General features: G+C 54.6%; 4 protein-coding genes across 16 annotated transcripts in view; 1 reads left to right on the forward strand and 3 right to left on the reverse strand.

Moving 5' to 3' along the window:
• Positions 1–4,928: 4,928 nt before the first annotated feature.
• On the reverse strand, positions 4,929–25,095 carry LOC102461179 (uridine-cytidine kinase-like 1). Of its 6 annotated transcripts, XM_089776928.1 has the most exons (16): positions 24,943–25,095; positions 24,277–24,476; positions 19,204–19,310; positions 18,642–18,812; positions 18,361–18,432; positions 17,815–18,004; positions 16,252–16,313; positions 15,585–15,601; positions 14,525–14,596; positions 12,257–12,355; positions 8,905–8,998; positions 8,557–8,619; positions 7,994–8,116; positions 7,490–7,597; positions 6,764–6,920; positions 4,929–6,527 (listed from the first exon to the last, which is right to left on the reverse strand). In XM_089776928.1, the coding sequence occupies exons 1-16, from the start codon at positions 24,990–24,992 to the stop codon at positions 6,454–6,456; spliced, it is 1,659 nt and encodes a 552-aa protein (XP_089633054.1). In that variant the 5' UTR covers positions 24,993–25,095; the 3' UTR covers positions 4,929–6,453. The 6 variants fall into 6 exon arrangements, with proteins under 6 accessions (XP_089633054.1, XP_075772409.1, XP_075772411.1 ...); XM_075916294.2 differs by lacking the exon at positions 14,525–14,596; XM_075916296.2 differs by lacking the exon at positions 14,525–14,596 and having other exon boundaries at positions 24,277–24,498; positions 24,943–25,084.
• An 11,404-nt stretch (positions 25,096–36,499) lies between these two features.
• On the forward strand, positions 36,500–68,079 carry SLC30A3 (solute carrier family 30 member 3). Of its 2 annotated transcripts, XM_075916293.2 has the most exons (8): positions 36,500–36,903; positions 44,856–45,064; positions 45,365–45,511; positions 47,008–47,161; positions 49,061–49,262; positions 53,671–53,776; positions 62,071–62,205; positions 62,439–68,079. In XM_075916293.2, the coding sequence occupies exons 1-8, from the start codon at positions 36,812–36,814 to the stop codon at positions 62,582–62,584; spliced, it is 1,191 nt and encodes a 396-aa protein (XP_075772408.2). In that variant the 5' UTR covers positions 36,500–36,811; the 3' UTR covers positions 62,585–68,079. The 2 variants fall into 2 exon arrangements, with proteins under 2 accessions (XP_075772408.2, XP_075772407.2); XM_075916292.2 differs by lacking the exon at positions 36,500–36,903 and having other exon boundaries at positions 43,559–45,064.
• Positions 68,080–68,788: 709 nt separating this feature from the next.
• GTF3C2 (general transcription factor IIIC subunit 2) lies at positions 68,789–109,646 on the reverse strand. Of its 4 annotated transcripts, none has more exons than XM_075916288.2 (19): positions 109,496–109,645; positions 108,651–108,894; positions 108,147–108,525; positions 101,045–101,342; positions 93,824–93,915; positions 93,325–93,402; positions 92,926–93,024; positions 92,305–92,532; positions 91,667–91,778; positions 91,278–91,395; positions 83,202–83,233; positions 82,719–82,848; positions 75,053–75,197; positions 74,631–74,792; positions 74,437–74,524; positions 73,937–74,065; positions 73,055–73,177; positions 71,125–71,232; positions 68,789–70,640 (listed from the first exon to the last, which is right to left on the reverse strand). In XM_075916288.2, exons 3-19 carry the CDS (start codon positions 108,461–108,463, stop codon positions 70,428–70,430), a joined length of 2,472 nt encoding a protein of 823 aa, XP_075772403.1. In that variant the 5' UTR covers positions 108,464–108,525; positions 108,651–108,894; positions 109,496–109,645; the 3' UTR covers positions 68,789–70,427. The 4 variants fall into 4 exon arrangements, with proteins under 4 accessions (XP_075772403.1, XP_075772404.1, XP_075772400.1 ...); XM_075916289.2 differs by having other exon boundaries at positions 75,110–75,197; positions 93,824–93,918; XM_075916285.2 differs by having other exon boundaries at positions 93,824–93,918.
• A 4,572-nt stretch (positions 109,647–114,218) lies between these two features.
• The window catches only part of EIF2B4 (eukaryotic translation initiation factor 2B subunit delta), a 27,453-nt gene continuing 1,505 nt past the window's right edge, over positions 114,219–140,166 (reverse strand). Inside the window, exons 4-13 of one of the 4 annotated variants that reach the window (XM_089776930.1) lie at positions 136,570–136,767; positions 131,727–131,809; positions 128,053–128,144; positions 127,193–127,307; positions 119,629–119,705; positions 119,185–119,287; positions 118,057–118,184; positions 116,505–116,679; positions 116,218–116,398; positions 114,219–114,443 (exon numbers count right to left, since the gene is read on the reverse strand). In XM_089776930.1, coding sequence (XP_089633056.1) covers positions 114,247–114,443; positions 116,218–116,398; positions 116,505–116,679; positions 118,057–118,184; positions 119,185–119,287; positions 119,629–119,705; positions 127,193–127,307; positions 128,053–128,144; positions 131,727–131,809; positions 136,570–136,767 — 1,349 coding nt within the window. In that variant the 3' untranslated portion in view covers positions 114,219–114,246. Of the gene's footprint in view, positions 114,444–116,217; positions 116,399–116,504; positions 116,680–118,056; positions 118,185–119,184; positions 119,288–119,628; positions 119,706–127,192; positions 127,308–128,052; positions 128,145–131,726; positions 131,810–136,569; positions 136,771–140,166 lie in introns of all 4 variants that reach the window. The other 3 variants (XM_089776929.1, XM_089776931.1, XM_089776932.1) reach the window with 3 other exon arrangements.

Raw genomic sequence — 140,166 nt, forward strand, 5'->3', positions numbered from 1 at the left:
CACCTCCCCTCGCAGCCTGTACTGCCCAGCCCCCTGCCCGGCCACACCCCCTTATCCCCCAGCACCTCCCCTCGCAGCCTGTACTGCCCAGCCCCCTGCCCGGCCACACCCTCTTATCCCCCAGCACCTCCCCTCGCAGCCTGTACTGCCCAGCCCCCTGCCCGGCCACACCCCCTTATCCCCCAGCACCTCCCCTCGCAGCCTGTACTGCCCAGCCCCCTGCCCGGCCACACCCCCTTATCCCCCAGCACCTCCCCTCGCAGCCTGTACTGCCCAGCCCCCTGCCCGGCCACACCCCCTTATCCCCCAGCACCTCCCCTCGCAGCCTGTACTGCCCAGCCCCCTGCCCGGCCACACCCCCTTATCCCCCAGCACCTCCCCTCGCAGCCTATACTGCCCAGCCCCCTGCCCGGCCACACCCCCTTATCCCCCAGCACCTCCCCTCGCAGCCTGTACTGCCCAGCCCCCTGCCCGGCCACACCCACTTATCCCCCAGCACCTCCCCTCGCAGCCTGTACTGCCCAGCCCCCTGCCCGGCCACACCCCCTTATCCCCCAGCACCTCCCCTCGCAGCCTGTACTGCCCAGCCCCCTGCCCGGCCACACCCCCTTATCCCCCAGCACCTCCCCTCGCAGCCTGTACTGCCCAGCCCCCTGCCCGGCCACACCCCCTTATCCCCCAGCACCTCCCCTCGCAGCCTGTACTGCCCAGCCCCCTGCCCGGCCACACCCCCTTATCCCCCAGCACCTCCCCTCGCAGCCTGTACTGCCCAGCCCCCTGCCCGGCCACACCCCCTTATCCCCCAGCACCTCCCCTCGCAGCCTGTACTGCCCAGCCCCCTGCCCGGCCACACCCCCTTATCCCCCAGCACCTCCCCTCGCAGCCTGTACTGCCCAGCCCCCTGCCCGGCCACACCCCCTTATCCCCCAGCACCTCCCCTCGCAGCCTGTACTGCCCAGCCCCCTGCCCGGCCACACCCCTCCGCCCCCCAGCATCTCCCCTCGCAGCCTGTACTGCCCAGCGCCCCGCCCTCTAACGCTGCCTGGCCACGCCCCTCCGCCCCCCCCCAGCACCTCCCCTCGCAGCCTGCACTGCCCAGCCCCCTGCCCGGCCACACCCACTTATCCCCCAGCACCTCCCCTCGCAGCCTGAGGGCGGAGGGGGGGCGGAGGGGGACTGGGCAGTACAGGCTGCGAGGGGAGGTGCTGGGAGGCAGAGGGGCGTGGCCAGGCAGCGCTAGAGGGCGGGGCGCTGGGCAGTACTGGCTGCGAGGGGAGGTGCTGGGGGGCGGAGGGGCGTGGCCAGGCAGCGCTAGAGGGCGGGACGCTGGGCAGTACAGGCTGCGAGGGGAGGTGCTGGGGGGCGGAGGGGCGTGGCCAGGCAGCGCTAGAGGGCGGGACGCTGGGCAGTACAGGCTGCGAGGGGAGGTGCTGGGGGGCGGAGGGGTGTGGCCGGGCAGGGGGCTGGGCAGTACTAGCGCTGCCTGGCCACACCCCTCCGCCCCCCAGCGCCTCCCCTTACAGCCTGCGCTGCCCAGCGCATCTCTGCCTACCAGCGCTCAGCCACTGCCCGCCTCGCCGCCGCCAGCAGCTCCCCAGGGCAATCTAGCTTTTCTCTCCCAATCTGCACAGCCCAGCACCCCAGAATCTTAGCACTGCCTGCAGACACAGACAACCCCTCTCCACCTCCTAGTGCCACAGCCTTTCTCCCCTGTCCTCTTAGCACTGCCTTCAGGCACAGACAAATCCTCTGCTCCCAGTGCTACAGCCTTTCTCCTGGTCGTCTTAGCACCACCTGGGGGCACACTGACAACTACTGCTGCTCCCAAGGCAACAGCCCTTTTCAATGAATGCAGGTCTTGGATGCCCTGTATCAGAAGATAGTGTTCACCCTTGGGCAGAAGGTGTACATGGCATCAGATTGTATCCACAAAAGATACATGGCTCCATGGGCTGGCATCCTGCATCTCTCATGCCGCCTTCTGGCACACTGTCTGGTAAAGACTGGAGTTCTGCTATGGATTGTGGGGTCCTCATTCCTCCCAGGGAATTTTGAATCTGTGGGTGTTGAATTCCCAGAAATCCCTCAGTTCAATCCCATAATTTACTCTTATTTCTTGTTTGATTGTGCTCCTGAAACTATGGACACAACACTGAGCAGTGATGCTCTCAGGTCCATGTTATGGCCAGGACAAGGCATGCTCTTCTATTTCCAACCCCACCATGCTCAGAGACAGGGTATCAAGATGAGCAGCCAGCCCATGGCTAAAGGAGGAGGAGTTGCACTGTATGTAAGAGAGCAATAGAACTGCTCAGAGCTCCAGTATATAGAGGGAGAAAAGCCTGTTGAGAGTCTATAGGTTAAGTTTAGAGGTAGGAGCAACAGGGGTGATGTTGTGGTTGGTGTCTGCTATAGCTCACTGGATCAGGTTGATGAGGTGGACGAGGCACTATATGTGAAAAAAAATTAGAATCAAATGAAGTAAAAATCTTAAATGAATCAACATGTCCCATAGAATCTCTATGCATAGTAATTCTCTGCTCTAATAAGAATATAACAGTAGAGATCTATTATTGACCACCTAACCAGGACAATGATAGTGACTATGAAATGCTAAGGGAGATTAGAGAGGCTAACAAAATAAAGAACTCAATAATAGTGCGGGATTTCAATTATCCCCCTATTGACTGTCAATTATCCCCATATTACATGTCACCTCAGGACAAATTGCAGAGACAAAATTTCTTGATACCTGAAACAACTGCTTCTTGGAGCAGCTGGTACAGGAACCCACAAGGGGAGAGGCAATTCTCAATTTAGTCCTGAATGGAGCACAGGATCTAGTCCAAGATGTAACTATAACAGGACCACTCAGAAATAGTGACCATAATATAATAACATTTAACATTCCTGTGGTGGGAAGAACACTTCAGCAGCCCATGACTGTAGCATTTAAGTTCAGAAAGGGAAACTATGCAAAAATGGGGTGGTTAGTTAAACAGAAATTAAAAGGTACAGTGACTAAAGTAAAATCCCTGCAAGCTGCATGGACACTTTTCAAAGACACCATAATAGAGGCCCAACTTAAATGTACACCCCAAATTAAAAAAACACAGTAAAAGAACTAAAAAGGAGCCACTGTGGCTTAACAAAATAATAAAATAAATAATAATAATAAAGGAGATTGCCTATCTCCTAGAACCAGAAGGGAACTTGCAAGGTCATTGAGTCCAGTCCCCTGCCTTCACAGCAGGACCAAGTACCATCCCTGATGAATTTTTGCCCCAAATGGCCTCTGCAAGGATTAAACTCACAACCTGGGGTTTAGCAGGCCAATGCTCAAACCTCTGAGCTATCCCTCCCCCATGTAAAAGAAGCAGCAATAGATAAAAAGGCATCTTTTAAAAAGTGGAAGTCAAACCCTAGTGAGGTTAATAAAAAGGAGCATAAACACTGCCAAATTAAGTGTAAAAATGTAGTAAGAAAAGCCAAAAAGGAGTTTGAAGAACAGCTAGACAAAAACTCAAAAGGTAATAAAATATTTTTTAAGTACGTAGACTTCCAATAATCTGGAACCTTTGGGACCTAGGTGGTGCCAGATTATCGGATATGCTGGACTATCAGGAGGTACTATAAAATGTAGTGTAGACGTAGCCCAGGAGTACTGCATCCAGTTCTGGGTCCCCCCACTATAGAAATGATATGGATGCACTGGACAGGGTTCAACAGAGGGGACCAAAATGATTAGGGGGCAGGAGCACATGACCTATGAGGAGAGGCTGAGGGATTTGGGTTTATTTGGTCTGCAGAAGCGCGAGAGGGGATTTGTCAGCAGCCTTCAACTTCCTGAAGGGAGGTTCCAAAGAGGATGGAGAAAGGCTGTTCGCAGTAGTGACAGGTGGCAGAACAAGGAGCAATGGTCTCAAGTTACAGTGGGGGAGGTCTAGGTTAGATATTAGAAAAAACTATTTCAGTAGGAGGATGGGGAAGCACTGGAATGAGTTACCTAGGGAGGTGGTGGAAACCCCATCCCTAGACGTTTTTAAGCCTTGGCTTGACAAAGCCTTGGTTGGGTTGATTTATTTGGGATTGGTCTTGCTTTGGGCAGGGGGCTGGACTCCATGACCTCCTGAGGTGTCTTCCAGCCCTGTGATTCTATGATTGTCCAGCCACAACAAACATTTGCTGACCAACAAGCACTGAGTGGTGATTTTGGCTAGTGATGCAGAACTAGGGCAGTAGTGCCAGAACGTTTGGACTTGAGGAGCCACATCCCTGGAGCTGTGCACCAGGCTTGCCCCAGCCTTGCAGCACCCAGCTGCCCTGACTGAGAGGAAATGGTTGTGCACAGCTAGGTGGGAATCTGCAGCCATACATTGCTCTTGGGTGGTGGGTAACCAGTTTTCTGCTGGAAAAGTCATGAGGGTGATCACTCTCACGGTACGAAGGCCAGTAAATGTGTCCAGCTACACAGAATGTTACGCAACAGCGTGCAGGAAATAATGGATGGATGCCATGAAATGTGCTTCCTGACTGAGCAGGGGATGTTAGATGGGCTGCACATTCCAGTTCTCACACCCATCATTCCAACTCCCGGCATGCCCTCTCCCTCTTAAGCAGTTATCCAGGAGACATTCAGGTGCCAAGCAGAGCACCAGCCGCCAGCATGTTTCTACTGGCGTTGCACATTTGTACATACCTTAGCGCACATCATAAAATTTATTCCACATGGATAGAAAATATAAGGAAGAACACTGCTCACTCCCCCACACTCCAACTCCCAGCACGTCCCACTGCCTGCTCCCAGCTCAGGCAATGTGATGCTGCATTGCAGCCCCTTGCTGCTGGCCCAGTGGTACACCAGCTCCAGGCAGACTGTGTTCACCCCCTGTACTGATCTGGCATGCAAAAAGGAGGCAGTGGGGAAATCCTTGCAGATCCTTTATTAACACATACAAATTGAAGGCAGCCATGTACAGCATTATGAGGGCAGAGCAGTTGGGAGCTTGGTTTAAGGGCTGGCAAAGAGCGAGGCAGGAGCAGCTTGGAGAAACCAAGCACTACGGGCAGTTGCTGCTTCTTAGACATGTTGCTGGGGCCCCATGAAGCTTGCTCACCCCTGTGAGGCTCTTGCTAGTACTACTAAAGGGCCAAGAAAAGCATGCCCCACCAGCATGCTGCTGATGCCACTCCTGGGCCATCCCAGAGCCCCAGCAAGGCATAAGGCAGCTCCTGGCTCCTAGCACTGGGCATACAGGAGTCAGAGCCCTAGGCAATGGAAGACTCCACTGAAGCCAGCATTCCAAGGAGATGGAAATGCCCTGATTTCCTGGGCACTGAAGTAATGGATAAGCCAAAGCTGCACAGCAGCTGTGTACCCATGTTGCAGGCAGGGACGGGCAGCTGTGGAAATACATCCAGGCTCCCTTGCTGTGCTCCCTCCCACTCCAGAACAGATTCTACTGCAGGTAGCTATCCTGCCCTCAGCACAAGACAGAAGGCAAGGACAGGAACTCAGGCTGGCCAGGGCTTCTCACAAACCAACACACACAGAAGGGATGAACAGCAGCCCCTCACATGCTTCACAGGTAGGCTGAGTCTCCTGCAGACCAGCCGAGCTGTCTGTGAACCCTATCCATGGCAGGAGACCCCAAAAACAGAGCTGCCAGACTCATGAGCCTGGCCACTAGGCTGGAATGCCCACTGTGAGGGGTGAGGGACACCACATACTCTGCACAAACCCCAATGGCCTAATTCCTTGCCAACCTGACTGCTCCAGCTAAATGCCATTGGGGCCCTGCCCCAAGGTCAGGGTGCTCTGGGCACTGGAACGACGGGTAGAGCTGCCAGCTGAGGAAGATGGGGTTGTTCCCTTCCATTTGATCCATTGTCCCTGACAATTTTTCAAGTACATAGTCCCAGTATGTAGGCAGAGCAACTGCTCTGAACAAATGCACATACAGATCCCAATAACAGAGCCTGCCCCAGCCTGGACATGTGTCTCGACCCTCCAGGGCCGCAGAGAGTCTCTTATCACCTCCACTGCCCCTCGCTCCCCTCCCACACTCATATGGGGCATAGGAAGAAACTGACCCCCTCTTCTCCCTATCCACCAGGAGAGCCTGGCCTGTCTCCCCCACATCCACATGGAGCCACAAGAAGAAACTCCCTCTGCCCACCCACCAATGGGACACCAAGAATGTGAACCCAGCAAGCTCACACTGTAGGTCACAGGCACTCTCTGCTGCTGTTAGATAGTTTCCAAATGCCTGCCTGCCCACCAACAGTGGGTGGTGCAGAGGGAAGTAGCATCCCATTAAGTTCCAAGGAGACAGGACCCCGTGAGGCGAGCAGGGAAGGGGCAGTAGAAGCCACGAGACTGGAGGAATGGGCCATCTGGGTGAGGTAGGGCAGAGGCTGCGGGGAGCAAGGCTGGCAGTCAGGGAGGCCAGCTCAGTAGTCCATGCTCTCACTCTCACACCAGGCTGAGGGGGCATCAGTACCGAAGTACCTGTCTCCAAAGTTACCTAGACACAAAAAGAACACAGTAAGATGACCAGCACCATGCCCCAATGTGCCAGCCCCTTTTCCTCAGAGGCAGCCACAGGAGAATCAATCCCCCCAGTCTGCATCCCAGCTCAAGCCTGCTATGGGCACAGCATGTAGGGCAGCTACATCGGGGCAGAGGAAGGGTACAGCAAGGCCTGGTCTGAGCGGCCACAGGCAGGCGTCCATGCCAGGCTGTGCTCCCCATCCTCCTTACCGATGCCAGGGATGATGTGGAATTCCTCGCTGACCCTCTTATCCACTGCTGTGGTGATGATGCGGACCCGGGGGAAGGCATAGGCCACGGAGTGAACCCCCATCTCTGCCATCAGCAGGGACAGCAGGAAGATCTTCTCCTCATGGACATCATGATCCTGCAGTACAGACAGTGGTAGGTAGTCTGGCCCTGGAGCAAAGTGCATGCGCAGCAGGTGGACCCTGGACCTGCTCCTTCCACCCAAGCCACCCAGGGAGGGGAGGAATCCCAGGCCAGCCAGAGCCTTAAGACCAGTCCGTCCCCCCCGCAGCCAGAGGAGCCTTGGGTTGGCCCAAGCCGTACTGCAATTCTCCTCCCGAGACCCCACTGCCCCACAGAAAAAAAGTTCTCCCTGAAGAATCTGAGTTTATCATCTTCCCCATGCAGGTTCTGGGGTGGTTGAGGAGATATCTGCTACTCAGGAGATTACTAAGGAACCAAGGAACCTGAGTAGCACATACGACAGCCATTCCAGAACCTACATGGTGCATAATAATCAGCAAAATCTCCCTGTCATCGTTCAGCAGCAGCAGCAGCTGCTGTGCCAGGGAAGTTTAGCCTCCCCGACCTATTATACCACCTCTTGTGGCCTAGAGCATTAGCCTCCCTGCTGGAAACCCCACCCACTCAGCTACACTCCAGGAACCTGCCCTGATTCCCAGAGGGTAAACTGGCTGGCAGGCTCACCAGCAGGACGCGCACAGCCATCATGGCCGCAGCCCCCGTGGACACGGTGCTGTCCATCAGGATGACATAGTCTTCGCTGATCTCCTTGGGGAGTCGCAGATAGTGAAGCTGCAGAGAGAGGGATGACAGCTTATGGAGAAGAACACAGGAGCAGCCACAGTAGGTCAGACCACAGGTCCATCTAGCTCACTATCCTGTTTGCCAGCAGTTGCCAGTGCCAGGTACCCGAGAGAATGAATAGAACAAGGAATCACCCAGTGATTCATCCCATTGCCCATTCCCAGCCTCTGACAAACAGAAGCTAGGTTCACCATCTCTGCCCATCCTGGCTAATAGCCATTGATAGTCCTATCCTGCAGGAATGTATCTACTGCTTTTTGAAGGCTATAAGTGTCTTGGCCTTAACATCTTCTGGCAAGGAGTTCCACAGGTTGACGGCATTAGTAGGAGCCAATGCTTCCCAAGGGCTGGGAGCAGAGAAGAGACGGACAGGGTAGCACTCACCTCAGGCTCTCCCGTGTCATGATTGGTCTGGATCAGAATCTTGCCCAATCGAATGTCTTTGCAGACAGCAGTGAGTGCCTGCTCCATGGTCTCCCCTGCCCGCAGGATGGACACACCAGTGATCTGGGGCAGGGCCAAGACAACATCCACCTTAGACTGTACACACAGCACAGTGACCACCTGCTCCCCGTCTTCCTCCACTGCGGCAACATCTCCCAACAACCCCCCAGCCCCCTCACTTGGGCAAGGCTCGCCAGACACCCTTCCCAGGCCCCAAAGCACTCTGGAGCCCCACAGGGGATTGTCACCTTTCTGGGACACTTCTGCCCCCCCTCAGCCTGGCCCCTGAAAGCCTCACCATCTGCTCCCAGTCTTGTCTCGCTGCGCAGCCGGGACGGACTGACCTCACAGAGGCTGTGACTAGCCCAGGGTCACACAGGGAGCCTGTGCAGAGCTGGGAATAGAACCCAGCTCTCCCCAGGCCTGGGATGCAGAATGGCCACCCTTCCTCTCCGAGTTCTGGGAGGACCTAATCATCCCCAGGGAGTGTTGGCCAGTCTCACCCGCTGTCTATGGAACCGCTTCCCTTCATACACGGTCCCCTGAGGTGTCTCCACTGTAACTGGCTACAGGAGAAGAGAGAGTCATTAACACGGGAGCAGGCCCTTAACCAGGCTGAAGCGTGGCACAGCAACTTCATCTGGAAGGCTCAAGAGGAGGTAGCAAAGGGCCTGGGCCTTGCATAGCAGATGGGGGGGGGCAGTGGGGCGGGGCAAGGCCTGGCAGATAACAGAGACGGGTCAACGGGAAAGGCCCACACTGTAAGCAGGAAGAGGAGCAGGGCCTGCAGCAGGAGGGGCAGCTCGGGGGGGGGGGGGGGGGGAAGCCTGCAGGAGGGGCAGGTCACATACTTGGAGTGGCAGGAAGGAGAGGGCATGCTCAATCAGCAGCCTCATCAGGCGCTTGGAGTAGAAGATGAACTCGTCCCTGGTTGTGTCCTTGTTCCTGTGGGACCAGTGACACAGAGATGAGAACAGACTTCTGGGCCCCCCCATTCCCCCACCCCAATTCCAGCCCCATCCCAGAGCGAAAAGAGAATGCAGGGAGGGGGACAGAGCAGGCATGTCAGGGAGAGTATCTTCTCACTTCCCTAGATGAGCCTGGTTCTCTCAGATTACTGCCAGAGGAGAGGCCTGCACCCCTAGCATCAGGGGCCTTTCACCTCTCGCATGTGGGGGCCCAGCCCTTAACACTGTCTGGAGCACAACACATCCCCTCACTCCTTAGTGCTGCCCAGTGTGCAGTGCAGTGATTTAAAGGGCTCAGGGCTCCAGCTGCCACCGCAATAGCAGAGGCCAGAAGCCTCAGACTCCAGGGCAATATCCCCCTCGTCCTCCCCCGCTACTGCTGGCTAGATCTGAGCTAATGGTTCTCCTAAGAGCAGGGGCTGTCCAGGTAGCTCCTGTCCCCATACCTTGTGGGGATCTGATTCCATGCCACCCCTCTGACAGGGTCCTGCTGACAGGGGTGCCAGCTATCCCAAGGGCAACACCACATTGGTCAGGTTAGCTCCGGGGAACCAGAGGCCAGCCCCATCCTGTCCTGTTACACTTCCTCTTTCAGCACATCCCAGCCTCCCATGCCTGAGCCCCACCCCGAGGGTGAAGTTTCCATGGCCCCTGGATGGGCAATGGCCTGGAGGACAGGAGCGGCGTGACATCGGATTGGGATAGGAACCTACAAGTCACGACTGCAACAAATCATGTTCAAAGTGGGCCAAGTAAGGTGTCTATAGAAAGCTGATGATTCGCTGCCACCTGTAAAGAAATGGGTACTGCATGGACAGGGGACTCGCCCATGTGACTCCAAACTCCAATGTAGGATGTACTAGTGTGGAGCTCTTCCCTGAAGTGCACAGAAGCATGCAGAGCCAGGAGCACCCCACCCATTGGAGCTAAGCCTGGTAGGCACCCATGCCCCCTTCCACTTTCCTCCCAGATCTTTCACCCACCAACACTCCTGTACTTTACCTCCTACACTGACCCCACATGCCCACCACAGCCTGCTCCCTTTGGTACCTGCTCTTGTGCCTTCCCCACCCCTGACATAAAGGGCCCTGGAAATTCTTCCCTTTTGTCTTAATTCTGACTTCCCACCTCTGAAGGATCTTTGCTATGAACTCAAGCTTGGAACAAAGGACTGAATAGCCCATCCTAACAATGAACATACTCCAGAGACTTAAGACAACAAATTATTCCATCTAGCTAACAAGCCTGAACCAAGAATTCTGGAAAAGGAATCAAATTACGTGCATCAATTGCAATTTTAACTCACCCCTTCTTTACTTTTATAAATAATCCTTTTATCTATCAAAAGGATTGATAATGGTGTGCTTTTGAGTTAGATCTGAGTTATAAATTAACCTTGGAATGTGGCTGGTTCTTTGGGATAGGAAGAACCTGTTCAGATTTGGTGAAATTGGTTTTCATAACCACTCACCTGTGTAAGGAGCAGTGCTGGTTGTGGCACAGGAGAAGCTGGAGTGTCTGAGGACAGCTAACCATTGTGGTGAACAGAAGTGCTTTGTGAGACTTATTTGGAGCCTTAAAGTGGAGGACCTCACTCTTGGTCCTTGAATTGACTCTTAAAAACCCCCTTGTTACAAGCAGTCTGATGGAGTGTTTCCTGCTCCTTCACTTGGGGCCTGGGATATGCTGACAGGACAGGGATGGGATGAGGGGCTCTGGTTATTCCAAAGCAGCCCAACTAAATGGGCCATTTGCCCTGCATATGACAGGCACCCCAGCAGTAGGACCCAGTCAACCAAGACTCACTTGGGCAGAGCAGCAGGCAGGTGCTCCATCTACTCCGAGTAAGGACAGCCATACCTCAGGCCTGCTCCATGGTGAGGTCCCCCCATTAAGAACAGTTCACCAGACCAGGCTAGCAAACAGGGCCACAGATCACTGGGCAACTTCCTCCTGCTGACCTGTGTCAGGACAGATCTGGCCAGCCTCACTGTCCAAATGGTACCTAGCTTGCTGGGCCAAGGCCGAGACATAGCCATGGCAAATTCAAGTGGACAATGAATGCACTGTGGGGAGAGATTTCCACACTTCTCAGCAGCAAAGCTGCCTGGAGAAGTGGGGGGGGGGGGGCAGCTCTTATGTGGAATCTGACCAAGGACATCAAAGAAAGAGCTTGTACCAAGGGGTCACTACAGTTGTGGTGCTCAGGGCTGACCTGGATCATAGTTTATCCTATAGCTCTCTGGGCTAATCAAGGGCTACCTGTGCCATGTGCCGGTGGACTCTACCACGTACTTCAGTAAAACTCTGGTCGTTCAGGGGTGTGAAAAAGCCCATACAAGCAACATAAGCATCTGTGGAGAGCACTAGGTGAGCAGGAGAATTTCAGGCAGACAGCTACTGTCACAGAGCTCTCTCCCTGTCAGCATAGAACAACTTCCAGCTGCACTGCCTAAGTTTGCTTATGTATACGTAGCCTGACAAACCCGACTGCTCTGAAAACTGCCTGCCATTAAATACCAGCTTAGTTGCGCCAGTCCCCCTGCCAGGCGACTAGTGCAGCTTCCCAGGACTGGAGCCCCAGAGGCCGTCTTGGGAGGTTATGAAGCCACATAGTCAATCCTGAAGGAAGACACCCCCCCAGAGGATATAGCCCATTTAAGAGGCCCCTCCAAGAAACTGTTCCAAAGCTTGGGAAGCCCTGATCTTGTGGGTCCATGACAGACCTGCAGCCATGCCCCACATAATGAACAGGACTGCGATGGCCCTAGGGCCTGAATGAGGTGGACTGGACATCCCACAGTCAAAGGAAAGGGGCCAAAACCCAAATTTGAGAGACTTCATCATCTATTACTGAAATATGCCTGGTGTGAGTTACTGGGAAACCAGAAGGGACACTGAGGCAAGGGGGCTACAGTGCCATGCTATGCCACCAGGTTCATGCTCTGGGACTGCAACTAGGCCAGCCGCCCCAGAGGAGAGAGCTGGGGAAGAAAGGCTGCCCCCAGCCAGGGTGACAGCATGGCGTGTAGAAGAGAAAGGCTGCCCGCCCCCCACCTCATGCAGAGAGCAGGGGAAAGGAGTCCTGGTGGGGGGCTCCCAGGAAGGGGTGCTGTGGGTAGTGAGGGAGGAGCATCCCCCCCCACCAGGCAGAGCACAGGAGGGAAGGAGACCCTAGTACCCCCAGGTAAAGGAGAGGCCCTGCTGAGGGAAAAGCCAGAGAAGGTCTCCGTACCTGATGATGGTGTGCATGCCACGCACCTGCGGCGTGCTCTCAAGGACGCTCAGCGACTTGGGCAGTGGCTGCCCTTGGTGGGCAGAGGCCAGGGCTGCTCTGCAGATATACATGAGTGAGTGTGGCCCAACAGCCCTCTGCCAGGCATTTACACAGGCATGCACACACACACCACCTGCCCATGACCACCACATGCAGGGAAATGCTGGTGGCCCATCAGCTTTCTGCCACATTCGCCACATTCACCAACCCATAGGAGACCCCCCCGCGAGCATGTGTGTGTCTGACATCTGCACGGCAACTCTGTCCGCCAGGCAGCCTCATGTCCGGCTCCCTCCCAACAGGGCACACAACCCTCCCTCCTCCACACCAGCTGCATGTGAGCAGCACAGGGATGGTCTTGTGCCAATATGCCAAGGACAACAGCACACCAGCCGCCACCCCCTCCAAGAAGATAGATAGACTAAGAGTGGGAGTGAAGCTGCAGCAGTTAGGGCATGGCATAGCCAGCCCTGCCCATGGGGCTCTTGGTCTGTACTTTGCACTCAAGCAAGTTTTGATCTAGCTAGATTAAGTCTAGTTTAGATAGAAGGTAACTTGGATGCATCCAGATGCGTTGCAATCCTGCCCCTCTGGGTCTGCCGTGACAAGGAAATTGTAAGAGTTATGAAGCCTATCTGTACCTCAGATTCCCTTATGTTGCACTGTTACTCATTGGGGAAAAAGGATTATGCTGGCTCTCTAGGAAGAATGAGCCCCAGGTGTCACCTCCCTGCCTGAGTGGAATGAATAGTCATTAGGAAGCCAGGGAAGAAGTGGGCCAGAGACCAGGCCAGCTGCAGTGACTCCTGGCTCAATGCTCTCAGCAGAGAACAAGTGACAAGAAACCTGGGCAGGTCTACACTACCGCTTTCCTCAATCCAACATACACCAAACAGGGGTGACAAGGCCTTGCCTGCACGCCAAATGACGGCAACCCAAGCGCTGCCAGTGAGACACTCCTCCACAAACTGCTTCTGTCTCTCACAAAGGTGCATGAATGCTGCTGATGGGAAAGTGCGTCTAGCAGAGCGCTGCAGGTGGGCCAAAACTGTGCTTCTAGGGAAGACTAGTGGTGACTTAGGAAGTCAGAGGCTCAAAACACTAGCCTTCCTATTGGAGTGCTTCAGTGTAGACACAACCCACGCCGACGGCAGAATCCTCCCATCAGCGCAGATAATCCACCTCTCACAGATGCAGGAGCCAGGCCAATAGAAAAGTCTTCTGTCAACCTACTGCTGTCTAGAAAGGGACTTAGGGTCAGTGTAACTACGCAACTCTGACAGTGGATTTTTCATGCCTTTGAGCAACGTCATTAAACTGGCCTAACTTAGACTAGGCTGAGAGTAGCAGTAGGCATGAAAATGGAGCTTGCTGCAGCTTGGCTAGGCTCTGGACTGAGTGGAATAGCCCATGCTTCTACTTTCCTCTCTCCAGGCCAGGCTGCCTGTGCTAGGATCCAGGTGGATAAAAAACCCAACTGTTTTAAAAAGCTGGGCGAGTCACTGCAAATGCCAGGTGAGGGGCATGGACTGTGGCAGAGTAGACAAGTCTTGACTAGGGTCTGTCTCAGCAGGACTTGCTGACCAGAGCTCTTGGTTTGAAGCAGGAATGCTGGAGCATAGCGGTTCAGTGTCAGGAAAGAAGGGTGAAACCCCCAGGGTCAGGCCCATTGAAGGGTTCTGTAAAGAAACTTCCAAGGCTGGAGGAATAGCTCCCACGCTGTGGATCTATGAGACCTCTGCAGCCCTGAACCCCTCTGGGTACCCCACCCAGGCTCAGCTGCTCTCACGGCTGTGGCACAGTTTGAGGCTGATGAACAGTCTCTCTGGAGGAAATGAAGGAACAGCTTGCCCAGTGCCCCTTGAGAAAAGTCAAAGCCCCAGCAGTGTGGTGTGCTCGGGATCCTCCTGAGTCAGGGCTAGCAGCTACTGAGCTGGGATGCAGGAATTGTTCCTCTGCCACCGGCCTGTCTGCCCCTTCCCCTGGTGACCAGAGCCCTCCTCCCACAGCCGAGATCCTGGTGCCCGGCAGGGGGTGGTGCCAAGAGGCTGTGGAGAGGTCCAGAGCTCAGCTGTGGTGACAGCAGCAGCCTACAGGTCACACACACACACAGCACTGTGGGAAGGATCTGCTCCACTCCATGGGGGCTGCAGCTCAGGACTCAGAGACAAACAAAGCAAGTCACCACCCAAAGAGACTTCCCCCCGACACCAAGCCAAGCAACACACACAGGAGCGGCCAGCGCGGCAGGGAAGGAACGGAGACAAACTGTCCTCACATATCCCAGCGCAGCTTCCTCTGGTGCAGACGCCACGGGCCAACGGGGACAGGGGAGGGCACAACAGGGAGGACAAAAGAGAGACAAACGGGCATTAGAGGGCAGCAGGCAGCAGCAGCTTCCTGCTGTGGGCACAGGAGCCAGGGAAGAGATAGGCAGCCCACCAGGGCTGGGAGGGGAGAAGCAGCTAGCCTAGCCCAGCCCTAGCGAGAGCAGGGACCTGCCGAAAGCACCTGGAGCAGGGAAGCAGCCTAGCCCACCTAGCTGCAGAGACAGGGAAGGGGCAGGTGCCAGGCAGGCCTTGCCCTGCCACACCCTAGCAGCAACAGCACCACGCAGTATCTGAGAGGAGCATATCCAGCACCCCTGCATGGGAGCAGCGAGGTATGGGGTTGCTGCCCTTTCCCAGTTCCCCTCTGGAGGAGCTGAGCAAGCACCCCACACACAGTAGCTCTGCCCCACAGCTTGGCCAGGTGCCCTGATATTGCAGGCAAGAAGAGCAGTCAGAGCCACCACGCACGCCCATGAGGCAGAGCTCAGCATGTCATTAGCCAGGCTCCAGAGCACCTGCAAGGATGCCTCTGGGGAGCTCTCCCTGTTCCAGAGCCCCTCTGGTTCCAGAGACAAGGTAGTTGGCAGCACCCAAGGTGCCACACTAAGCCAGCTACCAAGACACGGACTCAGCCGCATCATGGAGCGGCTTCCTGGGAGACCCTGGCACATGGAAGGACCCAAGCCATTCTCAGTGGGCAGGTGCAGGGGCTCCCAGGGACCAGTTACAGGAGCAGCACCAGTGTCTATGCATGCCATGCATCACGGACCATTAGCACTGCTAGCCCTTTGGCAGGACCGAGGCTTCCCACCCTGCTCTTCTGCATGGCTGGGGCCCTGTGACTACCATAGGCCGTGACCCACTCCCAGCCCCCAGGACAGGCGCAGGCTGCACGCTGGGCAGTGGGCTGAGCTGTGAGAGGAGGAAAGAGAGGTTCCGTTCTGTGGCCATCGTACCTGACTGTGATTTCACGCTGCGATGGTGAGAGCCCACGCCGGGAGGCAACAAGGTGAGTACAGGGCAGGGGGTGGGGAGAGAAACAGAACATTTGGTTACTGCACGCAGCTGGCTGAGCACCAGCCAACACCAGCCCAGCTGCCCTTGCTCCAGGGCCACCAGTGCTCCAGCCTAGCACCTTCTGCTGATGCTAACCCTGAGGAGGGAAAGCCACAGCACAGACATCGGCAGAGGGTGCATGCATATCCAGGGAGTAGCAGGCTGGCAAAGATTATCGGGCAGGAATGAAGGGCACTCGAAGGGCGGGGAGGAGCCCAAGGCTAGGCTGGCAGGGTGTTGCAGGTCAGGACTGAGGGCTCAGGAGAGCAGGGGCCAGCTACAAGTTAGATGGGCACCACACTGAAGAATGAGATGTGCCATGTGGTACACCGTGCCTCCTGGCTCGGCCTCTGCTTTAGGGCACGTGCACTCACTCTTCCCCTCCCACGCTGACCTGGGACACTGCAGGCCACCAATGACCTCACGATGGGAACAGTCCTGGTCAGCAAGAGCCACAGTACAACAGCTGAGGTGCTTAAGTCCCCCCACAGTGTGCAGTGAACAAGGGGTTAGAGGCGGCAGCAGCTGGGCAGGGTCCAGCCCCCAATCCTGGCCCAGCCTCCTTACCTTTTCCAGCTGGCTGTGCACATGCTGCACAATGAGGTCTAGGGCCACAAAGTTCTCCCCACCTGACAGGAGGGCAAGAGCATGAGATGGACAACAGCCCCACCCCCTCGTCCCCTGGAGCTCAGCTCCTCACCCCATACACATTTCCACACCCCCAATCTGCTGCCCCAGTATCACGTTATTGGATTTTAAGGGGAACAGCCAAATCACTGCTGTGTCCATGGGGAGCGTTTGCCCCAAAGTCTGTACAAAGGGGACCATGTAAGGTGTCAAATGAAAGCTTATGTTGTACTGATTCTGTGTATGCTACTCATGTACTTGTATGAGGTCTATATGAGTAGTTATGAATCTGGACTCTGTGCTGGTATCGTGAATGTTCTCTGCCTGCTGAAAGGAAGGAATGTCCAATGAATGGCTATGCTAACTAGCACAGCCCCAAGGACAATGGCTCTCAAGGCGCCCAATATGCACCTGAGGAATGTGTCTGGCAACCTGCAAACCAGTCAGTATCTAATGGCTGCTGGCATGGGACACATGGATAGGTCACTTGACCATGTAACCCGCTCCAGATTGGAAGGTACCAGGAATGGATATAAAATGCCATGAGGCATACTCCATCTTGTCTTCAATTCTGCTACTGATCCTAAATGCAGCCTTGTGAGGAACAAAAAGCTGGGAAGGATCATTGACCCATCCTGACATAGGATGTAACCAGAGACCTTTAAGACAGCAGTTTGTAACATCTCTGCTGAAAGCCTGCATCAAGAACTTGGTAACTGGTGCATGTCATGTGTTCTTAACCTCACTCAACCTTTTCTTTCTTTTATTAATAAACCTTTAGATTTTAGATTCTAAAGGATTGGTCCAGTGTGCTCCTGTGGGTAAGATCTAAAGGAGTGGTTTCCAAACTTTTCAGCATCATGCCCCCTTTTTGATTTTTGAGAAACCCTCATGCCCTCCTCCCCCAAAAAACAGCAGCAAAACTTAAGGGAAAAAATGGCCTTTTAAGAGCAGAGCAGGCATTGGTCTTTTAAGGCAGCCATTTTGAAGTCTGTCCCAGCCAGCCCAAGCAGACAGACGGACTGGGCTCTTCCTTGGGGGGGGGCAGAGAGGGGGATTGACGGGGGGATGGGTCACCTTGCGCCCCCCCTGGAATTTCTTCACGCCCCCTCACCCCTGGGTAACCCATGATCTAAAGTATAAATTGACCAGGGATTTGTGGCTGGTTCTTTGTGACCAGGAGAACCCCTTCGGGGTAGGTGAGATTGGGTTCTATAACCCCTCACCTGTGTGCAGGCCCGGGGCTGACTGTGGCACAGGGAGAGCTGGGATGTCTGAGGGGTTTTGCTCATGAGGCTTCCTGCTGGCCAGATCGGCAGCTGGAGCGCTCTGTGACTGGTTTGTGACCTGTTTGGGAAAGGTCTCCAGTCTGGGGCTGTAAGCAGCCCTGGTTTTGAGCAACTCGCCCTGAGCAGACGCCCTCAGTGGTGCTCAGACCCAGCCTGTCACACCCACCCTGCCCTTCCAGCTTCTTCCCGACTCAGAGCCCCCGTGCAGCCTCACCTCTGGGCACCACAATGTCGGCCACTTGCACGGTGGGCTCGATGTACTGCTCAAAGGCTGGCTTGACAAACTTGTTGTACTGCTTGATGACCCCCACGATGTCACGCCCGCGCTCCATGATGTCGCGCTGCAGCCGCCGTACCAGCCGGATGTCAGAGTCCGTGTCCACAAATACCTTCATGTCCAGGAGCTGAGGATTGAGGAGGGTGAGGACCCATCTACCACCCCACACACCCAGCCAGCTCTGATCTCTCCCTGCCCACCAGGTGTAACCACACAGAGCACAATGGGATGTTTCTCAAGAGCTGGTCGTTATCCCACCCCCACACATGCACACCAGACCAGACTCTCATACCTCCCCCTCTCACCCAGGGTGCTCTGAGAACAGATCAGTCCTTCCACTAGTTCACAGGCACTGAACCAGGCCAGGCCACAGCAGGTACATAGGCCAGTGCCCCTCCGCCCCAGGTACCGCCCTGTGCCAGCCAGCACCCAGGCCTGGCCCTCTGCCCCATGCACCGCTTCGTGCCAGCAGGCAAGCCATACCTTCAACAACTCCTTGTTGGCAAAAGATAAAATCCCCTCAAACACTACAACATTGGCCCCATAGATAGTTTTCTGCAGGGAGAGAAGAGTCACATGCAAAGACTGGTAACCATCCTCCGCCTCCATCTGCTCCCCCACTGCACCCCACACCTATGACCTATTAAAACCCTGTCCACACACAGCCCATTCCTCCCACATACACAGAGCCCACTGCCCCCATCCCTCAGCTGGGGACAGTGTAGCCCTATATCCAGGGGATTCTCCACCTGCACCCCACATACCCACTCCTTGCGGCGGCTGTGCGTGGTGAAGTCATACACCGGCACCTTGACACTCTTGCCTTTCTTCAGCTTGCGCAGCACACTTATCAGCAGGTCAAAATCAAAGGCATCGGGGTGGTCAAAGTTGTATTCGTTGTGAGCAGCCAGCTCCTGCTGCTCCTTATTCAGCACCTGGGCAGGGGCACAGAGCCATAGGGAGAGGGGAGCAGCACAGTGAACAGGGGAAGGGCAAAAGCACAGTATGTGGAAGGGAGGGGGAGAGGCACAGGAAGGCATAAAATGGCATAAACTCAGTCTGTTAGACCTACCAAAATTCAGACAGAGCCTTTAACCCCTCCCCACCATCAATATGGGCCCCAAACAGCTGCCTCCCGGTGGGCATCCAGGGCTGGCTTGCAGGCACGAGACATTTCTGGGAAGAGCTCAGGAAGCCTGCCCCCCTCACCTCCATTCACAGCAGCTGATCCACCTCAGAGCTGGGCCCTGTGCAGCGCAGAGATTCAGCCTCCACGGTCCCTGGATGGTTGGGGTTGTCCCTTCCCACAGGGGCGCACCGGCTCACCTTATAGAAGCAGTCCATGGACAGCAGCACCACCCAGGGCACATCCAGGGCCTCAATGATCTTGTTGGCCACTGTGGTCTTGCCTGACGCGCTCCCTCCACACAAACCTGGGGAGAGAGATCCACTGCTGCTCACTGTCACCCCTCAACCCTGCCCCTCCCCCTCACCGCCCTTCCCATGTCACCCACTCACCAGCACCCAATGAACCCCTGGCTCACTGTAATCTCTCCCACTTGCTTCCCATCACCCCACCCAAAACATGATCCTCTCTCATCCCTGTGGCCATCCCAACAGTTCCTGACTCAACAAGTTGTGACGGCGCGTTGGGGGTCCCCCATCTCCTGCACCCTGAAATGGCACAAACAGACTGCACCAGCCGGTGGAATAGAGGAAGTTTATTGCCTCTCCAGGATACAGCACAGCATAGATGTAATCTGGTCACAGAGCTGGGCTAGGATGCCTCAGGCCCCCTTGAGATGGGGGGAGACTGGGCCCCTAAACTCCAGCCCCTTTCCCTAGGCTGTCTCCTCCATGCTCCCAGACAGCAACTAACTCACACTCTTCCAGCCCTGCCCCCCAGCCAGGGCAGCATTCCCCCTTCCTTTGTTCCTCTCCATGGGGGGTGTCTGGTTCAACAGGTTTGGTGTCACCTTTGCATAGTGAGGTTTTCCCTGCTGGGTCTTGCTCCAGACATCAGAGGTCACCACAGCCCAGCAAGTACTCCCACTACGTCACACAAGTCCCATGGGGCAGGGCCTCCTTGGTCCTTTCCAGGCAGTCAGTATGTCCATTCTGAGAGGTCAGCCACATGGCCTCCTTCCTCATACTGCACCCCAAAGAGCTCAGATGGAGAAAACGAGAGCCTAGCCCACAGATGGTGCGGGAGGCAGCAGTGTTTGGAGCAGGCATCTCATCCACTCCAGCAAGGCCCAGTGGGGTGAAAGCAGAGAGGGGGACTGGCACCAGGCTGCAGGGCCACGGCTAGCAGCACGCAGCCATAGCCAAGCAGGGTATGGAGGAGCGATTGGCTGGGCAGGAGAAGATGCAGGCTGAGAGGTGCCCAGCCCTGATGCAGTCCCCTCTGGCAGATCCAGCCCCACAAATGGAAGACCAAGGACAGGGTAGGCCCACTGGTCAGTGAGAAGGGAGAAACAGTAACAGGAAACTTGGAAATGGCAGAGAAGCTTAATGACTTCTTTGTTTCGGTTTTCACTGAAGTCTGAAGGAATGCCTAACATAGTGAATGCTAGTGGGAAGGGGGTAGGTTTAGAAGATAAAATAAAAAAAGAGCAAGTTAAAAATGACCTAGAAAAGTTAGATGCCTGCAAGTCACCAGGGCCTGATGAAATGCATCCTAGAATACTCAAGGAGCTGATAGAGGAGGTATCTGAGCCTCTAGCTATTATCTTTGGAAAATCATGGGAGACAGGAGAGATTTCAGGAGACTGGAAAAGGGCAAATATAGTGTCCATTTATAAAAAGGGAAACAAGAACAACCCAGGAAATTACAGACCAGTTAGTTTAACTTCTGTGCCAGGGAAGATAATGGAGCAAGTAATAAAGGAAACCATCTGTAAACACTTGGAAGGTGACAAGGTGCTAGGGAACAGCCAGCATGGATTTGTAAAGAACAAATCATGTCAAACCAATCTGATAGCTTTCTCTGATAGGATAATGAGCCTTGTGGATAAGGGAGAAGTGGTGGATGTGGTATACCTAGACTTTAGTAAGGCGTTTGATATGGTCTCGCATGATATTCTTGTCAATAAACTAGGCAAATACAACTTAGATGGGGCTACTATAAGGTGGATGCATAACTGGCTGGATAACCGTACTCAGAGAGTAGCTATTAATGGTTCACAACTCTGCTAGAAAGGTATAACAAGTGGGGTTCCACAGGGGTCTGTTTTGGGACCGGCTCTGTTCAATATCTTCATCAACAATTTAGATATTGGCATAGAAAGTACGCTTATTAAGTTTGCAGATGATACCAAGCTGGGAGGAGTTGCGACTGCTCTGGAGGATAGGGTCATAATTCAAAAAGATCTGGACAAAGTGGAGAAATGGTCTGAGGTAAACAGGATGAAGTTTAATAAAGACAAATGCAAAGTGCTCCACTTAGGAAGGAACAATCAGTTTCACACATACAAAATGGGAAGCGACTGTTTAGGAAGGAGTATGGCAGAAAGGGATCTAGGGGTTATAGTGGACCACAAGCTGAATATGAGTCAGCAGTGTGATGCTGTTGCAAAAAAAAGCAAACATGATTCTGGGATGCATTAACAGGTGTGTTATGTGCAAGACACGAGAAGTCATTCTTCCGCTCTACTCTGCGCTGGTTAGGCCTCAGTTGGAGTATTGTGTCCAGTTTTAGGCACCGCATTTCAAGAAAGATGCGGAGAAACTGGAGAGGGTCCAGAGAAGAGCAACAAGAATGATTAACGGTCTAGAGAATATGACCTATGAAGGAATGCTGAAAGAATTGGGTTTGTTTAGTCTGGAAAAGAGAAGATTGAGGGGGGACCTGAAAAATGCTATCATGTATCTAAAAGGGGGTCACAAGGAGGAGGGAGAAAACTTGTTCATGTTGGCCTCTGAGGATAGAACAAGAAGCAATGGGCTTAAACTGCAACAAGGGAGGTTTAGGTTGGACATTAGGAAAAGTTCCTAACTGTCAGGGTAGTCAGACACTGGAATAAATTGCCCAGGGATGTTGTGGAATCCCCATCTCTGGAGATATTTAAGAGTAGGTTAGATAAATGTCTATTAGGGATGGTCTAGACAGTATTTGGTCCTGCCATGATGGCAGGGGACTGGACTTGATGGCCTCTCGAGGTCCCTTCCAGTCCTAGTATTCTATGATTCTATGAAATTGTTAGTGCGTTCCATAGTCTATGGCAGTGGTTTTCAAGGCACAGGTGGTGACCCAGTACTGGGTCATGGAATGTAAGTCACTGAGCCACAGGGATGTTAAACTGCATTTAATCAACTAACCGACTGGACGATGGAATTTCCATTGACTAGTCAACCAGTCACTAAGGGGGGGGGGGGGACTACAAAGCCACAGAGGGGTTAGCTTCCAGCCCCAGGAGCTAACCCTGCTGTGGCTCTGCCTTTTACATGTATTAGGAGCCGCCAGGGTCACTTTGCTCAGCCCCCAGGGACCTGGTGGTTCTGGTCAGCACTGCTGACCAGGCCATTAGAAGTCCCATCAGTGGTACTTCCTGGCTAAGGCTGGGTCATGAACCACTCTTTGAAAACCACTCAGTTAGATCCAATATGTTCTAACACCATGCTGCACCCCAAAAGTGACAGCAGCAGGTCCAGCTCCTAGGCAGGGGAGCACGGGGCTCTACACACTGCCATTACCACCGGCTCTGCACATCCATTGGACAGGAACTAGGAGTCAGACCAGGTGCTGGCCACTTTGGGGGTGCAGTGTGGTCTGCAATGCCAAGAGAGGCAGGAAGGCTGCATTGGACCCCTGCTGTGCCAGAGGTAAGCCTATGCCCCAGACCCCATCCCAGAGCCTGAACCCTCAGCCCTGACCCCTCCCATACCTCATGCCCTAGCCCAGAGCCCCTCATTCCCAGCTCCATCCTGTAGCCTTCATCCACACAACCCCAACTCTCTGCCTCCACCCCCTCCTAGCTCCCACACTCCAACCCCCAGATATGTTGGATCACAGGCATTAACCATTTTCTTCAACTGGGTCACCAGAAAAAAAAATTGAAAGGTACTGGCCTAGAAGACTGCTGGATTCCTTGCTAAATGACATCCATAAGTAGCACAGGCTACGATCATCATGGCTAGGAGACCCTGCCCCATAAAGGCAGAGAATGACCTGCCTTGGTTATACATAGTTCATCATCGTTGTCGTCCCCCCTCCCCAGCTAGGGATGTTAAGAAGTGTGTAATTTGTTAATCATGTAGTCAACAAATATTTTCATAAAATGATAGAATACTAGAACTGAAGGGGACCTCAAGAAATCATCAAGTCCAGTCCCCTGCCCTCATGGCAGAACCAAACACAGTTTATATCATCCCTGATAAATGTCTGTTTAACCTGCTCTTAAATATCTCCAGTGAGGGAGATTCTACAACCATCCTAGACAATTTATTCCAGTGTTTAATCACTCTGGCAGTTAGGAACTTTTTCCTAATGTCCAACCTAAACCTCCCTTGCTGCAGTTTAAGCCCATTGCTTCTTGTACTAACCTCAGAACCCAAGGAGAACAATTCTCTCCCCTCCTCTGTGTGACATTCTTTTAGATAGCTGAAAACCGCTATCATGTCCCCCTCAGTCTTCTCTTTTCCAAAGAATGTTGTTGATTACATGATTAATCGATTAGGGTTAGCACTGCAAGCACTAAGACCCAGCTTATGCCAGGTCCCGGTAACTACCCCCACTGCGGCTCTGCAAATCCTGTGCATACAGAACCACAGTGGGGGTAGCTACTGAATCCAGAATGAGCTGGGACTGAGCCAGCGTGACTGCCCACAAGCTCTGAAAATAAGCGGATGCTTTGCATTTGAAGTATCATTTAATCGTTTAACTGGCATTACTATATTCCTAATTACAGCAACACCACACGCTCGGGCACTCCAGGCAGGTCAGCCTCTTGCAGCACATTTTCCCAGCATGCATGGTTCTTCCCAGCACATCCCACCTGTCCACCACCCTCTGAGATGGCTGCCCAAAAGCATCACAGCAGGTTTGAGACTTCTCAGTCCTTCCCTACGAAGCCCAGGCCCAGCAGCCGAAGGCCAGGTCTACATTGAACCTTTTAGCGGTCTAGCAACACTGGTAAGCAGTGTCTTTGAGCTGTCCGCCTATGCCAGCCCAAGCCCCGTATAGGCCCAGACACATTGCGCTTTTGCCACAAGAGCTCATTGTACCAGAGCACAGCCAGGGCAGGGGAACGGGGGGGGGGGGGGGGCAACTGCAGGGAGGGTTAGGGTTCGCAATGGGGAAGTCCAGCATAACTTGTCCGCTGGGTAAGGCCTCTCCCAGCAGGTCCCATGCCTGGCACAGCTGTAGCTGGGCAGCAAGAGGCTGGGCCCAGGCCTCACCAATGACAAAGGCTTCCTTGAATGGTGTGCCTGTCTCGTTGTACCAGGGCGGCCGCCCTGCTGTATAGATGGTCCGTTTGCTGGTTCGCAGCAGCGGGGGCCCTGCCTTCGACTGGCTCGTGGTCCGCTTGCGCGGGGACAGCGCAGGTGTCAGCGGTAAGCAGCTCAGCAGCGTATCGAAGGAGTCCTCTCCACTGCCACTGCGGGACACGACACTCAGAGCTGGGCGCAGCCAGGGACAAGGCTGATTGAGGGAAGCACATCCTGGGGTCCCCTCTCACCCCACCGGGCAGCTCCTCCCCCAGAATGCCCCCCCGCCAAGTCCCTCCCCAGAGAGCCCGCGCCCGCCCCACCGGGCAGCGCCCCTCCCCCCGCGAGCCCCCCACCGGGCAGCGCCCCTCCCCCCGCCCGCCCCACCGGGCAGCGCCCCTCCCCCCCAAAGAGCCCGCGCCCGCCCCACCGGGCAGCGCCCCTCCCCCCCAAAGAGCCCGCGCCCGCCCCACCGGGCAGCGCCCCTCCCCCCCAGAGCGCCCCACCGGGCAGCGCCCCTCCCCCCCAGAGCGCCCCCGCCCGCCCCACCGGGGAGCGCCCCACCGGGCAGCGCCCCTCCCCTCGCGAGTCCCCGCCCGCCCCACCGGGGAGCGCCCAATCAACTCTCGACCGCACCTGTCTCGCCGCGACCCCGGCCGCTCATCTGCGCCCACTGCCGCCGCCATTTTGCCGGGCGCCGGGTCCGCGGGGGCTGCCGGGAGCTGCGGACCCTAGGGCCGTCTCTCGTGGCCTATTGGGCGGGGCTGCCCCCGGGAACTACGACTCCCAGCAGACCCCGCGCGGGTGGCGCGCACCTTGGCCCCGCCTACCGCCAGTCCTTGTTCTCCCTCCTGGCTGCTGCATGGCCCCGCCCACCACTGCCCATGTTTCCCCTGCATCCCCACAGTCCCCTCCTACCCCCCGTGCCTGCCCCATCGCCCCCTCCTACCACCCGCTTCCTCCGCATAGCCCCCCACCAACTCCTACCAGCCCTGCCTGCTCCAGCACCCCACCCACTGCCCCTACCACCCCCTTCTTCCACATAGCTCCCAATAGTCCCTCCTATCACCGCCTGGCTGCCCCATCACCCTGCGCCCTGTCTCCTGCCAGCCTTATAGCCCCCTCCTACCACCACCTTCCTCCGCATTGCCCCCTACCTCTCCATAGCCCCCTCTTATCACCCCACCTACTGCCCCTTACCTGCCCCATAACCCCTTGTACCACCTCCTGCCTACCCCATCACCCTGTGCACTGTCCCCTGCCAGCCCCATAGCCCCCTCCTACCACTCCCTTCCTCCGCATAGCCCACCCCACCAACTCCTACCTCCTCCTAGCCCCCTCCTATCATCCCTGCATGCTCCATGACCTCTGCATGCCCCGTCGCCCCTTTGTACCACCCCCTGCCTTTCCCATTGCCTTGCACACTGCCCCTGCCTGCTCCATAGACCCCACATACTACCCTCCTGCCTGCTCCTGGACCCTTTCACTTGCCCCTGACACACACTCATCCCTACACACCCCAACCCCCTGCTCTGACCCCCCCATCCCAAACCCCTTATTCTTATTCATGTACCCCCAAACCCCTCTGCCATGAGTCCACCACAACCATCCCACTGCCTGGATTCCTGCCCTCCCACATTCCCCTGCCCTAAGCCTCCTGCCTTTATTCCTAAACACGCACCCCCTGCCCTGAGCCCCCATCACACACACTCTAACCCTCTGCCTTGAGCCCACACACACTCCACTCCACACGTAAGCTTCTTACAGATACTGTCGTTATCGTACCTCACAAACCTCCTGCCCAGTGGGGTGCAATTAAAACTACACAAATGTATTTAATCATTCTTTAATACCCTAAGACAATAACGTTAGCTAAGCAGTAATGCTCAAAAGGTGAGCTGTAAGAGGAGAAGGGGGTTCAAAGTCAAATCTTACATGCTCCCCCCAGAACTGCTAGTTGTGTCCCTGGGGCAGATCCTGGAAGCCTTGTAATGGCAGGGAATGGATTTGCTGAGACAAACCCAGATGAGTCCACCAGGGTTATGTCTAGACTGCAGGCTTCTTTTGGAAGAAGCTTTTCTGGAAGAGATCTTCAGAATAAACTTCTTCCAAAAGAGAGCATCTATACAGCAAAAGCACATTGAAAAAGCGATCTGCTTTTTTGAAAGATAGCATCCACACTGAATGGACGCTATCTCTCATTTAAGCTGTGATTACTATGGACGGAGTGGCCACCAGGACACCTGTGCTTTTTCCTCTTTCCTCTTCTTTCAAAAGAACTCCCTCTTCCCCGTCCACACATGCCTTTTTCTGAAAAAGCTCTGTGATGGACTGGGCTACTTACAGTCTTGAATGGAGACCTTTCCCAAATAGGCCACAAACCAGTCACACAGAGCGCTTCAGCTGCCAATTCAGCCAGCAGGGAGCCTCACAAGCAAAACCCCTCAGGCTATGTCTACACTGGCGGGTTGTTGCGCCAGAAGTATGCAAATGAGGCTAAGCATGGAATATTGCCATGCCTCATTTGCATACCTAATGAGCTGCCATTTTTGTGGAAGAGGCCCTTGCGCTAGAAGGAGCTGTCTACACTGCCCCTTCTTGGGCAAGAAAAACCCTTTTGCGCAATGCTGCTACGATGATTATTTTCAGGATAATCATGGGTACAGCAGAGATCTGTCTGCTCACTTTAAAATCCAATAATGTGACAAACTCTTTTGGAAAAAGGCTTCTTCCTCGTAGAAAGAGGTTTACCAAAGTCGGAAAACCCCTCTGTTCTTTTGATTTTCTTTCGAAATAATGTGTTTGCAATGTGGACTTAATTCAATTTTGGGGGGGGGGGCAATGGCCATTTTTCCGAAAAAAACTCGATAGTGTAGACATAGCCCAAGTGACCCACCCCATGCTGCAGTGACAGGTGGAAAAAGCCATGGTACCAACAGTAAAATTCCTTCCTGACCCCGATAATGGTGATCAATGGGACCCCAAGCACAGGAGCAAGATGTACCAGCAGAGCACCTGTGAGGTATAATTCATTGAGACAACCCAGTGCGTATTGCCTTTCCCCCCATAGCAGATCTCTACCACTTCAGCGGGTGGAGAAAAAATCATGCCCAGAATGCATCCAGGAGGGTAATTCTTTCCTGAGGACTGCAAGAGAGCAGCTGAATCCCTCAAGCATGAAACTCTGGATATAATCCATAGGCCCCCAAAGGGCCCCCCCAATCAAAGTGTCTCACCGGGGTGGTGCTGGGTGTAGGAGGCTTTCAGGGAGTCAAAGCCACCCCAAAATGTGACTTGGCCACTTCCAGCTATCATTGCCCATGTAAAGAGCAAAGCCTAGAGCCAAATGGCTTTAACATAGTGAATACTAGTGGGACAGGGGTAGGTTTAGAACATAAAATAAAAAAAGAACAAACTAAAAATCACTTAGAAAAGTTAGATGTCTGCAGGTCACCAGGGCATGATGAAATGCATCCTAGAATACTCAAGGAGCTGATAGAGGAGGTATCTGAGCTTCTAGCTATCATCTTTGGAAAATCATGGAAGACAGGAGAGAGTCCAGAAGACTGGAGAAGGGCAGATATAGTGCTCATCTATAAAAGGGAAATAAAAACAACCCGGGAATCTATAGACCAGTCAGTTTAACTTCTGTGCCAGGGAAGATAATGGAGCAAGTAATTAAGGAAATAATCAGCAAACACTTGGAAGATAATAAGGTGATAGGCAACAGCCAGTATGGATTTGTAAAGAACAAATCATGTCAAAGCAATCGGATAGCTTTCTTTGATAGGATAACGAGTCGTGTGGATAAGGGAAAAGAGGTGAATGTGGTATACCTAGACTTTAGTAAGGCATTTGATATGGTCTCGCATTATATTCTTATCAATAAGCTAGACAAATACAACTTAGATGGGGCTATTATAAGGTGGATGCATAACTGGCTGGATAACCATTCCCAGAGAGCAGTTATTAATAGTTCACAATCCTGCTGTAAAAGTATAAAAAGTGGGGTTCCGCAGGGGTCTGTTTTGGGACTGGTTCTATTCTATATCTTCTTCAACTATTTAGATAGTGACATAGAGAGTATGCTTATGAAGTTTGCAGATGCTACCAAGTTGGGAGGGGTTGCGACTGCTCTGGAGGATAGGGTCATAATTCAAAATGATCTGGACAAAGTGGAGAAATGGTCTGAGGCAAACAGGATGAAGTTTAATAAAGACAAATGCAAAGTGCTCCACTTAGGAAGGAACAATCAGTTTCACACATACAGAATGGGAAGTGACTGTCTAGGAAGGAGTACGGCAGAAAGGGATCTAGGGGTTATCCACACTGCCTGCCCGCTCTTGTGCAAGAAGATTTACAGTACGGCATCAGAAGAGAGGGCTTCTTGCGCAAGTGCGACGCTCTTTTCTAACAGGTATAAGCCCTCTTGCGCAGGAGCTCTTGCGCAAGAAGGCAATGTGGATGCACAGCAGGGGTTTCTTAGGGTTAGCCATCAGAGCTTTCTTGCGCAAGACATCCACACTGCCATGGATGCTCTTGCGCAAAAGCACATGGCAGTGTGGACGTGTTCTTGCACAAGAGTTCTTGCACAAGAACCCTTGAGCAGAACCCGCCAGTGTAGACATAGCCTTGGAGTATTGTGTCCAGTTCTGGGCTCCACATTTCAAGCAAATGTGGAGAAATTGGAGAAGGTCCAGAGAAGAGCAACAAGAATGATTAAAGGTCGAGAGAATATAATCTATGAAGGAAGACTGAAAGAATTGGGCTTGTTTAGTTTGGAAAGAGAATATTGAGAGGGGACATGATAGCGGTTTTCAGGTATCTAAAAGGGTGTCACAAGTAGGAGTGAGAAAAAATGTTCTTCCTGGTCTCTGAGGATAGAAGAAGAAGCAATGGGCTTAAACTGCAGCAAGAGAGGTTTAGGTTGGACATTAGGAAAAAGTTCCTAACTGTCAGGGTGGTCAAACACTGGAATAAATTGCCCAGGGAGGTTGTGGAATCCCCATCTCTGGAGATATTTAAGAGTAGGTTAGATAAATGTCTATCAGGGATGATCTAGACAGTATTTGGTCCTGCCATGAGGGCAGGGAACTGGACTCGATGACCTCTCGAGGTCCCTTCCAGTCCTAGTATTCTATGATAGCTCAAACTGTAGAGAATTCTACACTAAGCTCCAGAGGTCCCAGATTTGAATCCACCCGATGGCGGTTACCACAGCAATGCTGCCTTTGACCCTAGGAACCCACCACCAGCTGCTACTCTGCAACCATCCAGTGCTGAAAGCAGCAGCAAGCCCTGGGGAGAGTGTGGTGTGCCTTAGAGCAGCCCCCAGCTGTGTCTCTGCCATCTTGTGCAGGTGGAAGATGCAGGACTCCCCACAGTGGCCCAGACTCATCTACTCTCACCTGGCTCCTGAGCCCCACCATCTGTGACCACTGCTCTGGGGGCTCTATTGGCAGAGCTGGATGGAGGTTTTGAGAGGCAATTGGCCAGTGCTGCCCATTCCTCTTGCAGTCCCACCCCCATTCCACCCTTCCCCTGCAGCCTTCCCCACACCCCTATTTCAACCCCAACTGCCATGAGGCTTTTTTTTTTCTTCATTTCCCCCTCTCCTTCATGGAGTGTGTGCTGTGAGTGGCAGGTGGAAACTGTTGGCTTCTAATTAAAGTTTGAATTCTAGAAGCCTCTGCTGATTGGCTGAGCCTTGGTAGGGGGAGGGACTTTCAGGCAGTCCGTGGCTTTATAAAGCAGTGAGAAAGCGACCAAGGAGCTTGCGAACAGGTGAGTGCTCACAGGGAGTTTAGAGAGGGAGTTGGGAAGGGCACGAGGTTCTCTTGCCTTTCTTTTAAATCCTTTCTCCAGAACAGCGGGGATGGATGGTGATAGGTCTGCTGTTGTTACACGCACAGCGTGTGCCATGTTTGTCTTCCTCCTGGAAGACAGAACAGATTTCATCTGCACTAAGTGCAAGCTGGTGGCCATTTTTGAAGAAAATGGGTTTGTGATGACCAGGAGAACCGTATGGTCACTTGCCTGCCTGGTGCGAAGGTTGCGGATCTCTCGAGGCATCTAGACAGACTTATGTGTAGTGCTGGGGAGGAGCAGGTGGCCGTGGTACATGTAGGTACCAATGACGTAGGGAAGGGTACGAGAGATGTCCTGGAGGCCAAATTTAGGCTGCTAGGAAAGAGACTGAAATCCAGGATCTCTATGGTGGCATTCTCGGAAATGCTTCCAGTTCCACGCGCAGGGCCAGGTAGGCAGGCAGAGCTTCAGAGTCTCAATGCGTGGATGAGACGATGGTGTAGGGAAGAGGGGTTTGGCTTTATTAGGAACTGGGGACACTTTTGGGAGAGGGGGAGCCTATACAGGAAGGATGGGCTCCACCTAAACCAGGGTGGAACGAGACTGCTGGCACTAAACATTAATAAGGCCGTAGAGCAGTTTTTAAACTAAGAGATGGGGGAAAGCCGATTGGTGCGGAGATGCACGTAAATCGGAGGGAGACTTCTCTTAGAGGAAAATCCATTGATAGAGAATCTCTAAGCTGTAGTCAGAAAGAGAGGAGGGGAGAGGGCAAACCATAGGCCCGAGCATACAAACAACCGCATACAAAGTAATCCAATGCATCAGGGAAGGGCAGACAAATAACCAGTGGCAAATCTCTAAAGTGCTTGTACACAAATGCTAGGAGTCTGACTAATAAGATGGGTGAACTAGAGTACCTCGTATTAAATGAGGAGATTGACATAATAGGCATCACTGAAACCTGGTGGAATGAGGAAAATCTGTGGGACACAATCATACCGGGATATAAAATATATAGAAAGGATAGAGCAGGCCGGGTGGGTGGCGGAGTGGCACGGTATGTGAAAGATAATGTAGAATCAAATGAAATAAAAATATTAAGTGAATCAACATGTTCCATAGAATCGCTATGGATAATAATTCCATGCTCCAATAATAAGAAATTAGCAGTAGGGATATATTACCGACCACCTGACCAGGACAGCGATACTGACATTGAAATGCTAAGGGAGATTAGAGAGGCTACCAAAATAAAGAACTCTGTAATAATGGGGGATTTTAATTACCCCCATATTGACTGGATACATGTCACCTCAGGAAGAGAAGCAGAGATAAAATTTCTCAATGGCTTAAAAGACTGCTTCTTGGAGCAGCTGGTGCAGGAACCCACAAGGGGAGAGGCAATTCTCGATTTAGTCCTGAGTGGAGTGCAGGATCAAGTCCAGGATATAACTGTTACAGGACCGCTTGGGAATAGTGACCATAATATAATAACATTCAACATTCCTCTGGTGGGAAGAACACCTCAGCAGTCCAGCACCCTGGCATTTAATTTCAAAAAGGGGAATTACACAAAAATGAGGAGGTTAGTTAAACAGAAACTAAAAGGCACAGTGACTAGAGCCAAATCCCTGAAAGCTGCATGGAAACTTTTTAAAGACACCATAATAGAGGCCCAACTTAAATGTATACCCCAAATTAAAAAACATAGCAAGAGACCTAAAAAAGAGTCACCATGGCTTAACCACCATGTAAAAGAAGCAGTGAGGGACAAAAATGTATCTTTTAAGAAGTGGAAGTCCAATCCTAGTGAGATAAATAGAAAAGAACATAAACACTGTCAAATCAAGTGTAAAAGTGTAATAAGAAAAGCAAAAAAAGATTTTGAGGAACAGCTAGCCAAAAACTCAAAAAGAAATAACAAAATGTTTTTTAAGTACAATAGAAGCAGGAAGCCTGCTAAAAAACCTGTGGGTCCCCTAGATGATCGAGATATAAAAGGAGCAATTAAGGACGATAAAGCCATTGCAGAGAAACTAAATGATTTCTTTGCTTCAGTCTTCACGGCTGAGGACGTTGGGGGGATTCCTGAATCTTTGTGGGTGATGAATGTGAGGAACTGTCCCAGATTGAAGTGTCATTAGAGGAGGTTTTGGAACAAATAGAAAAACTTAATGTTAACAAATCTCCGGGACCGGATGGCATTCATCCAAGGGTTCTAAAAGAACTCAAATGGGAAATTGCTGAGCTATTATCTGCGGTTTGTAACCTATCCTTTAAATCGTCTTCCGTACCTAATGACTGGAAGGTAGCCAACGTGACACCAATATTTAAAAAGGGCTCTAGAGGCCATCCTGGCAATTACAGACCGGTAAGTCTAACTTCAGTACCGGGCAAATTAGTCGAAACAATAGTAAAGAATAAAATTGTGAAGCATGTAGAAGAACATAATTTGTTGGACAAAAGTCAACATGGTTTCTGTAAAGGGAAATCCTGTTTTACTAATCTGTTAGAGTTCTATGGAGGGGTTAACAAACATGCGGACAAGGGGGATCCAGTATACTTAGATTTTCAGAAAGCCTTTGACAAGGTCCCTCACCAAAGGCTCTTGTGTAAATTACATGGCCATGGGATAAGAGGGAAGGTCCTTTCTTGGATTGAGAACTGGTTGAAAGACAGGAAACAAAGGGTAGGAATAAATGGTAAATTTTCAGATTGGATAGGGGTAACTAGTGGTGTCCCCCAAGGGTCAGTCCTGGGACCAATCCTTTTCAACTTATTCATAAATGATCTGGAGAAAGGGGTAAGCAGTGAGGTAGTAAAGTTTGCGGATGATACCAAACTGTTTAGGATAGTCAAGACAGAAGCAGACTGTGAGGGACTCCAAGAAGATCTCACCAAACTGAGTGATTGGGCAACAAAATGGCAAATGAAATTTAATGTGGATAAGTGTAAAGTAATGCACATTGGGAAAAATAACCCCAACTATACGTACAGTATGATGGGGGCTAATTTGGCTACGACAAGTCAGGAAAGAGATCTTGGAGTTATCGTGGACAGTTCTCTGAAAACTTCCACGCAGTGTGCAGCGGCGGTCAAAAAGGCAAACAGGATGCTAGGAATTATTAGGAAAGGGGTAGAAAATAAGACCCAGAATATCTTACTGCCCCTGTATAAAACTATGGTACGCCCACATCTTGAATACTGTGTACAGATGTGGTCTCCTCACCTCAAAAAAGATATTTTGGCCTTGGAAAGGGTTCAGAAAAGGGCAACTAAAATGATTAGGGGTTTGGAACGGGTCCCATATGAGGAGAGGTTAAAGCAACTGGGACTTTTCAGTTTAGAAAAGAGGAGACTGAGGAGGGATATGATAGAAGTATATAAAATCATGAGTGGTATGGAGAGGGCCGATAAAGAAAAGTTATTTATTAGTTCCCTAAATAGAAGAACTAGAGGACACCAAATGAAATTAATGGGTAGCAGGTTTAAAACTAATAAAAGAAAGTTCTTCTTCACACAGCGTGTAGTCAACCTGTGGAACTCGTTGCCAGAGGAGGCTGTGAAGGCTAGGACTATAATAGAGTTTAAAGAGAAGCTAGATAATTTCATGGAGGTTAGGGCCATAAAAGGCTATTAGCCAGGGGATAAAATGGTGTCCTTGGCCTCAGTCTGTCAGAGGCTGGAGAGGGATGGCAGGAGACAAATCGCTTGATCGTTGTCTTCGGTCCACCCTTTCTGGGGCACCTGGTGCTGGCCACTGTCGGTAGACAGGATACTGGGCTAGATGGACCTTTGGTCTGACCCAGTATGGCCATTCTTATGTTCTTATGTTCTTATGTTCTGACTCCCTCCTAAGAGGGACTGAGCCATCCATCTGCCGTCCGGACCTGGAATCTCGAGAGGTGTGCTGCTTACCAGGACCTCGAATTCAGGATGTGACAGAGAGGCTTACCAAACTGATCAAACCTTCGGATCGCTACCCCTTCCTGCTTCTCCATGTGGGAACTAACGATACGGCCAAGAATGACTTTGAGTGGGTTACTGCGGTTTATCTAGCGTTGGGAAGAAGGATCCAAGAATTCAGAGCGCAAGTGGTGAGCTTGTCCATCCTCCCTGTTGAAGGGAAAGGACTGAGCAGGGATCGTCGAATTGAGGAAGTAAATGCATGGTTGCGCAGGTGGTGTCGCAGAGAGGGCTTTGGATTCGTCGACCATGGGACTCTGTTCTAGGCACAAGGATTGTTAGGAAGAGATGGGATCCACCTAACCAAGAGAGGAAGGAGCATCTTCGTTGGCAGGCTTGCAAACCTAGTTAGGAGGGCTTTCACAACTAGGTTCATTGGGGGACAGTGACTAAAATCCTGAGGGGTGTGGGAAAGTTGGATACTGGGAAGAAATGCAAAGAGGAATGAGCAAGAAAGGAGGACCCTTTATTCGAATGGAGAAGATAGGGCGATCAACTGGTTATCTGAGGTATTTGTACACTAATGCAAGAACCCTGGGCAACAAACAGGAAGAACTGGAGGCCCTGGCCCAGTCCAAGAAATACGATTTAATTGGGATAACAGAGACTTGGTGGGATGACTCGCAAGACTGGAGCGCTGTCATGGAAGGGTATAGATTATTCAAGAAGAACAGGCAGGGGAGAAAAGGTGGAGGAGTTGCACTATACGTAAGAGAGCACTATGAGTGCTCTGAACTCCAGTATATAGAGGGAGAAAAACCTGTTGAGAGTCTATGGGTTAAGTTTAGAGGTGCAAACAACAGCAGTGATGCTGTGGTTGGTGTCTACTACAGGCCACCAAATCAGGTAGATGAGGTAGATGAGGCTTTCTTTGGACAACTGAGAGAAGCTTCCGGATCGCAGGCCCTGGTTCTCGTGAGGGACTTTAATCACCCTGACATCTGTTGGGAAACCAATACAGCAGTACACAGGCAATCCAGGAAGTTTTTGGAGAAAGTTGGGGATAACTTCTTGATACAAGTGCTGAAGGATCCGACCAGGGGCCATGCGCAGCTTGACCTTCTGCTCACAAACAGGGAGGAACTAATAGGGGAAGTAGAGGTGGGTGACAACCTGGGAAGCAGTGATCATGAGATGTTAGATTTCAGGATCCTGACCAAAGAAAGAAAAGAGAGTAATAAAATACACACCTTGGACTTCAAAAAAGCAAATTTTGACTCCCTCAGGGTATGTCTACACTACCCTCCTAATTCGAACTAGGAGGGTAATGTAGGCATACCGCACTTGCAAATGAAGCCCGGGATTTGAATTTCCCAGGCTTCATTTGCATGAAGCCGGCCGGCGCCATTTTTAAATGCCGGCAGTTCGAACCCCGTGCCGCGCGGCTACACGCGGCACGGAGTAGCAAGTTCGGATTAGGCTTCCTAATCGGAACTAGCTGTACTCCTCATTCCACGAGGAGTACAGCTAGTTCAGATTAGGAAGCCTAAGTCATTTCACAGTTAGTCTGTAACAGAAAAAACTTAAAAAACAACAAATAGTCTAGTAGCACTTTAAAGACTAATAAAACATATAGGCTATGTCTACACTGGCGGGTTCTTCCACAGAACATCCACACTACCCACCCACTCTTGTGCAAGAAGATTTAAAGTAAAGAGTGGTGAGAGAGGGCTTCTTGTGCAAGCACTACACTCTTTTCTAACAAGTGTAAGCCCTCTTGCAAGAGGTGCTGGCTGGGAGTTGCTTCGGTCTAGAGAACAGAGGGGCACTATTCCTTCTGGGAGTGGAGGCCCCAGGGGTCCAGAGGGAATGGACCCCCCGAGGGGGCTCACAGCACAGGCAGGCAGGCTAAAGGCCCTGAAAGGCTCCGTCCCAGAGGAAGAGGCGCAGACCCTCCCGGTGAGAGTGAGCACCCCAAGAGAGGGTCACTGCACTGGTGTGAGTCCCCGAGAAGGGGCTGTCTCACTGCCACTGGAGTGGAGTGGGCCCCCCAAGACAGGGTCGCTGCACTGGAGTGGACTCCCTGAGAAAGGGTCTGACTGTCGCTGGACTGGAGGGACACCCCCAAGAAGGGGCTGCTGCACTGGAGAGGAGGGTCCTGCATGGGAACAGAGGAGCCAAGTCCTGTGAGCTGTGACACCCGGTCCTCCCATATCCCTCCCCTCAAATCCCAGAGCTCAGCACTCCATCTACATCTACCCCACAGGGGCATGTGACCCCCGCTAGCATTACCTTCTCCCTCTGGTTTGTTCACTGCCTCATGCTGCACACCCTCACTCCCCTCTTAGAGTCTGTGCAGCTTCATGGCTAGGGCAGGGTCCCACTCCATTGCTCAGCTCGGTTCTGGCATTGTGGGCGGGGCCAGCACTGGGGGCGTGGCTCTGGCTCTGTGGGCGGGTCCCAGCATTGGGGCTCTGGCTGCAATGGTGTGGCCAAGCCCAAAGCCTTCCACTTAGGTGTGGGGTTGGCGCTGCGGCTCTGGTTTGCTGTGCAACTCCACCTGGAGGGCACCTGGGTCTAGCTGTGTGGAGCTTTGGCTTCGGAGGCGGGGCCCAGCGTCAGTGGTGGGGATCTGTGGGTTGGGGGGGCCGGCTGCCCAGGGTCCCGCAGCGAGGTGGTGCCTCTCGCAGCCCCCTGGGGAGCCCGACCCACTGGAGTTGGTGGGACTGGAACCGCGCGAGCCGGGGGCTCAGCCCCGCACTCACAGGGCGCCGCGTCCGGAGCTAAGATGGACCCACCGTCTGGGACCGGGGACCCGGAGTCGGCTCGCCTGGTGAGCGTCCGAGGCAGCTGCAGCACAGGCACCAGGCGCCTCAAGAGGTAAGGGAGCCGCCAGCCCCTGCGAGATCTGCCCCCCGGCTCTCCCGTGCCCATCCCCCAGCTACCCCCACATCAGCCCATCCCCCCAAATCCTCCATCTACCCTGCAGTCCCCAATCATCTCCTCGTCTCTCTTTTCTTGTTCTTATGTTCAGCCCCATCTTCCTCTCCAGCCCCGTCCCACCCCCAGTCACCTCCCCGCGCCCCCTGCATCACCCATTCCCCATCCCTCGCACCCTGTGCAAGCACCCTTCCAGCCCTGCCATCCCTCTGTCCTCCAGCCCCGTCCTACCCCGCCTGTACGCCCCTCGCCTCGCCATCGCAGGGATCCGGGATCGGCGCGGGGCCAGGGCTGCGGAGACCCCGCCGCTGGGTCCGCTTGTCCGGGCGCGACTCTGCCAGAGGCCGGGCTGGGCAGGTGATGCAGCTGCTATCCCTGGACGTGACCCTTCTCCAGGGCAGGGAACCGGCAGAGCTCCGGGCGAAAGTGTCACCGGCCCCGCGCCCTCCCGAGACCGCCCCGCCCCGCTCCCCGGCTCCCCGCACTGCGCCCCGAGACCTCCCAGCCACGCTCCCCGGCTCCCCGCGCTGCGCCCCGAGACCGCTCCATCCCTCTCCCCGGCTCCCCGCGCTGCGCCCCGAGACCTCCCAGCCACGCTCCCCGGCTCCCCGCGCTGCGCCCCGAGACCGCTCCGTCCCTCTCCCCGGCTCCCCGCGCTGCGCCCCGAGACCTCCCAGCCACGCTCCCCGGCTCCCCGCGCTGCGCCCCGAGACCGCTCCGCCCCTCTCCCCGGCTCCCCGCGCTGCGCCCCGAGACCTCCCAGCCACGCTCCCCGGCTCCCCGCGCTGCGCCCCGAGACCGCTCCGTCCCTCTCCCCGGCTCCCCGCGCTGCGCCCCGAGACCTCCCAGCCACGCTCCCCGGCTCCCCGCGCTGCGCCCCGAGACCGCTCCATCCCTCTCCCCGGCTCCCCGTGCTGCGCCCCGGCCGCCCCCCTTCCCCACGCTGCTCCTGGGGCTCCCCGCTGCTCAAGGAATTGGCCCCGAATTGGCGCGTTCTCTGCACAGACCCAGAGCTCCCCCCCTCCCCAGAAGGAAGGGATCTGGGGGTAACACCCTGCCTCCTACAGGGGCTGTGAGTGTCCGGGCCGGGTCCCTCTGCTCCTGTGTGTGTGTGTGGGGGGGGGGGTGTCAGTCACTGCATTCTGCCCCATTCCCCTAGCCCCATGATTGCCTGCAATAGGCATGTGGGTTTTGCCAAAGAGGGAGGGAAGTGTTGGGGCTTGGGGCTTTGGGAGCCCCATCCTGGGGGGGAGGTGTCAGATCCCTGCTTTCCAGACAGGAGTCTGGGGTGCCATAGGATCTCTGCAGGAGGGGGAGCAAGGGGGCTGCAGAGGGAGGGTCTAGGGGACACTCTCCAGGCAAAGGAACCACAGGGCGTGACACTCTCAGCACCTGCTGCGCACAGCTTTGCTGGTGGCCACTGCGCCAAATGCACGTGTCTCCTGAGCACTGGGCTGAGCAGGATCGGGTGGGGGAGCTGGGCCCAGGCGGGAAGAGCTAAATCTGTATCTGCCAAAGAATGAGTGGAGGTGAGACTAAGCTACGGCTCCCGCAGGGCTGGGGGAGGGTGCTGGAGGAAAGGGGGATGTTAACCAGGCAAGTGGTAGGAGAACAGTTGACAAAGGCGCCTGGAGAGGGCCAGTGTGCCCAGGCAGGGGCATCTGCTGGAGCAGGGTGGGGGCTGCAGTGCCAGGGACTGGCTGAGCTGCTCCCCACTCAGAATTTTCCCTCTCTGGGTCCTGTTGCCAGAGCAGAGCGGGGTGAGCAGGAGGCAGCTGGCACTGCTGGAAATATCTGCAGCCTCAGGGTACAGACCTCCCCTGGCTGGCAGAAGGCTCCTAAATGCCCCCAGGGGAAGAGGCACTGAACCCCTGCAGGCCCCTCCCCCATGTGCAAGGCAGTGGCTATCCAGCACAGGGCATTTCATTTCCTGGTGTCCCTGTGCTGGTGCCACACACAGAGTCAGCTCCCCCAGGGCCCCTCCCAGCTCAGGCAGACTCATCACTCTTCCTGTCCCTGCGGGGCCTGGGCACAGAGATAAGCCCTGGAGTGGGGAGGCTGCATGGGGCTGTGCTGCATTCCCTGCGTTGGGAGAGGGGGTGGGCTGGGGGCTACTGCCTGCCTGCAGCAATGGCTAGCACCACTCACAGCAGTGAGTGCATGTGAGCCAGGCCCCAAGCCTAAGAACATAGCTGAGGCACTGGTGGGCTGGTCTGTGCTGGAGTCCAGGCTGCCATGTCCTCTCTGCAGTTCTTATCTGTGCTGCAGGCACCCCCCTGGGAGCTGCCCCAGGGCTGTGTGCAGTCAGGGATGTGCGCTATTTCAGCACCAGCCCAGCCTCTCCCCCCACCTCACCTCCACTGCTGGGGGGCATGACGGCAGTGCTGTGCCTGGTCCTACTCCTAACAAACACAGGCTGGATCATCTCTGGCACCTGCCCGAACCCTGCCGTGGATCCACAGGGCTGGGTTAGGCCCCTGCCTGAGTACAAACTCAGAGAAGGGCCCATCAATAGGTCAGACCCCCCCTTCCCCTCCCTGCAGGGGACTCACTCTTCCTCCCCAGGTGAGCAACATGGCTTCTCTGCCTCCTGAGACTGGGCCTTGGGCCCTCACATCTCCTCCCCCCCATGAGCTTTTGGCAGTGAGTCCAGCAGGGACAGTCCCTGGGGGAGACTTGTATCACCTTGGGGAGAGCACCCCCCCACACACACCCATGTCTGTGGGGCACCCAGCCACTGCAGGCAGACAGGTGGGTGTGTCCGTGGCCTGGCCTATGGCCCAGACCTCTCTGGTCAGGGATATCACCGGCTGGACAGCGAAGGAGAGAGGAGATGACCCCCCGCCCCGAGCACAGTGCCTGCTGTGGCGGGATTGGTAGGGTCAATACAGCCTGGTGGGAGCAGGGCAGGCACAGGGGCTGATAGGATCAGAGGGGGTGTTACAGTTGGAGAGGCTTGGTGGGGATCATGGGGGGCTCCCAGCCATGCCCTCGGCCCCACTGCTCTGCCCGTAGCAGCAGTTCTTTGGGATCCTGGCTGGATCCCCAGCCAATGGCCAGGCACTGGGGGAGGGGGACGTAGGGAGGAGGAGGTGGGGTGTTTTGAGGGTGGGGGAGGGGAGCATGATGTGCTGTGATGTGATGCATTGTTCTGCTGCCAGCATCACCTTCTGCTTTATCACTGGAGCCATTTGGGGGGCACTGAGGCATGAAATAACTAAAGGTTCCACAGGGGCGCAGGGCTCAGCTCTGGGGAGGGAGATCAGCTGCCTCAAGACCCCTCCCCAGCCCTGCCTGTGCTGCTCGCTCTCAACACTGAGCCAGCTCAGTGCCAGCTCCCTGCCAGCCCAGCCCTGGGTGCCCCAGCTTTGCTGATGACCCTCAGTCCTGGCCCGCAGCCCCTGCTAGCCCAGCCCAGGCTGCCCTTCAGTTCTGCTGGTGTCCTTCAATTCAAAGCTACCACACTCATTTCCCAGCTCTGCCCTCACTCCTGACCTCCAGTCACTTCCCAACTGTTCCAGGGGAATCCTGGCTTGGGGTAATGTCTCAGGGCCCCAGGTTCCACACTTGCCAAGTGTCCTTCCCAGCAGCTCTCCCGGGAGCCTGGGCCACTCTGGCCACCCGTGCTGGGCACACAGGGTACTTGCTCCATTGCACCTAGCTGCACAGCAGGGTGGAGCCAGGGGCCCCCAACCCGAGGGCAGATGCCCACTCAGAGGCAGCCCTCTGGTCCTGTGTCTCAGTCCTGCTCCTGGGCAGTGGGGGTGAGAAGCGCGATGTGACGTAGTGGGGGGCTGTCTGCTCTGTAACCCGGTGTTCCCCTGCGCTGTGCTGTGTGATTCCCATTGACTCACCCACGTGTATTAGCCCAGACACCTAGGCCCAGCCTGACCAGATAACAAGGCACTTCCCAGGGGAGAGACAAAGGGAGGGAGGCGGAGACGAACACCAGGTTTGGTGGGAAGGGGCAGTTGCTGGCTGGTAAACATGGAGACAGTCTAAGCTGAAGACTGAGGATCTGGCGGGGGGGGGGGAATGGACCTCCTAACCCAAGAGGTCTGAGGCATCCTGGCCCTCACTCCTGTAGCCACATCATGTCCTGTAGCATATTGTACCCTGGAGAAGCAATAAACCCCTCTCAATTCTACTGGCTGGCGGAGTCTGTTCTTGTTGCTACGGGACTGCAGGATCGGGGGAACCCCAACTCACTGTCACAGTGGTGTCAGAAGTGGGAGACACTGCACCCCGTGGATGGAGCTTCCAGCAGTGAGTGACAAGGAGCAGTAGAAGGAAGGGGCTTGCAGGAGCCAGACGTGCTGGAGACAGAGCGAAGCGGTTCCTGGGAGACATGGGATGCTGCAGCACTCGGTCAATGAGTCTATACTCCGAGGATCGGCAGGGAGATGGCCTATTTCTGACTCCTGAAGGCAGACCTTGTGGGGCTGTGCAGAGAGAGGGACTTGCCCATAGGGAAAGCAACCAAGGCCCAGTTGATTGCCCAGCTGGAAGAGAATGACCCATCCAGGGGCCTGGATCCTGTCCCAGAGGGGAGCAGCCAGACACCCCCTGGGAGCATCTCAGTTTCTCAGACCAGACGGAGGACTGGAGCCTGCCAGAGAGACGCGGTGCCTACCAGGCCACACTCTACCAGCAGCTGTTCATCCAGGGCAGGGTCCATTCTGGCCGAGCTATGGTGGGTGGAGATTGAGCTGCGGCTAAAGGAGTTAGAGGACTATAGAGAGGAATGCTAGGAATGAGAGAGGCAGTGGCAACATGAGCTGGCCATGGCAGAGCAGAGAAGACGAAGGTCCCCAACTGCGGTGAGTGGAGAGGACCCCAGGGGGTCCGGGGTGGCTAGAAGCTTTGAAAAGCTCGTATTGGCCCAATGTAAGAACGTGGGAGACATGGACGGGTTCCTTAGCTCCTTTGAGCAAGCCTGTGAACTACACCAGATCCCCCGCTACAGACCGGCTCCAACAGCTCCCCCCCTTGCTGGATCAGGAGGCCTCAGGGGTGCTCAACCAGCTGGAGAATCTACAGCCGGGTGATTACGAACGGATCAAAGAGGCCTGCTGCACAAGTTCGGGCTGACTCTGGAAACGTACAGGAAAAAGTTCCGGGGGGGGGGGGGCGCAGAAGGGGCCACAGAAGACCTATGTAGATATGGCCTCCCACCTGGCACAATACTGCCGCAAGTGGGTGTGCAGGATTGGAGCCCAGACCGCAGAGGACCTGCTTAAGCTGATGATGCTGGAACAGTTCTATGAAGCGTGCACACCCAGCCTGAGGCTGTAGCTCAAGGACAGGAAGCCAGAGGACCCCCAGGAAGCTGGGAGGCTGGTGGATGAGTTCACAGAGAGCTGGTCCAGGGGTGAACAAAAGTCCCGGAGAGAAAGGGAATCGCACAGACCGGTTCTTGGCTGAGCAACAGAGAGAATCACTTACGAGGCGAGCCCAAGAGACAAGGACCAGACATCTGCACCCCAGAGAAAAAGCCAGAGACCAGGAGCCGGCCCAAAGGTCCAAACTTGCCATCGCTGTGGGCAGAGGCCACAAGAGGGCTCAGTGCACCAGAGACCAGGACAGGTCCCAGGACCTGAGACTTTCCAGGATTAACTGGCTGGAGCTGGAGGAAGGGCAGGCTGCCCCAGAAGCAGGGGCCGGCAGGCAAACCTCAGCTCAGAGTGGGGGGAAGGATGCTCAGTGCCCCTCCCCTGGGAGGTCTGACCCTTGGGAGGAGGATTTCTCCATGTACCGGGTGGGGACAGGGCGGCCCTTGTGGAGCGAGTGCCTCGTGCCCCTGCAGGTGGATGGCAGGGAGGTGACGGGCTACTGGGACACGGAGGCGGAGGTGGCACTGGCCCAGCCCGAGGTCGTAGCCCCAGACCACATGGTACCTAACACTCAGCTGACCCTGAGGGGCATAGACAGGACCCCATTTAAGGTGCCTATAGCCCAGGGGCATCTGAAATGGGGGGCTGAGGGCCCCAAGGAAGTGGGGGTGCACCAGCACTTGCCCATGGAGGTGCTGATGGAGGGGGACATAGAGGAGTGGCCAGACAGACCCCACAGGGCCCTGGTCACCACCCGTAGCCACAGCCAGAGAGGGGCTGGTAACCCTGACCTAGGGGAGGGCTCCCTGCAGGGTACACAGGGCCCCATCCCAGCAGACATGGAGCCCAGCCAGGTTGGGACTCGAGACCTAGGTGGGGGGGAGCAGGTCCCTACCCCTGCCCCAGCTGCTGAATTCCAGGTGGAGGTGCAGGCAGACCCCTCCTTGCAGATGCTGAGGGACCAGGCTGGCCTTGATGCAGCTCAGCGCCTGGGGAAAGGCTGCCAGGAGAAATTCCTGTGGGAGAGGGGATTCCTGTACTGGGACTGGCTCCCCGCCCCCCCGGAAGGTGAGGGAATGGAGGGGGTCCAGCAGCAGCTGGTAGTTCTCCAAAAGTATCGCTGCAAGCTGCTGTATCTGGCCCATGATGTCCCATTTGTGAGCCACCGGCGCACACAGCTGAGGCTGCTCCAAAACTTGTACTGGCCGGGGATATTTGCGGCCGTGCAGTGGTATTGCCGGCCCTGTGACTCCTGCCAGAGGGTGGGGAAGGCCCAAGATGGGAGGAAAGCTGCTTTGAGGCCCCTACCCTGTATAGAGAAGCTGTTCCAGAAGGCAGCAATAGAGATAGTGGGGCCTATCGGCCAGGCGACCCAAATGGGGAACAAATACATCCTGGTAGCAGTAGATTTGGCTACCAACTGACCCGAGGCCTTGGCTCTGCCCTCTAGCGAGGCAGACACGGTGGCAGATGCACTGCTGGCCATTTTCAGCAGGGTGAGGTTCCCCCAGGAGTTCTCACGGACCAAGGATCCAACTTCACATTGGCCGCGCTCCAGTGCTTGTGAGAGAAGCACAGGGCCCGGCTCACCTGGGTCCCAGCGTATGGCTCCTGGTCCAGCAGGCTGGTGGGGAGGTTCCAGGGGACCCTGAAGCAGACGCTGGAGGCCTTTATGCACCGGCACCCGCAGAACTGGAACAAGTACCTGCCCCACCTGCTGTCTGCACACGGGGAGGGGCCCTGAGGGTCTGCCAGGCTCTCCCCGACACAGCCAGGGTGCAGAAGGGGGAAGGACCCCCTGGGCTTGCTGAGAGAGTTATGGGAGGGGGAGACCTCCCTGGATGGAGAGTCGGGGTGGAAGATGTCTTAGCTTTCCGGGAAAGGCTCGCGGGGCTCATGGGCCCGGCCAGAGAGACTCTGGCCAGAGCTCAAGGGCAGTGGAAGGGCTGGTACGCCCACAAAGGATGGGACCGTGCTGGCCCCCTCAAAATCGGGCAGAGGGCCTGAACTTGCCCAGGTCACAGGTGGAGTGACCCTGCCCAGTTCGCTCTCGGAGGGAGGAGAGATATGCCGTAGTGGGGGGCTGTCTGCTCTGTACCCGGGGTCCCCCTGGGCTGTGCTGGGTGATTCCCACTGACTCACCCACATGGGGATTGGCCCAGACACCCAGGCCCAGCCTGAGCAGATAACAAGGCACTTCCCAGGGGAGAGACAAAGGGAGGGAGGCGCAGACAAACACCAGGTTTTGGGGGAAGGGGCAGTTGCTGGCTGGTAAACATGAAGGAGCCAGCCTAAGCTGAAGGCTGAGGGTCTGGGGGAGGACGGAATGGACCTCCTAACCCAAGGGGTGCGAGGCATCCTGGCCCTGACTCCTGTAGCCACATCACGTCTAGGCTGTGCTGTATCCTGGAGAAGCAATAAACCCGCAATCTACTGGCTGGAGGAGTCTGTTCTTGCTGCTACGGGGGTGCAGGATCAAGGGAACCCCGACCCGCCAACGCACCAGGCCAGGCTGTTGGGACTGGGACTGGCCTTCGCACTGACCCCCTGGTGTCTCAGTCTCTTTGCAGGCTCTCAGAAGCCTTTCCCTGACCTGCCCCTGGAGACCAGCCCTGCAGCTCCGGCCCTGGAGCTGCAGCAACACCTGACCAGACACTGCCACCGTGGTCCCCCCACCCCCAGCCAGAGCCGTGCAGAGCTGCAGGCCTGCCAGAAGCTGGGTACCGCCTGCGCCATCTGCTTCGTCTTCATGGTCGGCGAGGTCATAGGTAACCCGGGAGCCCCCATACACCCCATGCTGCGGGGCACCCTGCTCTGCACATGGCCTGTGTGCTGGCCAGATGTGGGCCCAGCACTCGCTGCATGGCCTGGGGCAGCCCCCAGCTCTGTGGGGTGGGCAGCTCCCCATGCCTGCTGCCAGGGTCCCTCCACTCATGGGAGGGCAGCTCCCTGGCAGTGCAGTGGAGTGCTAGGGAAGGAGTCAGGCTGAGGGACCACCTGGGGCATGAGGGGGTACAGGGGCCCCGCCAGGGAACTGACACTGAGCTGGCTGCTCTCTCCTCCTGCAGGTGGGTACCTGGCGCACAGCCTGGCCATCATGACTGACGCTGCCCACCTGCTGGCAGATGTGGGCAGCATGTCGGTCAGCCTCTTCTCCCTGTGGGTCTCCGCCAGGCCGGCCACCAAGACCATGAGCTTCGGCTGGCACCGCTCAGGTAAGAGGCTCGTTGTCCCCCCAGTGATCCAGTGAGCCTGGCAACATCCTAAGTTCCTTGCACCTGCCACCCTGCCATGCCAGGGCCCAGCCAGGGACAGCTTATTGCACCCTAGCCCCAGCAAGGCAGGGCCCAGCCTTGAGTATAGCAGGTGCCCTCCCTCCCTTCGGCTCCTGGGGACCTGAGGGGTGCAGAGAGTCACCAAAGCGTGAGGGAGACCCCATGCCCTGCCCCCACATCCACAGCCCGAGGGGACTCTCAGGTGGCAGGTAGAAGAGAAGGTTTATTGGTTCCCAGGGACACAGCGTAGCCCAGACTGGGTGTCACAGGAACCAGGAGCCGCCAGTTCTATCCATATTGGGGAGAGAGGGGCCCGGACCCAGGATCTGGCTCTTGACCCACTCCCAACTGCCCAGCCTTAGTCCCCCTCGCAGGCTGCTCCGCCAGCCTTTGTCCTGCTTGGGGGCCAAGGTGTAACTTCGTCGCACCCTCCTCCCAGTCAGGTTACAAAGGGCATTGGCCATTGTGTATGTGCTGGGCTGGGCTGGGCTACAGCAGTGTCCCTCAGTGAGTCACACCTGAAATCCCCACTCACCAGCTAGGTAGTACCCAGGGAAACTGAGGCACATACAAAGGGTTACTATAGGACTCTCATGCAATATAGAAAGGTGCTCAAATCCTGCCTTTGTCATGCAGAGCCTCCCACACACCCCAGGCTGGCCACCTGAAAGAACACAGGCATCATGGCTCCCCAGAGCCTGGGCCGTGCCCCGGCTTGTCAGCACCACATCTGTGTGACACCCCTCCAGGGAGTCCCACCCTCCCTCTAGGGTTGGCCATGCAGCCTCACCACCTTCGAGACCCTGGCTTCTGCCTCAGCCAGAGAGTCCAGTGAGCCAGATGCTGGGGAGAGGGGCCCCCATGCCCGCCTGTGCCTGCAGCCATATCACATCAGGCAGCCTGTCTCGGTCTCCTGGGCCCGGCCAGGGGAGCCCTTGGTTTGGCCCAGAGACATGAGAGCCCAGACCGGTCCAGCTGGCTAGTGCCATGCTCTGGAGTAAGGCAGCCATGGATTCCTAGCCAGCAGGTTAGAGCGACCACCTCTCTGTGAGCCCAGCTCCCGACTCAGCTCCTGTCACAGCTGTTCCATGGTTCTGCAGCACTCTGTCAGGCTCTCCCATCGGTGGGGCCAGGCCTTCATCCCCTCTTGTCTGCTGGGGTCTGGTTCACGTCAGGCCTAATGGCCCCCTGGAGTGGCTCTAGGCTGCCCTGGCACCGTCTCCTGCCCTAGGCATCATGTACACAGCAGCACAAAGCACAGAGAGAAACTGAGGCACAGAAGGGCCTCCCACAGACATTACCAGCATCCCTGCAGCAGTGGACACCACAAACAGCTCTTTAGCCCCTGCCTCCCCAAGGACCATAGTGGGCTGGCCAAGGCCACTCCCTCTGCCCCACTGCTCTTGTCCCCTCTGACCAGCACCCTGTGCCCGCAGAGACGCTGGGTGCCCTGGCCTCGGTGCTGTCCATCTGGGTGGTGACTGGAGTCCTGGTGTACCTGGCCTCCGCCCGCATCATCAGCGACAACTACGAGATCGACGCACGGGCCATGCTGGCCACCTCTGCCTGCGCTGTGGGCGTCAACATCATGTACGTGGGCCCAGCCCTGTTCCCCACCTCTGTGTCCCTGACCTCATCCCCAGAGCCCTGCCCCCCCCAAGATCCCTCCTGCACCCCCAGATTCCTGCCCGATACCCACTCCACCCCACCTCCACCTTTGCCCTGCCCCCATCACAGCCCCCACCTTGCCCCTGCCCAGCCCCCATCATAGCCCCCACCTCATCCCCTTCTGCCTCTGCCCCCGTCATAGCCCCCACCTCACCCCTGCCCCGCCCCAACCTCGCCCCTGCCCTGCCCCCGTCATAGCCCCCACCTCACCCCTTCTGCCTCTGCCCCCATCACTGCCCCCACCTCACTCCTGCCCTACCCCCACCACTGCCCCCACCTCACCCCCTTCTGCCTCTGCCCCCGTCATAGCCCCCACCTCACTCCTGCCCTGCCCCCACCTCACTTCTGCCCTGCCCCCGTCACAGCCCCAACCTCGCCCCTGCCCTGCCCCCATCACTGCCCCCACCTCACCCCCTCTGCCTCTGCCCCCATCACTGCCCCCACCTCACTCCTGCCCTGCCCCCATCACTGCCCCCACCTCGCCCCTGCCTCTGCCCCATCACAGCCCCCACCTCGCCCCTGCCTCTGCCCCATCACTGACCCCACCTCACCCCCTTCTGCCTCTGCCCCCGTCATAGCCCCCACCTCACTCCTGCCCTGCCCCCCCACAGCCCCCACCTCGCCCCTGCCCTGCCCCACCCCCATCACAGCCCCCACCTCACCCCCTTCTGCCTCAGCCCCCATCACAGCCCCCACCTTGCCCCTGCCCTGCCCCCGTCACAGCCCCCACCTCACCCCCTTCTGCCTCTTCCCCCGTCACAGCCCCCCCTCACCCCTTCTGCCTCTGCCCCATCACAGCCCCCACCTCGCCCCTGCCCTGCCCCCATCACAGCCCCCACCTCACCCCCTTCTGCCTCAGCCCCCATCACAGCCCCCACCTTGCCCCTGCCCTGTCCCTGTCACAGCCCCCACCTCGCCCCTGCCCTGCCCCCATCACAGCCCCCACCTCACCCCTGCCCCCATCACAGCCCCCACCTCGCCCCTTCTGCCTCTGCCCCGTCACAGCCCCCACCTCACCCCTTCTGCCTCTGCCCCCATCACTGCCCCCACCTCACCCCTTCTGCCTCTGCCCCATCACAGCCCCCACCTCACCCCTGCCCCCATCACAGCCCCCACCTCACCCCTTCTGCCTCTGCCGCCATCACTGCCCCCACCTCACCCCTTCTGCCTCTGCCCCGTCACAGCCCCCACCTCACCCCTTCTGCCTCTGCCCCCATCACTGCCCCCACCTCACCCCTTCTGCCTCTGCCCTGTCACTGCCCCCACCTCACCCCTTCTGCCTCTGCCCTGTCACAGCCCCCACCTCACCCCTTCTGCCTCTGCCCTGTCACAGCCCCCACCTCACCCCTTCTGCCTCTGCCCCCATCACTGCCCCCACCTCACCCCTTCTGCCTCTGCCCTGTCACAGCCCCCACCTCACCCCTTCTGCCTCTGCCCCCATCACTGCCCCCACCTCACCCCTTCTGCCTCTGCCCTGTCACAGCCCCCACCTCACCCCTTCTGCCTCTGCTCCCATCACTGCCCCCACCTCACCCCTTCTGCCTCTGCCCCCGTCACAGCCCCCACCTCACCCCTTCTGCCTCTGCCCCCGTCACAGCCCCCACCTCACCCCTTCTGCCTCATCTGCCTCCCACATCACCCCTCCTGCCTCTGCCCAGCTCCTGTCACAGCCCCCTGCCTCGCCCTTCCTGCTGTGCCTGCCATGGTGGTGCCACCTGTCCAGTCTGGAATAGGGAGTGGGTGGGAAGAGAGGCTGCTGGTGCTGTGGCCCAGGAGCTCTGGGCCCGTCAGCCACCAGCTCACCCGCCCCACCTCCCCCAGCATGGCCTACATCCTGCACCAGACATCTGTGGGCCACGGACACGGCCGGGGCTACGAGAAGATGGAGAGTCCTGGGTGCTGCAAGCCACCTAGGGGCCCCCTGCCTGGAAGCACCAGCGTACGCGCCGCCTTCGTGCATGTAGTGGGGGACCTGCTGCAAAGCCTCGGGGTGCTGACTGCTGCCATCATCATCTACGTGGAGGTACGGTGCGCCCCTAACCAAGGCCGTCCGTCCCTTCACTGCCCTGCCCCGCGCCCCTACCCAAGGCCCTCCCTCTGCTGCCCTGCCCCGCGTCCCTAACCAAGACCGTCCGTCCCTTCACTGCCCTGCCCTGTGCCCCTAACCAGGGCCCTCCCTCCGCTGCCCTGCCCCCCTAACCAGGGCCCTCCCTCTGTTGCCCTGCCCCGCGCCCCTAACCAAGGCCCTCCCTCTGCTGCCCTGCCCCGCGCCCCTAACCAAGACCGTCCGTCCCTTCACTGCCCTGCCCTGTGCCCCTAACCAGGGCCCTCCCTCCGCTGCCCTGCCCCCCTAACCAGGGCCCTCCCTCTGCTGCCCTGCCCTGTCCCCCTAACCAGGGCCCTCTCTCCGCTGCCCTGCCCCGCGCCCCTAACCAGGGCCCTCCCTCTGCTGCCCTGCCCCGCGCCCCTAACCAGGGCCCTCCCTCTGTTGCCCTGCCCCGCGCCCCTAACCAAGGCTGTCCGTCCCTTCACTGCCCTGCCCTGCGCCCCTAACCAGGGCCCTCCCTCTGCTGCCCTGCCCCGCGCCCCTAACCAGGGCCCTCCCTCTGCTGCCCTGCCCCGTGCCCCTAACCAGGGCCCTCCCTCTGCTGCCCTGCCTTGCGCCCCTAACCAGGGCTGTCCATCCCTTCACTGCCCTGCCCTGCGCCCCTAACCAGGGCCCTCCCTCTGCTGCCCTGCCCCATGCCCCTAACCAGAGCCCTCCCTCTGCTGCCCTGCCCCCCTAACCAGGGCCCTCCCTCTGCTGCCCTGCCCCCCTAACCAGGGCCCTCCCTCTGCTGCCCTGCCCTGCCCAGCCCCCCTAACCAGGGCCCTCCCTCTGCTGCCCTGCCCTGTCCCCCTAACCAGGGCCCTCCCTCTGCTGCCCTGCCCTGTCCCCCTAACCAGGGCCCTCTCTCCGCTGCCCTGCCCCGCGCCCCTAACCAGGGCCCTCCCTCTGCTGCCCTGCCCTGTCCCCCTAACCAGGGCCCTCTCTCCGCTGCCCTGCCCCGCGCCCCTAACCAGGGCCCTCCCTCTGTTGCCCTGCCCCGCGCCCCTAACCAAGGCCGTCCGTCCCTTCACTGCCCTGCCCCGTGCCCCTAACCAGGGCCCTCCCTCTGCTGCCCTGCCCCGCGCCCCTAACCAGGGCCCTCCCTCTGCTGCCCTGCCCCGCGCCCCTAACCAGGGCCCTCCCTCTGCTGCCCTGCCTTGCGCCCCTAACCAGGGCCCTCCCTCTGCTGCCCTGCCTTGCGCCCCTAACCAGGGCTGTCCGTCCCTTCACTGCCCTGCCCTGCGCCCCTAACCAGGGCCCTCCCTCTGCTGCCCTGCCCCATGCCCCTAACCAGGGCCCTCCCTCTGCTGCCCTGCCCCATGCCCCTAACCAGGGCCCTCCCTCTGCTGCCCTGCCTTGCGCCCCTAACCAGGGCCCTCCCTCTGCTGCCCTGCCTTGCGCCCCTAACCAGGGCCCTCCCTCTGCTGCCCTGCCCCGCGCCCCTAACCAGGGCCCTCCCTCCGCTGCCCTGCCCCCCTAACCAGGGCCCTCCCTCTGCTGCCCTGCCCCCCTAACCAGGGCCCTCCCTCTGCTGCCCTGCCCTGCCCAGCCCCCCTAACCAGGGCCCTCCCTCTGCTGCCCTGCCCTGTCCCCCTAACCAGGGCCCTCCCTCTGCTGCCCTGCCCTGTCCCCCTAACCAGGGCCCTCTCTCCGCTGCCCTGCCCCGCGCCCCTAACCAGGGCCCTCCCTCTGTTGCCCTGCCCCGCGCCCCTAACCAAGGCCGTCCGTCCCTTCACTGCCCTGCCCCGCGCCCCTAACCAGGGCCCTCCCTCTGCTGCCCTGCCCTGCCCCGCGCCCCTAACCAGGGCCCTCCCTCTGCTGCCCTGCCCCGCGCCCCTAACCAGGGCCCTCCCTCTGCTGCCCTGCCCCGCGCCCCTAACCAGGGCTGTCCGTCCCTTCACTGCCCTGCCCTGCGCCCCTAACCAGGGCCCTCCCTCTGCTGCCCTGCCCCATGCCCCTAACCAGGGCCCTCCCTCTGCTGCCCTGCCCCGTGCCCCAACCAGGGCCCTCCCTCTGCTGCCCTGCCCCGCGCCCCTAACCAGGGCCCTCCCTCTGCTGCCCTGCCCTGCCCCCCTAACCAGGGCCCTCCCTCTGCTGCCCTGCCTTGCGCCCCTAACCAGGGCCCTCCCTCTGCTGCCCTGCCTTGTGCCCCTAACCAAGGCTGTCCGTCCCTTCACTGCCCTGCCCTGCGCCCCTAACCAGGGCCCTCCCTCTGCTGCCCTGCCCCATGCCCCTAACCAGGGCCCTCCCTCCGCTGCTCTGCCCTGCCCTGTGCCCCTAACCAGGGCCCTCCCTCGGCTGCCCTGCCCCGCGCCCCTAACCAGGGCCCTCCCTCCGCTGCCCTGCCCTGCGCCCCTAACCAGGGCCCTCCCTCCGCTGCCCTGCCCCGCGCCCCTAACCAGGGCCCTCCCTCCGCTGCCCTGCCCCACGCCCCTAACCAGGGTCCTCCCTCCGCTGCCCTGCCCCACGCCCCTAACCAGGGCCCTCCCTCCGCTGCCCTGCCCCGCGCCCCTAACCAGGGCCCTCCCTCCGCTGCCCTGCCCCGTGCCCCTATCTAGGGCCCTTCCTCTGCTGCCCTGCCCTGCCCCCCTAACCAGGGCCCTCCCTCCGCTGCCCTGCCCCGCGCCCCTAACCAGGGCCCTCCCTCCGCTGCCCTGCCCCGCGCCCCTAACCAGGGCCCTCCCTCCGCTGCCCTGCCCCACGCCCCTAACCAGGGTCCTCCCTCCGCTGCCCTGCCCCACGCCCCTAACCAGGGCCCTCCCTCCACTGCCCTGCCCCGCGCCCCTAACCAGGGCCCTCCCTCCGCTGCCCTGCCCCGTGCCCCTATCTAGGGCCCTTCCTCTGCTGCCCTGCCCTGCCCCCCTAACCAGGACCCTCCCTCTGCTGCCCTGCCCCACGCCCCTAACCAGGGCCCTCCCTCTGCTGCCCTGCCCTGCCCCCCTAACCAGGGCCCTCCCTCTGCTGCCCTGCCTTGCGCCCCTAACCAGGGCCCTCCCTCTGCTGCCCTGCCTTGTGCCCCTAACCAAGGCTGTCCGTCCCTTCACTGCCCTGCCCTGCGCCCCTAACCAGGGCCCTCCCTCTGCTGCCCTGCCCCATGCCCCTAACCAGGGCCCTCCCTCCGCTGCTCTGCCCTGCCCTGCGCCCCTAACCAGGGCCCTCCCTCTGCTGCCCTGCCCCGCGCCCCTAACCAGGGCCCTCCCTCCGCTGCCCTGCCCCGCCCCCCTAACCAGGGCCCTCCCTCCACTGCCCTGCCCTGCACCCCTAACCAGGGCCCTCCCTCTGCTGCCCTGCCCCGCGCCCCTAACCAAGGCCCTCCCTCCGCTGCCCTGCCCTGCCCCCCTAACCAGGGCCCTCCCTCTGCTGCCCTGCCCTGCGCCCCTAACCAGGGCCCTCCCTCCGCTGCCCTGCCCCCCTAACCAGGGCCCTCCCTCTGCTGCCGTGCCCTGCCCCCCTAACCAGGGCCCTCCCTCTGCTGCTCTGCCCTGCGCCCCTAACCAGGGCCCTCCCTCTGCTGCTCTGCCCTGCGCCCCTAACCAGGGCCCTCCCTCCGCTGCCCTGCCCCCCTAACCAGGGCCCTCCCTATGCTGCCCTGCCCTGCCCCCCTAACCAGGGCCCTCCCTCTGCTGCTCTGCCCTGCGCCCCTAACCAGGGCCCTCCCTCTGCTGCCTAGCTTGTCCCAGAGTCCTTCGCTACGCCCTGCTTGCCCCATCCATGCCTCTTTTCCCTCAGCCTCTCTCTGTAACCTCTTTACCCCCACATCCCACCCACTGTGGGGCCAAATCAGTGGGGTCACTGTCCAGCCAACACCTGTGTGCCCCACTCATGGGCCTGGCACCTGAGAGCCTGTGGCCTGCTCCTTGCTCTCGCCCTGCTGGGGCTGCTGCAGGGGATGGCAGGAAGGAGCCAGTGCCCCGGGGCCACAGGCCAGGAGCTGTGAATAATGGCATTTTCTGAAAGTAACCTGTCATGTGGGAAAGAACCGCTCCCAGCAGAGCTGCAGTCACAGGGGACAGCCACGGGGTGGGGGTCGGGGGTGCTCTGTCCCCACTGGCAGCAGGCCAGCATCTGTACTGCACCTCCCGCCTGTCTTGGGGACTCTGGGGGCTGGCTGTGGCCTGGGGGGAAATGGCACCTGCCCAGAGGGTCTAGACCGAGACCCAATAGGCCCCCTTGCTGGGACCCTGGCACCCAGCCCCAAGGAAGTGCCACATGCCCCCCTCCCTCCAGTGGGGCTGGGCTGCAGATCCTGGAGTCCACGCCCAGGTCTGTACGCCTTGCAGGGTGGTGCTGTTAAAGGCCCTGGGCATCCTGGCCAGGTGTAATCCCAACCTGCCCCTTGCAGCCACGATACAAGATTGCAGACCCCATCAGCACCTTCCTCTTCTCCATCTTCGTGCTGGGCTCCACCCTCACCATCCTCAGGGACGTCTTCCGGGTCCTCATGGAAGGTGAGCTGGGGTGGGGGCACAGCGGGCATGCCACATTGCGGGAGGGCAGTGGTAGGAGCAGTTAGAGGGCAGGATGGAGGCTGAGAGGGCAGGGGTCAAGGCTTTGCAAAGGGTTTCAATGAACAGGGAATAGGGGAGCTGGACAGTTTCTCTGTTGTGTAAACCAGAAAGACTCTGAGCTGCAGTGACACAACTCAACAGATCGCACCAAGCCCCTTGTTGGCCCCCAAGCCACCCACCCCTCTACTCCCCACCGCCCACCAAGCCCTGCTCTCGTGCCCTTCGGCAACCTGCCCACCGGAGGCGCATAGTCTGGGCTTTGAACAAGGTCCTTGAAGGAGCCCTTCAGCAAGCCAGCGCCCTTCGGGGTCAGCCACATGGCCCCAGTGCCTTCCAGCCTGGTCCCCTGGGCTCCAGCCTCTTGCTTCACCCCTATGAGAGACCTGCCGCCCATACCAGGGGGACATGGACTCAGCTCCCTATGTACAGCAGGCTACATAAACCCCGAGTGAAGTCAGCAGAGACTCGACTGTCCTCCAAGCCGGGCCTTGTTTCTACAGGTCTACATGCTGTACGCTGAAATGGCAGCACAATAGGCATCTCTAATCCCGCGGTAACAATGAGGCATCAGCAGTTTGTCAGTCAGAGGGTGCTGAGTCACGCCTGTAGTTTTAGGTCTGATTTTGTAAGTGCACTGTTTGTCACTGTGGTGAAACACGGGGTGCAAGACAAACTTGCCTCCAACAAGGCATAGCCGTCAGGAAAAGAGGAGAGCTGCTGGGCTAGCCACAGTTCACCAGCCAAGCTGGCATGAGCCGCATGGCCACGGTCCGCAGCTCTCTCTGACCCTATCCTTCGTCAGTTCCACGGTCAGAGCATGCCAGCTTCCTCTAGAGCACACATGGACCCCACTTTGCACACCTGAGGCCTCTGCTCTCCTGCTAGGGTCTCTTCTCAGTGTCCCTGCTGAGAACAAACGTATCCCTTCCCCCCACGGGGTGGCAACACAACGTATAGGAGAAGTTGAGGCATGCATCACATTTATAAAGAGCAGGACAGAAGAGCTCCACTTTGCTTCGCAATTTGTTGGGAAGTGTCAATGTGACTTTTGCAAAGGGAAATCATACCTCAAGCTACAAGAACTCTGAGAGAAGGCCAGCAAGCAGGTGGAAAAGGGAGATCTAGTGGATATAGTGTATCTTGAACTTTCAGAAAATCTTTGACATTGTCCCTAACCAAAGGCTCATATTGAGCACAGTAAGGTGTTATGGGGATAAGAGGAAGGTCTTCCCATTGATTGGTAACTGGCTAAAGGGCAAGGAATTAAGAGTAAGAATAAATGGTCAGTTTCCCCTGTGGAAAGAGGTAAATAGTAGGAGGTCCCCAAGGATCTGCTCTGGGCCCAGTGCTGTTCAACATACCCAGAAATGGTCTGGAAAGGGTGAGCTGGCAAAGTTCACGCAGGATATTAAATTAATCCAAACAGTAAGGTCCAAAGCAGACTGCAAGGAGCTACAAAGGGGTCTCACAAAACTGGGAAACGGAAAGAAAATGGCAGATGAAAGTCAATGCTGATAAATGCGACGTTACACACATTGGAAAACACAATCTCAGTTCGACACACAAAATGAAGGGGTATAATTGAGCTGGCACCACTCAAAAGATCTTGGAGTCATTGTGGTTAGTTCTTTGAATAGAGCTGCTCACTGTGCAGCGGTCATCAAAAAAACCCCAAAAGTAGGTACCCTTAAGAAAAAGACCAACGATAAGACTGTAAAAACCATAATGCCACTATGTAGATTCATGGTATGACTTCATCTTGAATATCGCAAGCAGTTCTATTTGCCCCCATCTCAAAAAAGGTACATGGGGAAAAGAAGCAGAGAAGATGACAAAACCGAGTGGAAATTTGGATCAGCTTCCCTACGAGGAGAGATTAAAAAGGAACCATTCAGCTTGGAAGAGGCAACTAAGGAGAGATTTGAGAGAGGTCTACAAAAATCATGCCCGGTGTGGAGGAAGTGACTCAGGAAGTGTTATTTTCCCCTGCACATAACACAAGAACTAGGGGTCCCCTAATGAAATTAACAGGCTGAAGACATGCAGAAGGTACCTAATTAACAGTACTAAATTTGGGAATAAGAAATGTCAGTCACAGGTTTATTAGATACCATCAGAGCTGACATGCAGGCAGCTTGCAAATGCCCCAAACCCCTCTCCTTGATCCCAGGAAACACAGAATGGCAAGCAGCAGTTAAAGCTCGTTGAGAAATCTCGGTCCTTTCCTCACAGTCAAACAAGGTGTCAGGCCTCGCCTGAAGCTGGCATTTGCCCCCAGATAGGAAGAAAATGGCTGGAATCAGGCTGCAGAAGCTGCCACCCCACTTTCACTGCTTCACACAAACAAGTGAAGCTTCCGATGTTGATTGTTGCCACAGCACCTCCAACAGTGACTAAGAATTGCCAAGGGCCATGCCAGTAAAATCCAGGCTGGCTACTGCTTTAACAGCAGCACTGGTTCAGCTCACAGAACCAAGGAGGTAAAATGTCCCACTGAGGCAGCATGGTGGTGCCAGCTTTATGTATCAGATTGGCAGACCCAATATCCCCAGGGGGAACAGAACCAAATCCCTGGTCCTGTTCTCACCAGGAACATGAAATCTCCCAACCATTGAAGAGAGCTGAGACCGATCCTGCCAATAACTTCTTTCCTTCCTGCCACCACGTCCGTCCTCCCTCTATCCCCTTTCTTCCCTCCACACCCCTTTCTCCTCAGGCTCCCACCACTCAAGATCACTGCCCTCCCTAACCAGGTGCGCCCCTGCCTTGTCCATCACAGAATTTGAACAAGTAAAAAACACCACAAACTGCCCCGGCTCAGGCCACTGCTGACCTGTGGGAAATCTCTGAAGGGCTCCTCTGGCCTAGGGGGAGGCGGATCCATTCCTCTGGGCCGTTGATTGTTCTGCCCAGTCCCACTTAGGAGGCCAGCACAGGGGACCTGCTGCCACAAATGATCCAGCCCTCCCACACAGCATAAGGCTGGCCGGCCTACCTGCATCTTTGACTAGCCCTTTGAAAAGTGATGGCGGGGAGGCCTGGTGGGGCCCTGCTCTCACTGCCCCTGCCTCCAGCAAATTGCTCCAGCATCACATCACTTTATAGGACAGGCGTCATCCTATAAAGTCCCAACCTGAAATTCTCCTGCAATCCAGGAGCAGCGGCTACTGCACGAATGAAGCAGAAAGATTTCAAAATTGTAAAACACGTTTTGCAAAATGGCCCTTCTCAGCACGATCCATCTGATGACTCCCAAACACCACACCCAGACCAATGAATTCACACATAGTCCTGTGAGGCAGGCAAATATTAGTAGCATCCCTTTTTTCAGATGAAGAAACTAAGACGCAGGATAATTAAATTCCTCATCTGCTGTCTCATAACAAAAATCAGTGGAAATACTCGCTTTGCAAACAAGCCTTAAATGATGGGTCCCAATGTCACAGCATGAGCCATGATATGCCATCATGTGCCAACAATGCCCTACTGCTATATACATCGGCCAAACTGGACAGTCCCTACGTAAAAGAATCAATGGACACAAATCTGATATTAGGAATGGCAACATACAAAAACCTGTAGGGGAACACTTCAATCTTCCTGGACACACAATTGCAGATCTAAAAGTAGCCATCCTGCAGCAAAAAAACTTCAGGACCAGACTTCAAAGAGAAACTGCTGAGCTACAGTTCATCTTTAAGTTTGACACAATCAACTCTGGATTAAACAAAGACTGTGAATGGCTTGCTAACTACAAAAGCAGCTTCTGCTGTCTTGGAATTCACACCTCCAGATCAGCTGCTAGAAGTGGGCCTCATCCTCCTTGATTGAATCCACCTCGTCATCTCCAGCCTGATCCTGGCCTGCATATTTATACCTGCCTCTGGAAATTTCCTCTACATGCATCTGACGAAGTGGGTCTTTGCCCACAAAAGCTTATGCTCCTACACTTCAGTTAGTCTATAAGGTGCCACAGGACTCCTCGTCGCTTTTGCAGATTCAGACTAACACGGCTACCCCTCTGATAAATGTCACACTGGACGGCTGTGACAGGAAGGCCTTTAAGAAAGCCCCAGATCGTGACATTTCTAGCAGAGGGGAGCACAGGCCACTGGCTGCATTGAGGTGGGGTGATCACCCTGAAATCCCAGCTTCCCCCCGTACAGGAACTTGGCAGTGAGGCTGCACCTGACCCAGACAGTGTGAGGGCTGGCCCTGCCCCTGTGCCAGGCGTGGCAGGTGTGGTTGGGCAGGCCCAGCATGAGCCAAGTGTGCAGGGTTATTGGAGGTGATCCCAGTGTAGGCGGCTCAGTGGGAGAGCTGGATGCACAGGGATTCGTGGGGGGATCTGGCGTAGGAGGCAATGGGACTCTGTGGAGGAGTCAAGGGAAAGTGGGGCTTGGTGTGGGGCCCAGGTACTGGGAAAGTGGAGCTTGATGGGGTAGGGTCCAGGTGCAGCTTGCTGGGGCTCAGTAGGCTGTGGGTGTAGGGGGCTTGTTGGATGAGTCCAGGTGTAGGGGAGCTGGGCTTGTCAGGGAGAGGATTAGATGGGTCTGCTTAACCAGGGAGCTCCACATGCTACTGAGGGGACACTGCATGCCAGACTCCTTTCCCACCCCCTGATTCCTCATCCCCTTTGCTTCTCCATCCCCCTCCCCTCATTCCCCATGGCCTCTTCCCCACACCTCACCCCCCAACTCCACTGCTGGCACAGAACGCAGCAAGCCTGTGGGGAGAGAGCAAGAAGGGGAGGGGACCAGACAGCTCTCTCTGCAGGGGCATTGAGCTAGGCATCCCCACCACCACTACACACACTGTCAAGAGGGAGGGGGACTATGGCGCATGCAAGTGGGGAGAGGGCCAGGGGAGAAGAGTCCCCAGCAGCAGGCTCAGTAGCAACGGGGCTGGGAATAGGGTTACCAGATGAGTAAAAAAAAAAATACCAGACACACTTGATCTCAGATGGGGGGACTGGACAGTGGGAAGCAGGGCTGGCCGGGAGTGGGTTGGGGGGAAACTGTCCGGTGGGAAGCAGGGCTGGCCAGGAGGGGGTTGGGGGGAAATCGTCCGGTGGGAAGCAGGGCTGGCCGGGAGAGGGTTGGGGAGAGCGGGGGAACCGGCCGCTGGACCAGGGCTGGCCAGGGGGCGGGGCAGCAAGAGAGGGGAACCAGCCCCTCGGTCCTGGCAGGGTGCATGGGCAAGTCTGGCCCCGGGGATTCCATCTAGCCCCGTTCCTCTCCACTGCGTAGTTGCGTAGTGCCTGGCTGGTAGACACGCTTGGCAGTACGCAACTACGTACTGATACTCATGAAAATAAAAATGTAATTAGAAAATACCGGACATTTCTATGTCCGGATTTTTCCAATTTGTTTCCCAGACAGAAAGCTGAAATACCGGACTATCCGGTTCAAAACCGGACACCTGACAACCCTAGCTGGGAAAGTGAAATCAACCCCTCCCCCACCACACACACTAGTGAAGGGGGGAGCTAACTACACAGGGAGAGGGCAAAGAGGAGAAGGGGCAGCAAGGAGGAAGCCCACTTTGCCCACCCTGGGCCAAGGTGCAGGGAGGGGGGGCTGAGCCGCAGAAGAAACCAGCAAGCAAGCAGCAGGAGCACGGCAAGCTGCGTGGCGTGGTCACTGCAGCGCAGAGCTGGCAACCGCCTGGAGTCGGTGGGATGGATGGAATTGCAGGCTTCTGGGAGAGCCCATGAGCGTCATTCGAGCCTTGTGTCTATGCCATGCAGATTCAGGGGCGCTCCTGAGGAGGCTCCCTGTAGCCACCCTGGAACTGGCCTGAACCCCACCAGACGTTCCCCAGCAGCTCCACGTGGCAGTTGGAGGCAGGGAGGGGTGGGGCGTGGCCAGCACTGCTCCAGCATTGGATTGACGCCCATGTTCTTGTGAATTCAGCATCCCACCCCTGCCACAGACCCATGGGCTCTGGGCCCAGCCTGGGGACAACCCTGGGGAGGAGCCCATCAGTAGGCCAGACCCCTCCGGGGTTATCCTTTCTCCCAGGGTGACCCAGACTGGACCTCAGAGCTGCAGCCTCCTCCCCTCACCCCCCACTTCCCTGTGAGTTCCAGGCAGCGAGACCCGTAGGGACAGACGTGGCCTCCTTCCAGCGCTGCAAACACAGGCAGATTTACTAGCCACCTGGCCCATGGAAGCACTGCAGCCAGAGAAGTGAAGGCTAAACAAGTCCATCCCGATGAGCCCAGTGCTAGCCATGTTTGGGCTACCTCTGACTGTGTTCCACAGGCAGTCCCAGGCCCCTCCCTGGTGAGTCTCAAGGCCTGTCACTGGGGTTGGCATTGGGTCTCTAGGTCACTCCAGCAGATGGCTCCATGCTCACTCTGGTCATTCCAGCCAAGCAGGGCAGTGATGTGTTTAGCCTTCTCTGCAAGCCAACACCATCCCCAGCCCACTCCTGGGGAGCAGTGCAACGCTCTTGGGAAACTGAGGCACACATGGGCATTGTGAAAATAGCAGAAAATTACCACTTGTCACAGCTGGGTTTTAGTTGCCAGCCACAGTCTGGGGGGCCCCAAGGGCAGCGCTGAGAAGCAAGTCAGGATGCAGTCCAGGCTGCTGTGACACAGGTGTGGCTCTGTCTGGCATGCCCAAATGATCCCCATCTCTCTGAAAGACAGCACTTCTCCTAGGCTCTGGTCACCTCTCACCCACCCCACAAGAACCATCCCCTGAAAATCCACCTCCCATCATCACCCCTACACCACCCTGACCTCCTGCATGCCAGCATTACCGCAATATCCCAACCCCCCAGTATCATGACTCCCTAGCATTACCCAACATTCCTCCCACAGGAATCACTCCTGCCCTTAGCATCCCCCCAGCTTCCCGCCACAGAAATTGCTCCTGCCCTTAGCATCTCCCCAAGCACAACCCTGATACCCCACCCCCAGCAATCACTGCCTTATCCCAGACAACCTTCCCATCAAACCTCTAGTGGCCCACCCTGTCAGGCTGTGGCTCTTGGCAAGCTACCATAGGTACAGCATGTGCCCCCCATCCCCAGACTGAGCCGCTGGGCTCCTGCACGGAGCACTGCCCAGCAAGTGTTAGTCACAGCCTGGCCCATACCCCAGGGACTGACCCCGGCTGGGCTTGCCAAACAGAGCCGAGTTTGTTAGTCATCTGGATATAGTGCCACAAAGGCCTCTGGGTAAACACAGAGAAACAAAGGTCAAGCCATAACCCAGTAGGCCAAGCCAATGCAGTCAGCCAGCTGAGCTGCTATGGGCGCCTGGCAGTCCCTGCTTGGCTCCTTGCTCAGGCCAGGGGTGGGCTCAAGACTATGTAGAGGGCAGCACTTAGCTGACACCTTCCCTTTGGTCTTGGCTTCCCTGCCAGAGCTGGGACTGCACAATTACCTTCTGGGGCACTGGGCAGCAAGGCAAAGCATGGAGGGAAACTGAGGCACACATTGGGTTCCTCAACCTAGTACCAAACAACCAATGCCCTGGGGAGAAAAGCCCAGATGCTACTGACCTGGGAAAAGAGGGAAAGCTAAAGCCAGTGGCTGGAAACAAGCCGACAAGTCCATCAGTCAGCGGCCCATGTATAAAGCCCCAGCAGTGACCCCCAGGCATGCTGCAGCCCCCAGACCTGTTAGCCTGACCCCAGGTCCTGCTGGGAGGTGACTTTGCCAGGCAGCACCACCAGCACAGCTCCAGCCCCTTGGGAGTGGTGTGATCAGCCAAGCCAGGGCCTGCCCCAGCCCAGTCCCCTGGGGATGCACCTGCCTGGAGTGACCCAGCCCAGCCCCCAACTATGCCCTCTCCCACACCTGGCTGCGACTGACCAGGTTTCTGTCCCAGGCAGCTCGGCTCTGGGGAGACAGGCAGGCAGGCTCCACAGGTGGTTGGGGGGGCCCTGGGATCCAGCATAGGGAGAGGGGGCAGAGGAGCAGGTGGATGGGGCCAGAGGGCAGCAGAGGGAGCCAGCAGGGTCTCAGGGTGGAGTGCAAGTGGAGCATGGACCAAGCTCCATTGAGCCACTGGCACCACTGCAAACCCATCCCTGCCCAGGACCCACAGCCCCTCCAGAGCTTGCTCCAGGCTTCTCGCCCCCAGGACTGTAAGCAGCAGCCCCAGAGAGCACTGGGGTGCTTCTGTCAGGCCGGGGCCCTGCCAGGCCAGCAGGGCTGCCTGCCTGAGCCCCAGGAGCTGAGCTGGGCCAGGCCTCACCTTCATTTCTTGGCACTAGGGACACCACGGGGCCTGGAGTTCAGCGCTGTGAAGGATGTGCTGCTAGCTGTGAAGGGGGTGAAGGGCGCCCACAACCTGCACCTCTGGGCCCTGACCCTTAGCCACCATGTGGTGTCTGTGCATCTGGCTGTTGGTGAGTGCTCCCACCCCCCTGACCATCTCTCCTGCCAGAGGGATACCAGCTGTGGGGCCTCCTGTCCCAACTAGAATGGGGGCTCTGCCTTCCACCCCACCAGGGACATGGCCCCTGCATGCTCTGCCCCACAATGCATGGTCCCTGCAGGCCCCACCCCTCAATTCTTGGTCCCTGCAGGTGCCATCCCCAAGAGCTGCTCACAAGGGCTGGGCTGCCCCCTTTGCTTGCAGATGCCGGTGTGGACATGGAGGCAGTGCTGCAGGAAGCCACCAACCAGCTGCAGAGCTCCTTTGGCTTCATCTCATGCACGGTGCAGGTGGAGCGGTACCTGGAGGACATGGCAGCTTGCTGCCAGTGCCAGGACCCTTGGGACTGAGCGCTGGGAATGCAGCCACACCACAGCACTGGGAGCCAGACACTCCAGCTCCCAGCCTCTGTTCTGCCTGGCAAGCCCCCATGGGCAGCCAGCTGGCTGTGGTGCTGCTTCCTGCAGCCCAGGCCTTTGCTCTCCCACTGCCAATAGGGCACAATGTACCTTGTGCCAAAAGCCCCACCCATCCTGACCCAGGGGCTATCCTCCATGGGCTGGGGGAGAGCCACAGGACTGCTGCAGCCACCTTGTCCTCCCTCTTTCCCCCCACTGAAGCATAACGGTCATGCTGAGACCCTTCTCCCTCTGTCTGCTAAGCTCATGAGAAAGGGGGGAAGCTGCCCAGCCACCAGCCTGGGGCCTATTCAGGCAGCCTGTCTTTGCACAGGGAGATGAGATGCAGAGAGCCCCTTGCGGGGTTAAGAGCAACAGCCTCCCTGGGCCAGCTCTGCACTCTGATGCTGTTCGTGGTGGTGCCTTCACCCTGCATTGCACAAATCACTGCCAAATGCTGCAGGGCTCTGTCCTGCTCCTTCCATAGCAACAACTGCACCGGGTCAGATCACGAGGCCATGGAGCCCAGGTCCTGTCTGCCAACAGCTGCCAGTGCCAGATGCTCCAGAGGGAATGAACAGAACAGGGACCGCCCTGCCCGGCCAATATCATCGATGGACTTGTCCTCCATGACCTTACTAGTACCATTAGAGTCTTAGCCATCACAACGTCCTCTTGCAGGGAGTTCCACAGGTTGACTGTGTGAAGAACTTCCTTTTGTTTGTTTTACACCTGCTGCCTATTGGTGTCATTGGGGGATCCGTAGTGCTTGTGCTATAAGGCATAAACAGCAGTTCCCTATTTACACGTTCCACACCAGCTGCAATGTTACTGCCCTCTAGCATCCCCACCTCCAGCATCTTTTCCAAGCTGACCTGTTCCATGCCCAGTGATCTCTCCGCCGCGAGAAGCTCTTCTGTTGCCCGTTTCCAATTCCAGTCTGATGGCATGCCCAGACCTTGTACCAAGCATGCCAAGGGTCAGTTACTGCAGGTGAATTTGCCACAGGACTCCCACAGCACACCCGGCCCTGTACCAGGCTCCCACCTGTGAGGGGAGTTAGAGCCCTACAGCCTCATCCCATTGCCAGCAGCCCAGGCCCTTTGCGGGGGAGAGAGTGGAAGGCTCCTGAGCTCAGGGTAAGCTCTGAAAAGACCTCAGCCCTCTAAGCAGCACCTGACCTCCCCACTCTCATGGCCAGGCCTGATCTCCCCTTGCCTGATCCGCAGCCCGTCTGCCCCTCCACCAAGTCCCAGGCACTGTGCTGCTGTTGGCCAGAAGCCTCGGGTCATGGCAGCATGAGCGGGGGGCCTGGATTCCCATAGATCTCCTGGCAGCACAGGGGGGCTGTCAGCAAGAAGAGGGCCAGGGCAGTGGGGGCTGCAGGCTAGATCCACAGTAAAGTTTGCTCCTGGGGCTGCAAAGAATGGGGGGGTGATTCCAGCAGGGCCTGTGGCCCCATTGCTGCAGGGGGATCCCAGGGCAGTCTGTGGCCCCAATGCCAACCAAGGGGGAAGTGGATGAAGGAAGTTAGATTCCTGCTGCCCAGCTACGGAAGCAGCCCATCCTAGCCAGGGCCAGCAAGCCCCAGTCCCACCTGCTGCAGGAGCCACAGCTGCTTATCGGGGTGAAGTCATGTCTGTGCCTTTGCACAGACTATTGTGGCTAAGGCCCAAGCAGGCTGTGAAGTGCACAAAGGGATCTCACAAAACAGGGTGGCGGCAGCAGCAGCCAGAGAACACTAACGATGGGAGGAATCGTTGGGGAAGGGGCAGCTAAAACCAAACGCATCATGAATCAACATTCCCTCTAAACCCGTGGTCACCAACCAGTAGATCGTGAGCTACCGGTAGATCTCAGGGGCTCTAAGAGTAGCTCTTGAGCTCTCTCTGAACTGCGCACCTGCGCAGTACATTTACATTAGATTTCCTCATTTGAGGAGCAGCTACTCACTGAGCAACAACACAGGTGAGTAGCTGCGAGGAATGGTGGGAGCTGGGAGGTCGGGAGAGCTGAAATACCCCAGCCAGCTGACTGTGGCTTTCACAGCTGGAGCTAGGCGCAGTCTCCCTGGGCTAAGCGCAGGGCAGCTGGGCTGGAGAGAAGAAAAGAGGCGCAGAGGAGAAGCTGCCTGGCCTGCTGGCTGTGGCGTTCAGCCCAGAGGAGGCTGAACTGCGCTCCAGCTGATTGGGCGGCTTCCCCTCTGTGCCTGTCCACGTGGAGCTTGGTGGCACCCTGGCTGAGCGCCATGGCCAGCTGGCCAGGCAGCCGCTTTTCTTCGCTCCAGCCCGGCTGCCCTGCGGTCAGTCCGGAGGGAGCGCGGGTTGGAGGCTTCCCTCCGTGGCTGGTGTAGGGAACTCACTGCCCCCAACCTTGTTCCCTCTCCTCTGCCCGAAACTTGTCCCCTGGCCCCCTGTTCCCTTTCCCTTGCCCCCCGACCCCGCTGCAGAAACCTGCCCCCCCTGCAGAAACTTGTCCCTCGGCACCCTGCCCCTCCTGCAGAAACCAGTTCCTTCTGGCATCCTGTCTCCTACTACAGAAACCTGTCCCCCCCAGCACCCTGTCCCCTGCTGCAGAAACCTGTCCTGGCACCCTGCCTCCTCTCCCCTGCCCCCACTGGCACCCTGTTCCCTGCTCCAGAACCCACTAGCACTCCTCCCCAGTACTGTGTCCCCTGCTCCCAAATGACTTTTCTATGGGTCAGTGACCCCTGACTCAAGGCAGGTTCCCTGCCATTCTCATAAAGACAATGCAGAAACTTTTTCTGTTTAACATAGTATTCTATTTAAAAATGAAGCCTGGCCAACAAACCCCCAATTGGGGCCAAGCTCCCCCCATCTTGCCACAACCACTCCTGCACTCCCCCTTCCCCAGACCCTAGATCTGAGCCTATCAAACACTGGAACCCCCTGCCCTCAGCCCCTCACATACCCCAACCCAAATTCCTGCACCCTCACATCCACAAGCCTGTGACTTGCTTAGTATCCCAACACTGCCCAGCCAGTGTCCCCTTCTCCACCTCCTCCTGCATCCAGATTTCCTCCCAGAGCTTGCACCTCTCACCCCTTACCACACCCAAATCCCTCATTCCCACCCCAGAGCCTACACATCCTGTCTCAACACAGTAAGGGTCCAGCTAGACTGCAGGAGTTTTTCAGGATTCTGGAGATATCCCAGAAAAACTCTTCTGAATCCAGGGTTGCGTTTGTTCTTCCGCTTTTTTAGTGGAAGAACAAACAGGCTCTTTTGGTCACCCCTATATTCCTCTTTCCACAAGGAATAAGGTGGCTTCCAAAAGAATGGTTTTTTTCTGACATTTGGTCCAGTGTAGACAGGCCAAATGTTGGAAAAACCTCTTCCTACAGAAAAGAAAAAAAAAAGCAGCAGTATAAGGATTGGGGATAGCAAGTGATGGAGAGGAGGAGAATAGAGAGGGCGGGGCGGTAGATCTTGGCTTGGTCTGTCATTTAAAAAGTGATCTTGGGTGTAAAAAGGTTGGAGACCACTGCTCTAAGCTGTGCAGCAGCCTATCAAGGGACATGCAGGTGTTCAGGGTTGCAGCAGAGAGGGGCACCTCCCGCTGTCCCAACCCTGCCTGTATATCACCTCATGGCCCAATCTTCTGGTTGCTCAGCTCCTGGAGAAAGTGACTACAGCAATGTTCTTTACCCCTTCACTTAACACAAGACCTAGGGGTCACCCAATGAAATTAATAGGCAGCAGATTTCAAACAAACCCAAAGTGGTGTTTCTTCACACAGCACACAGGCAACCTGTGGAACTCCTTGTCAGGGAATGTTGTGAGGTGAAAAAAGTATAAAGGAATTCGGTATGTTCCTGGAGAATAGGGCCATTAATCACTATTAACCAAGATGGGCAGCTCTATGCTTTGGCTGTCCCAACATTTCTGTCTTCCAGGAGCTGGGAGTGGGCACCAGGCATGGATCACTTGATTCCCTGTTGTTAATGCCTTCTGGCATCAGCCACTGTTGGAAGGCAGGACACTGACAGATGGACCTTTACTCTGACCACCGATGCTCCCAGAGGGATGCTGTGGCTGAGCCAATACCAACTTGGTACACACAAACAGGCTTTTGATTACAAGTAATGAAGTTACTTTACCTTTGTATTTGGCACCAGTGCAACTGCTGCTGGGATCCTGTGTCCAGCTGTGGTTGGGAAATTGGAGGGCCAGAGAAGAGCCAAGAGAATTAGAAAAATCTGCCAGATAGTGACAGACTCAAGCTTGCAAAGGGGTTGAAGAGCGGCTTAGACCCAGGAGATAGCATCTTGTTTGATCACTGCTCTTCAGGATAGCAGGGAAGGGAGCTGAAGTCAGACTGGAACTAAGAGATAAAGGGTTAATAGGGAGGGGAACTAACCTTGGAACCAACTCCTGGGGTCACGATGCCCATTTTTCATTCCAGACAGGATGTTTTTCTGAGAGCTCAGCAGGGCTCTGGCCTATGTGTTCTGGGGCTGCCCTGGCCACGCCATGGAGGGAACTGGCTCTGGAGCAACCCCAGCTTTGTGGCTTTTCATGCCTTCATGCCCTCGCTTTACCTAGCATCCCCCCCAACCTCCAAAGTACTGGTGCTTGGGGTGTCCCAACCCATTTTATGGCTTTGTCGGTGTCTGTCGCCTCGCCTAGCCTGTATGTCAGGTTGTCAGCCCCTGCTGTACGTGTCTGTGTCCGTTGCCCCACCTAGCCTGTCAGCACCTGGTGTACGTGTGTCAGTATCCATCACCCAGCCTGGCCCATGTGTCAGGCTGCAGCCCTTATTGTACGTGTATCAGTGTCTGACACCCTGCGTGGCCTTTTGTACATCAGTGTGTGGCTGTAGGACTGCATTTACCTTGTGTGAAGAAACCTGTGTCCAAACATTAAGGCAGCAGAGAAAACACCAAGGACTCCAATAAACTGTTGCCTGGACAAGCCCTCAGTGATTTTTGCTGCTGTTTGTGGGCTGGCTACATGCAGAGAGAAGACAGTGGGGGAGGATGACAAACTGCCCCATCCCAGCCAGCAAGCTAGGCCCCAAACTCTGAAAGGGACCACCAGGAGAGGGGGGCCATAAGGCAGTAAGCAGAGCATGGGCACCAGGCCAGTGATTGCTGTAGGTTTTAAAGAAAAAACAAAAGGAAGTTTTTCTTCATGCAGTGCAGTCAACCTGTGGAACTCCTTGCCAGACAGAGGCTGTCATGAAAAAAAACTGGATAAATTAATGGAGGGCAGGTCCATCAATGGCTATTAGCTAGGATGGGCAGGGATGGTGTCCCTGGCATCTGTCATGGGATGGAAATGGATGACAGGAGGGGGATCACTTGATGATTCCCTGTTATGTTTATTCCCTCTGGGGCACCTGGCATTGGCCATTCTTGGCAGACAGGACACTGGGCTAGATGGCTTCAGTGTGACACACTCTGGCCATTCTTATGTTCACCACGTTCGCAGGGGTGCCCACCCTGGGAATAGACATATTCCCACTAGCCAGAGCAGAGTGGGCAAGCAGCACCCTTGCCCTGGGGCCAAGCCAGGCGCTCAAGAACAGGGGTCGGCAAGGTACAGCACACATGCCATAAGTGGCATGCAAGTTTATTTTCAGTGTCACGCATAATGAACTGGCTCCCCCGCACTACCCCCACCCACAATGGGGAGCCTATGCTGGTGATCCAGCATCATGCCCTCCCCACCACCCAAAGACTGGAGCCAGCGCAGGCTTCCTGTGCGGACGAGGGGAGGGAGTAGCCCTGAGGCTCTGCACCAGATCCGGCTTGCAGGGAAGCATGTACACTACTCCTCCTCTCCCACAAGAAAAGCCGGAGCCAAAACCAGGGCCGTAGACCAAGCAGGTCATGCAGTGGAGGGAGCCCGACCTCCTTCCCCAGGAAAGCAGCACAGCCCCGGACAAGGGCCTCCTGCACTGGGAAACTGACTAGGCCTGGCCCCAGAACAGCAGGACAAACTCCTGCCCTTCCCCGGGACCCACCGGTGTCCCACAACTAGCTTGTGCTGCCAAGCTCCTCCACTGGGGGGGGGTCTCATAGTGCAGCACCTGCTCGCGCACAGCCCCACACAGCGCTGCTACCGCTGCTCCTTACAGCCTCCCGGGGTCCTGCCCAGCCTGCTTCACGAGAAGAAAATCACCACAACCCATTAAAAACCAAACACTTCATTGAACAGTTAAGATCACAGTGGCTCAATGTGAGCGAGTTCTCGGCTCCCAGCCTGGGCCTGGGGCACTGCCAGCACATCCTGGGCCTGGCCCAATAGCTGCTCTGCAGCACTCTTACTGGCACCACAGACTCCTGCCTGGGCTTGCAGGAGGGGCCTGGAACCAGATGCTGGGAGCCAGGCACAGGACCAGACGGAAACAGGCACAAAACCACACCACTACACACAGGCCCACCCCTTGGAGGTGTGAGGAGCCCCCGGACAGAGTGCCAGCCCCATGGTGCACCGGGCAAGGAGCCCCCGAACAGACTGCCAGCCCCAAAGTGCACCAGGCGAGGAGCCCCCGGACAGACTGCCAGCCCCATGGTGCACCGGGCGAGGAGCCCCCGCACAGACTGCCAGCCCCATGGTGCACCAGGCGAGGAGCCCCCCCACAGAGTGCCAGCCCCAAAGTGCACCGGTCGAGGAGCCCCCGGACAGACTGCCAGCCCCATGGTGCACCAGGTGAGGAGCCCCCGCACAGAGTGCCAGCCCCAAAGTGCACCGGGCAAGGAGCCCCCGCACAGAGTGCCAGCCCCAAAGTGCACCGGGCAAGGAGCCCCCGCACAGAGTGCCAGCCCCAAAGTGCACCGGGCAAGGAGCCCCCGCACAGAGTGCCAGCCCCAAAGTGCACCGGGCAAGGAGCCCCCGCACAGAGTGCCAGCCCCAAAGTGCACAGGGCAAGGAGCCCCCGGACAGAGTGCCAGCCCCAAAGTGCACCGGGCAAGGAGCCCCCGCACAGAGTGCCAGCCCCATGGTGCACCAGGTGAGGAGCCCCCGGACAGAGTGCCAGCCCCAAAGTGCACCAGGTGAGGAGCCCCCGCACAGAGTGCCAGCCCCAAAGTGCACAGGGCAAGGAGCCCCCGCACAGAGTGCCAGCCCCAAAGTGCACCAGGTGAGGAGCCCCCGCACAGAGTGCCAGCCCCAAAGTGCACCAGGTGAGGAGCCCCCGCACAGAGTGCCAGCCCCATGGTGCACCAGGTGAGGAGCCCCCGCACAGAGTGCCAGCCCCATGGTGCACCAGGTGAGGAGCGCCCGCACAGAGTGCCAGCCCCAAAGTGCACCAGGTGAGGAGCCCCCGCACAGAGTGCCAGCCCCAAAGTGCACCAGGTGAGGAGCCCCCGCACAGAGTGCCAGCCCCAAAGTGCACCAGGAGAGGAGCCCCCGCACAGAGTGCCAGCCCCATGGTGCACTGGGCAAGGAGCCGCCACACAGAGTGCCAGCCCCAGCAAACCCCAGAGCCAGGCAAGGGGCTGCCCCATAGTAGCTTTACCTCCCACTCCCCAGGCTCACAGGCAGGGCCAAGTGGACAGCCGAAGGATCTACCTGCAAAGCGATTGCCCAGCCAGCGTGCCGCCCATTGCTCTCATACGCACTGCCATGGGTGGCAGCTGGGAAGGGCCCAATAGTCCAGGAGCTGGCAGGCCACTGACACCAAACCAGACCCTGGAACACAAGCCAGAGGCTGGCGTCCCTGGAGGCAGGAGCCCCCTGGCTTGGCTGCTCTGTCTTCTCCCAGGCCTGGAGATGCTGCAGCATGGAGTGTCCAGAAGAGGGTCTCCAGCCAGGCAGCCGGTGGTGGTTATGGTTCCTGTAGGAGGCCGTGCTGGGAGGGGCTGGCGCTAGGGCTCGCCTGCTGGTCCCCAAACGTGGTGCTGAACTGGGCCCTGCACTCCTGGAGCAGCTTGTGGCCCACGGGAGAGGTGAGTCCCACCAGGCAGTGGGCCCGCACGATGCCTGACTGCCCACCTGACACCAGCCAGCCATGAGAGTCCAGGTTGGGGCTGAAGCGAACCTGCCAGGGAGAGGAGAATCAGGCCTGGGAAGTGGGGCTGGGGGGCAGCAGCAGGTTTAAGCAGCAGAAGTTTGACCAGGATGGGAAGGGGAGGGTCACTGCTCATTCTTTAGACTGTGAGGGTGTCCCCCTGTTGCCACCACCCTACAGGGCGGGTTGGCTGCACAGCTGAGCTCCATGGGCTGTCCTCTAGTGAGGCCACTGCAGCGTGCCCTTGGGCCAGATTCAGCCGGGTCAGGGGAGGGCTGAACAGCTCAGAGGCCAAACGGCCTCCCCAGCCTCCCAGTGCAAAGAGGGCAGGTGAGATCCTGCTGGCTCTGCATGGTGAAGGGAGACCAGTGACAGGGCCCAGGCATGCCTTGCACTCAGGGGACAGCAAGACCCACCCTGGCATGATGCAAGTCTAGGGAGACCCAGGCCCCCAGCACATCAGGCAGCAGAGGGTGCAGCTCACTAGGAGTCGTCTTCCCGGTATGGGGCTCACCTTGTGGATGGACTCCAGCTGCATGCGGTCTAGGCTCAGCTCCGACTTCACCTCCTGCTCCTGCATCCTGCGCATGGGCTCCCGGCTGAAGAAGTTTCGGAAGCTCCGCTGTGGGGGAGGGGAGACAGCGTGAGAGAGATGCTGAGGATGGGCCCCTTGGGAAGGGAAACTGGCACTGGGCTCCCAACCATGGGTGGGAACCCAGGAAACGCCCTCTCCCCAGCTCTTGGCTGCTCATGAGAGCAGTTTTCAGGTATCTAAAAGGGTGTCATGAGGAGGAGGGAGAAAACTTGTTCATCTTGGCCTCTGGGGATAGAACAAGAAGCAGTGGGTTTAAACTGCAGCAAGGGAGGTTTAGGTTGGACATTAGGAAACACTTCCTGTCAGGGTGTGATGGCACATTGGGGTTTTCCCATCTCCTGCACCCCGATAGTGGCACGGACAGACTCCACCAGCCAGTAGAATAGAGGGAGTTTATTGCTTCTCCAGGATACAGCTCAGCACAGATGTAACCTGGTTACAGGGCAGGCCTAGGATGCCTCAGCCCCCCTTGAGATGGGGGAGCCTGGGCCCCTAAATCCCAGCCCGTTGCCTAGGCTGCTTCCTCCATGATACCAGCCAGAAACCTAACTAACTCACTTCCAGCCCTGCCCCCAGCCAGGGCTCCACTCCCCTTCTTCCCATCATTCCGCTCCCTGGGAGATAACTGGTCAGACAGGTTCAAAGCCCCCTTGCATAAGGACTCATCCCCTGCCCTGCTGGGCCATGCTGCAGACAGCAGCCAGCGGAGGTCACTCACAACCCACTGCCCAGCATAGCAACCAGCAAGGTACCCCCCACTATGTCACACAGGGTAGTCAAACACTGGAATAAATTGCCCAGGGAGGTTGTGGAATCCCCATCTCTGGAGATATTTAAGATTAGGTTAGATAAATGTCTATCAGGGATGGTCTAGACAGTATTTGGTCCTGCCATGAGGACAGGGGACTGGACTCGACCTCTCAAGTTCCCTTCCAGTCCTAGTATTGTATGATTCACCCCTGCAAGCAGTGGGGCTAGAGGCGCCACGTCCCAGGCAGGAGCGCTGGGGCTCCAGCAGGCCATGAACACAGCACCCTGATCCCCTCAGCCAGCACAGCCCCACAGGCTAGGGGTAATCCACAGGCCACATGGCCTAGTGGGCAGTGCTCTGGTCTGGCCCCACACCCAGCTTTCCTGTCTGTGCTGTGAGAACGATGCTCCGGTCTCCTGGGAAGCCAGGCTGACTCAGCCAAAAAACATGGCCCACTTCCCAGGCCCATGTAGGCATGGGGCCAAAGCCCCCATCTTCCATCCCCAGAGATTCAGAGACCCTCCCCTTCTATCTCCCCCCACAGCTGCCAGGACACCATCTACTCTCGGGTGCTGGCAGCAGGGGATTAATGGAGCCTCATTTCCCAGCTGTAACAAGGAGGGTTGTTGGCCAGGAACACATGGCACTGAAAACTCAGTGTGGGGCCCTAGGGAACCCGTCCCAGACCCACCTGCTGCAGCAGACCCTGGGTTGTCCCCCACAGGATTTTGCCAAGCCCCTTCCCTTGGCATGGCCATGCTGACATGGCCCATGGAGCACAGCATCTGGGTCAGGCCTGCCTGAGGGGCAGCGGCACTATACTGTCAGGAGGGCAGGCAGCAGGTGAGAGCTGCTCTCCCCCCTTGGCTGGCTGCTTGTGTAGTGAAGGCTCTGACTGTCCCAGCTCCAAGGAGCTGCTCCTCTGCACAGAAAGAAGGCATGAAGAAGCAGTAGTAGAACAGGCACTGGCAGGCATGGGTCCAGCACAGGAGATGGGGAGTCCCTGCCCTGGAGCAGAGAGTCCCCCCTACCTGCACAGGAGGGGAGGGGAACAGAGAGCCCCCGATCAGTCAGAGAGGCTCTCGGACTGTCCCATACCAGGTCTGTGTCCCGGAAGCAGAGGTAGTGCTCCTTCACCATCTCACTGTAGGTCCTAGCCTTCGGCCTCAGCTTTGCCTCGCCTGCAGAGCTGCAGGGCAGCACATCAGCTTTGTAGATTGGCTGGGGGAGGAAACACACCCTGAGAGCAAGGTCACATGCTGCTTCCACCCTGGGACCTTGTCCTCGGAGACCAGCCAGCAGGGAAGAGGCTCCTCTCCAAACCTCCCAGAGCCCAGGCCTAGGGGTGGAACAAACACTGCAGAAAGGCCTTCCATGTTGCTGGGCCTCTCTGCCTGCTCATTAAGCAAAGGTCATTAGGGGCAGGGCCACAGATGCAGCAGGGCCTTGTTCCCCACAGTTCAAGGCTGGATGAGGATCACATCATCTTAACCCTTCAGGCCCCTGGGCTGGGAGCAGGACCCCCACAGCCTGTCTGAGCGCCACCCTGCACACAGCCTTGCAGACACACTGCTCCCTGCTCTGCCACACAGCCTCCCAATCCCACCGGGTTCTGAGTCCATACAGCCCCTCACTCCCACAGCATCAGGGACAGAGTCCTGTACTTGCCTTGACTACATGGCGCTGCTCCACTGTATTCCTTGTACTCCCACCCCTCCCACACCTCTGCGGTCCTCCCACCAGCTCAGCTCCCAGCCCGCCAGGCCACTGCCCCCCATAACCGCTATATTCCTTGGCCCCCCTTCGCACTCGCTCCAGCCCCACAGCCCTAGTCTGCCAGGCCACTTGCCCACCCAACACTATAATCCCATCCTCCCTTGGTTCAGCCCTCAAGCTCCATAGCGTTCTATGCCCCCCCCCATGCTATTCCACTGTAGTCCTGCCCACACCCCACGACCTGCTCCCCAAGGAGACACATACAAATCTGCGCTCTGAGGGCCGCTTGACATTGAGTGGGTTCACAGCCAGGTCAGGCAGCACAGCTGCCAGCAGCTCTCCAGTGATGTCCCCAGCCACCACAGCGTTCAGCCAGTCGGAGCTGGAGATGCTCTGTAGAAGGAGAGGTTGCTCAGGCCAGGGAAGATGGGACATTCTGCCAGCACCAAGTGCCCCGGTGGGCCCCAGGCAAAAATCCAGGAGGGCATATACATGAGCAGAACCCAGCTGTCTCTCGCTGGCCAGGAAGGGGGAGACAGGAAACTGTATGGGCCCGTTTCGCTGTGCCACAGGCTCAGAACCGAGTGGGTGATGTGGAAGCCAGGGGCCCGCTCCAGGGAGCACAGTATGTCTCTGGGAGCCAAAGCCAGCAGAGTGCAGGAGCTGGCAGCTCTCCAAGGGCTAAGGGCACAACTGACCACAAGCACCTCAGCACTCCGACCCGCCTGGCTACGACACTGACTCCCCACTCGACCAGGTCTTACCCACACAGTCCCCTTGCGAGGGGCCACAAAGTAGGCCTTGAAGCCCAGGTAGCCGGCGTCAATATAGTGGATTCCACAAAGTCCATACCTAGAAGAGAAGGTGTGCGAGTGAGCCTGGCACTGCCGGGCTGCCCACTCCCCATATGCTGCAGCAACGTAGGGAGCCTAGTGTCCATGCAGGGAGGGTCACTCACGAGGCATAGCAATTATCCTGGGCCACAGTGACGCCGTTGTACGGCAGCAGCCAGGTGATTTCAGTGGTTAGGAAACGCTTGATGCTGTTGATGGGCTCATAAACCCGCCGCAGGTCCCAGAACTTGATCTTCCGGTCATTCCCTGCTGTCACCAGAAAGTTGCTGCAAGCCAGAATAGGAGCCACGTTCAGTCGTCTGGACCACTGGCCCTGTGCCCCACACACCAAGAGCACTGGGTCACCTCCCTGTCCCCCCGTGAACCATCACGTGAGTGCCAGTTCATATGCCTGGCCCACATGCTCTCCCCCTCAAGTAGCTAGGAAAGCGACCCTCCTCCTTCCCATGGGGACAGGTCTTTTTGTAGCCAGGCTAGGCCCTTCCTGGCAGGCTGGTACCTCAGCCACTGGCTGCCCACCCCTCACCTGTTGACTTTGCACCACTCAATGCTCCGGACAGCGTGGTCATGGGCAAGGAAGCACCTGAAGGGGTAGAGCTTGAGGGAGCCATCTGGCTGGCGCACACACTGCAGCAAAGACTTGGTGGGCAGGTTCCAGATGGCCACAGTGCCTAGGAAACACATGGAGATGCCCATGAGCCCTATCCTGTGAGCCCACACAGCAACATACAGGTCTGGGCAGTCCTAACCCTTCCAAGAGACAGCACTGTGGCTAGGGGCCTGTGGAAATGGTCTGATTTCTATGAACTATCTGAATGACTCTACTAGTCTACTTGGCACTGTTACAGTGATGCTGGGAGATCAGGTACCAGCTCATGCCAAGGCCCCTAGGTCTCACCTGAATGCTGATTACACAGCCCGACTTGCCTGCCAGGAGGCGATCCCAGCAATTCCAGGGTGGTAACCCTGACCTTAGCGCTGGACAAACTGGTTGAAACTTAAGAACAGAATTGTCAGACACAGAGATGAATACAAGTCCTTTGCCAAAGGCTTTTAAGAAAAGTAAGCTGTCCTGAGATAGGAGGGAAAGTCCTCTCATGTACTGATAACTGGTTAAAGGTCAGAAAACAAAGGGTAGAATAAATGATCAGTTTTCAGAATGGAAAGGGGTAACTAGTGGTGTCCTCCAGGGATGTGTACCCTAACCAATCCTACTTAACATTCATAAATGATCTGGAGAAAAGAGCAAACAACAAAGTGGCAAAAATTGCAGATGATACAGGTGTTCTCTATCTTGAGTTGTTTTGAACAGACAGCGAAGAGTTACAAAGGGATCTCACAAAACTGGGTGATCGGGTAACACAATGACAGATGAAATTTAATGTTGATAAATACAAAGTAATGCACATTGGAAAACATAAGCCCAACTATAAGTATAAAATTAAATTAGCTGTTACCACTGAAGAGCAAGATCTTGGTTATTGTGGATAGTTCTCTGAAAACAACCACTCAATGTGCATGGCAGTTAAAAAGTAAAAAGAATATTCAGGATCATTAAAATGGCAGAGAATAAGACAGAAAATATCTTATTGCCTCTATATAAATCCACGGCACACCCACATCTTGAATACAGTGTACAGATGTGGTCATATCTCAGAAAAGATATAATGGACCCAGGAAAGATTTAGAAAAGGGTGACAAATGATTATGGATATGGAAGGTCTGCTATATGCAGAGAGATTATTAAGACTGGGATTTTTCATTTTAGAAAAGAAATAACTAAGGGGGATACGATTGAGGTCTATAAAAATCATAACTGATGTGGAGAAAGCAAATAAATGTGTTATTTAATCCTGAAAACACAAGAACTAGGAATGAAATTAATAGGCAGCAGATTTAAAATAAACAAAAGGAAGTATTTCTTCACACAACTCAGTCAACCTGTGGAACTCCTTGCCAGAGGATGTTGTGAATACCAAGCCAAGAATAAGGTTCAAAAAATAGCTAGATACATTCACGGAGGATAGGTCCATCAACAGCTGTTGGCCAGGATGGGCAGGAATGGTGTTCTTAGCCTCTGTCAGGAGCTGGGAATGGCAGACAGGGCATAGGTAACTTGGTGATTCCTTATTCTGTTCATTCCCTCTGGGGGATCTGGCATTGACCAATGTTGGCAGACAGGATACTGGGCTTGATGGGCCTTTGGTCTCACCCATGTGGCCTCTCTTATGTTCTTAAGTTCTGACATCTGTGCCCCCGTGGGATAAGACGGTAATAGGTTTGCATGGCACCCCTCTAATGCACAAATCAAAAGAAAGCACAGCATTACTCCACGGAAAATGCTGGCTTTCTACTGAAGCACTACTCCTGTCCATCAAGGTGGCCCATTGAACCACTGTAAAAAACGAAGAACAAAGCCATTGTTTATTGCCTCCACCAAGAGACTTGTGTGAACTTGTTGCCCCTACTTGAGCTCTGGGGGAGGGATAAAAATCCCTGACAAGGAGAAACTGTGTCTGTGCTGCTTGGACTTTACAAGAGTGTCTAGGCATAAGCCATGGGAGTCCCTGCTGCTCCGCCCGGGCTAGCCCCACAGGCTGCAGAGAGCCAGCTTTTTAACCCTAAGATGAACTTGTTTGTGTGTCCTGTGGCACCTTATAGACTAACAGATTAATTGGAGCATAAACTTTCATGGGCAAAGACCCACTTCATCAGATGAAATCTGTTAGTCTATAAGGTGCCACAGGACTCCTCGTCGCTTTTGCAGATTCAGACTGACACGGCTACCCCTCTAATACTTGTTTGTGTGTGTTACCTGCTTTATCCTCTTACTACTACTACTTGGTAAATGAACAGTTAGTTAGCTACAGGGGTGGCTGCAAGTGTTCTCTGGTATGAGAGCGAAGGCCCAGGGTAAGTGACTGGTTCTTCGGGACTGGGCGTGATCTGCATAGAGGTCTGATTTTTGTTACATGGACCACTCTGTCACAAAAGCAAGCTTAGAAGGGTGGTGAGACAGAGTGGTGCCCATGGGGACTAGTTGAAGCTGGAATCCGGTCAAGGAGTAGGCCACCATCGTCACTACAGATGCGCCCTGGGAGCACTGTGCCTGGAGCTGGTAAGACCTGGTCTTGCTGCAAGGAGCTGTGCAGAGACAGATCATTGGATCCCACAGTCCAGTCTCAGTGCCATGGAGGCTCTGTGGAACTCTCTCTTTGGGGTCCTTGAGGCCTGGCCTGAGGCCTGCTGCAGGGGTCACTCCCAAGGGGCTGGTTACAGCCTTGGGCACAGATTCTGTAAACCCATGACACGGGCCATAAGAGCCTGTTTGAGGCCAGAAAGCCAGAGGCACAGCTAAGAAACATGAGCAGATCCCACAGCAGGGTCTGGGAAGAAACTGGAGGGGGTGGGAGGTCCCAGGCAGGCTCTGGCCCGGAGGCGCTTACCTAAGCAGCTCCCGGCCAGCAGCATATTCTCTGCACTATGGGGGGGAAGCTATGTATGCTGTCCCCAAGCCCAGTAAAATCTCTCCGTTCCTAACAGGGATTCTCTGAGCAAAAAATGTTGCTAAAGTACAGATAGGAACTGAAAAGAAACAGTCAAACAAAGGAGTCCCATTTACTTACATCACATGAAGGCAGACAACTAAACAGTGATAACTTTTATAAGTGCTTGTATACAAACGGAAGAAGTTAAAATACTAAGATGGATGAACCTGGAATTAAATGGGGCTCTTGATGCAACAGGCAACAAACTCAGTAGAACAATGATAATTGATGGGACAGGAAATACCAGGGTACAAAACATACAGGAGCAACAGGGTAGGTTGCACTGATGGGAGTGGTGCCACAGGTGAAGAGTCAGAGTTGAATACAGTAAAACCCTTAAACCAGGGGCAGGCAAGATATGGCCCACAGGCTGCATCCAGCCCCCCAAGCCTTTTCATCCCGCCACCAGCATGAAGTGATTGGCTGCTCCCTGAGGCTCTCTGCATAAGACGAAGAAAAGGCAGGGGAGGTTTTGTGCACTCTCTCTCAGCTCCTATTGGCTGGAAACTGGCCAATTGAAGCTGAAATATTTTATTAAGGGCAGCACAATTTCTCAGTTCCCAGTCACCTGTTTTCAACCAATAGGAAATGAGAGATTTTGCTGAGGGCAACAAGTGTAGCCTTCCCCTGCGGCACAGAGAACATGGAACAGTTCTCTTACACTAAAGAACACTTTAAGCGGTCTGGGATTGCTGGCTAGCAGGAAATCCCGCCTGAGAGATGCTGTGTAGGATAAAAATTTCTGAGGCAGGCTATGATATTCTGTTAAGATCCCCTATTCTAAATTTGGAGTCTAGGACTGACACACAAACACATTACATAATGGTTACCCCCCCCACACACACACCTAGCCCAAGGTGGGAGACAGGACATGACACGACACATTCAATGGTGCTAAGAACAAATGTGCCATTGTCAAGTACTCCTAATGTCTCTGCTTTAATCCCCAGATGGACCACATTCTGCAGAGATACCTTCTTCAAGCTGACAGACATATTACCACTTAACACATAATTGATGTCTGCTTTGTTTAAATACTTGTTTTACTGGAAACACTATGTAAATTTATATTATTACTCTTATTTTGCCTCACAATTAGCACCTATCCAGGGGTTCAGGATCTCGATCACACACACACACACACACACACACACACACACACACACACACACACACACACACACACACACACCCACCCCTGATCTACCCATTCAGCATCCTATATAATTAGTTGTAACCTATTGTTTGGCAGTGTTCACTGAACTCTAACAAGCGACATGATGCTCCGACTGTGCTGTGTATGTAATAAACTCTCTTACTTGCTTCACATATGGTGTCCAGGTTCTGTTCCTTCATGCTGTCTGGGAACAGCTTAGGTAAATACATCCCAGCCAGAGCCTGCTGACATCACCCCACCCCCTCTCACACCTCAGCTCCTTCCCAGAACCAACACCCACTCCTACATCTCTCCCCTAGGTCAGAATCCTCTCCTGCACCCATACCTGCTACCAGAACCTGCACCCCAACTCCCTGCCCCAGGTCACAACCCCCTCCTTCACGCAAACTCCCTCTCAGACCCTATACTCTCTTGCACCCCAGTCCCCTATCTTGAACAACCTTCTGCACCCAATCTCCATCCCAGACCCTGCACCCGCTCCATAGAAAAGTGCAGCCCTTGATCACTTACCAATATCTTGGAGTGGCTCCCACCCCTGTCTTAAAGACTAATAACAACAGGGTATTTCACCGATCCCCTATGACTGGGCACATCACCTCTGGATGGGATGTACAAAGAACAGTTCTTAACACCATTAATGATTGGTGCTTGCAGCTGCTAGTCCTGAAACCCAAACCAGGAAAGGCAATTCCTAATTTAGTCCTAAGTGGTGCACAATCTGATTCAAGTGGTGAATATACTGGTGTGACACTGTTGTGAAAAAAAAAAGCGCACAGATGTGATTCTGGGATGCATTAACAGGAGTGTTGTGAGCAAGACACGAGAAGTCATTCTCTGAGCTGATAAAACCTCAACTGGAGAATTATTCCCAGTTCTGGGCACCACATTTCAAGAGAGTGGACAAATTTGAGAAGGTCAAGAAAAGAGCAACAAAAATGATTAAAAGTCTAGAAAATATGACCTATGAGGAAAGACCGAAAAAATTGGGTTTAGTTTAAAAAAGAGAAGACAGAGGGGACATTATAGCAGTTTCCAAATACAGGCAGTCCCCGGGTTACGTACAAGATAGGGACTGTAGGTTTGTTCTTAAGTTGAATTTGTATGTAAGTCGGAACTGGTACATATTGTAGGGGAAACTCTAGCCAAACATTTCTCCAGAGCTCAGTTTTATTCTCCCACACCTCACTTCCCTCGGTCCTTTATTCTCAAGCTGAGGTGTCTGCTGAGAAGAGCCGCTCCACGTCTCCTTGGTCTGCTGGGGGTGGCGCTACCTTCACGTCTTCCTGGTCTGCTGGGGGGAAGCAGCTAGTGCGGGGTTGTCTCATCCCGTTTGTAAGTAGGGATCCGATGTAAGTCGGATCCATGTAACCTGGGGACTGCCTGTACCTAAAGGGTGTCAACAAGGAGGAGGGAGGAAAAATTGTTCTCCTTGGCCTCTGAGGACAGGATAAGAAGCAATGGGAGGTTTAGGTTGGACATTAGATAAAACTTCCTGTCAGGGTGGTTAAACACAGGAATGAATTGCTTAGAGAGGTTGTCTGTATTTAAGAGCAGATTAAACAGACACCTATCAGGGATGATCTAGATGATGTTTGATCCTGCGGTGAGGCCAGGGGACTGGACTTGATGACCTCTCAAGGTCCTTTCCAGTTTAGTGTTCTATGATTCTACGATTCTATACAGCAGAACCAATCAGTAATGTAATTAAATATTACATGACTTGTCAGAGTTTAATTAGGCAAGTCAAAAAATAATTTGAAGAGCAACACACATCAGAAGCAAGAAGCCTATGAGACAGGCCCTGGAGTCACTGGATAACTGAGGTGCTAAGGGAGCATTCAAATTCAAGTCATTCTAGGAAGATACGGCCATTGTGAAGAAGCTACATAGATTCTTTGCCTTGGTCATCACTGTAGATCATGAGGAAGATTCCCACACCTGAGCTGTGTTTTTCGATGACAAATCTGAGGAACTGTTGCAGATCAAGATATCAATGGACATGTTTTGGAACAAATGGATAAATTAAACAGGAATAGATCACCAGAACCGGATGGAATCCACCCTGGACTTCTGAAGTAACTGACATACAAAACTGCAGAACTACTAAGAGTGCTATAACCACTATTGCTTAAATTAGTCTCTGGATCAAATGACTGATGCCAATTTTAAAAAGAGACTCCAGAGGTGATCCTGGCACTTACAGGCCAGTAAGCCTGACTGCAGTACCAGGCAAGTGGGTTGAAACTAGAACAGAATAAGGAATTATCAGAGAAGAGGACTCAATATTTTAGAAGAGTCATTCTTCTCACAATGCAGTCAATCTATGGAATTTGTTGCCAGGGAAGGCTGTGAAGGCCAAAAGTATAACAGGGTTCAAAGAAGCACTAGATAAGTTCATAGAGGATAGGTCCCTCAATGGCTAGTAGCCAGGATGGGCAGGAACATAGCCCCATGTGCTGGGTGTCCCTCTGGCTCTGACTGCCAGATGTTGCCTGGGACGAATGAAAGGAGATGGATCCTGCAATAATTTCCCTGTTCTGGTCATTCGCTCTGGAGCTAGCCACTGCTGAAAGACAGGATACTGGGCTACACAGATCCTAGTCTAACCTAATGCGGCCATTCTTATGCTCTCCTAAATCGCAGCCCCCTGCCACCCTAGCCGTCCCTCTCTTCCCCCATCTCTTGCGAGGCCCCTGCAGTCCAGCCTCTACCACAACAGGCAGGGTGGAATTTTATTTTTGTTTAAATATTTTTACCCCACCTTTCTATTTAAAATATTCAAGGCGGCTATGTGCCGAGCTTGCTGCCATCACAGGGCCATCTCGGGGGCTGGGCAGAGCGAGCAACAGCCCAGCATTACGTATCTAATTTAGAGTCCAGGAAGACTCAGGGCCCTGCCACACCCAGGCACTGGGCAGGCAGCAGCAGGTCCCTTAGTGCACAGTCCTAGATGAGCATGGCAGGGCCCCCTGTGCTAGCCTTGCCCAATCCTCACTTGACTTCTCCCCTGAGGGCCACTCTGCATAAGCCCTACCACCCCACCCCACTCGCCAGGGCCCAACCCACCTAATCCCAGCCACATTACCATCATCCCGCCCCTCCCCACAGCCTTGTTGGCACCAGGGATGTAAGAGTTCAACTGGCTAACCGATAAGCAGGGCTTGACAAATAATACAATCTACTTGCCCGTGGCGAGTAGATTGTAACTCGGAAGAGCCAGGTTCGGGCGATCTGCGCATACAGACAGTGTGGCTGGCGAGCGGGGCTCGCCGCGGTTCGGCCAGCCCTGCCGATAAGCATTCGTTTATTGGCTAACCTTACCGGTTAACCTCCCAGCCACCATGGGGCCAGCAGGTGGCACAGCGTTTAACCGGGCGTTACATGGTTACTGTTTTTAAAATTTTTTTACATCCTTCTATGGCACCCTGGCCCTGTCTGCCCCAGTGCTGAGTGAGAAGCTGACTCACCATCATAGAAGCCGGCTGCTAGGTACGGGTGAGGCTTAGAAGGCATCCAAGAGAGGCTGAAGCACTGGCCGCACCCAGACGAGTTTCCTGCCTGGATGGAGCCAACTTGCAAGGTGGCAACACACTGCACCTGTGGGTGCCAATGACAATCTGGATTAGCAGGGTCCTGGAGGCCCCCTCGCTGACACCAACACCCATACCAGTCCCCTAGGACAGGGCATCATTCAGCACAACCACCAGGGTTAGTGCCTGTGGGACCCAGTCCCCTCCCCATGCTTAAGTGGGCCCCCACATGGGGAAACGTCCTGTGCTACTCCCATTCCCCACCCACCCACCCCCAGCGGCCAGGCACCAAGCTGGGACTCAGCACTGGTACCCCTAGGCACCCACATACATCTGCAATCCTGGGCCACTGGGGGCAGAGAGTCGCAAGGTGAAGGGCTACTGGGACAGTACGTGGCACCCATTACAGCAGACACTTACCTTGCAGATGATGTGCTTTGGGAAGGGCCCACCTGGGAGAAAGCAGAGAACAGGGCAGTCAGAAAGGGCAGGAGCTGTGCCACCGGCCCCCAAGCTGGGGGAGGCTGCCCCACAGACCCACTGAAGGGTTTTAGTCCCCAAGGGGCCCAGGGGACCCTGTGGCCTGGGATGTGAAGGCTGGAGGAAGTGCTGGGCTCCATTTCTCTCACTGCACAATCTATCACTGAACAAAGAGAGGGGGGAGTTGAGCTTAGGGTCCTAGCCCCTTTCTACAGAAAGAAGCCCAGCTACCACGAGCTTTTCATTTCAGGTGAGAGGAGCCCAGGGACCTGCAGCAGGATGCTGAAGCCAGACGAACCTTGGTCTGACCCAGGAGGATGAGGAATCACTGGGATTCTCAAGGGCAGTGGTGGATTCTTCACCCTGTGAAGGGATCACATTGAGGCTGGCTGCCCTGTTGGATGGTGCTTTGAGCCAAGCATAATGCAGGGGGAGATGGGTGACATTCTCTAGCCTGCCCATTTGCAATTATAGACCCTCAGAACACTAGAACCGGAAGGGACCTCGAGAGATCATAGAGTCCAGTCCTCTGCCCTCACAGCAGGACCCAGTACCTCTAATGAGGGTAGCCTAATGACTAATAACAAAGGCAGACTGTGGCCAGAAGGTACCATGTAGCGTGACCCGCTGGATAACAACGGCAGTTCATCCAGGGCTGAGCTGGGCACAGTGCTGAGATAGGGAAGGCTGGCCCAACATGCTGCAGTGGGGACCCCTAACTGAAACACCAGCCTTGTGTCAGGAACCTCTGCACTGCCCCCCCCCCCCCCCACACACACACCCCAAGCCATCTCTGAGCCACAACTGTTAAAGACAGCTGGGCTCCCAAGACCTCTCCTCCATGGTCCCAGGCTTATAGGAAAAGGCACAATGGGTGCTCAGACACTGCACTTTGAAGGACTCCTGTATCTTCTGGGACAAGTTATGGAGGCTGTTCTGGATGCTCAGGATCTGGGCCAGGCCTAGCTTTTAACAATTCCTCAGAGGAATCCCTTCCATGGGCCCGATTAGGTCAGACCCACCCTTCCTTACAGATAGGCCACACTGCAAATGGCCATGACCACCCCTGGGCTCCAGCCAGCCCAGTTGAGCCAGACTCTGCAGAGACTGCAGGAAGACTTTCCCAAACACATCTGGTCTACCAATCCCCTGGGCACATTATGGGGAAGCCCTTTGGCTGGCCAGAGAACTGAAGAGGAAGACATGTTCTAGCCTGGCCACTGTCAGGGCTCCCTTGAGCCAGGCTACGGAGACACTGCCTTGGTTTACTGTGTCTGTCCCTTTCCCTAGACTGAGACCCACATGGGCCTTGTGAGCAGCTAACCTGACACCGCATTTCACAGGCCAGAGACCAGTCCTACAAGGGTTCCTAGAGCAGAGCTTATAAAAACAGCTGATTGGGACTGAAACATTGGCAGTGATCAAGCATCCAGCAGGACCTTCCTAAGTTGTTCCTGTGGTTAAGGACTCCCATTGCTAACCATTTACAGCTTATTTCCAGTTGAAACTTGTCTAACTTCAGCTTCCTTCCCCTGCTAGACTGAATAGCCCATTGTTAACTCCCACCCCCCTCCCCCCAACATGTAGGAGCACAGTCCAATCAAATCACCCCTTAACCATCTCCTCATTAAGGTAACGAGATGCCAGAACCTCAGTCAATTAAGGGAGCATTCTAGCACTTCAATCACTCTCACATCTCTTCTTTGACTCCTCTCCTACTCATCAGCATCCTTCCTGAACTTTGGCTCAGACCTGGACAGAGGATCCCAGCAGCAGTCACACCAGGGCCGAACAGATACAGAAACCTCCTCCCATTTGTGCTCCCAGGCTGCCATTCACTCTTTTGGCTTCAGTGTCATCCTGAGAGCTGCCCATCATCTCACTGCATCAGCACAACCCCCACATCCTTCTCAGAGACCCTGCTATCCAGGGAAGAGTCCTGCAGCCTGAGTCTGGCCTGCATCCTGCATTCCCAGCTGTACACAGATGTTTAGCCCTATTACAGCGTGTGATGTGTGCTTGAAACTCAGCTTTCCAGGAGCCCAGGTCGCTTTGCATCACCAATCCATCCTCTTCAATATTCAACACCAAGGCTATGATTTCATCATGAGTTTTCATCGTAAAAGTCATGGCTAGGTGACAGGCAAGGAACAAGAAATCGTAGCCTGTGGCATGATTATACCATAAATACACCTGACAAATTGGCAGCCCAGGGGGTCCCTGCTGGGAGGATTCCTGAGGGTCCCACTGTGGGGAGCTACTGCCCTGCAGTTGCTCAGGTGGTCCCTGGGGCCAGCTGCATCAGCCACTACTTAAGCAGTCCCCAGGACCAGCCACAGCAGCCGCTGCAGAAGTCACAGAAGTTGTGGGATCTGTGCCAAGACACATCACCCTATTTACACTCCCCCAGGCTCTGGGTCACCTGCAAACGTCCTTGGTGATTGCTGTGTTTTCTTTCAGGTTGCTGATAAAACTGTCAAGTGGCGTAAGGCCAAGACCCCATCCCTGTGAAACTGCTAGAAACGCCCCTGCTCTCCGCACACCCCGTTTACATCCCCTCTCCATTTTGATCCATTGCGTGACACCAAGTCCCTTCACAGTGCTGCGTGACACCAAGTGAAACACCAGTACATTAGGCCAACACTACTGCCGCGACAGAGAAGAGTGTCTACAGACCAGAGTCGATTTCCCACAAACCCACGCTGTTTGCCATGAGTGACATGACATTACCCCCTGAGAACTCTTCCTTAAGCTGCCAGTCCCCAGAACAGTGGCTGTGACTGAGCTGAGCTCTCACTCCACTATCCCTTCTGCAGAGCCCTGCTCTGGTCAAATGTTCTGCCACCAGAGCTTCCCGTGGATGGGTTCAGTCCTTAGCCCCCCCCAGTGTTACAGACCCTCCACTGACACGGGCTGGCTCTAGTAACACCAACACCTAGTCTCTTGTTCTGCCCAGCAGCCCCTAGACCAGGGAGTCACTGCCATACACATCAGTCATGAAAATATGGCAAGAAATTTGCAGCTTTGAGAGTGAGGCTGGGATGGCAGCTTCACCCCTGGGCCTGGGTACAGGGCACTTAGTTACCTGTAGGGCACCCAGAGGCTAAGACTACAGGGTCAAACTCCCACCCTCAAAGATCAAGCCCCTGCTTTCCTTGCACAGTGGCAGCTCTTGCGCAGTTGGTCCTGACGACAGCAGCCCACCGACTTGAACGGAGGTGCCATCCCCATCCCCTCACAGCCTGCCCACTGAGCCCAGTGACGCAGCAGCAACCTGCCCACCTGAGACATCCCAACCCCTTAACTCATCCAGCGGGATGGGTGGCTCTCTCCCAACCCACCCATCAGACCTGACTGTGGGCCTGTATCCCCTGCCCAGTACAGCAGGCACCCCCTGGAATGGGTACCGAAGCCACCTCACAGCCTACAGCTTGTAAAACCACCCGAGTGTTCCAGACATGGACAGCAGCCCACCCCAAGGCTGAGGCAGTGTCTTGTCAGATCAGCAAGACAAGGAGTCCCTCCCCATCCCACCTTCTCCCCTCTTCCTGCTTAGATATGACAGGCAGAGCAGGAAGCAGACAGGCACTTCAATTACTGTGCAGAGTAGTCCTGCATCTTCTCAGGCACTTTAGTTACAGATGGTCAACTTGTCAATTACCTCCTCCGGCAGAGGGGAGCAACACATTGAGACACTATCTGTGGAGGGGGTGGTGCAGTCCCTCTGCCCACAGCCCCAGGAAGGGAGGTGCATGGTACAGAGTGAGAGGAGTTCATGTTGACCTGGGCATCTTCGGGGCCACAGTGCGGGGCTGGGTTTAAGGGATGGGGAATCTAAAGCTCAGGGAGGCCCCCAGTCTGCCTGGATCTGGCTTTGTACGCTCAAGGCCCCCAGAGCATTGGGGAGACTGCACTGGTGCTCCATCCCCCCTGCCACACCACTGTGAAGCTGGAGCACACACAAAATCTACTAGCTTGGGCCCCCCTAGGCAGGGGTGAGCAATAATTTCTGCAGGGGGGGGGCACTTAATGAATTTTGGTATGTTGTCACAGGCCAGCTCCACCCCCAGAAGGGGCAGGATTGGGGACTAGCCTTCCCCTAGAGTTGCCAGGGACCAGAGACTTTGAATTGAAAGCACAGCAAAGGGTTCCCAGCTCCACCACCACGTTGCCTGGTAGCTGCCTGAGGTTACTGCAGCTATTTAAAGAGCTCGTGGCTCTGGCCCCTACTGAAGTAGCACCATGACCTGGAGCCATAAGCCATTTAAATAGGATCCTGCTGCCTGAGCCACTGCTTGGAAATTCAGAGGCACGGGCAGCAGGGCATAAACAGCAAGTAGCCAGATGCCATCCGCAGGCCGGATCCAAGTGTTAGGTGGGCTGGGTCCAGCCCCCAGGCCGCCTCTTGCCCAGCCCTGCCGTAGGCTCTGGTGTTCACAAGGAATGCGGGGAAGCATCTTTCTGCTTCTCCGTCAAGGGCCAAGTCAGTGAAGGGTTCTTTTTCTTTTTTTGCTTTTCACTTGTGTGCAGACCCCAACTGATTTTTCTGTGGGTCAGCGGTCCCCACCCAAAAAAGGTTCCCCACTCCTGCTTTAGGCCAAAGGGACAACTGCCCCACGCTGAGCCCAGGGCTGTTTGCACTGCACTCTGACAACACTGCTGCAGGGTCCACCAGGCCAGCTGGCAGGGTAGGAGGGGAGCCCCCACCTCACAAAGGGACTGGCCTCCCAGCACAGGTGTATAAAACCAGAGGACAAAGGGTGAATCCGGTGGAGCTAGCTGCATGAGGAGGGTATGCCAGGGCATGTTCTGAACCATAGGGGCTTGGACAGAGAGGCCAGTCTCCACCCAGCTGCAGAGCCTGGTGCCAGAAGCAGTTCTGGGGCACACGGTAGGGATGTGAACGTATAACTGTGGAAATGGTTAACTAATAAGCCTAGACTTACTGGTTAGTGCTCATGGTTACACACAGGCTCCTGCCTTGCTCCAGGAGAGCCACTTACAACCCTGTGCTGTTGTTTCTATCAGAGGCAGGTGGGAGCCAGCACCTTAAAAATTGGTTCCCAGCATGCATTGCTCCCAGGAAGCCAGCTGCAGGTGCATTTAATTCTGTTTTTCAGTGGCTACATGTTTACACAAGGGCTGTGTCTAGACTGGTAAGTTTTTCCGCAAAATCAGCTGCTTTTGCGGAAAAACTTGCTACCTGTCTACACTGGCCGCTTGAATTTCTGCAAGAACACTGATGATCTCATGTAAGAAATCAGTGCTTCTTGCGGAAATACTATGCTGCTCCCGTTCGGGCAAAAGTCCTTTTGCGCAAAAGGGCCAGTGTAGACAGCTCAGATTAGTTTTGTGCAAAAAAGCCCCTATTGCGAAAATGGCAATCGGGGCTCTTTTCCGCAAATGCTTTTAACGGAAAAGCTTTTCCGTTAAAAGCATTTGAGGAAAATCATGCCAATCTAGACGTAGCCAAAGTGTAAACCCATGTTTTAACATCCCTACTACTGGGCTGCAGATGCTGATTAGTGCCCCAGCACAGGCCTGCCCCACAGAGGAACGAGGGGGCTGGGCTCCACATTGTTACAGAGAAAGCATAAGAGATACTGGTCATAGCTGAATGGCTACGAGTGCTGACACCGGCCATCCATCACTCTCAGCGCCCACAGATGAGCCTATTTATAAGCATCGTTAACTAAGACTTAACACAAGGTCCCCTTGGAAAGGGACACACTGCCTCTCCCAGGCCAAGGGGGACAGGGAGGAGTTCCCCAACTCTCCCATCCCAAAGGCAGGGAAACTGCAGCCCCCTCCCTGACTCAATTCAAGCTTCAGCGACTCCCCAGGCAGCACCTGGGGCTCCCTGGCCCTCTTTAGGCAGCCTGGCACAGCACAAGCACAGGGAAGCAAGAAGTCACAAAGCTGCACCGCCCAGCATGGGCCCCTTTCTGGAAACGGGTAGCACCCTCGAGGACTAACTGCATCTCACCAACTCTACCCCAGCCTTGGGGCTAGTGAGTGGCTGCTCTCCCACCCAGTCAGGCAGAGATATCGGCAGGCAGCACGGCTCTCTGCCAACCTCTTCACCCTGGCAGCCCTCAGCAGGTAAGCTCAGAGCTCTCAGCCTCATCTGCAGCAAAGTCCTGAACACGTTCGAAGCCCACGCCCAGCTGCAGCATGACCAGGGGTGCAATGCAGGTACAGTGCTTTGAACAAGGGGACCTGGAAATAGCCTAGTGCACAAAACCATGCTAACATGTCTGCTGGGATGTGACCAGCACATCCTCCAGACACCTGCCGTGGGCCTGCTCCTCGACCGCCTGGCTCAGCTCCGTGCTGCACTGCACCCAGCCTGAGCATTTGGATAGGAAATCCCCATGAACAAGGGGGCCTGGACAGGCTGGGGGAGAGTCTATCAAGCCAGGAGGGCGGATATGTGCCAAACAGACAGCCAGGGGGCATAACCATGCTGGGCTAGCTCAAAGAAATAGCAAACTGCCCTATCACAAAATCACAGAACCATAGAGCTGGAAGAGACCTCAGAAGGTCATCAATTCCAGCTCCCTGCTCTAGGCAGGACCAATCCCAACTAACTGGCACCTAGAGGTGCCGATGGATGGTGCCTACCTATCAGAAGGTGAGGGGCAGACACTCATCCTCCCCCTGCGCTCCCTTGGCAGAGCTTGACATGCTGCTGCCTCACTAGGTGCAGGGCAATGCACTGAACTGGGCTGAGTCTTTCCTGGAGGGACGCATCCAAGGAGCAGTGCTGGGAATGGGCCCTCCCTGGCACTTTGCCACAAGAACCAGGTCACTCCTTCAGACCTCTCTCAACAGTCATCTGCAACCACTAGAATAGCTGGTCAGATGCTTGGGCTCCAGAACAACCAGCTTGCAGGCCTCAGCCCGCTCTGTCTGTCCTTTGCCTCATTCCACTCCCAGGGCCACTGAGATGACCCGCTGGCTGCCAGTGACCCTGAGCCAGGCTGAGGCTCTGCTGGAGGAAGAGGAATTCACGGCCAGGTCAGTCCTTGGCTGGGTTCCTCACTGAGTTTTCATGCAGCAGTCCCGGTCAGTAACACTATCAACCATCTCCATCTGACTAGGATCCCTGGCCCATCCTGTCAGATGGACTCTGCCTCAGTCTCCTCTCATGTGATTTACTGCAGTGCCACGCACCTGGCATGGAGCTGCCATTTTCTCCAGAATACTGCAGCTGGTCTCCTCAGCACCATGCCACCGCCAATCTAGCAAACCCATCTCTGCCCTTTCTGCTAGCTTCCCAAGCACAGCATGACCTGGGCTCCAGGTAGCTGAAAGGCTCTGAAGCGCTCAAAAGGCTGTGGCTACACTATGGAGGTTTTAAGTGACAAGGCCATACCAACACACAAACTTCCTGCCCCCTAAATCCTCGGGGCAACAAAGCAGCATTCCCACTTGCCACAGCCTTTGGGAATGGTGGGGGCTTAAGCACCTGTGAACAACAGAGGTTTAGCTGATCAATTGGAAGTGTGGCCAAAGCCATGGGGTGATAGCTGTGCTCCTTTGGCCCAACAGAGTCCTCAGCAACTCCAGAGCTGGAAACAGGACAATTTCAGGGGTGGGCCCAGACTGAAGTGAACAATCCCAGAAGCAGCCTCCCACTCACCTCCCTGCTCTGATACACACCTCTCAGCAGGGATGTCAAGATCCCAAATCAAAACCCAAGCACCATACAGTGCACAAACAAGCCTGGCGATGTTCCCGTTATCCTGCTCAACTCACAACGTGCAAGCATTCTGTTATCGGTGTGAGAACCTCGCTAGAACAGCTGGTTCCACTGGACCAGGAAGCAGCTGTGTCAGGCCATGTGGCTGGGCATCTTGAGACTCAACCAGGCTCAGGGTCCATGGGTATTACGTTTTTTGGCGTTTTCCCAAAGCCCCCATCCACTGTTCCCCCAGGTTCTCAGCACAATCACCCTGGCCCCTCTCCCTTACAGACAGTAAAGTGCCTGCCCCACAGCACAGCTCTTCCTACCTTTTACCTGGGCTCTCTTGTGCACGAGCAGGCCCTCAGGGTGCGGAAGGCTGTACAGGAGCACTTTGCCATCAGAAAAGGCTACCGCCAGGAGGCCCAGCCGGCTCATCTGAGGGGGCTGGAGGGACAGACGCATGCTAAGCGACCAAGCTAACCCAAAGCACAATCCCCCTCCCCTGCAAATCACACCAGGCGGCTGCAGCATGATTCCACTCTGTGCCTGGGGTGGGCACAATTTGGAGTCATCGCTCTGAGCTGCTTGTCACAGCAAGTCACTGAGAAAGACTGCCCAGGCTGGAGAGTTAAGAGGGCAGAGCAACTCCACAGTCCCAGGCTGCACCCCAGGATCCCATCACACCCAGCTCCCCCATGCTTGGCCACACTCCTACCTTCCTACAGGTGCTGGGCAGCTCCCAGGCCCCACTGGGGCAGAACTTCATGTCCCAGATGCAGCCGTGATCGGTGGCGATGGCGTAGGCCAGCCTGGCTTTGGTGGCAGAGCTGCAGGCACAGGCGAGATAGGAGGGGCCTGGCTGATGGGTGTCCAGAGCCCCCCCCTCTGCCAGCACAGGGCAGAGGGACATGGCTCTAGCATGGTCTCCTGGGCACATGGAGCAGGCAGGAGTAGCTGATGGCTCTGCCACCCAGACCCTCCAGCCTGGACCAAGAGATTAAGTCATGTCCTCCCCAGTAGAACAGCTCCTGGACCATGGTTTCCCACAGTGCTTGGCCTTGGTTTCTCTAGCCCCTCTGCCCAGGAGTGGGCCACCACAGCGAAGTGAACAATAGCCTGTGCAGGGCATGGCCATGTGCCCCAGAGGGGGGGGGGGGGTGAGACTCCAAGCCTACTTCTTATTTGGGGGTGGTTGCCCCTGCCCCACTCCCAAAAGCTCTGCATTTGCCACCCCCTAAGGCTGTAGGGTCATCACTCCTCCTCAATCACCCCCCCCCCCCACAGGGCTCTGCTCTCACCCCTTCACCCCCCCAAGGTCTGTACTCATTGGAGTCTCTCCCACCTACAACTCACCCTGTCCCTGGCTGTAAGGTGCCCAGAGCCCAGAACTGAAGCAATGCAGGGCCTGTGTGGAGCTCAGCCAGGCTGTGCTTCTCATCCATATCCTTGTTACAATAGAGTGCCACATACTGGGGGGCGGCAGAGCCCTCTGGACACGGGCACCACTCCATGGCCCACACTGGGCCACCAACAAAGAAGGACACATCCAGGCGCTCCTCATGGGGCTGCAGGGAGTTGAACCTGCCGGTGGGAAAGGAAGCTGTGAGCACCAAGTGGACCATAAGGCAGGGGGCACTTGTAGCTAAGGGCTCTGCTGACCAGGAAAATATGCAGAGCAAGGCAGAGGAGCAGCATGCAGCCCCAACACTCTGGGTCATAACCAAGCTGTGCTCTAGAGGCAAGAGCCTTGCCTAGGCCTGAACCTGCTCTGATGCCCAAGGGACAAAGACAAGGGAAGCCTGCAGGGAGGGACACAGCATGCTACAGGCTCAGATGGCCCCAGTGGCGGCAGCCTTGATTCCCATTAGCACCAGGGGAGGTGGTGTTGGATCTCAGGGACAGAGCCCACTCTGAGAGCTGCCAAGGCCCAGCTCAGGACAGTTTCTAGCAGTGACCATGGGGGCTGGCCCATACCTGTTGATCCGGTACAGGACACCGTCTTCTTCAATACCTTCCCGCTGGATGGAGAAGAGAGGAGACTTCATTTCCCCTGGCAGGTACTGGGCACATTCGCTGAAGGGACAGAAGGAAAGCAATCATCAGCCACTGCCTCCTCTCTCAGGAACCTGACCTGGGAAAAACACCCACCCCAGCCCTTGGCAGCACCCTTCCCTTCTGGCCCAGCCCTCGGCACCCCCCCGTTCCCAGCCCAGCACTTGTCCATGTGGAACTGGTCTGGATCTCCAGCAACATCAGACACCTGCCAAGTACTAAGGCCAGTGTAAGGAATTGCCCTTATACTACACATTCACCCACTCATCCGCTGCAGCCCCAAGGCAGGGGCCATGGCCTGCAAAAGGGCTATTCACTTACCTCTCGGAGAGAAACGTCCACTTGCGCATGGAAGGGAGCCAATCAGGGAATTCCCAGGAGGAGTAGTGTTGGTCCCGCCTGAAGAGCACAGGGCATCAGAACCCAAATGCCCCCCACCTGGGCTAGAGGCAGAAGCTGCAGGCTGGTGCATGAACACAATGGGGAATTTGAGCCCAGCCTGGCCAAGTCTGTTCCCACTGAAACTCACCACCCGAGTGATTCTCCCACCCACAGGGCTCCCTGTGTCCCGGGGGTGGGAGTGAGACCCCCAAGGGCTCCTTGCTCCCTCTCAAGTCACATGTACTACAAAGGATCCTACCATCCCAGGCAGGCCCTGCATGACAGGTTGACCCAAAAAGTCCCGGGAGAGACTGCTTGCAGCCCCTCCAGCACATCAGCCTGGCCAGCAGTGCAGGGCACTCAGCCTGCCGTAGCCCCACGGCCAAGCGCTCAAGTCTCAACCGCCACCCTAGACCCAGGAGAGTGGGGCTATACTTACAAGCTGTGGGTGACACTGGGACACTTCCACACAGGGGCCATGATGGAATTGTGGAAGCCATTGGGAGCAAGTCCTCGGCACTGGGGCTTGGCCTTCTGAGCCCAACAAAAGCAAAGTTAGAGCCAGGCTTTAGGTATGCAGCCACGCCAAAGATGCCCCAGCCCAGGCCAGCTCCCTAGAAACCTATGCCCTCCACCCTAGCCAGTCCCCTAACCTCAACCCCATCTCCCACGTCCCCCAACACAGCCTCCACCCAGCCCCTGGGGCCAGAGCCTCTAAACAGCAGGGGGATGCAGCCATCCCACAGAGTCCTTTCCCTCCCTCCCCAGGGCTATGTCTACCATGAGCCCCTGCTTAGCCCACTGGAGCACAAGGGGCTGCTATGGCCTGGAGAAGCATAGCCCCTTGTGAGCAGCTGCAGGGATCAGCAGGAGTGTCCCTGCACCCCCACCCCGGCTAGTGTCAGTCCTAGAACCTCCAACCTAGCTGTGACTAAACAGGAATTTTCCTTTAAGTTGTATGCAAATCTTACTGTTTTGCATGAATGCCATGTGCCTCAGTTTCCTTGTGTCCTGCACCAATCCCTAGGTCAGGTGGTGGGAATAAGGGTGTGGGAGCTTTGCTGAGGCCCTCCCCATGTTATGGTCTGTGCCCTTCATAAGTGGAGGCCCAGGAGGGGGATGTAACCAGAAGCCACAGGAAGCCAGACAAAGGCCAAAAGGAGAAGCAACGGGCATGTCAAAGACCGAGTTGCTGGAAGCGGGGCAGTCTGTGTTTTGGGAGTCAAAGTGGGGGGAGCCTAGGGCGTCTCAACCAAGTCCATCTTGGGGTAAGTCAAACCTCCTGTTTTACAAGGCTAGGTGAGCGTCACTGCTGGCTGCAGAGTTGGGGTGCAGGGCCCTCTGGCTTCCCCAGGAGCCCCACCTGAAGGGGACTTACTGCCAGAAACGCAATATGGAATGGGATGGTGAATACTCTGAGGTTAGACTCAGGAATGTTAAAGCCATGCAGGCTTGGCATGCATGGGTGCTCAGAAAGAGGAGATGCTGCCCCACAGTCCTTGCTGGCTTCTTTGGAAGCAGTTCCAGAGCATCACCCCAATGACTCTGTGACACCAGGGAACTAGAAGAACAGGTTCAATCCAAACCGACACGTGTGGTAGCAAGGGTCTGTAATTACCCTGCCCCAGGCTGGTGCTGTCCTGCCAGAACCCTGAATGGCAGTCAGCCAGCACCAGACCTAAGTTTATAAAAGGGGAAAAAAATAACCTGGACATGTATGGCCCATTTCTGAACTCAGGAAGTGCAAGGTATGTGCTAGTTTGAGAGGGTTCACCAAAGAACCCCAGGCCAACTGAAGGATTGGCAAACCTGTATTAGTGTCATAGGCCAAGCCCTGCACTAACTAGTTAGAGTGCAGGCCAGCTCTCTGGTGTATGCTGATTCCCGCACCCCTGCAAGGCAGAGAGCTTCCTAAGGGCAAGGGCAGGGTGAATGCCACATCTGGGCTGAATGGACAAAGGGGCTCCTGAGAGAGAGCCCCCCCATGAGAACAGAGGCTTTTCTTAGGTGCCACATTCTGCCAGCCTTTCTGAGCCAGAGCTGGGGATCAAAGCAAGGCTGTGTCCCTAGCACAGTTACCCATCTGAAGAGCCACAGTCCCCAGTCTGTTTAGCTCTCCCTCGATGTCAGAGGAAGAGAGATCACACTAAGCTGTGGTGGACAGAGGAACTGGAGGACTGACACCTTAAGTAGCCTCTAGCCCTGGAACTCTGCAGCTACCAAAACTACAGCCCTTGATCCTGAGACAAGCACCCCAGGCCAGGTCTAGTCCCAGAGAGCAGAATGCTGGAAGAGGCTGACAAGACAGCATGGAGCCAACACCTTTCTTTTCAGGAATGTAATTAAAGTATGCTGGAAAATATCAGACTCGCATCTGCTTGTTGAGAGGGGTAGGGGAGTGGGGACTGGTCAGAAAACTCAGGTGAGGGAGTGAAGATTGGGTAGGGGACAACTGGGACATTAGGAAAGGTGGTGAGGGGCGGGAGAGTGTACCTGTCAGCTCCATGTTCTCCCCTCCTGCGTGCACGTGCCACAGGAGCTGAGGATCCTTTGCCCGCCTTTCCCTGCCTCCCCTATGACCCAGGATCTGGTGTCTAGGTCCCTCTACCAATCTCTAGAGTATGCTGCAATCAGAGGGAGGGGCTGCCCCCCCCCCGATATAAGCAGGGGAACAGTCACTCTGAGGATATCCCTGCCACTCCCATGGGACCTGATGGCTTTGGTTCCCTGGTGGGAGAGTTCCACTCCGTGTCCGCATCCTCCCATCTGAGCCAGGATCTGAGCCCTTTGCACTGAACCTGCTTGTAGGGAGGCTCTGGTCAGGATGCTCCCAAGACACATGGCAGGTGCATGAGTTTAGAACACACTTCTGAGGCTGGGATGAGAGCTGAGACTAGATGCGCTTGCTGCACATCACAGGTTTCTGAAGGAGGGGGCATGGAGATGGGATGAATGGAGCCGTGCACACAATGAAGAGCTACTGTCTTTGTTCAGCTAAGACCATCACACTGGAACAGATGGGCCACTACATGCTGCTCAGAGCCTCCTATGTTTTCAGGATTCTCCAGTGCTGGGGATCTGGATTTAGCTGTTAAGCAGCAGATAACTGACTAATCATGTAGTCGATACAATTTGTATTGACTACACAATTAGTCAATAAGGGGAGGGGTCCAGGAGCTACACCCACTGTGGCTCCGCAGTTTAAATGTAGTAGGAGACGGGAATGCAGGCAGCCCGGCTCTTACTGCATTTCAACTGCAGAGCCCCAGGGGAAGCAGGCCAGGGACCCAGCGTGTGCCAGGTCCCAGACCTATTTTCACTGCAGCTCTGCCTTTTAAATATAGTAGAACCGGATGGCTCTTACTCCAGGTTCAACCTCTGTAATCCAGGACTCCCTGGTTTGGCAACATCCATCGTCCAGCAGGACCACAGATGTCCCAGGGCCAGAGTCCCGGTGGAGGGCTGGCAGCTGAGCTCCCTGCTGGTGGGCTGCCCAGCACTATCCCGTGGGGCCAGGAGCTCAGCACTTCCCAGCAGGGCCGCCCCGCGGGGCCAGGAGCCCAGTGTACAGCATAGCAGGGAAGGAGGTGGGGGGACCAACAAGACAGGTGGCAAGGGGGAGCCAGGCAGGAGGCTAGTCCAGGGCTGGGGGAGCCAGTAAAAAGGGAGCCAGATATGACCTTCCCTGGTCTGCCAAAATCCCTCATCTGGTACTGGTCAGGCCCTGAGGTTGCCAGACCAGGGAGGTCCAACCTGTGCATTTAAATGGCAGAGGCATAGTGCTCCGGGACTTGGCGTGAACCAGGGCTGCTCAGGCCTGGCTCATGCCAGTTCCCGGACTGCTGCCCCCCCGGTTCCTATAAGCAGGACTCAACAATTAGTGTAATCTACTCGCCCGTGGCAAGTAGATTACAAGATGGCACAGCCACGCAGGGCGGTAAGCGCATGTGCAGCGTACAGAACCGCGCAGCTGGCAAGCAGGGCTTGCCGCCGCTTGGCAAGCCCTGCCTATAAGCCAGCTCCCCCAAGCACTAGCTCCTGCTCCCCCCCATTTGCTGCCTCTGATGCAGAGGCAATGGGGGGGTTAGAGGGAGGAGCAAGAGCGAGTAGTCGACTACTCGCTTACTTCCCTAGATTTAGCAATGGTATTGCTGACTGACTAGTGATTTTGACACTACTGGCTTCTCATGTACTAATAGCTTAAAAGGATGGGAAGCAGAAGAGGGTACACTGGCAATGGTGGTTAGGCAGGGTGGGTTACTTGGAGGACGGCGACAAACCAGTCTTCTCTCATATGCTTAAATCCTTGTAACCGCCATGTAATAAAACGGTTACATTTTTGGGCCACAGCCCAGGGCTGGGCTCTCTCTTCCCTACCCTGCTGGAAACTATATACTCTGCAAACGTTTCAAAAGGGGACCCAAGTGCCCAGTCCACTGTAAGAAAGTGCAAGGGGTGAGGACAAGACTTAGGAATCTCAAAGCAGTGGCAAGAACAGTGGTCTGCTATTGATTGCTGGCGATTACCAGCTCTGCCACTGACTGATGAGTGACTTTCCAACTTGCCGTGCCTCAATTTCCCTATCTATTCAATGGAGATAATGATTTTTCCCTCAAAATCTAATGATGAAGAGCCCCATGAAGGACCTAGATTACCTCTTCAATGCCTAGACACAGCAGCATCTGGCCTGTGCACTTAGGTCATATGACAGCTGCCTAAATGAGTGCTAACTTCTACCCACATCATTTCTCCTCCAGATAGAAAAATCCAGGAACTTTATTGACCAAAGTCTTCATGCACACAGGGCTGCAGCTGTGCGGGGGTACGTCTTCCCCTTCTAGAATGGCGAGTTCAGTAAAACTCAAGCTTGAGAGAACCAGGAAAGGTGGGTTATGGGACATGGCTTCACAAGCAGGCTCTGCCCTCTGAGCACTGCCCGAGGAAGTACACTATACATATTGAACTCCGTCTTTGCACTGTGCTGCATGACCCACACCTGCCTCGCTGTCATACATGTGGTTTACTGAAGCGATGTTAGCCTATAGCCATTTAAACAATTAACTGATAAACTAGGCTTATTGGTTAATTCAAACTACATGCAACCTCCCACCCCCTTGCTGCCCCTGTATCAAAGGCAGTGGGGGGAAGCATGAGCTGGATCCTGTCCCCACCCTGCCCTGCTGCCTCCCAGGGGAGATAGCATCATGGGAGGCAGGCAGAAACCAAGTCCCCACAAGCGCTACATCCTATTAAGCCACCTGTCTCGCTCCCCCACCCCGGTGCTGCTGCCTCTGATGGCAACAAAGCCTCCCCAGATGTGGGGCCAGCAACATGTAACTTGCGGTGGGAGAGGCCTCCGTGAGCAGGAACTGCTTCGGTGGGCTAGCCAGAGCAGCCCCTGCCTGTGCGGGCCCCGCTGGGGCAGAAGCTGCTCCAGTCCCTGCCAGTGAACCATCTACATCCCTGCTCTCTAATATTCTCATTAGCGACTTTCACACAAAACCAAGTGAGCTAATAAAGTTTGCTGGTAAAAAGTTGGGAGGCACTGTCAAAGCAGTGGTGAGTCAGACTATTACATAGGAAGAACTGGGTTGCCTTGACAACCAGAGTGGCAGAAATGGAAGGAAATTCAAAAGGGCAAAGGGTGGCTGTGGAAATTCCATCTCTGGAGATATTTAAGATAAATGTCTAGCAGGGATGGTCTAGACAGTACTGGGTCCTGCCGTGGGGGCAGGGGACTGGACTCAATGACCTCTCAAGGTCCCTTCCAGTCCTAGTATTCTATGATTGTATGAAAGTGAAATAGGATAAACAACAAGAGTTTTTGCGATAAAGTGGGGGCTTAGCAAAGACTTGGTGGTGTGGGTGAATCACAGCATGACTGGGAGCCACTGCAGGAGCCAGGACATATCAGGGGAGACACTACTAGTAGAGATGGGGTATAATAATGTGCTTGTGCAAAGCACGAATAAGATCACACTCAGAACACCACACACAGCTGTGGTCACTTGTGTACAAGATATGAACTCAGATGGCAGCAAGTGCAGAAAAAGGCTGCTTGGCTGATAAGCAGAATGCAGGGCCTGTCTTATGGGAAAATGCTGGCAGAGCTTTGACAGGCTGTGGAGAGCCGACTGGTCTGGAGGAATACAGTGTGGGTAATGTCGAGATGCAGAGAGAGACTGAAGCTAAAGGCCAATGCTGGCACAAGACCAATGGAGACAAGCTTGCCATGAACAAACTGAGGCTGGACAGAAGGTTTTGGATCAGAGTAGGGAGGGTCTAGAAAAGCCTTTCAAAAGGAGCTGAGAGCGCAAACTACATGTCTGGCTTTAAGACAGAACTCGACAACCTCATGAAGGAGCTGCCTGCAACCTTAGGGGATTAGTGCCAGGGATGTTAAATTTAGATTAATTGGCTAATCGAATAGTCGATGCAAATCAAATCACCTGTTCAATTAGTTGATAAGGATGCCTATGCATCTGAAGTGTAGCGACAGCCCCAGGGTGCTGCAGGGAGCATAGGGCCAGTGGGGGACTCAAGCAGTCCCCCGCTGGCCTCGGGCTGCATCCGGTGTTTCAAAGAGGTAGCACCGTGGGGAACCCAGGGTCTGGCCCTGGGCTCCACGCAGTCCAGCTGTTTTGAAACACCCCTCCAACCCCGCTGCCTCTTTCTGATAGACTAGTACAGTGTTTCCCAATTTTATGTGCCCACGGAACCCTTTAAAAAAAGAACCCACCAGGGGAAACTGGCCGACTCCCCAAAAAAAACAACCACCACAATGCCAGCTCGCTCCTAAGACCCTGGCGGCCAGTAGCCACTTGAAAGTGGCAGCCCCGGGCCATCACCCAGCTCACCTGCCCCTAAGACCGGCTTGGGGGAAGGGGGAGGGATCAGGTTCTCACAGAATCCATACTTTCACTTTGCAGAACCCCCAGGGTTCCGCAGAGCACTATTTGGGAAACACTGGAGGAGTAGTTTATATCCCTACCAGGCGCTCCCTGCCAGGCCTTGGCCCTGTATTCAAGCAGGAAGTTAGCACCACTTTAAGCTAGCAGCTCTGTCTCCATTTCCCTCCATGCTGTATTCTAGAGCGCTCTCCCCCTGCACCCAAAACAGACTGCTTCCTTCCCCCACACCTATGATCTATACCAGAGCTACTCAACTATGGAAGTCCAGGGGACAATGATACTCACAGAACATGCTGAAGGCCGCAACTTAAGAGTGGTTGCATATACATGCAAATATCTTCTCTCACACAATGCCCCAGAGCTCTCAGCACCTCTTCCCTAGGTGTTCCAGCCAGTTCACTTGTGTCTTTTAATGCTCACCCCTCCTAGGGGACACCTTGCTGTTGTGGAGCATGTTCCTAGTGGAGGCCATGTTCAAAGGATCCCACCTGTGGGCTGCGTGTTGAGCCCCGCGTAAACTCAAACCACACCATGGGCTGCAATCTAAGGGTCATGTGTTGAGTACCCCTGCTCTATACTCCCAGAGTAAGGGTGTCCCCGTTGGGCTCAAAGCTCAAAAGCCAGGCCTCCTTCCCACTCTGCTCCTCACACAGAGGAACTCACACCAAGGCTCAGTGGCCAGCCTGCCTGATACAGACATAAACCCAGGCTGGTACGACAAGGAGGCAAACTGAAGAGGCTGATGTTACCCCGGCTGATGACATCCTTGGGGTGTGCCCCCGGACAGCGTCTGGCTCTGACTCCGAGACCTCACTGAGCAGGATGTCGCTCTCCTCCTCCTCTTCCGCCTGCAGCAGCACCTCCTCTGAGGGCACAAAATCCACATCCTGGGAGGGGTCGTCATCATCCGGCTCCTCTTTCCTTCTCCTGCTCCGGCGCTTCTTCCGCGAGCTATCGGACTCTGGCTCCTGAGGACCCACATTGGGAGGCAGGGGATGGTACACTGACGTCAGCTCCTCGGCCAGTTCCTGCAGGTAAAGCAAGGCCCTAGGGGCACCAAAGGCATCAGTGGTAAAGAGCTGCCCTGCCCACTCAGGGCATCTCCCTGGGTTACAGAACTCAGGCCTTGTGCTGTGGGAAGGAGCACATCTGCCATTGGTGCCCAGAGGGACCAGGCTGCACTAGAATTGAAGACCCAAACCTTCTCCAAATTCCCTCTGCACCTGCCCAATCCTGCATTCTAGAGATATGGCTGCTCTCTCTGGGGAAAGCACACACTGGCTTCTCCCTCCCCCGCTACCCAGGAACTCCAAGAGAGCCCCACAACACTGCTCTAAGTCAGCCAGGGCCACTAGAGACTGGAGGCACCACTGCACAGCTTCACCCACCTCCTGCTATATGTGGTCCCTTAGGACACAGTAGCCCACCCAACTGTGGTGAAAGCTGCATAAACACAGGACAAATTAGTGACTCCTGTCCCCCAAAGGCACTCTTACACTGACACTAGCACTGTTGTTGCTAGAGATGAAAGTAAGGGGATGAACGCCCAGTGAGTTGCTCAAGCAGGAACCAGCTGGGTTGCTTGAGCCAACTGAGGTGCTCTGCTCTGCTGCAAAAGCAGGACCCAGGCTGGCAAGCAGCGAGGGAGTGGCTGGAGCAGCCTTATAAAAAGGCAGCCAGAGCTAACGCACAGAGAGTAACGAACACAACAGCAGCCAACAGAGGAGTTTGCCTGGGAAACATCTAAAAGGAGCTCAGGTAAGTGCAGCTTTTGAGGGGCTGTGTTGTGAGCTGGTGGGGTGAGTATCAAAGTATTTGTCTGTCTGTGAGCATTTGACTGACTGTGTTTGGCGGTTTGAAAGTTTGAAAAGTGTGAATTGGGAGTGCTTTGTTCCAGGTGGGCCTTCAGTGGCTGATTGCATTAGAGGCAAGACTTTGAGCCCAGCCTAGCCTCAGCCTTATAAAAAGGCAGCCAGAGCGAACGCAGAGAGCAGTCAACAGGGAAGTTTGCCTGGGAATTCGCCCCATAGTGTTTGGTGGTCTTTTCCTTAAATTTGTATTTTTGTCTCTTCTGCCCTTCAAGGAATCATTAAAAACATCTGAGGACTGTCTTAGAAGGAAGGCAGGTATAACAGCAGACCCATCACTGTCTATTACATGCACAGCATGTGACATGTTTGTCTTCCTCCCGGAAGATAGAAGGGATTTCATCTGCATTAAGTGCAAGCTGGTAGCCATTTTTGAAGAAAAAATTAGAAGGACTTGAGCCCTGAGTATCAACCCTACATTCCATCAGAGAAAAAGGCAGCATTTAATCCTGAAGGCACAGCAGGCTGAAGAGCCAATGAGGGCAGTACAAGACAAGGAAGAAAACTGGCAGCATGTAACCACTAGGAGAAGGCGGCCAACTCAGGTATCCCCCATTCCTGTAGAGATAAGTAACCGCTTTCAGGCTTTCTGCACAGGCAGTACGGTGGAGAATGCTTTGGCAGGGACCTCTCAGGGAAGAAATCAGAAGGAGACCCCATCCACAGGAAGGCATGGGATGAGTAGTCCTAGGGGTGGGAGTCCCACGACCACCACCCCCAAAAGAAAAAGATGGGTGGTGGTGGTCAGGGACTCCCTCCTAAGAGGGACTAAGTCATCCATCTGCCATCCAGACCTGGAATTTCAAGAAGTGTTCTGCTTACCAGGAGCTCGAATTCAGGATGTGACCGAGAGTCTTCCAAAACTGATCAAACCTTCGGATCGCTACCCTTCCTGCTTCTCCATGTGGGAGCTAACGATAAGGTCAAGAATGACCTTGAGCGGTTCACTGCAGATTATGTAGCGCTGGGAAGAAGGATCAAGGAATTTGAAGCGCAAGTGGTGTTCCCGTCCATCCTCTCTGTGGAAGGAAAAGGTCCAGGTAGGGATCGTCAAATTGAGCAAGAAAATGCGTGGTTGTGCAGGTGGTATTGGAGACAGGGCTTTGGTTTCTTTGACCATGGGATTCTGTTCTGGGCACAGGGACTGTTAGGAAGAGATGGGATCCACCTAACCAAGAGAGGAAAGAGCATCTTCGTGGGCAGTCTTGCAAACCTAGTGAGGAAGGCTTTAAACTAGGTTCATTGGGGGACAGTGACCAAAGCCCTGAGGTAAGTGAGGAAGTAGGATACCGGGAAGAAACATAAGGAGGACCCCTGATTTGAACGGAGAGAGTAGGGCGATCAATTGGTTATCTAAGATGTTTGTACACAAATGCAAGAAACCTGGGAAACAAACTGGAAGAAATAGAAGCCCTGGCCCAGTAAAAGAACTACGATTTGATTGGAATAACGGAGACTTGGTGGGATGACTCGCATGACTGGAGCACTGTCATGGAAGGGTAATAAACTGTTCAGGAAGAACAAGCGGGGAGAAAAGGAGAAGAAGTTGCAATGTATGTAAGAGAGCAGTAGGATTGCTCAGAGCTCCAGTATATAGAGGGAGAAAAGCCTGTTGAGAGTCTATGGGTTAAGTTTAGAAGTAGAAGCAACAGGGGTGATGTTCTGGTTGATGTCTGCTATAACCACCAGATCAGGTGGATGAGGTAGACGAGGCTTTCTTCAGATAACTGAGAGAAGCTTCTAGATCACAGGTCCTGTTTCTCATGGAGGACTTTAATCACCCTGACATCTGTTGGGAGACCAATACACAGTACACAGACAATCTATGAAGTTTCTGGAGAATCTTGGGGATAACTTAGAACATAAGAACGGCCGTACTGGGTCAGACCAAAGGTCCATCTAGCCCAGTATCCTGTCTGCCGACAGTGGCCAGCACCAGGTGCCCCAGAGAGGGTTGACCGAAGACAATGATCAAGCAATTTGTCTCCTGCCATCCCTCTCCAGCCTCTGACAAACAGAGGCCAAGGACACCATTTTATCCCCTGGCTAATAGCCTTTTATGGACCTAACCTCCATGAATTTATCCAGCTTCTCTTTAAACTCTATTATAGTCCTAGCCTTCACAGCCTCCTCTAGCAACGAGTTCCACAGGTTGACAACACGCTGTGTGAAGAAGAACTTCCTTTTATTAGTTTTAAACCTGCTACCCATTAATTTCATTTGGTGTCCTCTAGTTCTTCTATTATGGGAACTAATAAATAACTTTTCTTTATCAGCCCTCTCCACACCACTCATGATTTTATAGACCTCTATCATATCCCCCCTCAGTCTCCTCTTTTCTAAACTGAAAAGTCCCAGTCTCTTTAGCCTCTCCTCATATGGGACCCGTTCCAAACCCCTAATCATTTTAGTTGCCCTTTTCTGAACCCTTTCCAAGGCCAAAATATCTTTTTTGAGGTGAGGAGACCACATCTGTACACAGTATTCAAGATGTGGGCGTACCATAGTTTTATACAGGGGCAGTAAGATGTTCTGGGTCTTATTTTCTATCCCTTTCCTAATAATTCCTAGCATCCTATTTGCCTTTTTGACCACCGCTGCACACTGTGTGGAAGTTTTCAGAGAACTGTCCACGATAACGCCAAGATCTCTTTCCTGATTTGTCGTAGCCAAATTAGACCCCATCATACTGTACATATAGTTGGGGTTATTTTTCCCGATGTGCATTACTTTACACTTATCCACATTAAATTTCATTTGCCATTTTGTTGCCCAATCACTCAGTTTGGTGAGATCTTCTTGGAGTCCCTCACAGTCTGCTTCTGTCTTGACTATCCTAAACAGTTTGGTATCATCCGCAAACTTTACTACCTCACTGCTTACCCCTTTCTCCAGATCATTTATGAATAAGTTGAAAAGGATTGGTCCCAGGGCTGACCCTTGGGGGACACCACTAGTTACCCCTCTCCAATCTGAAAATTTACCATTTATTCCTACTTCTTGGTACAAGTGCTGAAAGACCCAACCAGAGGGCATGCGCAGCTTGACCTGCTACTCACAAACAGAGAGGAACTAGTAGAGGAAGTAGACGTGGGTGACAACCTGTGAAGCAGTGATCATCAGATGGTAGATTTCAGAATCCTGACAAAATGAAGAAAGGAGAGTAGCAAAATACACACCCTCGACTTCAGAAAAACAGACTTTGACTCCCTCAGAACTGATGAGCAGGATTCCCTGTGATACTTACACGAAGTGGAAAAGAGTCCAGGAGAGCTGACAGTATTTTAAAGAAGCCTTATTAAAGGCACAGAAAGAAACCATCCTGATGCGCAGTAAAAAAAAGCAAATATGGCAGGCGACCAGATTGGCTTACTGGGGAAATGCTTGGCGAGCTTAAACACAAAAAGGAAGCTTACAAGAAGTGGAAACTTGGACAGAGGACTAGGGAGGAGTATAAATATATTGCTCGAGAATGCAGGAGAGTTATGAGGAAGTTGAAAGGACAATTAGAATTGCAGCTAGCAAGTGGAGTGAACGGTAACAAGAAAGGTTTCTACAGGCATGTTAGCAATAAGAGGGTGATCAGAGAGGGTGTGGGGCCCTTACTGGAGGAGGGAGGTAACCTAGTGACAGATGATGTGGGAAAAGCTGAAATACTCAAGGCTTTCTTTACCTCTGTCTTCACAGACCAGGTCAGCTCCCAGACTACTGCACTAGGCAACGCAGTATGGGAAGGAGGTGGGCAGCCCTTGGTGGAACAAGAACAGCTTAGGAACTATTTAGAAAAGCTAAACACACACAAATCCATGGGTCCAGATTTAATGCATCTGAGGGTATTGAGGGAGTTGGCAAATGTCATTGCAGAGCTTTTAGCCATTATCTTTGAAAACTCATGGAGATCAGGAGAGATCCCGGGTGATTGGAAAAAGGCAAATGTCGTGCCCATCTTTAAAAAAAGGGAAGAAGGACAATCCAGGGAACTACAGACCAATCAACCTTACCTCAGTCCCCAGAAAAATCATGGAGGGGATCCTCAAGGAATCTATTCTGAAGCACTTGGAAGAGGGGAAGTGATCAGGAATAGACAACATGGATTCACCAAGGGCAAGTCATGCCTGGCCAATCTGATTAGCTTCTATGAGGAGATAACTGGCTCTGTGGATATGGGAAAGTCAGTTGATGTGATATACCTTGCAAACGTTTTGATAGTCTCCCACAACATTCTTGCCAGCAAGTTAAGGAAGTATGGATTGGATAAATGGACTGTAAGATAGATAGAAAGCTGGCTAGACCACCAGACCCAACAGGTAGTGATCCACAGCTCGATGTCAGGTTGGTTTCTAGCAGTATGCCCCAAGGATCTGTTCTAGGACCACTTTTGTTCAACATCTTTATTAATTACCTGGATGAGGGGATGGATTGCGCCCTCAGCACGTTTGAGGATGACACTAAGCTAGGGGGAGAGGTAGATACGTTGGGGGATCCAGAGGGACCTAGACAGATTAGAGAATTGGGCCAAAAGAAATCTGCGGAGGTTCAACAAGGACAAGTGCACAGTCCTGGACCTGGGACAGAATCCCAAACCCTGTTACAGGCTGGGCACCAACTGGCTAAGTAGCAGTTCTGCAGAAAAGGACCTGGGGGTTACAGTGGATGAGAAGCTGGAGATGAGTCAACAGTGTATCCCTGTAGCCAAGAAGGTTAATGATGTATTAGGTTGCATTAGGAGGAGCATTGCCAGCAGATCTAGAGAAGTGATTATTTCCCTTTATTCGGCTCTGGTGAGGCCACATCTGGAGTATTGTGTCCAGTTCTGGGCCCCCCACTATAGAAAGGACATGGATGCATTGGAGAGGGTCCAGTGGAGGGCAACCAAAACGATTAGGGGGCTGAAGCACATGACCTAAGAGGAGAGACTGAGGGATTTGAGTTTGTTTAGTCTGTAGAGGTGTAGAGTGAGAGGGGATTTGATAGAAGCCTTCAACATCCTGGAGGGAGGTTCCAAAGAGGATGGAAAATGGCTGTTCTCAGTAGTGACGGATGGCAGAACAAGGAGCAATGGTCTCAAGTTACAGTGGGGGAGGTCTAGGTTGGAGATTAGGAAAAACTATTTCACTAGGAGGCTGGGGAAGTACTGGAATGGGTTCCTTAAGGAAGTGGTGGAATCTCCATCCCTAGAGGTTTTTAAGTCTCGGCTTGACAAAGCCCTAACTGGGTTAATTTAGTTGGGATTCGTCCTGCTTTGAGCAGGGGGCTGGACTCCATGACCTCCTGAGGTCTCTTCCAGCTCTATGAGTCTATCAATTTTAAAGGGCAGCTGGGGGTACGCTCCCAGCCAGGTTACTGAGAGGCACTGGCGGCAGCCCCCACCTGGCCACAGTGGCCCAGCTCCGCTACTGACACGGGGAGGAAGGGGGGGAGGGGGAGGGAGAGGCACGGAATAGGCCCCTGTCTGACCATGGCTGCAGATGCAGCAACCTGGCCCCACAGTCTGGCCCATTATCTGGCCACAAGAGGGGCTGGTGGCAGTCCCAAGCCTACCGTGGCAGGTGTAGGAGGGGAAGCAGAATTGGCTGCAGTGATCCTGGCCTGGTTCCCATATAGCTGCAGCTGCTTAGTCCCTGATAAGTAAGTTAACCCAGCCTCAACTCCCCCCTACCACCTCCAGCCTTGCCTTTTGCACCTCCACATCCTGTCCTGAGCCCCTCATACACACCAAACCTAACTCTTGCACCACCCCCACATCCCTAGCCCTGACTCCCGCACGCACCCACACCAACCCTCTGTCCTGAATCCCCTATACTCCACCTCACACTTACATTTCTTACAGGTACTGTGTATTGCAAGTCCCCCTGCCCTGAAGGCCTCCCACAGCTCCAGTGCTCTTCTATGTTAGGGGAAGTGCTCCCAATTCCCAGAACGTGTGCCCTTACACCAGCTCCAAACCACCCTGACGTAATATCCCCACCACACCCACACTTACACTTTAGCCGCTCGCCTCTTGGGGCGCCCAGTGGGTGTAGCCTCCAAGCCATCAGGTGCCTCATTGCCCCCCAGCATCTTCTTCACACAGATGGGCTCTGCTGCTTGACAGTCCAGACCCTGTGACAGCTTTAGCAGGAGCAACTCTGCTTTTGACTTACGGCCTCGTTTCTTTGGCATTTTCATAGGTGGGGTGGGCACATTCTCTGAGGTCCCAGCAGTCTCCCCATGCCCCTCAGTCTCTGCCTGAGCCAAACACTTGAGGGCAGGTGGTCTCCTTTTGGCTTTACGGCTTCGGACAGGCTTCCTCCTGGGCATGGTAGCTGGAAATCCCCCTTCAGGATGGAGCAAGAACTCCAAACCCAACGTTGGAAGCTCACCTGGTCAAAAAGAAGGGGACCAGATATCAGTGACGTGCAGCTCAGCCCACCATTCACCTCTCCAAACCCAAGGCTGCCTTGTTGGCCACAAGCCACCATTGTGGGGGTGACAGGACACCACTCACCAGCTCTGCAGACACACAGGCCTTTTCTTTGGAACGGGTGGGCACTGATGCTCTCTGGTTAAGCCCAGGTTCCAGCAGCAAGCAGGGCAAGCACACCCACGCTGGCCACACCTGGGGCACTCCTCAGCCATAGGAACCCCTCTGGGGAGTGGGGCTCTGTCCAAGGCCTGTTCAACACCTGTCGTCTGTACTCTTTGAGGGCTCAGATAGCAAGCTGGCTTGGATCATTTCCTGTTTGAAGGGCCTTGCAGAATAAAGGAGCTTTGGGTTATTTTAAAAGAAGAAGTCGGCCCCTGCTCCGAAGGGCTTGGCTGGAGGGCACCAACAGAGCACAGGAGGTGAGCGATGGGCACGTCGAGGCTGCAAACCGCAGAGCCACAGTAACAGCTGAAGAAGCCACGTCACTCCGTCCACAGCACCTCCTGGCCCAGCTGCTGCCCTCCCTAGAGCCAATATCCGCAAGGAGCGCGGCTAGCGGGGAAGCCGGAGCACGGGCCGGGATCCCAGAGACGGGCTCTGCCCCTGCCGGGAGAGCCGGAGCCAGGCCGTTCCTGAGGGGAGCTCTCGGCCAAGGGGGCGGCGCCAAGAGCGGAGGGCGCGTCCCACCGACCGGGCCCAGGCGGCAGATTCTCACACGGGCAACCGGCCCACGTGGCCCCCCGGCCGGGCCGGGCAGCGGGCCCGGGGGCACCGAGCGGCTCAGGCCACCGGGGGGGCAGCGGGAGGGGAGGGGCCGATCACGCAGGTGGGCGGGCGGGTCCCTACGGGCTCCCCGCCGACCCGCGCGCTCTCGGGCAGCGGCGACTCGGCTCCCCCAGGGCGGACGGTCCCGTCCAAACGCTCACCTCAGCTCAGCTCCCGGCCCGCTCAGGCGCCTCCAAAATGGCCGCTCCGCCGGCGCCACAGCATCGACGCGCTGCGCTCCTTGTCGTCACTTCCGGTGGCCCCGCGCGCACCCAGATCTGCGTACTCAGCCCCGCCCCCCGCGCTCACAATGCAGCTCGCGCACTCCGACCTGCGTACTCGGCTCCGCCCCCTGCTCTCCAGTCCAATCTAGAAAGGAGGCTTGGGCGCTAATAAGGCGGACACTGGAAGAGCTGCTGCAGCCAGGGTGTGCATGGGTAACCCTTCCTCCGGGACAGGGTTTAGAAGAGTTACTGCAGCCAGCGTGTGCATGGGTAACCCTTCCTCCGGGACAGGGTTTAGAAGAGCTGCTGCAGCCAGGGTGTGCATGGGTAACCCTTCCTCCGGGACAGGGTTTAGAAGAGTTACTGCAGCCAGCGTGTGCATGGGTAACCCTTCCTCCGGGACAGGGTTTAGAAGAGTTACTGCAGCCAGCGTGTGCATGGGTAACCCTTCCTCCGGGACAGGGTTTAGAAGAGCTGCTGCAGCCAGAGTATGCATGGGTAACCCTTCCTCCGGGACAGGGTTTAGAAGAGTTACTGCAGCCAGCGTGTGCATGGGTAACCCTTCCTCCGGGACAGGGTTTAGAAGAGTTACTGCAGCCAGCGTGTGCATGGGTAACCCTTCCTCCGGGACAGGGATTAGAAGAGTTACTGCAGCCAGCGTGTGCATGGGTAACCCTTCCTCCGGGACAGGGTTTAGAAGAGTTACTGCAGCCAGCGTGTGCATGGGTAACCCTTCCTCCGGGACAGGGTTTAGAAGAGCTGCTGCAGCCAGCGTGTGCATGGGTAACCCTTCCTCCGGGACAGGGATTAGAAGAGTTACTGCAGCCAGCGTGTGCATGGGTAACCCTTCCTCCGGGACAGGGTTTAGAAGAGTTACTGCAGCCAGACTGTGCATGGGTAACCCTTCCTCCGGGACAGGGATTAGAAGAGTTACTGCAGCCAGACTGTGCATGGGTAACCCTTCCTCCGGGACAGGGTTTAGAAGAGTTACTGCAGCCAGCGTGTGCATGGGTAACCCTTCCTCCGGGACAGGGTTTAGAAGAGCTGCTGCAGCCAGAGTGTGCATGGGTAACTCTTCCTCCGGGACAGGGTTTAGAAGAGCTGCTGCAGCCAGGGTGTGCATGGGTAACCCTTCCTCCGGGACAGGGTTTAGAAGAGTTACTGCAGCCAGCGTGTGCATGGGTAACCCTTCCTCCGGGACAGGGTTTAGAAGAGTTACTGCAGCCAGCGTGTGCATGGGTAACCCTTCCTCGGGGACAGGGTTTAGAAGAGTTACTGCAGCCAGACTGTGCATGGGTAACCCTTCCTCCGGGACAGGGTTTAGAAGAGTTACTGCAGCCAGCGTGTGCATGGGTAACCCTTCCTCCGGGACAGGGTTTAGAAGAGCTGCTGCAGCCAGAGTGTGCATGGGTAACCCTTCCTCCGGGACAGGGTTTAGAAGAGCTGCTGCAGCCAGAGTGTGCATGGGTAACCCTTCCTCGGGGACAGGGTTTAGAAGAGTTACTGCAGCCAGCGTGTGCATGGGTAACCCTTCCTCCGGGACAGGGTTTAGAAGAGCTGCTGCAGCCAGAGTGTGCATGGGTAACCTTTCTTCGGGGACAGGGTTTAGAAGAGCTGCTGCAGCCAGAGTGTGCATGGGTAACCCTTCCTCCGGGACAGGGTTTAGAAGAGTTACTGCAGCCAGAGTGTGCATGGGTAACCCTTCCTCCGGGACAGGGATTAGAAGAGTTACTGCAGCCAGAGTGTGCATGGGTAACCCTTCCTCCGGGACAGGGTTTAGAAGCGCTGCTGCAGCCAGAGTGTGCATGGGTAACCTTTCCTCGGGGACAGGGTTTAGAAGAGTTACTGCAGCCAGACTGTGCATGGGTAACCCTTCCTCCGGGACAGGGTTTAGAAGCGCTGCTGCAGCCAGAGTGTGCATGGGTAACCTTTCCTCGGGGACAGGGTTTAGAAGAGTTACTGCAGCCAGACTGTGCATGGGTAACCTTTCCTCCAGGACAAGGTTTTGAGGGAAGGGATGGGAGACCCATGCCTCTCTCCGGGGTTGCTTGGAGCTTGGCAGTGCAGGGAGAAGCTGCTTTCCCGGGAACTGCTGGGGCCAGTCACTCACATATGCCCGCGGAGGGAGGACTCCGGCGACAGGGGCAGGCGTGCGGCTCCCTTCCCTCAGGCTCCTCACCTCAGTTATATGAACTGTCAACTTGTATTTCAACAATGTATACTGACAAAGCGCAAGGCCAGTCACTTAAAGTAGTTGGAATTGATTTGGAGACATTTGCTTTTCACAAGGTCTCTATGTTGCGTGTTCAGGAGTTGGAAGTGAAATTTTTTTTTTACATATTTAAGAATAATGAAACAAAAATAGTTTACAATAAAGTTTTTGATGATGTAAATTTGTTTTATAGTTTTTTTAAATATATTTGAATCCCTATAGAACTCAGTGCAACTTTTTTACCATTCAAAAAATAATGGCCTACTGTTTTTCTAAATTTTGTTCCTCCACTTTCCTGAGCAATGCCGGGTAACTCCCGCAAGTAAGAACATAAGAACGGCCGTACTGGGTCAGACCAAAGATCCATCCAGCCCAGTACCCTGTCTGCCGACAGTGGCCAATGCCAGGTGTCCCAGAGGGAGGGAATCGAACAGGTAATGATCAAGCGATCTCTCTCCTGCCATCCATCTCCACCCTCTGACAAACAGAGGCCAGGGACACCATTCCTTACCCATCCTGGCTAATAACCATTTATGGACTTAACCTCCATAAATTTATCTGGTTCTCTTTTGAACCCTGTTATAGTCCTAGGCTTCACAACCTCCTCAGGCAAGGAGTTCCACAGGTTGACTATGTGCTGAGTGAAGAAAAACTTCATTTTGTTTTAAACCTGCTGTCCATTAGTTTCATTTGGTGGCCCCTAGTTCTTATATTATGGGAACAAGTAAATAACTTTTCTTTATTCACTTTCTCCACACCACTCATGATTTTATAGACCTCTATCATAACCCCCCCATCTCTTTTCCAAGCAGAGAAGTCCCAGTCTCTTTCATCTCTCCTAATATGGGACCCATTCCAAACCCCTAATCATTTTAGTTGCCCTTCTCTGAAACTTTTCTAATGCCAGTATATCTTTTTTGAGATCAGACCACATCTGTACGCAGTATTCCAGATGTGGGCGTACCATGGATTTATATAAGGGCAATAAGATATTCTCCATCTTATTCTCTATTCCTTTTTAAATGATTCCTAAAATCCTGTTTGCTTTTTTGACTGCCGCTGCACACTCCATGGACGTATTCAGAGAACAATCCAGATGACTCCAAGATCTCTTTCCAGATTTGTCGTAGCTAAATTAGCCCCCATCATATTATATGTGTAGTTGGGGTTATTTTTCCCAATCTCTATAACTTTACATTTATCCACATTACATTTCATTTGCCATTTTGTTGCCCAGTCACCTCACAGTTTACCCCTTTCTTCAGATCATTTATGAATAAGTTGAACAGGATTGGTCCCAGGACTGACCCTTGGGGGACACCACTAGTTACCCCTCTCCAATCTGAAAATTTACAATTTATTCCTACCCTTTGTTTCCTGTCTTTTAACCAGTTCTCAGTCTATGAAAGGACCTTCCCTCTTATCCCATGACAACTTGATTTACGTAAGAGCCTTTGGTGAGGGACCTTGTCAAAGGCTTTCTGGAAATCTAAGTACACTACATCCACTGGAGACCCCCTTGTCCACATGTTTGTTGACCCCTTCGAAGAACTCTAACAGATTAGGAGCTTCAGGGAGTAGCCGAGTTAATCTGTTACACAAAAAAACAACAAATGGTCTGGAAGCACTTTATAGCCTAACAAAACATGTAGATGGAATCATGAGCTTTCGTGGGCACAGCCCACTTCTTCAGATGACAAGTTATGAGTAGGGGATATGAAAACTCAAAATAAATAGGAGCAGGGGGAGAAAAAGAAAAAAGGAAGGGGGGTGTGAGATAGGGCATCATTAAGTATCTAGAGAATAGGTACTTGAACCTAAGCAGATCAACGTAAATAGATAGATACTACGACAGGAAGGATACCACTCACAGAGCTGTTAGCACTGAAGGTATCTGAAGGTGGGGCATGCTGACACCATGGGTGGGGGGGGGGAGTGGGGCTGGTTCCCCCTGAGGGCAGGTGGGGGGGGTAGGGCTGGTCCCCATGGAGGTGGGGCACACTGACACCACACTGAGGGGGGAAGTGGGGCTGGTTCCCTCTGAGGGCAGGTGGGGGGGCAGAGCTGGTCCCCTTGGAGGTGGGGCATGCTGACTCCACACTGGGGGGGGGCTGGTTCCCTCTGAGGGAAGGTGGGGGGGCAGGGCGGGTCCCCCTAGAGGTGGGGGTGGGGCACGCTGACACCATGGCGGGTGAAGTGGGGCTGATTCACCCGACGGGAGGTGGGGGGGCTGGGCTGGTTCTCCTAGGGGGCACATTGACACCATGCTGGGGGGGGAGTGGGCGCCCTGACACCAAGCTGAGGTGTCAATGTGCCCTCTGGAAGGGGGGGGCTGAGCACCCTGACACTAAGCCATGGTGCAGGGTTGGTTCCCATGGGGGCAGGCAGGGGGCCCATGCATAGTGGCTCTGGCTGTGCCCCCTATCATGCAGGCCAGACAGGCAGCAGTGAGATCAGAAAGTTTATTGCAGGTCTGCTACTGCTCCACATTCTTGACCCGCAGCACGACAGGCACGGAGGTGCACGGGATCATGCCCAAGTCTGTGATCACCAGATCCACCAGCTCGGGGGGGGTAACATCATAGACCAGATTGAGAAGGCGCAGGGACGTGTTTTCCTTCCAGCCACCAAGCTGGGCTCCCTTCCTGGGCAGGATCAGGTCATCAGGGTCATCTACAGAGACAGAGTTAGGCACTAGGGTGCACCTGAAACTCCTTGTGGGGAGTTGCCTGGCACCAGGATAAACCCGCCCCCCCAGCCAAAGGAGCTGCCTGGCACATGACAGGCTCCTCCTTATTTTCCCAGCTGGCCAGAGGAGGGCGCCACCCTGGGACATGCTATGCATTGGGTGTAGAAGCACTAGGTGTAGGGGTGTGTCTAGACTACATGCCTCCTTCGACGGAGGCATGTAGATTAGCCAGATCGGAAGAGGGAAATGAAGCCGCGATTAAAATAATCGCGGCTTCATTTAAATTTAAATGGCTGCCCCGATCTGCCGATCAGCTGTTTGTCGGCAGATCGGGAGAGTCTGGACGCGATGCGCCGACAAAGAAGCCTTTCTTCATCGGCACAGGTAAACCTGGTTTCACGAGGCTTACCTGTGCCGATGAAGAAAGGCTTCTTTGTCGGCGCATCGCGTCCAGACTCTCCCGATCTGCCGACAAACAGCTGATCGGCAGATCGGGGCAGCCATTTAAATTTAAATGAAGCCGCGATTATTTTAATCGCGGCTTCATTTCCCTCTTCCGATCTGGCTAATCTACATGCCTCCGTCGAAGGAGGCATGTAGTCTAGACACACCCTAGGAGAAAGAAAGCCTGAAGCATGGGCCTGGTGCTTGAGCGAAAGTAAGCAAAAAATAGGCTGTGTCAAAAGCAAATTTTTGCCTGCAAGTCAGTGTCTCTTGGCACTAGAACTGCTAGCATGTATAGAAGCACATGAAGTATGTAAATACATGCCACCCGGACAGTACAAGGACAACCAGCTGAGTACGTGATCAAATAGTTGGAAACAACAAGGCTACGTCTACACTGGCCCCTTCTTCGGAAGGGGCATGCTAATTTTGAACTTGGGAATAGGGAAATCCGCGGGGGATTTAAATATCCCCCACGGGATTTAAATAAACATGTCCGCCGCTTTTTTTCCGGCTTGGGGAAAAGCCGGAAAAAAGCGTCTAGACTGGCGCGATCCTCCGGAATAAAGCCCTTTTCCGGAGGATCTCTTATTCCTATTTCAAAGTAGGATCCTCCGGAAAAGGGCTTTATTCCGGAGGATCGCGCCAGTCTAGACGCTTTTTTCCGGCTTTTCCCCAAGCCGGAAAAAAAGCGGCGGACATGTTTATTTAAATCCCGCGGGGGATATTTAAATCCCCCGCGGATTTCCCTATTCCCAAGTTCAAAATTAGCATGCCCCTTCCGAAGAAGGGGCCAGTGTAGACGTAGCCCAAGAGTGAAAGCAGAACAACGGGCAGTGTATGCTTTGGAGGAAAGTACATGGGGAGGTACCAAACGTGTCATTAGTGCGTAAGATGATATGTAGAGCGCATATCATAGATTGTTCATTTCTGTCTATAAATACTGGGGGGTACTCTGACTTAATTCTTTGGCCAGCCTAAGAGGCGTTAGTGAAATCCATACTATCAACTGAGTTGCATCCATTGTTCCGGGTACAAATACGTCGGGTCTCGAAGGCCATCTGGCTACCGACACTTATTAATGTACTTTGTTCAACAAGAAACCTGACTTGGGTGCTCTGGTGAAGTCTATTATGCTAGCTACCTACACAGAGCTGGCATGATATACTGAAGAAGCCTATGAAAACGCGAGCAACCAAACGTTTATCATCACTGGCGGAGCAGGAGACCTGTTAGGATGCCACAGCAGTGGACCCTGAATTTACAATACCGCTATCCTAAACTACTGCACTGGGGAGCATGCAGGGCACGTACCCAACTCATTGGAGACAAAGGAGTCAGTCTGCACCCGCTCACAGAACTTGTAGGTCTCGCAGCACACCAGCACAGGCACATTGTAGGCCTTGGACACCAGTGCAATCTGGGATGTCCCCACCCGTGACATGACAGAGCCGTTCGCTAGCAGCGCATGGGCCCCCAGCAATACCTTGGAGACCTGTGGGGAGACAGGGGAACCAGGTAAATTACCAATTAACAATCAATGGCAAGGCAGGCTCTGCCTCCAGCAACTCAGCAACATCCTCAGGCAGCTGCTCACTCACCTCGGGCAGCACGTAGGAGATGGCAGTGATCATGACATAAGTGCAGCGGATGCCCTCACGCACCAGCCTGCGTAGTGTGTCCCGTCCCTCCAGCCGTGGCCGACTGTCCACCACAATCACTCGGAAGGCACGCTTGGTGTGGGCGTCACATAGTGTGCGGTTCACTAAGGAGGAGCTAACGGCATCACAAGTGAATTCATGGAGCTTAAGGCAGGAAGGGACCATTAGTCTAATCTGCATATCAGAGGTTAGAGAACCGTAGCCAGTTACCCCAACACTGAGCCCAATAACACAATGACAGCCAGTGTGGATCTGACCCATAGCCAGAGGAAGAATCCACCACTGCCTGTGGCAGTTTGTCCCAAAGGCTCATCACCCTCACTTTCTACACTTTTCAACTTCTAATTTGTATCAGTTGCTACTTCACATTTATTTATTTATTTAAATATTTTGACCCCGCCCCTTTATTTAAAATATTCAAGGTAGCTTACAAAAATTTTTCAACAAAATACAAATATATATAAAAATTTAAAATACAAGACCCCAGAGGGACATAAAACCTGCTAAAAATATCGAGAAGAGGAACACACACATACAGACTCAAACACCAATAAAAGCACGAGTAAAAAGGGTGGCTTTAGCCTGACGCCATGTGAATATCCCGAGGAAGAGAATTCCACAGCCTGGGAGCAAAGGCTGAGAAGGCCCTGTTCCACGGTGATGTTAATCTTATCTCTGCAAGTGGGGGAACACTGAGCAGAGCCTCCTCAGCTGACTTCAATCCCCAGGCAGGTTCATATGGGAGAAGACGGTCCTTCAGATACCCCAGACCCAACCAGTTAGGGCTTTATAGGTCCTAACCAAAACCTTAAATTGTGCCCAGAAACATACTGGAAGCCAGTGCAGCTGCCAGAGCACTGGCATAATGTGCTCCATATAAAGAGTATTAGTTAAAACTTGAGCAGCCGCTTTCTGGACCAGCTGAAGTTTCCGAAGGCTCTTTAGAGGCAGCCCCACATAAAGTGCATTACAGTAATCCAGTCGGGATGTAACAAGAGCGTGGATCACTGTGGCCAAGTCATGCTTGTTCAGGAAGGGTCGCTGCTGGCCACCGAAGAAATCTGGTCCTCAAATGTTAAAAAAAGGGTCCAGGAGGACTCCCAAGCTGCGTACCTGTTCTTGCAGGGGGAGAGTAACCCCGTCGAGAACAGGTGCCACATTCCCGAACAGACAGCCTCCTGATCCACTTGTGAAATACTGCTTTTGTATTTCTTACTGCTGCCTTCACTTCCCCACTGACCCGGGATGGGCTAAGAGCCCAAGTTTTCGTTTCTTTTCTGTGACTGTGGAATCATGGGTTTTCAGCCTTCTGATGAATTTCTCTTAAAACCTGATTTCCATTCCCATTTTTCTAAGTTTTCCCTCTAGTCAATTTTGCTGATGAGAAATTAGCCTTTTCAAAGCACCAAGTATATTTCTGGTTGGGATTGTGTAGTTCGCCCACAGTGAATATAAGGAAGGGATCATCTGCCTAGGGAATCTCCCCCCTTACCATCCATAGACCAGGATGACATCACCATCACTGATCTTCTCGAAGGCATATTTGGAGATGGCTTCGGCAGCCAGTTGGATCTTCTCCCTCACGTATTTGTCAATGCTTTCCTGTAGTTTCCCCTTCGCCTGGGGGGACACAATGCCAGTCACTTTGGGGTCTGAGAGCTCTGACATCCTTCTGTTCGGCTCAGCCCACAAGCCCTGCCCTACCCCACAGCTGGCCATGCTCCACACTCCAACAGGGAAGGAACACTCCCATCCCATCCTATCTTGCCACCCCGGATGCCCTGACTGAGCCTCACAGCACACAGAGCCCCGCTGCTCTGGGGGCAGAAGGGAAGAGAACAGGTCTATGCTGCACAATTCAGCCAGGGCAGTGCCCATCCCCCATCTCATCCTCGTGAGCAGGGGGCAGGCTGCCCTGCAAGACACAGGCCTCAGGAGGAAACCTGAGGAAGTTACTCCCTCTCTCTCGCTTACAGCAACTGCCACTGCTGAAGCACCTCCCAGCTAGGAGGCCCCCAAAGCATGCCCCCATCACCCCACCCTTATGGGGAAGAACCAGGAACTGGTAACAGCTGCACAGAAATGCCACCAAATAGTTCAGAGCAGCAGATGAAGAAGGATCCTCTACAAAGCAAAGCAGGAGTTGGCTCAGCCACAGAGAAATGACCAGGCTGGAATCTGGGCAGGCCATGGGAGCTCACAATCTGACACACAGCACACAGCGAGGATATTTAATATGGTAGGGTTCTGCCATTACATCTCAACTGAGCATGACATGGCCTTCTACCAGCATTCCCAGTCAGTTGAGTGCCTGGGCGGCCACCCAGCAGAGATTCAGGTGCCACCAGCTGCGTAGCAGAACGCCCACAGCTGGCAGCCTGTGCTCCTACTGGCAGTGCACGTCTGCACGTGCCTCAGATCCAGAACAGCACCTCTGGGCCCCAGTGCTTGTTACAGCTGTGATGGACGATGACCAATTACTCTACCCTGTGCCCTGTTTCCTCGCCCATTTCTCTGCCTCACTCAGTGACAGTATCTGTAGCAGCCTCATGGGCAGGCCTGCCTGTAGCCCGTCAAACGGACAGGCCACGCTGCTGGGGTCCAGCTGTGTCCAGCTCACCTCCTCCTCCCGCAGGGTGCTGGACAGGCCCGAGATCTCTTTCTTGAGATATTTAATGGCGTTGCCCATGCTTGCGGAGAGGGGCCGACACTGGTTCAGGAAACTGCAGAAAGGAAACAAACAGTGAGATGCACGGACTGGAGCCAGGCCAGCAGCGCAGGGAGCAGGCAGAACCCTCAGACCTGGGCTCATCAGTAGGGATCGGCAGCTTTTCAACGTCTGCACAGAAGACTCTGCCTAGTAAAGACCAGCTGGGGCCAGCGGGAGGGACAGCAGCCTCGACTGTACTGTACAGCCTAGGACGGAGGGAGGGGCGGAGTGTGAACGGCAGCCCAGGCAGTGATGGGCAGTGGGGGGGAGGGGGAGAACCACAGGCTCAGTAACATCCAGCCCAGCCCCAAAGTCTCCAGGGAAGATTCTGCCTCCCACATCTCTCCACCTCACCTGATGTAGGGCTTCAGCTTGGCCACCAGGTCTCGTGATAGCTCCTCGCTGGGTGGGGTGGAGTAATCCCGGATCACCTGGAACAAGGTGGGTGAAGAAGCGTGACCCCTACGCCAGGACAGAGACCAGCCACCTGGCAGTAGGCTGGATGGGCAGGCAGGCAGGGCAGGCACGTTCCCCAGGCACATCTCCCAGGGGTGGACATGAACAGGGCTGGGATGCAGAGACTGCAGAAACCCTCGGCAGGGTGGGGCAAAGGTGTGGGACCTGACCCTGGCGCTAGCCCAGAGTACTCCCTGGGCAGGGTGGCAGGGCGAGTGGGGAAGGACTCCCCTGCAGGGACAGCTGCTGGGCTGGGCAGAGCAGACCCAGGGGCTGGGAAGTGTGAAAGGGGAAACGAAGCATTTCTATAAATACACTACTAGCAAGAGGAAGACAGGGTAGGCCCATTGCTCAGTGAGGAGGGGAAAACAATAACAGGAAACTTGAAAATGGCAGAGGTGCTTAATGACTTCTTTGTTTCAGTATTCACCAAGAGGTCTGATGATGAAGGAATTTCTAACATAGTGAATGCTAGTTGGAAGGGGGTAGGTTTAGAAAATAAAATAAAAAAGAACAAGTTAACAATGACTTAGAAAAGTTAGATGTCTGCAAGTCACCAGGGCCCGATGAAATGCATCCTAGAATACTCAAGGATAGAGGAAGTATCTGAGCCTTTAGTTATCACCTTTGAAAAATCCTGGAAGACAGGAGAGATTCCAGAAGACTGGAAAAGGGCAATCTAGTGCCCATCTATAAAAAGGGAAACAAGAACAACCCAAGAAACTACAGACCAGTCAGTTTAACTTCTGTGCCAGGAAAGATAATGGAACAAGTAATTAAGGAATTCATCTGCAAACATCTGGAAGATAGTAAGGTAATAGGTAACAGCCAGCATGGATTTGTAAAGAACAAATCATGTCAAACCATCCTGATAGCTTTCTTTGATAGGAAAACGAGTCTGGTGGATAAGGGAGAAGTGGTGGATGTGGTATACCTAGCCTTTAGTAAGGCATTTGGTACGGTCTTGCATGATCTTGCAGTAAGTTGAGGGTCAGTAACATGGAGTCAGCAGGCCTAAGGCCTGTAACATGAAAACAGCAACAGGCCTGCAATCTAGTGAGCAAGACTTTGGTTCAGTAACAGGAGCCAAGAAAGAGGCCCTATTGATAACTGTGTGACTGTGTAAGTTAGGTCGAGCATGGAAGGACACAGGGAGGCACTGGGTACAGTCTGTAAGCCAAAGGGGAGTAATGGAACATCTTAATAAGAAATGTCTTGGTACAAAAACTCCCTAAAAACTAATGTACATACCGACCTAGGTTCAGGACCGGGTCGGAACTGACAGCATGAGGGATAGTAAGTGAGCCCCCCTTCTGTAAGGTGAGGGGTGGTAACTAGGCAACAGAGGAGGTAACCTGGTACGTAAAGAAATGATGTAAGTTGTTTGTACCTGTCTATAAAAGGACACCGCAGAGGGTGCTCTCCAGCTGACCTGGGGGGGGGGGGGGGGCACTAGGCGCCTGAGCGGTAGGTGTCATTGCCTAAACTTACAGAGCGCACAGTAGCTTAACTCTGACTAAGTGCTGTTAATATCTGATATATGGCAATAGGCCTGCCCGGTGTTGGTACCTTGTCAACGTGGGCCATAGTGCCCAGTGCTGTAACATTGGACTGATCTCTGTTACCAACTGGTAGAGCTTCTCATTTGACAATAAACCTGCTCGACTGATTTCAAACCTTGTCTGCATCTGTCGTTTCCGGGGCCTCTCAGAGATCTCCTGTGTTGACCCAAATTCACGGGGTCTAACACTCTAGATAAAGGGAGTACCGATTGTTACGCACGCAGCCGAAAGTTTATCATCACCGACGGAGCAGAGGTCCTGTCAGGAGCGCGCCAGGACGACCATGACCAAACAACGCTGACACTGACAGTCCAGACCACCGAAGGTACCAAGGTACGAAAACACTGAGGGACAACACTTCTTATCAATAAACTAGGCAAATACAACTTAGATGGGGCTACTATAAGGAGGGTGCAGAACTGGCTGGATAACCATTCTCAGATAGTAGTTATTAACAGTTCACAATCCTGCTGGAAAGGCAGAACTGGGGTTCTGCAGGGCTCTGTTTTGGAGTTGGTTCTGTTCAATATGTTCATCATCAACAATTTAGATATTGGCATAGAGAGCGCACTTATTAAGTTTGTAGAAGATACTAAGCTGGGAGGGGTTGCAAGTGCTTTGGAGGAGAGGTCATAATTCAAAATGATCTGGACAAAGTGGAGAAATGGTGTGAGGTAAATAGAATGAAGTTTAATAAGGACAAATGCAAAGTGCTCCACTTAGGAAGGAACAATCCGTTCCCCACATACAGAATGGGAAGCGACTGTCTAGGAAGGAATTCTGCAGAAAGGCATCTAGGGGTCATAGCGGATCACAAGCTACATATGAGTCAACAGTGTGAAGCTGTTACAAAAAAAGTAAACCTGATTCTGGGATGCATTAGCAGGAGTGTTGTGAGCAAGACACAAGAAGTCATTCTTGTCGCTCTTCTCTGGACCCTCTCCAATTTCTCCACATCTTTCTTGAAATGCGGTGCCCAGAACTGAACACAGTACTCCAACTGAGGCCTAACCAGCGCAGCGTAGAACGGAAGAATGACTTCTCGTGTCTTGCTCACAACACACCTGTTAATGCATCTCAGAATCAGGTTTTCAAGTATCTAAAAGGGTGTTCCAAGAGGAGGGAGAAAATTGTTCTCCTTGGCCTCTGAGGACAGGACAAGAAGCAATGGGCTTAAACTGCAGCCAGGGAGGTTTCGGTTGGACAACTCCCTCCCTGTCAGGGTGGTTAAACACTGGAATAAGTTGTCTGGGGGGCTGTGGAATCTCCATCTCTGGAGATATTTCAGACCAGGTCAGACAGACACCTGTCAGGGATGGTTTAGACCAGGTGTGGGCAAAAGGGCCTCCGTGGGGCAGATCCGACCCGCCAAGTGGGTGGATCCAGCCCGCAGAGGCCCTGCCGCTCCACGCTCCCAGGCAAATTAGGATCTGGGGGCAGGGGGAGTGCGCCAAGCAGGAAAGATAGAAAATATGGCAAAAGACCAGCTTGGCTTAACAAGGAGATCTTGCACGATCTCAAAATAAAAAAGGAGTCTCATAAAAATGGAAACTAGGACAAACAACAAAGGATGAATATAGGCAAGCAACACGGGAATGCAGGGGCAAGATTAGAAAGGCAAAGGCACAAAATGAGATCAAACTAGCTACAGGCATAAAGGGAAACAAGAAGACCTTTTATAAATACATTAGAAGCAAGAGGAAGACCAAGGACAGGGTAGGCCCATTGCTCAGTGAGGGGGGAGAAGCAGTAACAGGAAACTTGGAAATGGCAGAGATGCTCAATGACTTCTTTGTTTCGGGCTTCACCGAGAAGTCTGGAGGTGTGCCTAACGTGGTGAATACAAGCAGAGAGAGGGTAAGTTTAGAAGATAGGATACACAAAGAACAAGTTAAAAATCACTTAGGAAAGTTAGATGTCAGCAAGTCACCAGGTCCTGATGAAATGCATCCCAGGATACTCAAGGAGCTGATAGAGGAGGTATCTGAGCCTTTAGCTATGATCTTTGAAAAATCATGGCAGACAGGGGAGATTCCAGAAGACTGGAAAAGGGCAAATATTGTGCCCATCTATAAAAAGGGGAATAAGAACAACCCAGGAAACTACAGACCGGTCAGTTTAACGTCTGTCCCAGGGAAGATAATGGAGCAGGTAATTAAGGAAATCATATGCAAACACTTGGAAGGTAATAAAGTGATAGGGAATAGCCAGCATGGGTTTGTGAAGAACAAGTCATGCCAAACTAATCTGATAGCTTTCTTTGATAGGATAACGAGCCTTGTGGATAAGGGAGAAGCAGTGGATGTCATATACCTAGACTTTAGTAAGGCATTTGATACGGTCTCGCATGATATTCTTATTGATAAACTAGGCAAATATAACTTAGATAGGGCCACGATAAGGTGGGTGCATAATTGGCTGGATAACCGTAGTCAGACAGTTGTTGTTAACGGTGCTAAATCCTGCTGGAAAGGGATAACAAGTGGAGTTCCGCAAGGGTCTGTTTTGGAACTCGTACTGTTCAATATCTTCATCAATGATGTAGATATTGGGATAGAGAGTACGCTTATTAAGTTTGCAGATGATACCAAACTGGGTGGGGTTGCAACTTCTTTGGAGGATACGGACATAATTCAAAATGACCTTGGCAAGTTAGAGAAATGGTCAGAGGTAAACAGGATGAAGTTTAATAAAGAGAAATGCAAAGTGCTGCACTTAGGAAGGAACAATCAGTTCCATACATACAAGATGGGAAGCGACTGTCTAGGAAGGAGCATGGCGGAAAGGAATCTAGGGGTCATAGTGGACCACAAGTTGAATATGAGTTTTGGGGCCAATTTTATTTAATCTTTTTATTGCTGATCTTGGCACCAAAAGTGGAAATGTCCTAATAAAATTTGCAGATGACACAAAGTTGGGAGCTATTGCCAATTCAGAAAAGGATCGGGATATCATACAGGAAGATCTGGATGATCTTGTAAATTGGAGTGATAGCAATAGGATGAAATTTAATAGTGAGAAGTGTACGGTTATGCATTTAGGGATTAATAACAAGCATTTTAGATATAAGCTGGGGACACATCAGTTGGAAGTAACGGAGGAGGAGAAGGACCTCGGAGTCCTGGTTGATTATAGAATGACTATGAGCCGCCATTGTGACACGGCCGTGAAAAAGGCTAATACGATCTTGGGATGTATTAGGCGAGGTATTTCCAGTAGGGATAAGAAGGTGTTAGTGCCATTATACAAGGCATTGGTGAGACCCCATTTGGAATACTGTGTGCAGTTCTGGTCTCCCACGCTTAAGAAGGATGAATTCAAACTGGAACAGGTACAAAGAAGGGCCACTAGGATGATCCGAGGAATGGAAAACCTGTCTTATGAAAGGAGACTCAAGGAGCTTGGCTTGTTTACTTTAACCAAAAGAAGGCTGAGGGGGGACATGATTGCTCTCTTTAAATATATTAGAGGGATAAATACCAGGGAGGGAGAGGAATTATTTAAGTTTAATACCAATGTGGACACAAGAACAAATGGATATAAGCTGGCTAGTAGGAAGTTTAGACTTGAGATTAGACGAAGGTTTCTAACCATTAGAGGAGTGAAGTTCTGGAACAGCCTTCCAAGGGAAGTAGTGGGGGCAAAAGATCTATCTGGTTTCAAGATTAAACTAGATAGGTTTATGAAGGGGATGGTTTGATGAGATAACAGGATCTTGGTATCTAGTTGACCATTCATTATCAGTGGGAAATAGGTCAACGGAGGGATGATAGGAGTTACTATAGAGAACTTTCTGGGTGTCTGGCTGATGAGTCTTGCCCACATGCTCAGGGTTTAGCTGATCGCCATATTTGAGGTCGGGAAGGAATTTTCCTCGAGGGTAGATTGGCAGAGGCCCTGGAGGTTTTTCGCCTTCCTCTGTAGCATGGGGTACAGATCACAGCTAGAGGATCTCTGCATCTTGGGGTCTTCAAAGTATTTGAAGGCTTCAATATCTGAGATATAGGTGAGAGGATTATTCTAGGAGGGGTGGGTGAGATTTTGTGGCCTGCACTGTGCAGGGGGTCAGACTAGATGATCATAATGGTCCCTTCTGACCTTGGAGTCTATGAGTCTATGAGTCAACAGTGTGATGCTGTTGCAAAAAAAGCAAATATGATTCTAGGTTGTATCAACAGGTGTGTTGCAAGCAAAACTCGTGAAGTCATTCTGCCGCTCTACTCTGCACTAGTTAGGCCTCAGCTGGAGTACTGTGTCCAGTTCTGGGCGCCACATTTCAAGAAAGATGTGGAGAAATTGGAAAGGGTAAAGAGAAGAGCGACAAGAATGATTAAAGGTCTAGAGAACATGGCCTATGAAGCCAGGCTTCATGAACTGGGCTTGTTTAGTTTGGAAAAAAGAAGATTAAGGGGGGGGACATGATAGCGGTTTTCAAATATCTAAAAGGGTGTCACAAGGAGGAAGGAGAAAATTTGTTCCTCTTGGTTTCTGAGGACAGGACAAGGAGTAATGGGCTTAAAGTGCAGCAGGGGAGGTTTAGATTGGACATTAGGAAAAAATTCCTAACTGTCAGGGTGGTCAAATATTGGAATAAATTGCCAAGGGAGGTGGTGGAATCTCCCTCTCTGGAGATATTTAAGAACAGGTTAGATAGACATCTGTCAGGGATGGTGTAGACGGAGCTTGGTCCTGCCATGAGGGCGGGGGGCTGGACTCGATGACCTCTCGAGGTCCCTTCCAGTCCTATTATTCTATGATTCTAAGTTTCCTCCGCTCTGGCCCTCAGAAGTACCAGGCGTTCCTAGCAGGGCAGGAGAAGACTTTGCGCGCCCCCCCATGCCCTCGGGTCCTGATTGGCCCGGGGTTGGGGGAGCACATGAAGCCTCCTCCCACCCTTTAAGTGCCATGCAGGGTGGGGCAGAGCAGGGGAAACTTTGCATGCTCTCCCATCCCCTGGCCCTGATTGGCCTGGGGGTAGGGGAGCGTGGGAAGTCTTCTCCCGGCCAGGGGCAATGGCACCTAGGAGGAAGGGGGGGCAGGCGGGCAAAGGTGCTCGGCCACCCCCAGACCAATCATGTTCTGGGGTTGGGGAACCTGGAGGTATCCCAGCCCCGCCCCTTCGGCGCGAGGCCTTGCCCCTTCCAGAGCAGCCCAGGGCCACTTCAGAAATTATTGCCCACCCCTGGTCTAGAAGGTGCTGGGTCCTGCCGAGAGGGCAGAGGACTGGACTCGACCTTTCGAGGTCCCTTCCAGTTCTAGGGTTCCATGAAAGCAGGGCTGGGATGGAACCGGTACTAGCAGAGGCAGGAAGGTAAGTCAAATGCCCAGAGGTGCTGGAGGGAGAGCACCAAGGTGTGTGAGAGCAAACCGTCCACCCCTCAGGGCTGGCAGCCGGCCAGAGTCTGATAGGGCCCAAAGGCCCGTGGCCCAGGTGAGGGCCTCCCTCCCTGCAGAAAGCTGCCTGTGGGAGCGGGTGAGCTCAAGAGAAGTGAAGAGCAGACAGCAGGCACGGAGCTGGGGTTTTAGCCACAGGAAGGACATGCTGCATGGTGTCAGGCTCTGTGCTTGGCATCAGCCTGGCAGTCAGGGAGAGCAGCATGGGCATGGCTGGGGGGGGGAGTCTAGAACCAGGATTTGGCAACCGTCTAGGTTAGTTATGGGTGGACTTTGCCCTGATATCCCATTTGTCTTGGTTTGCCTCTGCCTACCTCACCGGACCCTGCAGAGGGGCGCTGGCAGAGTGAGAGAGCAGGTCACCCAGACAACTGGGGGCAGGGCCATGGGGAGTGGGGGTGTGAGGTAGGGGCCCTGCAGAGCTGCAGGGCGGGGCAGGGGAGGTTGGGGTGCTCAGGGCTGGGGCCCAGCCATGGGGCGCAGCAGGGGCTGGGCTGCAGCAGTACCTGTCTGAAGACCTGCAGCAGGGCGAGGCAGCGGGCGTTGGAGCCGTTCAGCAGCCCCTGGGAGTACTGCAGGCCGAGGCGCACCACAGCCGGGTGGATCGCTATGGCAGGGATGCTGGGGACACAGGCAGGGCACAGATAAGAGGCCTTGGAGCTGGGCCACTCCATCAGAACAGAGGGGGAAGGACCAACAGCCCTAGTGCTGGATCACCCCTCCCCCCAGCTTCTATGGGAAGACCCTCAAGAGATCAACCTGCCAGAGAGAGGTACATACACCCTCCCCTCCCCCCCGGGCCTCCCATCGTATCCCATTGCCCCCCCACACCTGCCACCTGCCTGTCCGTTACTGCCCACAGCCCTCACTCCAACTGATGGCACTCTCAACACCCTCCCCCAGAGCATCCCTACAACCCCCTAGCCCCAGGGAGTCCTCATAACACCCCAATGCCCCCTGCCACTCCAGGCACCCCCAGGGCACCCCCAGCAACTGCCCACACTCACCCAGGAGACCTCCAGCACCAACACAACCCTCTGGCCCAGGCCCCCTATGTCTCACATTCTCCCTTAACCATCCATGTTACCCCTCCCCCAGACACCCCTAAACTCACATGCACCAGGTGTTCCCCCAGCCCTGTGCCCCACACGCACACCTCCAGCATGCCTCTTGTCCTAGCATGCCCCCCGGCCAGGGCTCACAGTTCACTTTCCCCCACCCCATCCCTGGCATGAGCACACGGGGCTCGGCAGCCCAACTCCACTGGGCTCTCCAGCTCCCCAACATCCAGGAAGGGCACATGGCAGCCTGGCTCCCTGGGCACAGCCCAGACCTCAGGACACAGAGCCAAGGGGGGCGCACGCACCTCATCTGCTGCGTCAGTGGCACCTTCCGGCTGTACTGGTGCAAGTGGGAGAAGAGGTTGACTTTGGCGCCATAGTCCGGCCTCAGAGGAACCTGGCATGGAAATTGCAGAGCATCCTGCTTCAGTGGAGGCCGGCAAAGGCCCTCTGCCAGCACAGCCTCCGATGGCATCCCCTGCCCCTCCGCATGGCTCGCCCCGCACCCCTGCCAGGCACTGCCCATCTGCCCCTCCCCATGGCACGCCCTGCACCCCTGCCAGGCACTGCCCATCTGCCCCTCCCCATGGCACGCCCTGCACCCCTGCCAGGCACTGCCCATCTGCATGGCATCCCCTGCCCCTCCCCATGGCTCGCCCCGCACCCCTGCCAGCCACTGCCCATCTGCATGGCATCCCCTGCCCCTCCCCATGGCTCGCCCCGCACCCCTGCCAGCCACTGCCCATCTGCATGGCATCCCCTGCCCCTCCCCATGGCTCACCCCGCACCCCTGCCAGCCACTGCCCATCTGCCCCTCCCCATGGCTCGCCCCGCACCCCTGCCAGCCACTGCCCATCTGCATGGCATCCCCTGCCCCTCCCTATGGCTCGCCCCGCACCCCTGACAGGCACTGCCCATCTACCCCTCCCCATGGCTCGCCCCACACCCCTGCCAGGAACTGCCCATCTGCCCCTCCCCATGGCTCGCCCCACACCACTGCCAGGCACTGCCCATCTACCCCTCCCCATGGCTCGCCCTGCTCCCCTGCCAGGCACTGCCCATCTGCCCCTCCCTATGGCTCGCCCCGCACCCCTGCCAGGCACTGCCCATCTGCCCCTCCCTATGGCTCGCCCCGCACCCCTGCCAGGCACTGCCCATCTGCCCCTCCCTATGGCTCGCCCCGCACCCCTGCCAGGCACTGCCCATCTACCCCTCCCCATGGCTCGCCCCACACCCCTGCCAGGAACTGCCCATCTGCCCCTCCCCATGGCTCGCCCCACACCACTGCCAGGAACTGCCCATCTGCCCCTCCCCATGGCTCGCCCCACACCCCTGCCAGGAACTGCCCATCTGCCCCTCCCCATGGCTCGCCCCACACCACTGCCAGGCACTGCCCATCTACCCCTCCCCATGGCTCGCCCTGCTCCCCTGCCAGGCACTGCCCATCTGCCCCTCCCTATGGCTCGCCCCGCACCCCTGCCAGGCACTGCCCATCTACCCCTCCCCATGGCTCGCCCCACACCCCTGCCAGGAACTGCCCATCTGCCCCTCCCCATGGCTCGCCCCACACCACTGCCAGGAACTGCCCATCTGCCCCTCCCCATGGCTCGCCCCACACCCCTGCCAGGAACTGCCCATCTGCCCCTCCCCATGGCTCGCCCCACACCACTGCCAGGCACTGCCCATCTACCCCTCCCCATGGCTCGTCCTGCTCCCCTGCCAGGCACTGCCCATCTGTCCCTCCCTATGGCTCGCCCCGCACCCCTACCAGGCACTGCCCATCTGCTCCTCCCCATGGCTCGCCCCGTACTCCTGCCAGGCACTGCCCATCTGCTCCTCCCCATAGCACGCCCCGCACCGCTTATTTCCCCCCTGGACAGTGCTTATCTGCCCCTTCCCATGGCATGTCCTGCACACCCCTGCCCCTAGCTGGGCACTGCCCACCCACCCCTACCTGTGGCATGCCATGCCCCCTGCCGGGCACTGCCCACCCGCCCCTCCCCATGGCCTGCCCCACACCCCTTATCCCCCCTGGGCACTGCCCACCCACCCCTCCCCATGGCCTGCCCCACACCCCTTATTCCCCCCTGGGCACTGCCCACCCGCCCCTCCCCATGGCCTGCCCCACACCCCTTATCCCCCCCTGGGCACTGCCCACCTGCCCCTCCCCATGGCCTGCCCCACACCCCTTATCCCCCCCTGGGCACTGCCCACCTGCCCCTCCCCATGGCCTGCCCCACACCCCTTATTCCCCCCTGGGCACTGCCCACCCGCCCCTCCCCATGGCCTGCTCCACGCCCCTTATTCCCCCCTGGGCACTGCCCACCTGCCCCTCCCCATGGCCTGCCCCACACCCCTTATTCCCCCCTGGGCACTGCCCACCTGCCCCTCCCCATGGCCTGCCCCACACCTCTTATTCCCCCCTGGGCACTGCCCACTTGTTCCTCCCCTTGGCCTGCCCCACCCCCGTAGCAAACTCCTGCTGGGCGCCGCTCACCTGCACCCTCCTCAGCTGGCCCATGGAATGCCCCTTATCCCAGCCAGCCAGGCACATCCCTGACACCCCCTCGCTTGGACCCTGCCAGGTCGGCCTGTGACTAGGGGAAAGGGTCCATATCCACACTGGCATCACGAGCTGCTTAGTAACCAAGCACAAGACCAGCGTAATCAGTGCAATGGGAGCAGGTTTTAGGGTGCCTGGGATTAACCCTTTGTGGGAGGAGTGCCAAGCCCAGGCTTTGACTTACTGGGCAATGCCCCCGATTTGTGGAGACAGAACAGGGACAGGGCAACCACAGGGCAGAGCCACACTCAGCATGGCCAGGCCCCAAAGTCCCTCCCGGGCCGGCGAGTTCAGTTGCGAAAGCAGTTGAACAAGGTCCCTAGCTTGGGGCTGTCATGATCATGAGGGTTAGCCAGCAGCCTGGGGACTAAGGGGTTAACTATGTCCCTTACCTAGCCAGGTGGGGCGGCCAATAGGACTGCAGGTAGAAATTTCAAGCTGGGACAAAGGAATTTTTGGGTTTTCCCTTCTTTGTTCTGGGCAGTTCTCTCCAGCTATTGAGGGGGACAGACACTGTCTCCCTCCAAGAAAAGACTCTTTCTTCACTTTCTGTAAGTAGGGTAAAGTGGAGATAAATCCGTCAGGTTTTCTTGTTTATAGTTTGGATTTGGGATCTGCTGTCTGTGCACTTTAAACAAAATGTTTTGGCTTTCCTTTGTAACTAAGTTCTAGGCCCATGGAGTTTCTCCATGAGTGTATTATTTTGTTACTTTTCCAATTAATTGTTACGCTTGCAGCAGGAATAGTGCGGTATAATAAACGTTTTCTCGTTTCCTTTTATTAACCAGGTATTGGTTAATGGTGGGGTCCTGCTTTTTACTTTAGGGCGTGAGATTTTCCCAAATGCTCTCTCCCCTGGTTTATTTATTAATTTGGGTGGTGGCAGTGGAAATTCTATCCCCAAAATCTAGGGTTTTAAGATTCTGGGGGGAAGTTTTATACCAAAGCCTGGTAGATAAGATTTTGGGGTACACTTGCTGGCCCTCACTCCTCCATTTATTGTGCCAGAGTGGGGAAGGAGCCATGACGGGGTGATGGGAGACTCTTAGCTTTGGCCACAGCTAAGTGCAGCCAGAAGGGATTGCCCCAGGTACCACCTGTCCAGGCATGCAGCCACCCCATCTGCCTGCCCTGCCTCAGCTGATCACTGCACTGCCTCCAACTGCTCCCAAGAGCTGAAGTCTGCTCCGCCAGGTTCAGAAGGGAGCCCATGCACCAGGGTGCTGGTCCCAAAACATCTTTACAGCCCTCAAACTGCCCATGACATGCCCCTGCAGAGACAGCTTGCTAGCCATTACGCCAGCAGACCAAGCACAGCAAACATGCAGCAAACATCCCCTTCCTGGAGATGAAGCCATGCAATATTCTCTGGGGTCCTTCCCCCAGCCCGCCCTTGGCACCCCGCAGTGCTGGTACCTGCTGCCGCTCCAGCTTCTTCGCTAATCTCTTCTGGGCTGCTGGGTCGTCCACCTGCACGTGCTCCGGCACACGCTTCACCACTAGCAGGAGAGCAAGGAGGGCAGGCTGAGCTAGGTGCTAGGGTGTGGGAGGGCAGGATTCCAACACAGAGCCCCCAAGAAACAGGGAAGAACAGCACGGGTTGACCCAGCCACAGGGGATAAGCCACGACCAGCGACCTGGGCCCTGGGGCACACCCACAGTGATGAGGCATCCAGCAGGAGTGGAGGGCAAAAGAATTTGGAGACATGGCGGGGGGGAACAAGGCTAGAAGCACAATGGCAGCAACCTGGGCACAGGGGCAGTACCACCCAGGCCACTGCCCCAGGCTCCCTGCCAGCTTACTCAGCCCCATTGTGGGTCTCCCTTTGGCTCACCCAGCCCATTTGGGGGCACTGGCCTAGGCCCCTGCTGGCTCGACCAGCCTTGGGTGCCCTGTTGGCTCACCCACCCCACCCGGAGAGCTGCTCCGTGCCCTGTTGGCTCACCCAGCCCCACCCAGGAGCTGCTCCGTGCCCTATCGGCTCGACCACAATCCTGCTGGAAGGGCATAACAAGTGGGGTTCCGCAGGGGTCTGTTTTGGGACTGGTTCTATTCAATAACTTATCAACGATTTAGATATTGGCATAGGCAGTACGATTATTAAGTCTGCAGGTGATACCAAGCTGGGAGGGGTGGCAAGTGCTTTGGAAAGAGGGTCAGAATTCAAAATGATCTGGACAAACTGGAGAAATGGTCTGAGGTCAACAGGATGAAGTACAGGCAGTCCCTGGGTTACATGGATCCGACTTACATCAGATCCCTACTTACAAACGGGGTGAGGCAACCCCGCACTAGCTGCTTCCCCCCAGCAGACCAAGGAGACGCGAAGCTAGCGCCCCCCCCCCAGCAGACCAAGGAGACGTGGAGCGGCTTTTCTCAGCAGACACCTCAGCTTGAGAATAAAGGACTGAGGGAAGTGAAGTGTGGGAGAATAAAACTGAGCTCTGGAGAAATGTTTGGCTAGAGTTTCCCCTACAATATGTACCAGTTCCGACTTACATACAAATTCAACTTAAGAACAAACCTACAGTCCCTATCTTGTACGTAACCCGGGGACTGCCTGTATAACAAGGACAAATGCAAAGTGCCCCACTTAGGAAGGAACAATCCATTCCACACGTACAGAATCATACAATACTAGGACTGGAAGGGTCCTTGAGAGGTCATCGAGTCCAGTCCCCTGCCCTCACTGCAGGACCAAATACTGTCTAGGCCATCCCCGATAGACATTTATCTAACCTAATCTTAAATATCCCCAGAGATGGGGATTCCATAACCTCTCTGAGCAATTTATCCCAGTGTTTGACTACCCTTCCAGTTAGGAACTTTTTCCTAATGTCCTAATGCAGTTTAAGCCCATTGCTTCTTGTTCTATCCCCAGAGGCCAAGATGAACAAGTTTTCTCTTTCCTCCTTATAATACCCTTTTAGATACCTGAAAACGGCTCTCATGTCCCCCCTCTAATGGCAAGATTAGAAAGGCAAAGGCACAAAATGAGATCAAACTAGCTACAGGCATAAAAGGAAACAAGAAAACCTTTTATAAATACATTAAAAGCAAGAGGAAGACCAAGGACAGGGTAGGCCCATTGCTCAGTGAGGAGGGAGAAGCAGTAACAGGAAACTTGGAAATGGCGGAGATGCTCAATGACTTCTTTGTTTCGGGCTTCACCGAGAAGTCTGGAGGTGTGCCTAACGTAGTGAATACAAGCAGAGAGAGGGTAAGTTTAGAAGATAGGATACACAAAGAACAAGTTAAGAATCACTTAGGAAAGTTAGATGTCAGCAAGTCACCAGGTCCTGATGAAATGCATCCCAGGATACTCAAGGAGCTGATAGAGGAGGTATCTGAGCCTTTAGCTATGATCTTTGAAAAATCATGGAAGACAGGGGAGATTCCAGAAGACTGGAAAAGGGCAAATATTGTGCCCATCTATAAAAAGGGGAATAAGAACAACCCAGGAAACTACAGACCGGTCAGTTTAACGTCTATCCCAGGGAAGATAATGGAGCAGGTAATTAAGGAAATCATATGCAAACACTTGGAAGGTAATAAAGTGATAGGGAATAGCCAGCATGGGTTTGTGAAGAACAAGTCATGCCAAACTAATCTGATAGCTTTCTTTGATAGGATAACGAGCCTTGTGGATAAGGGAGAAGCGGTGGATGTCATATACCTAGACTTTAGTAAGGCATTTGATACGGTCTCGCATGATATTCTTATTGATAAACTAGGCAAATATAACTTAGATAGGGCCACGATAAGGTGGGTGCATAATTGGCTGGATAACCGTAGTCAGAGAGTTGTTGTTAACGGTGCTAAATCCTGCTGGAAAGGGATAACAAGTGGAGTTCCGCAAGGGTCTGTTTTGGGACCCGTGCTATTCAATATCTTCATCAATGATGTAGATATTGGGATAGAGAGTACGTTTATTAAGTTTGCAGATGATACCAAACTGGGTGGGGTTGCAACTTCTTTGGAGGATAGGGACATAATTCAAAATGACCTTAGCAAGTTAGAGAAATGGTCAAAGGTAAACAGGATGAGGTTTAATAAAGAGAAATGCAAAGTGCTGCACTTAGGAAGGAACAATCAGTTCCATACATACAAGATGGGAAGCGACTGTCTAGGAAGGAGCATGGCAGAAAGGGATCTAGGGGTCATAGTGGACCACAAGTTGAATATGAGTCAACAGTGTGATGCTGTTGCAAAAAAAGCAAATATGATTCTAGATTGTATCAACAGGTGTGTTGTAAGCAAAACTCGTGAAGTCATTCTGCCGCTCTACTCTGCACTAGTTAGGCCTCAGCTGGAGTACTGTGTCCAGTTCTGGGCGCCACATTTCAAGAAAGATGTGGAGAAATTGGAAAGGGTACAGAGAAGAGCGACAAGAATGATTAAAGGTCTAGAGAACATGACCTATGAAGCCAGGCTTCATGAACTGGGCTTGTTTAGTTTGGAAAAAAGAAGATTAAGGGGGGACATGATAGGGGTTTTCAAATATCTAAAAGGGTGTCACAAGGAGGAAGGAGAAAATTTGTTCCTCTTGGTTTCTGAGGACAGGACAAGGAGTAATGGGCTGAAAGTGCAGCAAGGGAGGTTTAGATTGGACATTAGGAAAAAATTCCTAACTGTCAGGGTGGTCAAATATTGGAATAAATTGCCAAGGGAGGTGGTGGAATCTCCCTCTCTGGAGATATTTAAGAACAGGTTAGATAGACATCTGTCAGGGATGGTGTAGACGGAGCTTGGTCCTGCCTTGAGGGCGGGGGGCTGGACTCGATGACCTCTCGAGGTCCCTTCCAGTCCTATGAGTCTATGATTCTCTTTTCTAAACTAAACTAATGGGAATGGGAAGTGACTGTCTAGAAGGAGTACTGCAGAGAGGGATCTAGGGGTCAGAGTAGACACAAGCTAAAGAACATGTGCTATGAGGGAAGACAGAAATAATTGGGGTTGTTTAGTTTAGAAAAGAGAAGACTGAGAGGGGACATGATAGCTGTTTTCAAGTACCTAAAAGGGTGTTACAAGGAGGATAAAACTGTTCTCCTTGGCCTCTGACGACAGGACAAGAAGCAATGGGCTTAAACTGCAGCAAGGGAGGTTTACATGGGCATTAGGAAAAACTTCCTACCCAGGGTGGTGAAACACTGGAATAAGTTGCCTAAGGAGGTTGTGGAATCTCCATCACTGGGGAGCAGGTTGGACAGAAACCTGTCAGGGATGCTCTAGACCACGGCTACTAAACATGTGGCCGGCAGCCCATTTGTTTGCAGACCACGGTGCAGTTTGGGTTAATATGTGTTTTAATAGTTAAATTCCTGGACCGCTGTGAAGCCAAAACAAAAAAGTAGTCAATAGAATGGTCTTCTGTTGATATGCATTTTAGTAGTTATATTCCTGGACTGCCAGTGCTCATTAAAAGTGCTGGCATAGGGGTGGAAATGGGTAAATATTGCATTTTATTAATATAATCAGATCTGACTAAAATGGGGCGTGTTGTGTGGTCTTGCCTTAATCTTTGTACTTGTGACCATTAGTGTGAAAGAAACTATTTGCATATATATTTGCATGTAGATGCAACCACTCTTAAGCTGCGGCCCTTGGCATGGACTGTGAGTATCACTGTGGCCCCTGGGGCTTCCAAAGTTGAGTAGCCCTGATCTAGACGTTGCTTGGTGCTGCCGTGGAGACAGGGGACTGGACTCAATGACCTCTCAAGGTCCCTTCCAGTCCTAGTGTTCTATGATTCTATGACCAGCCTTGGGTGCTCTGCCAGCTCACCTAGCCCCACCATTGCACCAGGTCCCTCATGGCTCACCCAGCAGACACCGTGCCTCCCATGGCTCATCCAAATCCACCCAGTGGGCACCGCACTTCTCACAGCTCTTCCAGCCTCATGCCGTGGGCACTGTCCCTGCCCCCCCCATAGCTCATCTAGCCTCACCCAGGGGGACTGCTCCTCCCACCACTTGCCCAGTGCCACCCTGCGGCTCATCCATCCCCGCATAGCAGACACTGGGCCCCTGGCACTTCCTCTGGGCCCACTGTGGCTTGTCCAGCCCCACCCAGTGGGTACTGCACCTCCCGCAGTTCATCCAGCCCCACCCAGCAGGCACTGGGCCCCCCCCCACGGCTAATCAAGCCCCACTCAGTGGGCACTGGGTCCCCCCGTGGCTCGTCATACCCACCCAGCGGGCATTGCAGCACTCCCCTTTGAGGAGGGGAGCAGCCATGGCATGACAGCTCTATCCTTACTGGATTGAGGCTCGTTAGGCACCAGCCTCGGCTTGGCCGGCACAGCTGCTGAGGTTGACTCCACTTTCTTGGTTTGTTTCAGGGCACGCTCGGCTTCCTGCTTGGCACGGCGCTCTGCTCGCAGCTCCGCCTTGCTCTTCGCCCCCACCTGCTTCTCGCTGCCAACCGGGCCCTCACTAGGCACTGTGGCTGGCACAGCTGCTATGAGAGAGAAGCGAGCTGGAGCCTGTCCACACCCCAGGCACATGGAGCACATGGCCCGTGGGGGGCAGCCCAACAAGCAGGCACTCAACTAGGCCTGCCACAGACTGCCAGGCACTGGGCCTCCAGCCCGACCAGCAGAATAGGGTGAGAGATTATGCCATATACTATCCAAAAAACTGAGGAACCACCTGATGAGCATCCTGTACAGCAAACAGGAAAACATCAAAAAAGAGCTCTCCAATCTGGAGTCTCTCCTAAAACACCAACCTTCTGCACAAGTGGACTTTACTAAAACAAGACAGGAGATCTACATTGCACACTTCACTTCTCTACAGAGGAAAAAGCTGTCTAAAATCCTACCTGCCACATGGGGCCACAACAATGGGACCCCTAACTCACCCAGCAATATCGTCAATCTCTCCAACTACACACTCAGCTCGGCAGAAGAATCTGTTCTATCTCGGGGACTCTCTTTTTGCCCCGCCACCCCCACTAACATGATTCAGTTCTGCGGTGATCTGGAAGCCTACTTTCACCGTCTCCGTCTCAAGGAATACTTCCAACACGACACTGAACAGTGCGCTGACACACAGATACCTTCCCACCAACAGCACAAGAAGAAGAACTCCACATGGACTCCTCCTGAGGGCCGAAATGACAGTCTGGATCTCTACATAGAATGCTTCCGCCGACGTGCACAGGCAGAAATTGTGGAAATTCAGCATCGCTTGCCTGGTAACCTCAGTCGTGCAGAACGCAATGCCATCCACAGCCTCCGGAACAACTCTGACATTATAATCAAAGAGGCTGACAAAGGAGGTGCTGTTGTCATCATGGACAGGCCTGACTACCTAAAGGAGGCTGCCAGACAACTCTCCAATACCAAATTCTACAGGCCCCTTTCCTCAGATCCCACTAAGGAATACACTAAGAAACTGCACCATCTGCTCAGGACACTCCCTAAACAAACACAGGAACAAATCGACACACCCTTAGAGCCCCGACCAGGGTTGTTCTATCTATTACCCAAGATCCACAAACCTGGAAATCCCAGACGCCCCATCATCTCGGGCATTGGCACTCTCACTGAAGGACTGTCTGGCTATGTGGACTCTCTGCTCAGACCCTACGCCACCAGCGCTCCCAGTTACCTTCGTGACACTACGGATTTCCTGAGAAAACTACACTGCATAGGTGATCTTCCAGAAAACACAATCCTAGCCACCATGGATGTAGAGGCTCTCTACACAAACATCCCACATGCAGATGGAGTACAAGCTGTCAGGAACAGTATTCCTGATGATGCCACAGCACAACTGGTGGCTGAACTCTGTGAATTTATCCTCACACACAACTATTTCAGATTTGGTGACAACATATACCTCCAGACCAGTGGCACTGCTATGGGCACCCGCATGGCCCCACAATACGCCAACATTTTTATGGCCGACCTGGAACAACGCTTCCTCAGCTCTCGTCCACTTACACCCCTTCTCTACCTATGCTACATCGATGACATCTTCATCATCTGGACCCATGGGAAGGAGACTCTGGAAGAATTTCACCATGATTTCAACAGCTTCCACCCCACCATCAACCTCAGCATGGACCAATCTACACGGGAGGTCCATTTCCTGGACACCACGATACAAATAAGTGACGGTCATATCAATACCATCCTATACCGAAAACCTACCGACCGCTATACTTACCTGCATGCCCCCAGTTTCCATCCCGGACACACCACACGATCCATTGTTTACAGCCAAGCACTGAGGTACAACCGCATATGCTCCAACCCCTCAGACAGAGACCTACACCTACAAGATCTTCAACAAGCATTCTGTAAACTGCGATACCCACACGAGGAAGTGAGGAGACAGATTGACAGAGCCAGACGTGTACCCAGAAGCCTCCTGCTACGGGACAAGCCCAAGAAAGAAACCAACAGAACACCACTGGCCATCACCTACAGTCCCCAGCTAAAACCTCTCCAACGCATCATTAGTGATCTTCAACCCATCCTGGACAATGATCCCTTGCTTTCACAGGCCTTGGGAGGTAGGCCGGTCCTTGCCCACAGACAACCCGCCAATCTGAAGCATATTCTCACCAGCAACTACACACCGCACCATAATAACTCGAACTCAGGAACCAATCCTTGCAACAAACCTCGGTGCCAACTCTGCCCACATATATACACCAGCAACACCATCACAGGACCTAACCAGATCAGCCATACTGTCACTGGTACATTCTCCTGCACATCCACCAACGTAATATATGCCATCATGTGCCAACAATGCCCCACTGCTATATACATCGGCCAAACAGGACAGTCCCTACGAAAAAGAATCAATGGACACAAATCTGATATTAGGAATGGCAACATACAAAAACCTGTAGGGGAACACTTCAATCTTCCTGGACACACTATTGCAGATCTAAAAGTAGCCATCCTGCAGCAAAAAAACTTCAGGACCAGACTTCAAAGAGAAACTGCTGAGCTACATACAGTTCATCTTTAAGTTTGACACAATCAACTCTGGATTAAACAAAGACTGTGAATGGCTTGCTAACTACAAAAGCAGCTTCTGCTCTCTTGGAATTCACACCTCCAGATCAGCTGCTAGAAGTGGGCCTCATCCTCCTTGATTGGATCCACCTCGTCATCTCCAGCCTGATCCTGGCCTGCATATTTATACCTGCCTCTGGAAATTTCCTCTACATGCATCTGACGAAGTGGGTCTTTGCCCACGAAAGCTTATGCTCCTACACTTCAGTTAGTCTATAAGGTGCCACAGGACTCGTCGCTTTTAAAGAAATCTGTTGTGGAACATTTTAACTTGCTGGGTTACTCATTTATGGATCTCAAAGTTACCACACTATTACAAGCCAATTTAAAAAAAAACAGCTTGAAAGGAAACTTGCAAAACTTAATTGCATTTACAAGTTTGATACCTGCAATAGAGGTTTAAACAAAGACCTTAACTGGATTACCAGCTACATTCCACATCCTAATGACATAAAAAGCCAAGCACTGAGTACTCAAGAGTACTTAGACCCCACTCTATCAGCTTCATTTAGCATGGACACACTGACCATTTTTTTCCCATTTTTTCCCTTTTCTTTCCCTCCCCATTCCCTTTTTCTTTGCTATTTATTTTGCAACCTGGACCCGGTAACTCCATTCATCTGAAGAAGTGAGTTGTGCCACAAAAGCTCATGATACCATCTCCATTTTTGTTGGTCTCTAAGGTGCTGCAGGACTATTAGTTGTTTTTTAAGTTTTGGAGGGGAATTCTGTGTCAAGTTTTATGAGGCCCGTGTATGCCTCAGTTTCCCCTCTGTGCTGCATCATTGCCAAGTGGGTGAAAATGGGCTGTGTGCTCC

The sequence above is a fragment of the Pelodiscus sinensis genome, chromosome 3 (assembly GCF_052426305.1).
Source record: "Pelodiscus sinensis isolate ZL-2025 chromosome 3, ASM5242630v1, whole genome shotgun sequence".
Lineage (NCBI taxonomy): Eukaryota > Metazoa > Chordata > Testudines > Trionychidae > Pelodiscus > Pelodiscus sinensis.

Coding starts and splice junctions, on each gene's coding strand:
- GTF3C2 (XM_075916287.2), bottom strand. CDS start 108,463: ATGCCCAGGAGGAAGCCTGTCCGAAGCCGTAAAGCCAAAAGGAGACCA. Junction 74,793..75,052: donor GAGTGGTGCAAAGTCAACAG/GTGAGGGGTGGG, acceptor TCTGGCTTGCAG/CAACTTTCTGGTGACAGCAG. Junction 73,178..73,936: donor GGCCCTCAGAGCGCAGATTT/GTATGTGTCTCC, acceptor TTCCTCCCCCAG/CCAATCTACAAAGCTGATGT.
- LOC102461179 (XM_089776928.1), bottom strand. CDS start 24,992: ATGGCGGCGGCAGTGGGCGCAGATGAGCGGCCGGGGTCGCGGCGAGAC. Junction 19,311..24,276: donor CAAGGAAGCCTTTGTCATTG/GTGAGGCCTGGG, acceptor CTCTCTCCCCAG/GTTTGTGTGGAGGGAGCGCG. Junction 6,528..6,763: donor CCACATCATCCCTGGCATCG/GTAAGGAGGATG, acceptor TTTTGTGTCTAG/GTAACTTTGGAGACAGGTAC.
- SLC30A3 (XM_075916292.2), top strand. CDS start 44,623: ATGGACCTCCTAACCCAAGGGGTGCGAGGCATCCTGGCCCTGACTCCT. Junction 45,512..47,007: donor CTTCGGCTGGCACCGCTCAG/GTAAGAGGCTCG, acceptor CTGTGCCCGCAG/AGACGCTGGGTGCCCTGGCC. Junction 53,777..62,070: donor CTTCCGGGTCCTCATGGAAG/GTGAGCTGGGGT, acceptor TCTTGGCACTAG/GGACACCACGGGGCCTGGAG.